Source organism: Neophocaena asiaeorientalis, unplaced genomic scaffold, assembly GCF_003031525.2.
Source record: "Neophocaena asiaeorientalis asiaeorientalis breed wild unplaced genomic scaffold, Neophocaena_asiaeorientalis_V1.1 scaffold197, whole genome shotgun sequence".
NCBI lineage: Eukaryota > Metazoa > Chordata > Mammalia > Artiodactyla > Phocoenidae > Neophocaena > Neophocaena asiaeorientalis.
The window spans coordinates 422,594-566,772 of NW_020174703.1; the positions used below are offsets into that span (position 1 = coordinate 422,594).

At 36.8% G+C, this 144,179-nt stretch overlaps 3 protein-coding genes across 5 annotated transcripts in view; 1 reads left to right on the forward strand and 2 right to left on the reverse strand.

Moving 5' to 3' along the window:
* Nucleotides 1–43,589: 43,589 nt before the first annotated feature.
* On the reverse strand, nucleotides 43,590–101,193 carry PROS1 (protein S). Of its 2 annotated transcripts, XM_024759244.1 has the most exons (15): nucleotides 100,914–101,193; nucleotides 82,590–82,747; nucleotides 79,837–79,861; nucleotides 73,125–73,211; nucleotides 71,106–71,228; nucleotides 70,875–71,006; nucleotides 67,818–67,943; nucleotides 65,072–65,193; nucleotides 63,362–63,477; nucleotides 60,256–60,445; nucleotides 54,540–54,707; nucleotides 53,059–53,227; nucleotides 49,411–49,559; nucleotides 47,149–47,374; nucleotides 43,590–44,053 (listed from the first exon to the last, which is right to left on the reverse strand). In XM_024759244.1, exons 1-15 carry the CDS (start codon nucleotides 100,987–100,989, stop codon nucleotides 43,911–43,913), a joined length of 2,010 nt encoding a protein of 669 aa, XP_024615012.1. In that variant the 5' UTR covers nucleotides 100,990–101,193; the 3' UTR covers nucleotides 43,590–43,910. The 2 variants fall into 2 exon arrangements, with proteins under 2 accessions (XP_024615012.1, XP_024615013.1); XM_024759245.1 differs by lacking the exon at nucleotides 70,875–71,006 and having other exon boundaries at nucleotides 43,648–44,053; nucleotides 100,914–101,096.
* A 7,248-nt stretch (nucleotides 101,194–108,441) lies between these two features.
* Nucleotides 108,442–144,179, forward strand: part of ARL13B (ARF like GTPase 13B) — a 78,555-nt gene continuing 42,817 nt past the window's right edge. Inside the window, exons 1-3 of the mRNA XM_024759257.1 lie at nucleotides 108,442–108,769; nucleotides 124,068–124,138; nucleotides 130,662–130,911. Coding sequence (XP_024615025.1) covers nucleotides 108,711–108,769; nucleotides 124,068–124,138; nucleotides 130,662–130,911 — 380 coding nt within the window. The 5' untranslated portion in view covers nucleotides 108,442–108,710. The remainder of the gene's footprint in view (nucleotides 108,770–124,067; nucleotides 124,139–130,661; nucleotides 130,912–144,179) is intronic.
* Nucleotides 141,440–144,179, reverse strand: part of STX19 (syntaxin 19) — a 4,979-nt gene continuing 2,239 nt past the window's right edge. For both annotated transcript variants that reach the window (XM_024759260.1, XM_024759259.1), the window contains exon 3: nucleotides 141,440–142,530. In XM_024759260.1, coding sequence (XP_024615028.1) covers nucleotides 141,633–142,517 — 885 coding nt within the window. In that variant the 5' untranslated portion in view covers nucleotides 142,518–142,530 and the 3' untranslated portion in view covers nucleotides 141,440–141,632. The remainder of the gene's footprint in view (nucleotides 142,531–144,179) is intronic.

Here is a 144,179-nt window from a genome sequence, read left to right on the forward strand (position 1 = left end):
TGAAAAAATGGATATTAAAAAGTCGCTGTGACATATATTCGCTAGTGCTATCAGTTGGGTAATTTAATCCTAAGGGATACCCTAAAGATGTCTGGCCCCGTGCAGTTGAGCTTAAACAGCCAAAAATGGCTGTTAGGCTTGCATCCAAGTTGTGGTCTCCATGTACAACACTATATTGTGTAGTTAAGAGGACCGTGCAAGGCAGAATCTCTGTCCTACCATTTAGCAGCTCTGCATAACTGGCAAGCTGCAGAACCTCTCTAAAATTCCATTTTCTCATCTGCAAAATGGAGAAAATGGTACCACTCACAGTTGCTGGAGGACTGAGCATTTTAATGTGAGGAAAGTCCTAAGCATGGCGCAGGCACAAAGAGCAGGCTCTTTTAAGATAAATTAGGTCACTTCTTTTTTCTGGGAACTGCTTTTGAAAAATTTTATGACTTTACTCCATTTTAGGCAGACTCATTTGACTTGTACTCAATTGTGAAATTATAAATGTTTTGCTGTGCATAGTTCCACCTCTCCTTTGTCATTATTTTTTGTCAAGTGCATTACTTGCACACAATTCCCACAAATAAAAGCAGAAACAATTTCTTGGTTTTTGCTCTTCTCTCCTGGGCAGCAATTATAATTTGCTTGAAACATAGTTTAAGTCATCAAATACATTTCCCTATGGAGTCATTGCATACCACCTATCTAAATATTTTTTCTGCTAATTTATTTATTTATTCTTTGGAATAAAAATAAAGACAGCCATATGACAAAAAATATAATTTACTTATCCAACAGTCTTACAAAATGTGTGTACATCTTCAGTACATTCACCCTTTATTTACAATGATGATTTCAAATATCATAGTGGTTTCAAACTAATTCTATGACTTCTAAAATTCTTCGTTTGTATTTATACACAACAGAGATTTCCATTAATCACAGATTACACTTGAAGAAGGAAAAACTTAGTTATAGAACCAGACATGGTGGAGTTACTCTTTCTTTCAATCATTAAATTAATAAACATGTATGGAATACTTAGATGTGCCAAACTGTGCTAGGCACTGAGATATGACAGTGAAAAAAATGCCTTGCCCTCATGGGGCTTAAACTGTGGAGTGGAAGATAGGAAATACATAAATAAGATATGTGATGTGCTAGATTGTAATCAGTGCTAAGGGGATAAAGCAGGAAGAGAAAATATGAAGTGTAGAGATGGGAGGGTGAATTTTTAAACATTGACTTGGGTGGCTCACTGTAAAGGTAAATTTTGATGAAAAACCTGAAAGCACAGAAGAGCTTAACTCTACCAATATCTGAAGGAGCAGCATTTCAAGGAGAAGGAACAGCAAGTGCCAAGTCCCTGAGTCAGGAGGATGCTTGGCTGTTTGTGGAAGAACAGAGAGGAGGAGCATGGCTAGCACGAAGAGAATGAAGGGAGGAGAAGCAGAAGAAAATGACAGAGAAGTAGTGGTAGCTTAGGCAGGAAGGGCCCTACCTTTGTCTATTCTTTGAATCAGTAATAAAAATTGTCTAGAAAATAATTGGCGCATGGTTGACAGTCCGCCTGCCGATGCAGGGGACGCGGGTTCGTGCCCCGGTCCGGTAAGATCCCACATGCCGCAGAGCGGCTAGGCCTGTGAGCCATGGCCGCTTGGCCTGCGCGTTTGGAGCCTGTGCTCCGCAACGGGAGAGGCCGCAACAGTGAGAGGCCTGTGTACCGCAAAAAAAAAAAAAAAAAGAAGAAAATAATTGGAATTTTATTATCCTGTAAAATATGTATCCCAGATTAAGATACCTTAAATAGAACTTTTTAAAGAAGGAATTAGTCTTCTGCCTAGTCACACCAAAACTCTTTATTTGCATGCATATTACCTATAGTGGGTCTTCTGTATACATCATCCTTGATTTAATCTAAGGCTAAAAAAATATATTGGAGAAAATATGACCACTGAATCTATTTTTTTCCCTTCTAAGACAAATCACAGGGTTAATCATTTGATAATTTACCTTTAATTTAAAAATATGGTAGAGGTCAATGGAATCCATTAAAAAAAAAAGTACGGGCCATAAAGCAATGGGTAAGAAGCTTTACACATTAAAAAGAACAGTTTATACCCTATGGCTAAGGAATCTAAATCTATAATGCTCAGTGAAAAAGATTCGTTCAGAAACTCGAATTCACTGTAGGAGAAAATCATTAACAGCAGAGTATTGACAAGTCTATTAAATGATCTAATTGCTTTACAAATTTAAGACAAAAAATGCTCAAACTGAGGCATGAGAACTTTTAATGAAGTAAGTGCTGAACCTCTGTTACAGAGTGGGGCATTGTAAGAAGGGTCAAATTCAGCTGACATCAATTAGGCAAGGAGGATGCCTTGCCCAATTGATGAAGAGGAGGATGTTAGATGTCCAAAGAGGAAATGACATTACCACCTTATGGGGAAGACAGATTTTCCTTTAAAAATCACACTGAAGTGCTTCCCTGGTGGCGCAGTGGTTGAGAGTCCGCCTGCCGATGCAGGGGACACGGGTTCGTGCCCCGGTCTGGGAAGATCCCACATGCCGCGGAGCTGCTGCGCCCGTGAGCCATGGCCGCTGAGCCTGCGCGTCCAGAGCCTGTGCTCCGCAACGGGAAAGGCCAAAAAAAAAATCACACTGAAATTTAGAACCGAAATGAAACCAAAGGCTTTCGGGATCATTTTTATAACTTCAAGTATAAATTTACTGAGATAAAATAGAAATCTTTAACTAGGGTATGTGAAACATATACAACTGTATTTACTTACTAGTAAGGAGAAAAACATGTTTTTCCTTGATTATTTTGAATTGTTTAGCCATTTCTCTATTTTGTAGCCATTATGAAATTTACACTTCCCATATCTGATTGTTTTGCATCTCAAAAAAATAGTGTGTATCAGTAGAAACACAATAATTTTAATTTGTGAATAATAATGCTGACTTCTGAAAAGGAAAAAATATACAGGAACCAGTTGGGAATTTTCTCTCCCCCTGCCTAGGAAGATAAAAATAGGATGAAAATAGGACACAATTTGGTTTCTATAATTCTAACCCTTCCATTTCACGTGGATAAGAGAGCCATTGAATATCAGAAGGTACCTTAACACCCATCACCTCTAATATTACATTCTTCTTCCTGATCAGCACCTATCAGGATTAATATTTACCTGAGCTATTCAACCCAGATCAGATTAAGATTTACTGTGAGCCAAGCCTAATGGGAATTTATCAGTTTGCTCAATGGTGGCAAACAAAATCTGCATATGGTCTATTGTGCTCATGCAATTCCTGCCCTCTGCTTGAAGGTAAGAGCCCTACTACTCACCACCATCACACAGCAGCCATCTCATCTATCTCTCAGCACTACCAACAGTGTGCTACCAATGTTTCATCTGGATCTCAAGGTCCTAGAATTTGTTCCCAGAGTTCAAAGATGGATGGGAGGAAGAGAGGAAGATGAATAGTCTTAGGCAGAACTCCAACCTGGGATTTCCGATTGCTGCCAATCTGATCTTCACCTGATGAGCAAACCATCCTAATACCTTGAATATTTAATGCTCACCTTGAATAGTTAATGCTGGTCAAAATCTGGTAAAATTTGACCCCATTTCTCTTAGAACATGGCTTTTTACATCCTGTTAGGTGACGTTCTCTGGGACTTGTGTGTACTGCTCACATCTTCCCCTTTTGTTCATTTCCTTCCTGCCCCACCCCACACAATACAGAGGTGGTTGCCCATATGTTATGCAGTTATGCTTTGGATATAGATGATGGTTATGAAATAATTCTTCCCCAAGTGCTAACGTCTCTCTACAACAAGGATACTCTCATTTCCCACCTATTAAAGTTCTGTGTACAGTTTGATAAAGCTCTCCGATGTATTCATCCTAAGCAACTTAGAAAAATGGAAAAGTTATATTTTACTTACACTTGCCTCCACACTTCTGAAACTACCATAAAATACCAATAAAATGGAGATCGAGGAATACAGCTGGATCTATGGATCAGCCTTTAAAAGTAGCCTCAAATTTATGACTTTGTTAAATTCTGACAGTTATATGGTCTTGCCATGCTTAATATCAACTGACATTTGATACAAAATAAGTTATGATTCAATTAGTATATTTATTACCCAGTAAAACTAGAGAGGGATCTTGTTTTATAATTTATCAAATTATGCCACATTGATTAGGTATTATAACTTGTTTTCAGGTAACTTTATTTACCATCAACAATAAGAAATATATGGAAAGATGCCATGAAAACTTTTGTCTAGGCTGATCTGCACACGCAGAGTAGGAGTTTCCCTATAGTCACATCCTACCTAAACTTAATCCATTTGGGTCTTTTCTTCTATGAAGTCTAAGAAACAGGAGTCACTTCCAAGTAAATTAACCTTAAAGTGTGATAAATAACTGTCCTCTATCTATCTATCTATCCACATACATATATATACATGATAAATTCTACTATTTTTATTATTCTGAGTGTAATATAATCTATTATAAATTCTATTATTTCTACACACACACTCTACCCCTGTAATTCTATATACAAAACTTCTTCTCACTACCAAAGCCATAGTTGTCTCTTTTTTGTAGCATGACTCAATCCATGCTCTTAAAATGATTTCTCATAACATTTCTGACTAAAACTAACACCTTTTTTGTCATTTAAATTCACACTGATCTATCTCTAGCTTTCAATGCCTATCTCTCTTTTCTACTCTCTTGTAAACTCACAGCAGCCCACAATATCAACCTTCCCAGCGTTCCTCCTTCCTCCCTGAAGATTTCCATAGTTAATAGAAAGAAGCTGGCACCCCGTTCTCCCCGACTACAACATAAAATCTTATAACTTCCCTTCTACCTTTTTTCCCAGATTTATACACATCAATTTAAAGTGATTTTTAAATTAATTTTGCTTTAAAAAGAGCTAAGGCTTGCACATTCTACGTGTCAGCTTATTTAATCTTCACAACCACTGTGTGAGGTAAGTACCTTATTAGTCCCATTTTACAGGGGAAGAAACTGAGGCACATAGAAGAGAATTGCCAAATGTCACGCATCAGTAAGTAGAAGAGCTGGGATTTGAACAGAGGATCTTAATAATGGCTCTTAACTGGGACACTAATCTGCTCCTTTGTGCTCAATATTTGTCCTTTACTTTTATTTTTAAAGCTTATGCATCTCAGGTGTCTGTTCTAGGATACTAAAAACTCTACTGTTACAAGGACAATGCAGTTTAATTCAAACTATATTTGAATTTTTTTAACATTTATTAATCTTTAGGAGCTGATGTTTTCAGAAGACTAATTTGGACAATGTCGTACAAAAATGCTAATACATAAGGAAAAAAGACAAGGAAGAGATGAGAGAAATATGATGAAGCAGTATAAATAATATATTTGCTGAGATTTTCTTTATGAAATTCATCATCTCCTTTCAAAGTTGTCTACTGCCTCAAACCATTGCTGAAAGATTATATTAATATTCTAGTCCCTTCAGATGGATTACTTGCTTTGTCAGAGGTATTTGTGGTGGGTTTTGGTGGGTTGGACTAAAATATACTTCAAATGTTAAAATCGTGTTGCTGTTTACAGTATACTTTTATATACATTATTTTACTTAATTATATCTGCCATGACCTCTTCCTTTTTCCTGACTTGGAGTAAGTAAAAGTGACGTAGATGTGGGAATGAATTTCTTAGGCTAACCTTTAGAAAATGAGAGCAGTTCCTCATGGTACACATACATCTTCCCTTTCCTAAGAACTAAATAACTAACTTAATCGGTAAGAAGGTTTAGGCTACCATTGCAGGAGCATCATTTTATGTGTCAGTTTCTGCTAAATAGTAATCAAGACAAAGAAATGAGAAAGGTTTGAGAGCCAGTGTCCATTCCCACACAGTGGTAAGTGTGTACAGTTCTATCTTTACCATGACCTAACTTTTTATGGAAAGATATGCATGGTTAAATTACCATAATTAAAAACTAACTCTCTCTCTCTCTCTCTCTCACACACACACACACACACATACAAATATAAAAGAATCATTTTATTAATGGATTAATATGTATCCTTTTCTTTCATAAACTTTTAAATTAAGTAACAGCTAATAGAAAATAAGTAGGTGGTCTCTTATCTGGTATTATTTATTCCTATTTAAGGGGAAATGTGTTAGGTTTTACAGAACAATTGCAGTTAAATGAATTGTGAAAGTGAATTTACTTTGTATATATTGTACCCCCTTGGATTCCTATTATTTGAGGTGAAATTTTATACTTTTTATATTGTTTTTATATTTCATACTATTAAAGGCCCTGTTCCACAGAGTTTACAACAAAAACAATAACTTAAAGATTTTTACTTGTCAGCAAATAACAGCAGATGAAGTTCGAGCTTTATTAAGGAAAAAATCACCTCACTGATGCTAGTCTTTATTCTGCAACCAATAATTTTACAATTAACAGGAAATAGGCCAGTTTTTTCTCCAGTATAGATTTTTTCATAGAAATTCTTGTGATGTGATTGCCAAGAATAGATTTCTACATCTGCTTAATGGTCACTGAAGAAATGATACATTTTCATTTGATACATTTCAATGTATCAAATGATACATTATGCAAAGTGTAAGTTTTACACCCATAACATTAATAAGAACCAAGTGCATCTCTAAACTGAGAAAAAGAGTCATTATTCTATCTGAGCTTGTGACTAAATCACTAGATATGCACCAAGCTTCATGACTGTGAGTTTTCCTTTCACAGAAAGGGAATTACTCAGCACATTTTTACCACCCAGCAACACAGATAGCCTGCAATTATGTTTAAGACAAATCCATATTGTGTAATCAAACAATCACTGCTGTATTAAAATTCTCAGGTAACCCAAAGATTGCATTAACTCACAAAATCAATCAGATTGATGTTTGAAGTCCACAAAGAAGTCACTGTAGCTGTTCTTCAACTATTCCTTTGATTTTTTTTTTTTTTTTTACTTCCTACCCAAAAATCAGACCCTGATACTGGCAAGTTGAATTAAAAACCTGTCATAGAGACATCTGTAAATGATACTGTAACCAATGGCTATGGCCAGACCCCAAATTTAATTATGTGTGAAATGATAAATAAAACAGAAAAAGTTCCAGACTTAACTAACATGGTGAACATTAAATAGATTCAATGGATATTATATTTAGAAAGTCCCAACATTTAACAGGCATATAACACAAATGCAGTATTTTTCTTTGTATCACACACAACACTAGTCGTGAATGAGAGCATGCAACAATTGATTTAAAACCTTTCTGAACTGTGGGTGTATTTTTTTCCACACAAATACATCACTGATGATACTACACTGCTCCGTTAATGAAGAGACTAGGCCAGTGCCAGGCTAATAACATGAATCAGAAGACAATTCCTTGTCACCCACCAGAACCTGCTCAGTTTGTTCCTCTGGGCTAAATACAGAAAACGTTTTATGTCATTCAGATTTTTTTCCAGTTTGAGATATCTTCCAGGAGTCTATTTTTGTTCCTGTGCTTGAGGAGTGGTGACTTATATTCTGGCCTTTAGTTAGAAATGTCTTTTAATGCCTGTGTAGATCACTGAGGCAAATTAGCAAAGATGGCAAACGCCAGCATTCCTCAAGTGGTGAGCCAGCTGCTGGAAAAACATGTATTCAATGACACTCACTAATATTTGCAAGGTAATAATAAAGAGCAAAAGCTCTGGAGCCAGAGTGTCTGAGTTCAAGTTCCTGTCCTGCTACTTTCTGTGTCTTTGGTCAAGTTACTTAACCTATCTGTGCTTCAAGTGCCTCAATTGTAAAAGGAAGATAATTGTAAGGTTGTTATGAGAATTAAATGAGTTAATATGAGTATGTAAAACTCGTAAAAATATATACTAGTTATATTGTTATATCTCATAATTTACAGTTACTCAGAGGACGTTTTGACACTATAACTATGTTCTCTGTTCCCAGCAGAAAGTGTAGCTTCTTTATTTATGCCACTGGTTTTTAAACTTGACTGCACATTGGAATCATCTGGGCAATTTTTAGAAATACTCATAACTGGTATAGGCTACAGACTAGGCATTAGAATTTTCAAAAGTTTCCTAGGTTATTCTAAAGTACTGTCAACTTTAAGAACCACTGATCTACGCTTCTTTTTTTTTAACATCTTTATTGGAGTATAATTGCTTCACAATGGTGTGTTAGTTTCTGCTTTATAACAAAGTAAATCAGCTATACAGATACATATATCCCCATATCTCCTCCCTCTTGCATCTCCCTCCCACTCTCCCTATCCCACCCCTCTAGGTGGTCACAAAGCACGGAGCTGCTCTCCCTGTGCTATGCTGCTTCCCACTATGCTTCTTCTTACCTAGGTGGGACACCTCTAAATAAAGAGTCAGAGTGAGGTTATAGGTAGATAATGCTAATTCCTAAAGTTCCCTATGGCCCACGATGGTTGTTCTTAATCTTTAGTGTACATCAGAATTATTGGGAGGACTCATTAAAATAAAGATTGCTAGCCACACCATAGAGTTTCTGAATCAGTAGGTCTAAGACCCAAGGGTTTGCATTTCTAACAAGTTCCCATGGAATTCTCATGTTGCTAGTCCAGTGATCAGGAGTTGTGGCATATGAGCATATAGTAAGGACCATGCTATTCACAACTTAAGTATAGCCTGTATTAGTCAGGGTTCTCCACAAAAACAGAATCAAAAATATATGTTTATGTATGAAGAGAGAGGGGTGGGGAGAGAGAGAGAGAGAGAGAGATTTTAAGGAATTGGCTCACACCATTGTGCAGGCTTGGTGAGTACAAAATCTGTAGGGTAGGCTGGCAGGCTGGAGACCTAGGGAAGTATTGCAGTTTGAGTCCAAAGACAATCTGCTGGCAGAATCCTTTCTTGCTTGGTGGAAGTCAGTCTTTGTTCTATAAAAAGCCTTCAACTGATTGGTTGACACTCACCCACATTTTGGAGGATAATCTGTTTGATCAAAGTCCACCAATTCAAATGTTAATATCCCCAAAACACCTTCACAGAAGCACCCAGAATAATGTTTGCCTAAATATCTGGACACCACGGCCCAGATAAGCTGACACACAAAATTAACCATACATGTTCTCATCTGTACACAAGTGTTGAATTCAATATGAAAAAGAAATAAACTTTCTTCTCCAAATTTTTTTATTATTGCAAGTTATCATGGAAAAAAGTTCAGATTAATCAGATAGTGATAAAAACAGTAAGAAAAGTTGAATGATCCAAAGTGATTGAGTTTGGCCATAAGAAGTGACAAAGGTCTCAGAGTATTTAGTGACCCAACAGGAAGAGCTTTCTAAACAAAATTTTGAGATGCTTATGAAAAATAGACACAGGATTCATTCTGGATACAATTATGATGATGGCTCTTCCAAGCAACTCGTCTACATTGGTGACAGGGCTCCAGCACTGTTATAAACCCTCTAAGTTTGTCCTATTTTCTCCAGCAAAACATGTGTCCTGTGGTCTGATCCCAAATGTTCCTAATCTCAGCTGTAACTGTAATAACAAATCAAACTAGAGTGTTAATATGCCATGAAATGCAGAGATGATTTGCTGACATTGACGATCTTTATGTGGCTTAATAAACCAAACTCCTGCCAAAATTATTTTTCCAAAGACCTGCAAATGCACAGCAGAACTAAGCACATGAAGGAACTTATTTTTCACACTGGGGTCTATTGCAAGATTAGAATTAGTGGGAGAGCTTTTTCAAAATATATGCTGAGTCACTATGCACATAGGATAGAGTACTATGACCAGTGATGGGATTGTTCCAGATAATTCAAATAAAACCCCTTTCCCCCACCAGTGGTTCTCAATCCTAACTGTGTATTAAATCACCCTGTGAGCTTTATTATATACAGATGCCAGGGCTCCTCCCTAATCCAATTAAGAAAGAACATCTATGATGGCCAGGGAATCAGTATGTTTTAACAGCTCCCTAGGTGATTCTAATATGCAGCCAAGGTTGAGAACAACTGCCTTATATTAAGAAGAAATTGTAAACCATGAAGTCACTGAGTTTGTAAGGAAAACTGACTACACTATTTACCATAAAATATATAAAACCTTATGGTATCAGTTTTACTATGTATAGTTACAAACTTTATATTTACAGTCAACTGAAGTTAGAAACAGCCTAGTATGGGAGGAAGTTTGGGGGAAAAACAAATAGAGATCTTAAGCACCTTCTAATTTCTCATTCTCTCAGCTTTATAATTTTCACACATTGAAAAATGCTTATCATTGAAAAATATCACTATGAGTACACCAGGTTCTTAGGCATAACAATAATTTTTCATATAAAATAATGATTAAAAATAGAGGTTTGGGCTTCCCTGGTGTCACAGTGGTTGAGAGTCCGCCTGTCGATGCAGGGAACACGGGCTCGTGACCGGGTCCGGGAGGATCCCACATGCCGCGGAGCGGCTGGGCCCGTGAGCCATGGCCGCTGAGCCTGCGCGTCCGGAGCCTGTGCTCCGCAACGGGAGGGGCCACGACAGTGAGAGGCCTGCGTACCGCAAAAAAAAAATGATAGAGGTTTTTTTTTCCCCCTAAGTGGGCTTCTTGTTTGCTAGTTTAACAGTCTTGAAAGACAAATGCCCTGCAACCATCCTGAAGTGTTCTTGTAACATTTGATCAAGTAGAGACCCTGTCCTAAATCAAATGAGGAATCACCACAGTTCTAACCCAGACAGAAGCTCAATAAGCGTTATTGATTGGCTGGTGGAGGATGAATTGTCTTAACCTGTTTAATTTCCAAGGTATTTTAAATATAAATTGTTTAATATATGTATTTAAATACTTTGATTTTAGAAAAACAATGTAAATCTTCAGAAAACTTTTATACTACAAAGTTTTTGTCAATTGCAAAGAGGTAACTTGGGAAAAGATCTAAGAACTAATGCATACAAAGAATAAGAAATATTGCAAACTATTATTTCCAAAATTTTCGGATTTTAATTTTAAGAATATTTTAGGTATTGGGGAAAAAACATTAAGCTACTACAAATCCTTATTCAAAGGAGGCACTCTATAAATAAAATAATCCAAGTGTGAAATTGTGAGTGGAGTAGGCAGGTATCTTCATGGTCAGATTATAAAGGTAACTACTATAATGTCATACTTTCCTCCCAAAATCCCCAAAATTATGACTGAAATGAAAATGTTGTTAAGTATAGCTTTAAGCACTGATTACTTGAAGTAAATACTCCTGAGAAAACTAGTAATCCCAGTGAATTAAAGTAACTTTAACAGGCTATTAACTGAAAGCCCTTGGTGTGAAGAGCAAGATTAGAGGCTTCCAAACAGCATCAAAGTCCATGTTTGTCTACTTTTCAGAAATTGAAAAAATGAGTCTCAGTTACACCTTTTCAGCATTAGTCTCTCTATCTGAAAAGATGCAAATAACACTGTAGAGCTATGGAATGTTGGAACCACTTACAATTGATGTATTTGAACATAATTATTACAGCTGAAAAATTTGAAAATCTAATATATTTTCACATAACCTTAAATGTAGAAATAGAAAATATTTACCAAGAAGCGTATACTCAAATGGAATTTGAGGGAAGACATTGGGGTAATTTGTTAGTACTGAAACAAAAATTTTCAAAGAATTTACCAGTCTAATAAACTAGTCTACAATAAACGAGTATCACATTTAAATTATTTCAATTATTTTAAGATAACACATTTTATTAATATGAAATTCCCAAGTGAGTAATGCTGGTGATATTTTTAATGGTGCATTTTGTTATATTCATTTTAATTTATTTAATTTTTCAGTAATGTTTCATTTTATTTGTAGTTGTGCCATAACTAAAATGACTGCAATCATATTTGCAAATAAAAAAGGTTTAATGAGATTTAAACATAATATTAATTTTGTATAATGTTAATGATTGTGATATTTATTTAATTGTATAATTTTATAATTATTTAAATTCAATTATTAAAATAATTATAAATAATAATTATATTACAATATTAATGATATTATGCATAATTAAATGCAAATTTTAAATGCATAAAATTGAAGCATTTTACCATATTATATGTATATTAATTGTAAAAGTCAGTTTTGATATCAATACTCAGTTCTAATACTACTTCTGTCCTAAACTTGCAAAACAAGTTTTTTGTTTCATTTTTTAAATGGTTAAGAAATGTTTTATTCAATCATTACATTCACATAGATCTCTTTAGAAGTAAAACTAAACTCTTATAGAAAACATACTTTAATTAGATCTTATATTTTAAAGATATATACTGAAATGGTAATTATATTTGAGCACATAGTATATAAATAAAACATGAATTATTATGAGCCAAACAAAGGTTTTCAATTTTAAATCTCTGCTACTATAGTCACAATTTCAGTCAATGAAAATATATACAAACCTCTGTAAGTGATAATTCCCCACTATTGTTTAATAGCCATTGATATGCTATGCATTTCCTGCATAGTGCTGGCCTCATTAACAGCTCAAACTACGATATCTTTGAAAGGATGAGAAATGCCACTAATCAGGCAAATCTTCCTGGATCATCAATTTTGTTGGAAGATTTGGGAGGTACAGAGTCAGAAAAGAAATTATTAAACTAGTATATAATTTAAAACATTGTTTTTATATTAAAACAAACACTGATATCATGGAGATAAGGATAAGTCCCCAGAATTTGTAGGATTAAACAGGAGACGTCAAACATATTTGATACAGATGCTTCAGGCTACACTTCTGCCACCTGGGACACTCACCACTCTCCTCAGCTTCAAGGAGGACTTGGAGAAAAAGTTTGAGACGTATGGCTGTAGTCCCTTCCTCTTGCTCACGGAACTGTCAACTACACCTCTGACCCTGCATTATACAACCAAATTATTGCTTTTTTGTTTAAATTCAACAGGTAATGAGAATGTATTATGAACCCAGCACTTTAATATACATTTAAAGAGATACTCAAGGATAAAACACAGTCATTGAGAAAAGAAAGAAAGCATAGTAATTTTTGCAGCATATAGGGTTCAATAAGCATATAGGACAGATGTATAGAAAATAATACATTTTAGTAAACCTCACAATATTTCCCACAAGAAATATAATAATTACTAAGCACATATGGGAAAAGGGGAGAGGCCTGAGCATTAAAGTGAGGAGCAGACACTGCTCTAAGACAAGAGACTTACTTTTGCTCTTAAAAGAATTGGATAGAGAAGAAAGGGGCAGACATCCACATTTGGAGGAACACCCTGAGTGAAATCATATCACTGGCAATCATCAGGATCTGAGAAACGTTATAAAGAAAGAAATGGGGACTTCCCTGGTGGCACAGTGGTTAGGAATCCACCTGCCAGTTCAGGGGACACGGGTTTGATCCCTGGTCTGGGAGGATCCCACGTGCTGCGGAGCAACTAAGCCCATGCACCACAACTACTGAAGCCCGCACACACTAGAGCCTGCATACCAGAACTAGTGAGCCCACACGCCACAACTACTGAAGTCTGCACACTCTAGGGCCCGTGTGCCACACTACTGAGCCCACGTGCTGCAACTACTGAAGTTGGCATGCCTAGAGCCCATGCTCTGCAACAAGAGAAGACCACGCACCACAATGAAGAGTAGCCCCTGCTCACCGCAACTAGGGAAAGCCCACATGCAGCAATGAACGCCAAATGCAGCCAAAAATAAATTTAAAAAATTTTTAAATAATAATATGTTTAACTGTACATAATAAAAAAATAAATAATAAAATAAAATAAAGAAATAATCAGCCATGAAAGATTGGACAAGAGTGAAGATGACAATTAAACATATCTAAGTTCCAAACCTGAGAAAACAGGAAAACAATGCCAAGGTAAGTCTGAGGGGAAATTTCACAAGAGAAAAGCTTGAGCTTGGGTTTGGATATGTTGAATTTTCAGTCATTGGGGAGACAGCAAGAAGAAAATGAAGGGTGATATTAACACTTGACCAACATGAGAAGTGACAAGGGAAGATCACTGTTACCATTTCTGCTACTGAGAAAAGCACAACCACTAATTTATTTTTTCTTTTTTATCACAGCCTCTCTTCCTTCTATATGAAACACAGAGCAATGGATATTCTCAGTGAAGGTTTCAGTGGAATCCCTAAGACTCCACAATTTGCAGTATCACTGAGGAATGAAGTTCAACTCAGGGACATTGAGTCAAGCCTGCTTCCACAGCTTTTCTTATAGGCTCACTTTCTTACACTCAACAAAAGTTTTTCTAACTCTTCCAAGAGTCTTCTAACTCATTAACTTGAACTTTACTCCAAAGATGCTAGAAAACTGCATGTCTGGTGAAGGGGCCTGGGTTACCATGGTAAAGAGTAAGTAAGTGACCCAATCACCCTTGCATCCTTTCACTCTCTGGATAGATGGCAGGGTACAAGTTCCCTACCAGGAGATGAGCAAAATGACCACAGAGTTTCTTACATTTGGCAACCTGATGTCTTCTAGAAATATAATGTAACCCAAGTAACAACCAGGCCCAGGTGATCCAGGCTCAGCTCAGACTTACAGTCAAAGAAACATAATACTGTTGTGTCTCCATAGCTTCCGGGGATTTGTTCCTGGACACCACCCCCGCAATACCAAAATGGTGCAGTATTTGCAAATAACATATGCATATCCGCCCATATACTTTAAATCATCTCTATATTACTTCTAATACCCAATACACTGTAAATAATATGTAAATAGTTGTCAGTGCACAACAAATTCAAGTTTTGCTTTTGGGGACTTTCAGGATTTTTTTTTTTTTTTTTGAATGTTTTCCATGGTTAAATCCTCAGATATACAACCTTGGATACAGAGGGCCAACTGTTGAATAACTGGAAGGAATTAAAAGATATTCAAATCATTTAAAGATGTCCTTTATAAAATAGCAACGGGATGGAAACAGACTTTAAAAACTACAAATCATCTTAAATATCCATTTTCCCCACTTTTATAACTCTTAACATTCCCACCATATGGATAGAGCAACTCCTAAAAATCTTCCTCTCTGATACTCTCAACTCCCAACCGAGCACCCGACTCAGCCCCACCATCCCGCGAGCGTCTTTGCCTTTCATTCCTCTCTCACTCTCCTCCAGTCGCTGTTCTTTTTTTCTTTTCCCAAAGTAAATACTCCATCCTCCCTTTTTTATTTTTTGCTTTTTTTTTTTTCTGTTTTATTTTAACGGCCCAAAGCAGCATCTAAGTAACATAAGAACTGAAAGAATTTTCCTTGGAGGCCAGAGGCAAAGAGAAAAGAGGGGACAAAAGTGGGGAGGGGTAAGCATTCACACATTACCATTTTTTGTTCCCATCACATGTGAATACTTAGTTTCCAAATAATTTACTTATTATGTTTTATTGTATTCTCAAATTCCAGGCTCTTGAGAAAACAACTGGAATTCTCGGGAGGTCTGCAGATCATTCTCTTTTAGGACCCCTTGGGCTTCTGGAACAGTGGGAAACAATAAAAATCTCAATAGTTAAGTCACAGGACAGAGACCTCAAGAGTCCTCTAACCTTGGAGACATAACTGTCCTCAATGCTTCCCTGGCACCTGAGATGAAATGCTGGGACACAGTGCAGTACTAGGTGCTCACGGATGGATCTACGGCTCTGCATTACCACTCAACAGGAGGCAAGTGTGGGATTTCTATCTACCCCAAGAACTAGTAGGTTGACATTTCCATGTTGCTTCCTTTTCTCACAGACTGTGTTTTGTCCTATTTTGAATTTAATAAGTAAGGAGAGGGACTTCCCTGGTGGTCCAGTGGTCAACATCACCTTCCAATGCAGGGGGTGTGGGTTCAATCCCTGGTTGGGGAATTAGATCCCACATGCCTCATGGCCAAACAACCAAAATGTAAAACAGAAGCAATATTGTAAAAAATTCAATAAAGACTTTAAAAATGGTCCACATCAAGAAAAAAATGAGTAAGGAGAAGTTAATGACTAACCAAATTTTATTTAATTTTTTAAGTGTTAGAGTATTACCAAGAAAGAAAAAACCTATAAAAACATAGAATATGCTCCTTTTCTTTCTAAAGTGTCCAAGGAATTTTAAGTTACTGGTGGTAAACATCTAGCTAAGTAGAAATTTTTTATATCAACTACTAGTTTCAATTACATAAAGTATAAAAATACATAAATATCCTTTGGTACATAATAGGACCTTAATAAATATTCATAAACTAATCATTCTCCTTCAAGAGACTAAATTATTGACAGTGGTTGCAGATAATAGTCTCTTTACCAGAAAACTAAGATATTTCTTTTTTCTGAAAAACAAAAAAAATTTTAAGCAAATTTTCCCTTAAAGAATCTAGTTTCAGGTAGTTTATTTGAATCATGTCCTCTACGATAATTGGACACATTTTAATAATTACTATAAATGTATCAGGGAGTGCTACATTCTTAATCTTCATTTACAGAATGAGAAATCACAGTATTTGAGTTTGAAGGAATAGGGGTTGTAACTATGGTAGAATATGTACTTCCTATTCAACCTGTCCAGCTCTAATTCAATTATGTGATATGTAACTATCCATTATACCCACTTAACTGTTTATTCAGCTGAGTAAAGAGACATCAACCTAAGTGGCACCAAGTGGTTTCAGATTTTACCTAAGTGCAAGATTGCTTTATAGACATTATAGAATTATAATTGCATAGTAGATAACAATTATGTGAAATGGATGAAAATCATTCAGAATGAATGAACTCTTATTTAAAGTATATTATGTACCACTTAAGAAAAATGCTGAATACTTTAACTGGGATGAAAGAAAATTTGAAATAAAGTTCCTTAATTTGGGATAGCTATTCTGTGGATGCATATGTTTAATAGCATTATAAAAGATCACTTCTAAGACACCATTATATTTGCAGACAGCATATTCTTAGGTCACAGAGTTATGATTCGTATATATCAAGTCACTTAGCATGCTGGCAAGTGTTGCCAGCCTGAAATATAAAACAGAGAGGATAATAAAACTTTAACAAGCAGCAATAAAACTAATGAAATATAATCTCAAACATACTACTCTAATTCATCCAGAGAGGAAACACAATCACCCGATCCTGAGGATGAGGAAATGAAGCCAGGTCCATAAAAACACATATTCATCATAGTAACATGGGTCATTTTAGAGTTAGAACTAAAGAGAATTCAAGCTGGTTATAGCAGTGTAATTATCACGGCCAAATAGATGAGGATGACAGGATGAAGCAGCAGTTCACAAATGCTTATTTTGGCTCCATATTTAAAGCTATGGAAATGAAAATATTGATGTTATTTTTAATAGGGATAATCTTTCATGCTGAGGACAGAGAAATTTCATGACAGACTGAGCAGCACTTAATAAGTTAGTTATGACTTCCAAGATTAATATGTAAGTGGGTCACAAGTTTATTTACATATGGTTTGTATGTGCCTATAATAACCATGCAGTAAAGTCCAAAATAACTTCAGGTCGATGTTTATTACTGTGTCCCTTGAGGTTGTAATTTGACAATTGCGTGTTTCCCCTCCTTATTCCTTGTCTTTCTTGTCTGCTTTTGAGAACTTAGAATTCCAAATTTAAGAGTAAGGTAGGAGAGAGGAGGAGAGAGAAAGGGAGACAAAAGGAAGAGTGAAAAAGAGAAGAGCGAGGAGGGGAAGGAGGTAAGAGGGAAGGTGCAATTTGTTACATGAGTCCTTTCTCTGTACCTTTGATGTTCTACACACAAAAGTGATTTAAGTCAGCCAGCTAAATAACAGAGAATGGACTTATCCAGAGATGAAATCAGATAGACAAGCTTTCCTTTTCGTTTAATAGACAACCTCTATGATTGTGCATATAGTATAGTTTACACATCCAAATAAATCAGTAAAGAGAAATGGGTCAATAGTTGTTCATTCTCAGAAGCATCCACAAGACAGCTAGGAGTTCTGTGCTTAGTTTCCCACTGTGGAAGATTTAGGAAAAAATTAGAGGCATTCATATCAATGATTGACTTCTATTATCCAAGGAGGCTGAGGAAACACATAATGGCAAGTGGGGTCAAACAATGAGTAAGACAGGATATGGGATAATATGAGTAGAAATAAAGAGCAAGATGGTATACAGAGATTATATAAAAGTTTGGAATTTCTGTTAATCAAAGGGCAACCTAAATGGACTAGCAGGAATTTTTTCCTAACAGAATGAACTCACAAACAGATTATCTGCCACAGGCTGAATTGACTGAAGCATTTTAAGCAACTCAAACTAATAAGGTGCTTGAAATACAACAAGGGAAAAAAATGTGTCACATGAAAAACGTATGAATATAGGAATGAATTTTTCTTTTTTAAACCTAGGTTTTATCAGAATAGAATATAAGGTTTAACTCTAATATAAATAATCACATTCATCTTACTTGCTTTCTGTTGTCTCTTATTTCTTTTTAAAATAAGTGTACTCCTACCAATTGGTTTTATTTCAGTTTGGTTGATAGGTGTGCTACTGTTGGCCTCAAACTTATCCCCTTTTAAAAGACTCACTGTTTCTCACCTGTCTTGAAATTTTAATATCTAGGTAATATATTTTCCAACTTTAAAATTATAATTATTTATTTTATTATTTACCTCTGAGGGGTGTCCTAAGAATAATACAAGAGGAAAAGAAAAAAAAAAAAAAAAAAAACTTTACATTAAAAAAAACAAAAGGAAAAAAAAAAAAAAAAAAAAAAAACACTTTACATTAATGAAATAATGAAATAAATGAGGTTTGGAAGAGTTATAGATTGACAAAAAGTTAACACTACTATTTTACTACTCAGTATAAATGGATGATCATTCTTTTTACTAAAAATAGAACCAAAACAACAATGCCGTTAACATCTACCTGCTTTCACTGATTACTAATAATTCTATCAGTCTACGGTGGGAGAGGGGGAATTCTCAATATAAAAAGCATATACTGATAATATTTTTAATATTAAAAATGTTCTGTGAAATAGGAAAACCGAGTTAGGTCACGTTCATGTTTTAATGGAAAATTTGAGTTGTCAGGTTATACAGTTTGAAAACAACCTTTTTTTTTTAAAAACTTGCTTTCATTGTAAGGCATTCGTTTAGCGCCATCGTGTGGTAAACCAAGCACATACCAGTTTATTTGAAGTAGTGTGCAAGTCCCAAAAGAGAAAGAATGTGCTATTTGTTTGGGTCCATGCTGATAAACTTCATCTTCCCAAAAAGAGCCTAGAAAGAGTAAACTGTAATAAATTCATACCATAAATCTAAGCCCAAGAACTTATTTACCAGCGGGCTTGGTTAGTGTGTGCTTGAATTCAGAACAAAATTGACATTAGCTGAGAAGACCACAAGGAGCTAATAATATTTCCCATTTCAGAACTGTTCAATATTCTGGGTATCATATGTTAAGACAACAGACGTGAAGCTGACCAAAGCGCCTTCTTTAATGTTACCCCATAGCCAGATCTTCTTCTAAAACACCTATCAACTGTTCAAAATTGTGTTCTTTATGTAATTATTTCCAAAATCACAAGTTACAGTTAAAATGATAATTTATAACCATAGTTCCTTTTTTTATCTCACTAAAAAAAATCTGGGGACAGGAATAGACCAGTTTGCCCCATATTATTTGCACATATGGGGCAAATCAGAGCAATTTAAATTGGAAATATTAAACACACAGCATGATATTGTACTTTTCTCACATCATTTGCATTTATTTTCAAAAGTACAAAATCAAACATTAGTTCCAACTCTCTTCTAGTTAATTTTCAATATCATCTCTAATACTGAGGGATGGGTATAATCATTCAAATCATGATCACAATGAGATTATTTTAACAAATTTATATTTTACAAGTTAAATTTTTTCTTCCAAGGTCAGAACATGGAAATCAAAAACACAAGTTGATAAGGGACTGATTCTAGATTGAAATACAAAAGTTCTTTTAAAGCCTTTAAAATTCTTTTTCAGAAAAAACACATTACAAAAATTTAAACATAGCAAAGACCACAGAGAAATGCAATTCTGTTAATGACTCTTTCACTTTAGAAAGTATTAAATGAGCTGGTGAAATTTTTGCCTTTAATTGACTGCATAAAGAGAGAGAAATGAGGTCATTTCATTTAAACTCTGTTGTCTTTATATATTGTTTTAAGAAATGCCAAGTACTATCAAACATATTATTTCAGATTATAAAATTTAAATATGCCAATCAGTTTTGTAAGACAAAATCCTAGTTTACTTTCTTCTTTTCCCTTCTCTGTAAAACACCAACCAGAAGAGGTGAGGTAGATTAAGAGATACAAACTTCCAGGTGCAAAATAAATGTCATGGGTATGAAATGTACAGTGTGGGGAATATGATCAATAACTATGTAATATCTGTGTGGTGACATATTTTTAAAAAGCACCTATCACAAGTTTCTTATTAGATTGAAAACATAAAATTATCAACAGATATAAAATCAGAAAGAGCATAGCTATGAATTGAAATTTTTGGTCTTAAGGTGTCACTAATTCTATAATTTCCTTCCATTTAACATAGTGTCATTCTACAACACATTAATAAGTTTATAATAGTTCATATAAAATAAGTTTGTTCTGGTGAAATTTAGTAGAAAAAAAAAGGATATCTGTATATGAGAGAAAAGAAAAAAATGACCTAGTAAGTAAATATCCTAATGAAGAAAGAGAAAAAATAAAATGTGTTGAGTAGAGATAGAAATTATCTAACCCAAAGATAAGATCAGCACTATTATTTTGGTTATGAGTGTCTATTATGGAAAACAAAACAAACCCAATAAATAGACATAATAAAACAAATAGATTGCCTAGAGAAATACTGAACACTCTTAAAGGACTTAATAATTAAGGAATGTGGAACCACATTAGGACCAGTCCACACATTTCTTAACTGCTTGACAAAAAAATTTAATTCAGCCACGATGTGTTTTGATACAATAGATGTATCACGGGCAGCTGCCAATGGTAGGGCTACAAATGGAAAGTCTCCCGCATCTTCAACCTTCGTGAAAGGGATGAATGGTTTCCAGTAGATTTGGCTGTGGTGTAATATCAAGGAAGGAGTATCGGTCAGCTTTATAGATAAATGTCTGTTGTCTTAAGGACAAGGAAGAATGGAGGCAATCTTTAGTCAACATTCTTTTGACTACAAGTAACTGAAACTCATTTGGAATGGCTGAAGCAAAGAAGGGCATCTGTTGTATGGATGTAAGTGTACAGTGCTAGTCAAAGAGTGATCCAAAGAACACGATGGGATTAGTTATAGAATATGAGATTAAGCACTTAGAAAGCTATGTAACATTTGATAGAGTAAGTTTTTTGTCTACTGATTCTGTAATAAAATCTGTATTAGTTTTTTGTGGCCACAGTGACAAATTACCATAAACTTGGTGGCTTAAAACAACAGAGATTTATTCTCTTATGGTTCTGGAGACTACTCCAGCCGTCCTCTTTAAAAGGAGGGCCTTGAGCTAGTGAAGCATCTTTGCCAGCATAAGCAGAGAGCAGGAAATGCTTGAGAGTTTACAACCACCACTGCCTCCCAAGGTGGCTGCAAGCCAATGAATGGTTGGTAAGGGAATATGAAAGCCCAGCAACTTTGCCTTGAGTCAGGACAAACAGTGCATTGTAACTTACATTCTAAAATCCCCTGCTGGATCAAGCTGTCACCACCCTTGCTTGAAATAGCACCTTTGTTGCTTACCTTCCCTCACTCCCTTACCAGTTTATCTGGGAGCACTTCCTTAATAAATTACTTGCATATGAATTCCTTGTTTAAGGTCTCCTTATACTGAAGAAACTGACCTATCACAAAGAGTATTTCACAACTTATTTAATGTCCCCTTAGATTGGAGAACCCAACCTAAGACAAAAGCTATCTTATACATAGAGCAAGACAAGCATCTTTAACGAGAACTGAAGAACCAGAATCAGATCATCCAGCTCTCTCTCTCTGGGCCTCCGAAGCCTTGCGAACTATTCCCTCTGCTTCTTGCTGCATGTCTATTTTATTTTTGTTTCTGCACACATCCATCTCTGCTTTACTGTATCTGACCATAACTTTCCATCTAACTTTTGGGTCTCGATTTGTAATTTCTTTTCACTTAATAAAGTAACTTTCCACAATTTATTCATAAATTTTCCAATATTTTATACAGAAGTTTATTTCAATGAACTTTAATAGAAAAGAAGTATCACTCCACAGCTCTAAAGATTACAAAACTCTGAAGATGATTCACCACTGTTAGAAAATTCCTCTCTTTTAAGAGAAGAGATGCATGGTACGGACAAAACCCACCAAAGCTCAGGCTACAGCAGTTATCTGGAGGAAAACATGATGAGCCTCATTCTTGGGTCTTGGAGAACAAACTGAGAGAAACCTGGAGAGGGAGACATATCCTGAACCAACAGTGTACTTGTCTTTGAATACAGAAAAGGCTTTATTGTGACATAGAAAAAGTTATTGACAATTAAACTATTTACTGAAGAATAAAACCTTGATTTGGCCATTGGTAGTTTTATTGGTTAGAATAGTTTAAGATAACTTTTTTACTAATTATGATCAAAAACAATATTTCTGTTATTATTTTAAAAAGATAGTTAACATTTACTCCATTCCTGTTATATACCAAGCATTGTATTTAAATCTCTACGTGTAAAAGCTCATTTACTCGTCACGATGATATTTTGATATGTATATTATCCCCTTTTCAAAGATTTCAAAACTGAAGCTCAAAAGGTAGTAACTCACTCACAGTCATATAGCTAGTAACATGGAAGGCGAACCTAGACCTTTGTTACCAAAGTCCAAGTCATTTCCACCCTTCAAGTGTTATGGTGTTAATGGAAGGGATCCATGAAGACTGTAAGGTATACCACATATGCACAGGTTCTATTGCATGCCTTATCCAGTTTCTCAGAACATGCACACATGTCCTCTGCATTGGTGGGGAGAAAACCCTCATCTGGTTCCATGGGAGAACTTTCAAACAAGCTTAAGTGTTCCTAACTCCAGAATGAATTTAATGTAATTAGACAATGCAGAAGAATACACAAAATGATCCCTCATTCCATTGTGATTATTTGATTTTTAAAAATTGACTGGTTATAACTGAAGCCACTGAATAATTTAAAGGGAAATAGGTCTTGATTGTCTTCGGTGAAAATGGGAAATTAAATATGGCTTTGTCCCACTGAAGCTTTATATCAGAGATTAATGCTTAAGAAAAGACAGTACAGTGGAAAACTACCACCTTATGGAAAGCCAGAAAAATAACAATATACACTTTAAACTATTAAGATTAACTAAGATATAGAAATTAATGAAAAAATATAAAACTTCATTATAATCTGCATCATAGTTATTTTATTATTTGTACTTCAGTGGGTTAATTTGAACCACATTTACAGATCCCTAAACACCATGCATCTGTCGTTGACTACACATTCATGATTGTGTTAAATAATTAAAGCCTAATTCAGTACAGTATGCCTGAAATAAATGTTTGACTCTGACTCAGGCACTGAGTTTGATTCTGAGGATACCCATGTGAGGAATCCATGGGTCCTGTTCTCAAGGAGGGAGCTTACAATCTTGCTACAAAATAAATAAGTTCTTGTTCATTCGATGTACATATTGAATGAGAGAGAGATGGAAGGAGAGAAACATTCTCTTAGGAACTGGGGATCAAAGGTGAGGGAAAAAAAGATACCGTTTCTGCTTTAACATTGTACACTAGTAAGGTAGATGGATATTAATAAATAATCATTACAAATAGGTAAGGCTATGAAGTATATAATAGGAGAAACTGATCTATGAGGATTAAGCTGAGATTTGATGACAAAGTCAGGGTGAGCTAAATAAAGTGAAAAGAGGATTCTGGTGGATTTTTAGAGTAAAGGAATAACATGTGCTAAAGTCCTGTGAGTAACCATTTGAGAAGGCATTTGAGTGAGTGACTTGAGAGCAAAGAATGGGAGCATAGCAAGTATGAGACTAGTCTGGTAATGTAGGCCGGACTGTGCAGAAAGTAGAATCCTAATGTGAAAATGTTGATCTTCATCTAGGAGCCATGGAAGCCACTGAAGAGATTTCAGTCAGAGAGTGGAGACTAGATCACCGAGTAGAACAAATAAAAAGAGCAAGCATGTGGATAATGAACAACCAGAGAGCAAATGATTACAGCAATACAAGAGCAAGGAGCTTATATCAACAAAAATATACAAAAGCATAAAAATGTTTGGTCAGAATACAGACAGAATGATTCATCCTTTCTAGAGTAAAACAGAAAGTCTTCACAGAAATAGCATTAAGTGTGGACTTGAGCAGTGAATACAAGTTTGGCAGGGGCGAGTGAGGGAATGATATTTTATGCAGAGAAAACAGCATGATCAAATCAGCGGAAGCTTAAAATGAAGCTTCTTGAGAGTAGAAACTCTTTTTGGTGCTTTTTTTCCCCTTTGGTCCTCAACAGTTATCATAATGCTTGTCATACACAAGTTGTTCAATCAATGAATGTGTTCAGAAAATAAACACATCCAGAGTAGCTGAACTGTGCACTGCATAGAAGAAATTCAAGATAGAGAATGACAGTGGAAACACAGGTAAGAAGATGAGTTTGAATTTCTTCCTCTAGGTAGTAGTCAAAGACAGTATTAAGGCACAAAAATAACTTGATGGACCTTCATTTTCAAAATATAAATAATAAGAAAAAAACAGTGAATCGAATACAAGGAGATTAGAAAGTTGAGGCAAAAAGACACCTAAGAGGTGAATGCATAACCCAAATATATAACCAATGTGAGCCTAGGGCAGGAGAACTACAGTGGTAATTGAGAAGAGGTAAAAAATCCCCCAAATATTTTAGTGGTAGAATTGATGAGACTTGGTAACTAAATGAATAAACTATGAGGGGGGCACGGGAGAAAGAAGTATGAGGGCACAGATGAATGAGGATTTTAGAGAAAGTGCCTAAGTAAATGATGATCGTTTTATTTAAGATATAAGAACACAACGGGAAAAAAAGACTTGCAGGAATTAATAAAAGTGCAATTTCGGGCTCTATTTAATTTTGCAATGCCAGATATGTGTTGGGGATATGCTAAAGATACAGAATAAAAGCTCACCATAAGTTGGGGCCAGAGATAAATCTTTGGAAGCCATCTTTAAAGAGTTTGAACTCTCCAAATGGAATAAGCACAAAATGAGTAAACTCAGCAGTGCAGCAATTTACACTAAGTCACAGGAGATAAAAGGGGTTTTCTCTTGGAGCATCCATTTTACTCTATGGTAAAGAATTTCAAGCATTTGCCATGAAAAAAAAATAATTTAAAACCTCACGGTAGATACTTCTTGCTGAAAGAAGTTAGTTTTCAAGAAGAGGTTATGGAAATGATTCCTGAAATATCTAGAAGAAGAAAAAAAAACATTAGGGAGAGAAGAATCTGAGGCAAATGAAAAAGTATCATATGTTGAGTTAACTGAGAAATTTTATGAATAGGAATGGCTAGTATCAATTTGTAGTTATTTTTTTAATGATACACTTAACTGACATCTGGTGCATTGAAAGGGTTCAAAACAAGCCTCCCCCAAATGTGCCCCAAAACTTTTGCATGAGGATTATTTCGAGCTAAAGGCATTGAGACCCTGCAGGTTCAAGAGAAACTTCTGCCGCTTCTTTAATTAAGTAGGAGAATTTAAATTGCTCTTTCCCAGATTAAGAGTTATGATCAGATATAAATTTTATCCAAGTGGCCCATATATATGGCAGGGCAAACATCTAATTATCCAACATCTGCTCTTCTACTTATCACCCTATGAATGACCAAGTTGTTCTTGAAAGCCCCAGGCCCCTATCCCATTTCTTATCTCAGGGTGGCATATATACTTCACTTTACCTTTCTGTCTTTGAACCCCTCATACATGTGGGGTCTCTAACCCTCCCACGGATGTGACACTCCTGTACATATAAAATTAAATTTGATTTTTCCTGCTATCATTTCTTATGTCAATTTAATTCTTAGACCAGCCAGAAAAACTTAGAAGCGTAGAGGAAAGCGTTTTATTTTCCTCCCCCGTAGCACCAAACCTTTAGTAACTCTGCAACACTTACAAATTCATTGTACCAGCCATGTTCAGGAAAATTTGGAAAAAAGAGTTCCTCTTCTATATCATCTGGTTGATGCTGTCCTCACAGGTACAGATGGTCCTAGAAGGATAATGTAATAGTATATAAAATGAACTACACCAGAAGGAGCAGGAACTCAAAGTCAGAGGTGACTAAGGAAAGCTTGAACACCCTCCCTAAGACCCACACATACCACACCCCCAGGTCCCAGAGAGATGGAGAGGGACTCATAGGACATGGGATGAGGTTCAAGCAAAATAATATAATACTAATAATTCCCAAAGACAGACTACCTCATTTGATATCTTAGTTATAACTTTTATTAATTAAAAGATGGTGGATATAATATTGACTAGAATATAAAATCTACCTGAATTAAGATAAAACTCAGAACTTCAAAGTGGTTCTCTGCTTAGGGTGAAAAACTTCAGGTTATGCTTCCAAAACCCCACAAAGACACAAGTTCACTCTCCTGTGCTGTCAGAGCTGATTTTCTAGTTTGCAAATCAACTAAAAGAGAAGACAGGAGATGCCATGAGAAATTATGACATCAACCACGGAAGATGAGATCTGGAAAAATTCACATTGAAAGGATGCCTTTACCAGAATTGCCAAAAAAAAAAAAAAAAAAATTTTTTTTTCAGAGAAGCTGGAAAAGAATCCTGAGAGAGAAATGACACAAAATCCAAAACCTAAGAGTGCTTCAGATCTGATAGGAGGCCCTGGTCAACAGGGTCAAATTTGGTTAAAAAATCTTTGAGAATTATAATTAAGACCTTCAGTTCGGCAAATGGGAGGTCAATGGTGGTTTGCAGAAGAGCAATTTTAGTGGAATAGCTGAGTTGGGTGGTGGGTTACCTTGTAAACATAAGATTTTTTTTAAATGAGCAGGAGAATCTGGATTACTGTCTTGAGAAGTTTAGCAGTGATGAAGAGAAGGAGAAAAACAGGTAACAGCCAAGAGATAAGACTTGATTAAAGGTCTTTTTCAGAATGGAGAAATCATGAATAAGCTTGTAGACTAGGGAAAATAGGCAGAAGAAAATTACTGATTAAGAATGCCAGGAATGCAGTTTTTGGTGGCATACGGTCCCCACAAAGTGGAGGAAATAGGAAAGGAGCACATTGGACAGGATGAATCCTGGGCAGGAGAAACGCTGCTTTCCCTCTGCAGTGGGAAGAAAGGGATGAGAGAGAATGGAAAGCTAGGTAGGCTGAGAAGACTGTGGGGTCTCTGTCTTCTCAGGGAATTTAGACGTTAGGTGAGGGCTGAAGGTGCAGTGTTGAGCTCAGGCATGAAGAGATAATAAAAGGCTGTTAAATTTGTGGCAAAGGGGGTAAACTGGAGAGAAGTGAAAGAATTAGTGAGTACGTTGTGAAGGCACTAACTGGCACTGAATGACTGTAAAGTAGCTAATTATATGTTATGTGAATTTTACTTCAATTTAAAAAAAAGTAGCGAGCAACAGTGAAAGTCTGAAAAGCAGGTAGTCAAGGTTAGTATGAGACAATAAGAAGAGAAGTAGGATGCTCAAAGAACATGAGGTGTTCTGCTAAATGTGTTACAGCTCTGTTTTGACTTTACTGACTTGACAAAAAATTGACTGAAATATGAGTTTATCTTCAAAGGTAGAAAGAGAGAAAAAGCAGTATCATAGGCAAAAATAGAATAGAAAATAGAAAATATACAAAAGGAAAAAATGTAGTTGGATATTGGGCATTTAAGTCAGGAGGGGAAAAAACAAGTCTGTTAAATGTAAATAATTGGAGGGTTTGTGTGTGTGTGTGTGTGTGTGTGTGTGTGTGTGACTGAGTAGAATTCATTTGAGTTATTCCCAAGGATGTCAAAGTAATGATGAAACACTCCTTTTGTAAAAGTATTTGAAAAATAATGACATGTGCAGGTTGATATAAAAGTTGAGGATTTCCTCTGAGACAGTTCTGGCAAGATTTGTGGATGTGGGCTGTTCAACTGTAAGATGAGTCATGTGTTTTGCCTGGGACATGAAATCCCAAGAATGAGGAGGAAAATAGGGTGCATCTTTGCATGTCAATATCTTCCGTAAATTGGTAATATCTCTTTAGAGTGCAATGCCTTTTACCCTAAATCATTTTGTTTGCATTTGAGTAAGGATGGATCATTCTTGCTTCTTTATGGACAGAACACAAACACAGAAGTCTTCAATGTTTCCCTCCATCTCCTGCAAATGTTCTGCTATAAACACTCAGCTCCAAAAACCTTCTTTGTCAAGATATTCTCTTTTCTAGACAAGATGATGGTGAAGCATGATATAGCTAATCTCAGCATGCTACAAAAGTACTTACTAAAGCTCACACACCTCATTCTTTTTACCTTATTCCTTGTTCTCCCTTTAACCTTCATTGATGCAATGATTTTAATGAGCCTAGCTTTTTCAAGTATCCATGAAGTCATTGGTATTTTAGGAGGTAGGGAGGTTGTCTAGAAGCAGCTGTGGATTCAAAAAAATTAGTGTTTTCCCTGTACATAAATGTTTGCAATCTAGTTGGAAAGAAAGTAAAGCAAGTGCATATAAACAATAGAATTTATTTATTCAAAAAAATGTTTTGGGGTTTTCCCTGGTGGTGCAGTGGTTGAGAGTCCGCCTTCCGATGCAGGGGACACGGGTTCGTGCCCCAGTCCGGGAAGATCCCACATGCCGCGGAGTGGCTGGGCCCGTGAGCCATGGCCGCTGAGCCTGCGCGTCCAGAGCCTGTGCTCCGCAACGGGAGAGGTCACAACCGTGAGACACCCGCGTCCCGCAAAAAAAAAAAAAAATGTTTTTCTTACCAAATGGCAGGTACAGGTAATATCCCTCCTTTCATAAAAATTATAGTCTATGGGAGGACATTGTAAATAAATAGTATACACAGAAGTATATACAAATATGGTTAAGTGCTACAAGGGAGAATGGATGGATTGATTTGGGAAAGTCTGAATAAAGATGGGGAGGACTCTCATAGCGGAATGAAAAACATAATAAGCAAAAGCAAAAGAAAGACAAATGATTAAATGGTACCTGTGAAGGACCACAAAATAAATGACCTGATGAGGTAGAGATGATGGCTGGGGCCAGTAGGAGGGGAAAAGGTTATGAAGGATCTTGGGAACCCTCCAGAGAACTTAAACATAAAGCAATGACTGGCCAGGGAAGTAGTCTGTTTCAAAATGAGATTAACAATAGGACTAGCCCTTTTTGTCTATAATAAGGATTTACTCTTTGTCCTCTGACAGGAGAATTTTGCAGGTAAGGAAGAAGGCAGAAGTCAGGAAAAGGAACTGAGGACGTGTAGCAATTTGTCACATCTGTCCCTCATTACCATGGGTTTTATTTATGCACTAAACTGAAAGCATGAGTGGAGAGAAAGTGGATGCAAAGTGCTACTTTAAAATCTAAGTTGTTAAGAACAAAAAAGGAAAGCATTTAATCATATTATTAAATTTGGCCAACTCATAATAAGTATTTTGTGCTTCTTTTCTCAGCCCTAAGATACACTTTATATGTGGTACATTTTATCATGAAATTAGTAGAGCTAAATATTTCTTAAATTTGAAGTATTACTGAGTAGTCTCATGAATGCAGAGTAATAGAAAGTCACCAGAATAATTTTGAAATACACGTTCTTTTCCTGACTTAACCTCAACATGGCCAAGAGACCACTTTTCTAAATCTAATAGCCTGATGTTTTCCAGTTTCCAGTCAAACATGTAGGTAATAATAAAGCAGATTTAAAAACTACTATCAAAAACACAGCTTTATTAATTAAACTGATTTTTTTCCTTATTTGAGTTATTTAGCATCTCCCATTCTACCCACCCAAAGAGGCCTTATATTTGTTTTTAATAAAAGTGATTTAAAAAATTAAAAAGCGGAAGAACAAAGCATTGAATAATAACTGCCTATATAATGGACTAGGTCATGGAAAATAATTTTTATTTGAATAAATCTATGGTCTACAAGTGAGGGCTAGCTTGAATATGAAATTCTAGAGTCTTCTTTCTACTCTCTAAACCACACAATCAGCTATCTGAAAATTATATAGAAGAACCACAATATATCAATGTTCTAAAGTAATTCCTGCAGGAAGCAATATTAGAGGAACTGCATCTAATTGAATTATGCTAGTTAATTATTTCCTAGGTTCCTTACCTTCCCCCTCATATAATTTACAAGAGAGTCAGAATCTATTTCTTTTATTAAATGAACATTAACATGAGTGCTTAGTAGATTAGCATTTCTATTCTTGCACCATAATGAATCTGAATGTATGTTCTAATGGTATTGGTGAAAATTGTGATGGTGTAGACACATAGCATTAAATACATCTTTCAAGCTTTTCAAATTTTACCCTTTTTCTAAATCTGGCACTGTCAAACAAAGGGACAGATTTCGATCAAGTGGAAGGTACAGTCTCTTCTTCAGCACAAAAATGGAACCAGGTAAAACAAAACAGCCTGTTACCATTTTCAAGAAAGGCCTGAGACAAAATTGGAATGTACCAGTGAATAAAGTTGGATCTGTAGAAATCACTCCTTTCAAACCTATTTGTGGACTTTCACATGGCAAGTTTCTGGTCCTGTAAGGCTCAACCATTGCGATGCCACAATTTTAATAAATTCTATGAATTCACCCAAACTTCCTCTAATAATAACAATAACAAATGCTTATATATCACTTATTATGGGCAATTTAATCTTCACATCAACCCAATAAGCTAGGCACAATTATTATCACATTGTACAGATGAGGAAACAGACACAGAGACAATAAGTAACTCACCCAAGTTCACACAGCTAGTTAGTGATGGAACTGGCATTTAAACCAAATAGTATGACTCCAGAATTCATGCTCATAATACTAACATGATATTCCTCTCAGTCTCTCTGTTCTTTCAAATTTTAACACCTATTTAATATGAATTTTAGAAATATAATAAATGTAACGGGATGAATGGTGATCCACCCACCCCCCCCAAGAAAAAGGTACGGCCATGTCTTAATCCCCCAAACCTATGAATGTTACTTTACTTGGAAAAAAGGTCTTTGCAGATGTAATTAAATTAAAGATATTGAGATGAGATTACCCTGGCTTACCCTGATGGGCCCTAAATCCATCCTTGAAAGAGACAGATGCACAGAGGAAAAGATATACACAGAGGAGAAAGCAGTGTAAAGATGGAGACAGATTGGAGTGATATGGTCACAAGCCAAGAAAGCCAAGGAATGCTGACAGCCACCAGAAGTTGGAAGAGGTAAGGAGTGGATTCTCTTCTAGAGCCCCCAGAGAAAGCACAGCTCTGCCAGATTTCGTACTTCTGGCCTCTACAACTGAGAATAAATTTTTGCTGTTTCAGGCCACCAACTTTGTGATAATTGGTTACAGCAGCCTCCAGAAATGAATACAATAAATAATGAGTTGGCTTTGGATGGCTACACTGGAAACACATTTTGAGAAATTGTTGAGGGTGATGTTCTGGAGCCAGCTTGGACAGGCTGGCAAGAGTCGATTTTTGAGTATTGAAGAATATTGCCAACTGGTTGTTAAACTGCTGCCAATCAGGGGTCCCCTCACCCCCCAAAGTCACTTTCCCATTTCACCACTACCTCTACTTTAAGCAGTCTTGGGAGCTAAGGTGGTTCACTCTTAGCCTGGGTCTCCAGTCTCTTCAGTTCTCACTCACTGCAGCTAGTAGCCTCTAGACTCTAACAATAGGAAATGTCTTCCTTTCATTAGGAAAGGCATCTTATGTCCTATAGCTAGTTTTAATTATTATTGGTAGTATGTATAGGGATAGGAAGAGGTGTGGATAAAGCAAGATAGGAACATGAAGAGCTGCTAAACATGAGGATTTTTATTATAATAGATTTATTATAAAAGCTAGTTAAGGGACTTCCCTGGTGGCGCAGTGGTTAAGAATCTGCCTGACAATGCAGGGGACACTGGTTCGAGCCCTGGTCCGGGAAGATCCCACATGCCGCAGAGCAACTAAACCCATGTGCCACAACTACTGAGCCTGCACTCTAGAGCCTGCGAGCCACAACTACTGAAGCCCGCGCACCTAGAGCCCGTGCTCCAAACAAGAGAAGCCACTGCAATGAGAAGCCCATGCACTGCAATGAAGAGTAGCCCCCGCTCACCGCAACTAGAGAAGCCTGTGTGCAGCAACAAAGACCCAACGCAGCCAAAAATTTTTTTTTAATTTTTAAAAAGCTAGTTAAGCAGGGTATATTCAACACCCCACCACCACCATTTCTCTCTACCCATCTCATATACATACTTCTACTCTAACATTAATTTTATATTTTTATAGAATAATTACTGAGATCAGACATTCTCAAGCCAAAAGACATTTTAACTAAAAACTTGGGGGTATGGTGACTGCCTAAAACCTAAAAACATGACTCTACTGCCTGAATGGCTGTTGATTTACCCTATGCCTTTTCTTTCTAAATCAAAACTTTTACCTAATGCCCGGCTACAGAAAACCTTCTGTTGTGAATTGCACTGTACTCTCCCAAAAGTCATATGTTGAAGTCCTAACCCATGTTATCTCATAATGTGTCCTTATTTGGAGACAGGATCTTTACAGAAGTAATCAAGTTAAATGGGGTTGTTAGAATGGGGCTTAATCCAATGTGACTGTTGTCCTTCGAAGGAGGGGAAATTTGGAGACAGACGTGTAAGAAGGTAGAAGATGTGAAGATACAGGGAGGAGATGGTCATCTACAAGCCAGGGAGAGAAGCCTAGAACAGATTCTCTCCTCATAGCCCTTAGCAGGAACCAAACCTTGCCAACACTGCCATCTGGCTTTTTACCATCCACACCGGGCTGCTGAAAGCACTAGGGGCAGGGTGTACAATACCCACTCGGTGCAGTTCCTGGATAGTTTCTTCTATTCCTTATGTTCCCAGTTGGCATTTTCCTTCAGCACTGGTTTGATTGCTCTAACCCACCAATAGAGGTTTGCAGGGTTAGACCTTGTAGGATACCAATGTCCAATACTTTCTCTGGTTTGGGGCATTCTCATGGGGGAGAATGCCCAATTTTCATTAGTAAAGGGATCTTCCTGACTAACCCTTTGCCCTTGATAACCATCAATGGCACAGAAGGGGCTAGAAAACTTCTGAGGGAGACTGTGTATTAGAGTACATTCAACTTCAGTGGCCCTCACCTGGAGGCAGTGCTGGCCTGCATCCTATACTCAAGCTATGGGAGGCACCCACCTCTAATAGGACTGTATCCCTGAGGCTGGAGCAAGCAGAGCATCAGGGATGGTAGAGGCAGGTGGGGAAGGTCTGAACTTTCCACAGGCTGACCAGCACAGTGTTGGGTTACCAATCTATCTGTTTAGCTGTGGTCCCGATAGCAATGAAGTCAAACCACATTTGCTTCTGGGTCACTTTTACCAGACCCTTTACAGCCGATTAGGATAGCCTTTTGGCTTTCCGAGCTCCCTCAGTCTCTGGTCTTTCCCCTAGCCCGTACCCATTCTTGGAATTTGTATTTTCCCAGATTCCACTCCTTAGGGTCCTAACCAGGCTTTGTCACAAGCACTGGGACCTTAATCCGTGGCAGTTTGCACCCTCCTAGCTTTGCATCATAAATGTCTTGTCCCACACCTGAACTCACTGTGGATATCAGAGTCCCATACAGCATCAGTATACATCAGCGTACTGCGGGTGGACTGGAGTAGCTTGGCTTTCATTTCTGCAGTGAATGTGGCCTTATCAAGGCCTTCAAAGACAGGGATGTAGGTGGCCTGTCTCATTCCCAACTCCCTAAGAATTCATTGTACCTCCTCTGTATATTTCCAGGGCCCCACATGACCAGGGAGTCCCCCTCATTGAGCCAAGCATCTGCAGGATAGAATAATCCAATCTATAAGGGAGTGAGTCGCTTGAACACCTTTCCCACCCAGCACCATGCAGGTGCTGCTGGAGGGCAGGTGATGTTGCTCATTTTCTCTGCTTCCTGCTGGTCAAAGAAATGCCATCACCCCCCATATCCTATAACCACACTAACCATGCCTGGATACTTTCCCTGGCCTTTTGCTGGAACTTGGCAACTATATCAATAAGCTCAGAGGGAAAATATTTTCTCATCATGAATGTTTCTTGAATTGGGGGCTGTCCTGCTGGCTGGGATCATTGTTGCTGTGCTTTCGCTTTCCTTTGTATTAGGGGTCAGATGGGCATAGCATATTTCTTCCATTTCACTATTACCACAACATCTTCCTCTTCACTCTCCTCACTTTCCCAGGGATTCCATCCCTTAGGGTCCTAATCAGGCTTTGTCACAAGGTCTGGGACCTTAATCTATGGCAGTTTGCACCCTCCTAGCTTTGCAAAACACACACTAAGGTTTCCAACTTCTTATCCTGCGCTCTCACCTTGTCTGCCAGCCCCTAAAGTAGCAGAGCAGTGGACACCTGCACATCCCCTTCTCTAACCTTAGCTCTTCTTCCAACTTTCTAACCTGAGCTTCAGCCTCTAGTTGGGCATCGGGATTCAGCGACGTACCCACAGCAGACGACAGCTCACTGGACAGCCATGTATTTCTTTTCTCTGCTGCAGTGCACTCTACACAGTTCCTCAAACAAGTGCACTAGACCAGCTGGTGTTTTCAAGGACACCCGTGTACTCACATAGCAGTCCACAAGCATCTAACATACAGAACACCCCCACTACCCCACATGGAGGTCAATGGCCAATCCAGAATTTCCCCCAACAATGCCTCTCTCCCAGCATTCATTTCTTGGGTCTCCTGCCTAGCTTGCCAATTGCTAGTTAGAAACCTTAATAAGGAGGTTTCTAACTAGCAATAACTGGAGGGAGTTGCCCAGGTGAAATCTGAAACTGGCCCCCTTTGTGGAGGGCAGGGATACCCCAAAGAAATTGGCAGGCCACTCCAGATTGGTAGGTGGGAGGTCTAATAAGCAGAGGTGGGAGGTTTAATAAGCAACGGAACTTATTTATAGTTTACTTACTTATAGTTCCAGGCAGCTGCAAGACAAGTGATTTCTGCACCCACCTGCCAAAACCTTAAGAGTGTCTGAAGAGGCCTCAACTGGGTTCAGTCATGTGTACCCTCCAGATGGTCTCAACAACACATTGATCTCTCAAGGCTGCATTCTTGCAAATGGCTCCCACTGTGGGAACAGTGGACAGTGTATATTCTAAGCACAGGAGAGGGCATGAGGAGCCTCCAATTGGCCAGGTCCAGCTCTCGGATCAAATGGGGGTCACATCCTATTGATTCCTCCTCCAACACTATGTCACCATATATTGTATTTACAATAAAAACATCTGTAGGAAGTACAGAGGTTTGTTTATTTTCCCTCAATTTTAGAGCATTCATGTTTAGTGGAGATTATCTAAAGTAATTTTGTTTCCGATTGCAGCTTCGTCAATGGCAGATTTGAGATATTCGTTCATATCTACATGCCAAAATCTTTAAAATCTGATTGCTGAGTTCCCAGGAAGTTTTTAAAAGTCACAATTTTGACAGCAACATAGTCCAGTTCATCTAGAAATCCATGTACATATACCTATGCAATATTACAGACAGCACTTATTTATATCCCAAACTTCTGATACAACCAAATAAAACAATAAAATCAGAAAGTATGATAATTTGCAAAAGAACTATGTAAGTTTTACCAAGACTCTCTAAACTTGTATAAAGATAAATTCAAGAGAAAATTTGATATTTCAATCCAAAAAGGGTTGTTTTTAGAACATTTTTAAGAGCCATAACAAGCACAGCATGAAACTCATAGAAGAGTTTGCCTCAGCAGATCCACTGCCAAAGCAGTATTTTCTTAACAATGGAAGAAGATGATTTAGAAAAAAGAGTTATCTGCCAGATTATATTTTACGCCAAAAATTTGGTTTGTTTTAGAACCATACACATTTTCAGACTTTTACTTTCTGTATGAAAAGTATACTTAATGTGAGTTTTTTTATACAACCATTATTTTTCATAAGGTATAAAAGGTATATTACATACTAGAATAAGTTACTTTTCCTATGGTAGAAGGGGGAATTTGGGGTATGTTTTTCATAAAATCTTTTTATCAAAAACATGGCAAAATAAGACACTTTAAAAGTAGGTTTTAGAAATATAGCTTTTACTGAATGACTTAAATAAGAACACTCCTGAAAAACAACAGGAAATTTTATTTCATAGTGGGCATCTACAAGAGGTTGCCAGGACCTCTTCTTTGAGGTTGCCTGGACTCTCATCCCCATCCCACCCACCTTGCTTCATGGGAGATGCAGATTTCTGTGATGCATCTTAGAATCACCCGTAGGGTCTTAAAACTCTCTATTGCCCAGACTGCACACAAAACCAGTTAAAAGAGAATCCTGGGCTGGAGCCTGGAGGCTGAAGGCTGGAGTCTAGAGGCTGGGGGTAGGGGTGGAGCAGAGGAGGTGAGTGGTCAGTGTGTTTAAAGGTCCACAGGTGATTTCACTATGCAGCCAAATTTGAGAACCACTAGTTTAATGTAAGCCCACTTTGCCTTCACACCATTGTTGATTGGTTTGGTATTGAGCACCTAACCCAGGCTGAGCCAATCAGATCTTTCCCTTGGAATTCTGAAACTGTAACTGAAAGGTAATAATGATTATTACTCTGCCACATCTGAGCTGTATGTGACTTGAACATGTAAATTCAGAAGCAGTTGGCAGCCATGTTCCATAATGTATCTGAAGAACTGAAGACACCAGTAGGTATTGTTAGAGCAAAATGTAGTTGCTCAGAGAGAAACAGAAAAGACAAACAACACTAAGGAAATTTCCTTAGTTCACTATAGCAATCCAAGCTCCAGGAATAGTCTTTCATCCCTTGAATTCCATAAGTTAACCAAATACCTTTCAAAAAATTCTCTTTTTGCTTAAGCTAGTTCCAGTTGAGTCTGTTATTTGCAACCAATGGGGTCCTAACTCATTTATGTCAGTAGCAGTGCAGCATTTAGTGTTAAGTATGGAGAGTCTGATTTTTGTTTAATATAAAGAGCTGTCTAACAGTCAGAGCTGACTGTGGCAGACATGGAAGTGTGCTGTTTAGACCACATTCAAGAGAACCTGCTACAGGGAACAGAGTTGACTGACAGCCCCATTCCTGTCAGAATGTCAGAAGATCATCACCCCTATCTACTTCTATAGAGGATTACTGATGACAGATTTCAGGGACACTTTGGGGTGTACACTCTCTAGCAGCTACCTGGCCAAGAGCTCCAACTCCAGGGCACGGAACATCATCTCCACACCAAGTTATGGTTGCCACCATCCTCACCTTGGATAAACTAGCTGAGCAGCCTCTTCTTCTTCCTGCCTCATTCTGTGTTTTTCTATCTCTTATTCTTTCTGACTTTGTCTCTATGTCTCTCTTTTCTATAATTTTCCTTTCTCATTTCTTTAACGTTTTTCCCTTTTAATTTTTATCATTTCCCTCATTTCCTACTTTGTTTTCTCAGACATACTCATCTTTTATTTATCTCTATGTCTGCCTCTCTTTCTTCTTTTTGCTTCTGGCACTCCTTCCCTCTTTCATTCCCTTTGTAATTTGTTCTTTCTGTATGCTTGGCTCATCTTCCTTTGCTCAACCTAATTTTTTTCTCTTTCTGTATTTAACCTGGTCTTTTCTTCTCTGTTTCTCTTTCCTCTCTCCGTTCGTTCTTCTCTCACCTTTTCTTCTTTCACCTTTTTCTTTCAAATTTCTATTGCTACTTCATTATCTCTGTCTCTCTTTAATCTCTTTGTAGATCTCAACTTGTCACTGCCTACTCTTATTTAAGTGTCTACAGAAAAGTAGATACTTCTTTTTGTATTTTTTTCTCTATCTCTACCTTACCTTCTTCACCCAGTATCTTTTTGTATTCTTTGCTTCCTCTTTTTCCCCTCCTTTATTCTTTATTTTGTATCTTACCAAATGTTTCACTGACTCTGTTTTTGTATCCTTATCTTCTCTCATTTTCTCTTTTCTTCATTGTCTTTTTCTGTCCTACTGGCTTTGTGCACATACACACATACGTACCCCTATTCCTCTCTATCCTTTTCTTCTGTCCCTATTTCAAACTCATTGTTTTGCTTTATGTTTGTGTGCACGTGCTTGCACGCATGTGTGTGTGTGTGTGTGTGTGTGTGTGTACACATCCACATTCACACAGGTGACAAAAGAATGGGGAGAAGGGTGCATGAGGTTAGAGAGGTACTCGGAGCCTGGATCTGTGGCTTGTTACTCTGGCTAACCAGGGGAATCATCTGATTTAGTTGTCTGGGATGGGGCCAGTGAATCTAATAAGCATTTGGGTTGAGATCCACTGGTTTAAAGATGAAAGCCCTTGAAAGCTAGGATTAAATATATGTACTTCAAGGAATGACTGATAAGGAAACAAAAGAGGTTTTGAGGATTATAGTGAAATAAGATCTCTGTGTGACAGATCATCTGAAAACATTGTGGAGAACAGGACTTGGAAGCAGAGAAACGAATGGAAATTCATATCTATCTTATTGGGCCTAATTCAAAATAGCACCTTACTAGATTTCCATTTGAAATTCATTTCTTCCTCTCCATAACCCCCTGCAAATGCTTGTTTGTTGAAGCTCTTGCCAAACTTGGGTCCATATCTGAATTACTTCTCCATTTGTCTGCTATCCCCTAGACTGTGAATATATTGACAACAGGAGTAGGGCACTTTCTCCATTGTTTTCCTAGGACAGTATCAGCCCAGAGTTCTAATTACAGTAGTTCCTTGGTATCCAAGGAAGACTGGCTCTAGAAGCTCCCCAAGGATACCAAAATCCAAGGATGCTGACGTCTCTTATATAAAATGGTTTCATATTTGCATATAACCTACGCACACCTTCCTGTATACTTTAAATAACCTCTAGAGTACTTGTAGTACCTAATACAATGTAAATACTATGTAAATAGTTGCCAAAGTGTGGCAAATTGAAGTTTTGCTTTTTGGAGCTTTCTGGAATTATTTTTTCCTGAATATTTTCCATCCTTGGCCGATTGAATCTGCCTATGCAGACCCTACAGATACAGAGGGCCCACTGCATGTAAGTTTTCAGAATCATTATCAGCATTTGCTTAATTGAATTAAATAATACACATTTGTCTCAAAACCATTAAGTTGATAATATTGTCAGCTAATACTCAATGAGACACCAGGTTATATGTAGAGCTGGAGACAGAATTTGTTCACACCAACAATATAACATTTACTAAATGATGGGATAACTAGTAAGAATACAGGTGCCCTATAAAGTTTTGAATTTGGCCGTGGACTCTTGAGCCAGACATCCTGGGTTTGAATCTTACCCTGACAACTTGCTACATATACAAAAAAGTCTAAGACTGTGCTATTTTCTATACCCAGCTCTTAATTTCTGTGGCTACCTTGTACATGCCAAGTTGGCTCATGAAGATACTCATCTCTGAAGGCTCCAGCCTCAGTCCCAGTGTTCAATATGCTTTATTTAATTACATTTTTATATTTATTACATTTATATTATTTATATAATTTATTATTATTTTATGTTTATTATTTGTGAACTCCAGATAATAATGTTAGATCCTTCTTACGTCAGCTAGATATTGTCCCAATCTTCCTTCTCTTCAAACCAATTTAGAGAAACATCAGAGTTAAGCAAGTGGTTTTTCCATCTGGAGACTAGTTACAGAATGAGATTTCAAATTCCACCATTTGAAACCTGAACAAGGAAGAGAATGTCTCACTAGTAAACTGCAAATTTTATCATATTATTTCTCTCTTAGAATTAGGGTTATTTTTGGAGAGGGCTTCTTGTGGGAAGTAGGTTAGCAAAAAATGAGTCTGTAAGTCCACTGGATGCTATTCTTATCCACAAGGCAATTGCTAAACCACGGCAGGTCCAGAGCACTGCAGAAGTGGTTGACTGTGGCTCAGGAAACACCTCACAGCCTCAGTGCTCTGCTACTTGTTTCAAACCTCTGTAAGCTCAGTTCCCCTCTATTTCTGACCCTCTTAGCTTCACATATCTTGGTTCAATCTGCTTTGGTAATCTGGCCTTGCATTGTTTATATTAATATGTACCAGAAAGCCTCATAGGGTGCCTCCCATGTAACTGCCCCTCACCTTCACACTCTGTAAACATGAACACAAGATAGCCATGGGCTGGGACTGGACCCAAGCACATCACTGGATGAACCTCTGACAAATGCCTCTTCTATAGGAGAAGATCCAATTTTCAAATAAAAGTTCTCTGCTAAAGCTTGAAGCCTGGTATAGCAAGTAACTCATGTGCAAGATTAGTCAATTCAGTCTCATTTGTAAAAAACAAACTACTCCTATATAGGAGCAATGATTAAGTTTTATTGCTTCAATTTCTGAGGATGACCTAAAATGGACCAGCTTTGTAACTCCAAGGAACAGGAGTTTGAGGTCTACCATGGGCCTAATTGAGTATTATCACTTCCTATTCAGTTGAACTTAGCTCATCAGACATTTTACTACCTTTGACTCCATATGCACAGAGTAGGTGCTCGATGAATATTTGTTGCTGGACGAATTAGAAATTTATCACACTTGTCCCTAGAGGTTCCAGAGTCCCTGTCTTCTCCCAAACTCATGTTATTAATAGCAATATCAAGACATCTGAAGTGAAATTATTTTAAATATCACAGTCTTCTTCTATACTGACCATAAAGATTAAAGGCCTAAGGGATTTCCAAAAGAAATAAAGGCAATTATTAAACAGACATACAAAAAAAGTCTTCTCTCCAGCAATAATACCAGTTCCAGAATGAAAAGAAAATTGGAAATACTCTGTAAGGCTCACATATGGTGACTGAGACTGCAAGTACAATTTCCAACAGGAGAATGAGGTGAATAACTCTGTTCTCACAAATTAACCATTATTTTCACTAATATGTAACCCATCTCTGCAAATGGTAAGGTCTAGGGGAAGCCTGCAATGACCCCGTCACTTAGATTTTTTTCATGACGCAAAGCTCAAATAGCACCAAATATCCTGTTTGGCCTTCATGAAACCACTGTTCTCTACTACTCTTTAAAAGTAGGAATCTATATATCTTGGCAAAGATCAAGATCAAAGATCTAGACCCCTTCTCTTTCTAAGTCATATGTAAGTGCATCTCAAGATAGATATAGTTTATAAATGAGTCTCTGGAGCCTCTATGAAGATCACTGCATGTTGGAAAGTTTCTGTTTTTCATGGGAAATGTGAAATTGATCTCCATAGCTATCCTTGTATCTGGGCATAATTAAATGAGAATCAGAGAACTCCTCCCCAAAGAAAATTCATTTTTCCCTTTCTTCCTTTTTTAAAAATTTTCATTTACTTTCAGTTTTACTACTTCCTTGCTTTTTTACACCACTGTAATTATCAATAGTTGCTTGCTGAAATTCATCAACCATAGTACATGATGGTTATCAGGAGAGAAGCTACATCCAATAAGATTATCTAGGGCTTCCCTGGTGACGCAGTGGGTGAGAGTCCGCCTGCCGATGCAGAGGACACGGGTTCGTACCCCGGTCCAGGAAGATCCCACAGGCCGTGGAGCAGCTGGGCCCGTGAGCCATGGCCGCTGAGCCTGCGCGTCCGGAGCCTGTGCCCCGCAGCGGGAGAGGCCACAACAGTGAGAGGCCCGCGTACCGCAAAAAAAAAAAAAAAGATTATTTAGCACAATTTCTGGCACATGTCAAACACTCAATACATGTTACTTTTGCTTTTCTTCTCTTTCTGAGCATCAGTCTACAACTCAACCATAACTATTAATCAAGTATTTGAACTTTATCTGTCTTTCCTAAAGAACTACTTGCTGCATGAAGAGTTGCATGTATATTTTTGTAATTTTATGTTCTGTTCAAAGACGTGATAGAAAAGAGATATTATTCATATAAATTTTTAAAATATCAGCAATTAATTATGTTTTACATGATGTAAAATATCTATAGTGGAAAAAGGTTTATTTTCTAAAACTGTCAGTGAAGCATCTGCTACATACCTAATGTGAATGGTAGGTTTGAGAGGGATAAAACTGCCACCTGAAATGCATTACCAATGCAAGTACCTAGCAATCTTACCTCCTTACTTTAAAGATATGATATTACAAAGACAAAATTAACTGCGTCCCTCTGTGGTTATCCTCTCATTAAAATCTGTTCTAGTTTTCATAGTTCCTTTTGTTCTTCAACAATCACATTCTAGGAACTAACTCTGGCAACTGAAGTTTGATTCAGGAAAAACTATGAACGTCCACATTACTCATTCTCTCATTCATTCTTTCCATCCTTAGGTTCTGCCTTTTCTAATCTATAGCTTGTGTGACCCACACAACCAAATTTAAGGAAAGTACCCATCCCAGGTTTCTACACGCATTCTAACACAATCTAGAATCTCATTCTCATAAAATCCAATTACTAAACAGTAAGATTCATGTGTTGCTCTCATGAAAATTTGTCCCACTTATTTTCTAATTCAGTAAAGCTACTGGTTCAAATGTACCAGGTGAAAGAAAGATGAAGTCTTAGCTGGTTCCCCTGAGGGACTGTTTTGGAATAAAGCTTTAAGGGCTTCCACTTGATTCATACTTAATAGGCCAATGTCTCTTCTGCCTTCATGAGGAAAAAACGAAAACAAAAAAGTATCTGCTCTGATCAATAGTGTCACCAGCAAAGCCCATTAACAATTTCTCGGTAATAAAATAAAGTCTAACCTTTTTCTTTTCCTTTGTGCTCAAGTTTCACTTGTTCACAGGGGGCCGCATGCTGAGGCCTCACACTTGCCCTTCAGACCAGAGTTCCTCCTAAGAAACAACCGTGCCAACACCTTAGTTTAGGGGCCCATGTGCAGAAGCGCCGAGCAGGACCCTCAGTACAAGATGGCGGCGGCGGGCCATGTGCAGAGATGCTGCGCCAGGCACTGCGATCTGGAGCGTGAGCAGCACAGCTGTGCTGGCCCGGGGAGAACCCCACCCCCTCCTGCTGAGATCCTTGTAAAGCAGCCCCGCCCACGGCCTGTCGGGAGAGTGTGCGCTGCGTGTGCTCTAGAGCGGCAGCTCCCACCTCTCCATTCTCTCATCAGAGAACAAAGCTTTCCTTTGCTTCTGAACCCAACTCAGTCTCCTTCTATTGGTTCAAGCTACACCAGGCAGAAGGTCCTTTATTAGGGACCGACTTGAGAGGGACTGGTAACAGTGGTATTTAGTCACGTGTACTTTTGTTTGGATTCCAACAAAGGTTTAACTTCCTTGCCTTCCCACACACACACACACACACAAAAGATATTTAAACACTAGTTCATGATAAAATTAAATTTTACAAACATAAAAATGAAGAAATGTCATTTGTAGCAAAAAATTCAAATTAAAAATTTTTGTAGGTTTCATTATTTAATTTCTAGACAGAACAGAAGAATTTTTTTAATGCAATTTGTATCACAAGAGAATCTTGTTTTCTTGAAAAAGGACCTTTTTAAAATTCCAGGTTAAAGTACCACGAAATAATCAAGGTCTGAACATCACAGGTAAAACCCTTCAGCTATTATTGAAACATAAGTATAATTACACACTGGAAAAAGATATTATCAGCAGAGAAAAGACGCCTTAAGTATTCTTTGTCTTTCACCAAACTGATGGACACGAGTGAGCTCTAATATCATTATGTTTAGAAATGGCTTCATCCAGATCCAACTGTACACCATTAATGTTCACTTCCATACAGCCATTATAAAAGGCATTCACTGGTGTGGCACTGAATGGAACATCTGTAAAAATAGAATATTAAAATATTAGCCCAGGATTAGCATCTTACTTGCTTATAGTTAGAGGAATTATTCAGACTGCCCATTTCCAACCAAAATCTAATCCTAAAGGAAAAGTTAATATTGTAATTCTGTTCAATAAATTCATATTAAGTGACTCCGGTGTATATAAGGTATTGTGCTTGGCACTGAATTCAGCATAGCATGAGTTCCTATGATTGCGTAAACAGTTCCAGCCAAACCTTAGGTAAAGAAACATACTTTAAAAAGAGTAGAAAATAGCGTATTCTTCCTTGTGATGTTCTACTTTATTATTTCCTCTTTAAATCTGAGCAATAGTTTAAGCATTATTAAGTCATTTTTTCAACTCAAAATTAGAGTTACTTGAAAAATTTTTTTAAATGCCACAATAAATATATCTCTTATTTTTGCTGGAATTCTATATTTTCCAACGAAATAGTGTCTTGCTGAGCATATGATAGCAGGTCGTGATAGGGAATTCACTTTTATGTAATGTTTGGTGTTCTGAAAAATAACAGTTTTAATAATACTTCAGTAAATAGGGCCTCTAGGCCTTTCTACACTTTCACTCTCCTTATCAAACTTAATACTTAGGCGACACCCTTGGATTCCTAAGAACTGTGGTTCATCTTCAAAACATCCACCTCTCTACTTGCTTCCTCTTTTTTTGGCATCTCATCTCCATAAATTTTAATCCCAATGGATATTCTTCAGCCCTTATTCTTCCTCCTCAGTGTCTTATGCAAAAATATATATATATACTTCAAATGTCCCACTTCAAACTTGCCAATGTAGTGAATAAGTCCATACTTTTCTATGGGCTCATAGCATTTTTTAAGAAAACCTTTCAAGTCTGGCTGACTATCATAGGTTATACCACTGTTATAAATATCCTCAGAATCATCTATTTCCCCTGATTTTTAATTCATAACATGCAATTTAACATGCCTATTTTGCATATCAATTAATTTACCCATCCCACAGTTCACACTCTCAATGTCTCAATTTCCAGTTCTCCTCAATTTTCCCTCACTCTTTTTCTAAACACGTCTTGCCTAAAGTCAGTTCTTAGCGCTGTTGCCAAAGTCCTGGAACCACTGAAATTCTGATATTTTCACTTCTTTTGAACTCTTTCATTGTTTGTTTGATTTCCTAAAATTGCATTCAACTAATTTGTGAATAAGGTAGTAGGTGGATTTCAATGCAGAATTCATTCATTTGAACTGTAATTTTACTTCCTAATAATTAATCACGTTAATGTAACTATGTATCTATATCTATCCATGGATCTATCAATCCATCGATTTATAACTTTTGCAGCCTATTTACTTCTTTTTTCTTTTTGTATATCTTGGCCGCGCCGCATGGCTGGCAGGATTTCAGTTCTCGACCAGGGACTGAACCCAGGCCATGGCAACGAAAGCACCGAATCCTAACCACTGGACCGCCAAGGAATTTTCCTACAGCCTATTTACTTCTATTCCCCCAAAACCCAGATAAAATTTCCATATATGGGAAATGAACACACTGAGCAGTTAAAGTAACTTAATGAAGGTTACTAGAAGTCTAGACATCAAACTCAGAATTCTCCCCATGAGAATAACATGCAAATGGTATTTGAAAATGCTTCTAAAAATTTTTCTGCCTCAATTTTTTTGTCATTTAAAGAAAAGTGTTGATGGCAATTTTATGTTTTCCAATATTAACTATTTTTCCTCCAGTTTTCCCCATCTTGGTAAATGGAATCTTCACCCATGCAACTGCTCATGCCAAATACCTAAGAGCTTCTTTCAATCATTAATTTCTATTAACTTTGTTTCTCACATACATCTCCAATCTATTCACTGTATATTATCTTCACTGCCATCACCCTAGTCCAGCAGCTTCCTCATCTGCAAAATGGAGATAACAATAGTACCTACCTCACAGGACTACTTTAAATATCAAATGGGTTGATACAATTGAAGCACTCTGAACAACGCCCAGACTGTTTATTATGCACTAAATATGAACGATGGCAGTATCGTTGTCACTACTGTTATTATTACTGCTTCTCCATCTGAACTACTTCAGTAGCCCCCAACTCATCTCATCCACTTTTGTCTCCCACCTGTCCATCTCCATCCATTATGCAGGGGAATTTTTTAAACTTCATTATTGATAGACCACTTCCTTGTAAAACTTGTTAATGATTCTCAAGGCTCTAATGATAAGATGCACGATCCTGAACCAGGTCTACAAACCTCCCACCCACCCACCCATTTCACAGCCTCCTCTTGCAGTACCATCCCCCTTGCCCAATGTGCTCTCACCATACTGGTCTTCTATATATTCCTCAAGCATGTCAACCCCTTTCCATTTTGCCATGGACACTTTTACCTGCATACTAGCTCCAGTCTCCACCCTCATCACCTGGTTAACTTCATTTAATCCTTCAAATATCAGATTTGTATCTTATTGCCTTCTTCAGAGAGCTTGTTCCTGGCCCCCATAACCAGATCAAGCCTCATTTTCAGGCTCTAATAGCAACCCCTACTTTTTTTTCATAGAAGTTATGAATTTGTTTTTATATTTTCCTAATCACTTGTTTAATATGTACCTCTGCTGCTAGATTGTAAAGGCCTTAAGAGGAGAGATCATATCCATTTGTTTATTGCTGTGTCCCTACTGCCTGAGACATAGGTTCTTAATAATATTGGGTGACTGATGGTTGAATTGAAGAATAAATATTAAACTCAGAAGGTAACTGTGAGGATAAAATGAAATAATAAACCATTTCTGGCTAGGATAGTCAAATGCCGCAAAGCTTGGTTAGCTTCAGTTTACCATTAAATAAATTAAATAAAAATGTACCAATAAAATGTTCATGCAAACCCCCAGAAAAAGAATAATGGATACTGGAATTTTCTCTTCCCTTCTGATGCCCCTTTACTCTACATATGCTGTATATATATAGAGAGAGAGAGAGATAGATAGATAGATAGATAGATGCTGCTTTACTACAACTACATATTTAAAATACTATCAATTTCATTAAAAATATACTTTTTAAAACTGAAGAAAAAGTAAGAAGATACCTGGAAGGCCACCCAAGTAAGTGGCCACTGTTTCTTTCATTGCTATGTCCAAGATGGCAAATTGTCTTTGAAAGTCTTCAGAGTGGAAGCTGTCTTTTCTATTTTGAGTCAACAGCTCCAAATTGTTTCTGTTGACTCTGATTTCCAGAAGGGATTGTTGATTAGAACACAGACTTAGGGCCTCTATCCGAGCTATTACCATATTTTCAACAGATACCAGGATATCCTGAAGAACAGAGCAAAGACTCAATATAAACAAGTACTAACGTTAATGCTGCTTAAGAGAGACTTTAGTTTGTGAAATTCAAAAACAGAATTTCAATGAGGTGGGGAAAAGTATGATAGAGCTTTCAAATTTATTTAAATGAAAAACTACTATTATCGTAATCATAATTTTAAAATACACATTAGTTTTAAAAACTCCAGGTTTAGCTAAGATGTACATGTATAGCAGGTTCCGAAAATTCAATAAACAGCATTGTCTCACCAACAATGGGAACCAAAGTAGTGTCTTAAGCAATACATTTCTGTTTATGAGCCTTCCTAATTTCAAAACCTACGTATGGAAAAGGAAGGAGTTGAATCATTCTTTGTTGGGGAAAAGACTTGGAAATTTTGAAGTGCTTTAGTAAGCACATGCCAGCAAGACTGAAAGGTTTATCTGTGCCACACAAGAAATCCTGTAGACTTGGGACAAATTTTATGAAGTCTCTGAGAAAGAAAAACCAGGATTGCCAGCAGTAAGTTACAGAGTATTTACCAGAAGGTTCTCTCTCTCTCTCTCTCTCTCTCTCTCTCTCTATATATATATATATATATTTTTTTTTTTTTTTGAACTTTTCAAACTGCTGATACACTAAATTACTCAACTTGTTGAGAGTCATCTATACATCTAGCTTCCCGGCGTGTAGAGGAAATATAAAAAGAGAGAAAAAATAAAATCAAAACGAGGGAGACGGTTGTTATGATGCTTCCCAGATGGTAGAAACATAGTCTGAAGTGTTTACTTAGGAATCCAAGATACCAATGCGAAATGAAGCCTATACTTCCCAAATACAGCTTAGCTGAGGAAATCTGTTACTGTGTTATACACATGCATATCTTGAACTCAGGAAAAGTCAGCTGAGAAAATGTTCCAGAATGATCAATATTATGTGGAATAATGTTATGAAACGTTGTTCACAGATCATAAGAAGGCAATCTGACACACCAAAAAAAAAGGGGGCTGTGGCCATGAAGACAAACACAGAAAAGATAAAATAAATATCAAAGACATGGCACTTGTTAACCTCCTCTACCGTGTGAATGTAGTGTTGAAGGCAGGATTTCCATTTTGCTTAAGGAACAAAACAAACAAGCAAAAAAAAAGCTGAAACCCAAATGTAGCAAGCTCCTGTGGTCACTGGAGACAAAAGCTCAGCAGGATCTTTTCAGGTTGCTTACAGTTAACCATCAGAAACTGCCCCCATCCATCCTTTAAGTGGCAAAGAGCAACCCTTTTGATCACTACAGGCATTATTCAATTATATGTCTCTTTCTAAAAGCCACAGAGAGCATCCAAGCCAACCGCGGCACAAACGAAAGCTGCTTGCTGTAACTTGGAATCCCCCCACTGTGGATGACACAAGGACAGAACTATTAGCCTCTAATAGAAGTTGAATAATACAGATCTGATAACTCTCATGTTTTCTTTTATCCAAGAGTTTTTTCCCGTGCTTTCTCCTAATTTCAAGGCAGAGTTGCCGGCAGGAAGCCAAATAGACTGGTTTTAGTTTTCTGTAGTCTTTCCTAATTTACTTATGGGAGAAAAGATTAAGAGCGCCAGAAAACACAAAACATTATAATTAGGCACTGAACATTTCAGAGTGGATTGCAGTCAGACTCACTTCTATTTTGTTAATACATACAAATTCCCATGATACTTCAAAGATTCTGAATAAGGGCAGATCTCTGGGTACCCAGAGAAGACTCCAAGCAACCTTTGTGTGAGTCTTTCTAATCGGAGCTATAGATGCAATAGGCTTTTCCATTCCCCCCTCCCATCCCTTTACTTCTTGGTTCAAACCTTGGAAATAAGCCAGCAAAAAAGTAACAATAATGAATATTTATTGAATCTTTAATGATGTGCTAGAGGCTGTGCCAAATAGCTTATATAAGTTATTTAATTTTCAAAATAGCACTTTGAGGTAAATACTGCAATTTTATCCATTTTACGGATTAAAAAAAAATTACAAACCAAGGATCATAAAGGTTTAAAGTTACCTGAAGCTCTTCAGTGGCAGAGTCCACCAAGGACAAGGCAAAGGGCACTGTGTTACTGGAAACCAAGGCCAACATAACACCGGTGCCCGACGATGGGCGAATATTCAAGGACACATTTACTTGCCAAGCCTCAGGATTGGATACATTCTCTGTTTAAACAATGAAACAGAAGCAGGATCAATGTCCTCCTAAGGTGCACCAGAAGGAATTAAGTATAATCTTATCAATACTCAAAGCCATCTTTGTGTGATACTGAAGATTTTAGTCCTCTTTTTCAATGATCCATGTAACCAAGGCACAACAAAGCAAAAGAAAAACAGTTTTTAACGCAGGCAAGAAACACGGATGGAGCCTCATCCTTTTGTTCTTCTTCCTACAACAGAATTCTGGATTGTGGTGTTCAGGATTACTACAATTTTTTCCATTTGCTCTTTAATAGCTCTTCCTTCTGTCTTATATATTCTCCCATGGTCAAATCTCAGAGTAGTTGTATTTTAAAGTACACATTAGAAGAAAGTTCAACACATTTATTGTACTATTTCTGAGGGAAAATTTGGGTATAGCTGCCACCCCCCACCCCACTTCTCTTCCATATAGGGGTCAGATTAGAGCAATGGGAACGCAAAGTATGATTTCTATACATAGGGGTGTGGGATGGTGTAATGGTAGAGACATACTCTGAAGTCAATAGTTAACTTTGAAATTCTAATAGGAACTCGTGTGATTCTCTTACATAATACTTAACATTCTTTCTCTTAATTACTAGGTCAATTGTCTACCCAACTAGAGTGCAAGCTCTACATGTCTCTATCATCACTGTCTTCCTCAGCAGTCCCTTAACAAATATTTATTGAATTAATATGATTTCAAAATAGTTTGATTTCTGAAAATATTAGTTTACAATCTGAATGCAGTCTTCGTCATTCAACATAAAGTAATGTATAACAATAGCCCAAATACTATTTGGAGGCTTTAAAAAGGTGAATGTGAATGGAGAAAATAATTTTCCTTTGACAAGATGTTCTTCCATTTAGCCACATCTAATACTATAACATTTTTCACTATAATCCTTTAATTCCCACGCAAGAGGAAAAAAATGCATATAATCATTTTGAAGTAAGTAAATTTACTCTAAGATATTAACAAACTCAAACTAAAATGAACATGCAAATGTACAGAAATAATGTAACATTAAATATTAATTATAAAGTAGGTCACTTTCATATCATCTGTGAAATAACTAATTACTTATGAAAGTAATTTCTTTCAGGTGCAATAAAACTCTTATTTTCATTTTCTTTCCAGAGATTTTTTTTTTTGTCCTTTGAACAAATTGTGGGCCTAGTTTTTGCCTATGTCCAGTCATCAACTCAATTTAAACTTTTTTTAAAAAAAATACCTTCATATACAGAACAGAGCTAAAGTTAAAGACGTATTAATTTATGTTAGGAAACAGAAAGCACTAGTGTAAGATGCTTTCTTAAAACTGTAGCAATACTTTTTAAGGCTGAAAATAAAAAATTTAAAATATGTTTTTTCCTTAAATCAGAGATATCAAATCAACACTAAATTTATAATACAAACTGTTAGTAGTTCAAATAATGAACTCCTAAAACACAAAAAGACAGAGACGCCAATAAAATAATTAAGATACACAAATACCTAATAAACATATGGTGAGATATTCAACTTCAGTAGAAACTGGGATAATAATTAGAACTACAAGATTTAATTTTTCAACTCTCAAATTAGAAACAAATCCCAAGCATAAACTTTCTTCTCTTGGTTAAAGTACAAATTGATAAATCATCTTTGGAAGAGAATCTGATTGAACAGTAGGAATTATACCTTTGCATAACCTTTGATGGAGAGAATCTGAGATTCACTCCTACAGAATTAATCACATGAGGGTACAAGGATAAATGTCCAAGGATATCCCAGAAGTATATTTGTAAAGTTAAAAACCTGGGGTCGGTTTGGCAAGAGTTCCTGTTCCTATTAGACTATAGAAAACTGCGGAGAGTACTCGTTCCCATTCTTAAAACAACAAAAGACCAATTATCTATATAAGTACAACTTTTCTTGAACTATCACCAAGAGCCGAGGTTGCAGAACAACTGACTAGAAACCTAAAGGAAGACAGATGCTTCGAGGGAGAAACAGGAGGAGAGTACTCTCTTACCCATCTTAACAAAACGCTAAAGTCCAAGTAGGGGCTGGTGTGAGAATATAGAAGCCAGGGAAACTGCAAACACATGGGAAATTCATACCCATTCAAAGGATTTTACTGGGCGCTCAAGAGAAAAACTGGGAGAAGAGAAAGAGATTAGAGAAAGTTTCCTTCCTAGTACAAGCCCAAGGGGAGAGGAACAGCAACCTGCAGGAAAGGCACAAAGTCTCACCCAGATCATTCTTTGCCTGCTCTAAGCAAGACTTAAAGCATTAGGGGAAAGGCAGCAAAACCTTGTTGCTGTTAGGTCACGTCAAAGTCCCATTACACCTACAGATTAGGGAATGAAAATAGCAAAAAACAAAACAACAACAAAAAATCATTTACCCTGGGGAAGGAGCAGGAATACACCTTGAGTCCTGACCATTAGATATCTCCCTTACTGGTGGGCAGGAGGGGGGACAGTGGAAAGTCCACACCCCTGAGACACAGGAATGTTAACACCTGTCTAAGACTGAATCTGCACCAGAACATTAGAGAATGCTCCTCTGACCCCCCAGACCCCTCTAAATTGCTAGCAAATGTCAAGTAACAACTAAGAGCACTTCTGGGAGTGAAACAAGACCAGAGAGAGACACTTTCTTGAGGCGAATGAAAGCAATATCTAAAGCTGAGGGTGGATCAGTTATTAAGAAAAATCCTCTGGCCACTACCCTAAGCACAAGGTATATTAAAGGAATTTGAAGGGTAGTCATGGAAACAAGAAAACCAAAGCAGCTCAATTCTTGACTAGATTGATTCAAGTCCCCTCATTAAGTGTCTAGCAAAAGGAGAGCTGTGCTCATCTCCAAATGTAAATATTACTTATCTCAGTCTCTACTGTTTTATCTGACACCCACCTTTAAACAAAAATTATTAAATGCAGAAGGAAGCATGGAAAAATGACCCATAGTCAAGAGAAAAAGCAATCAATATGACCAGATTTAGATATGACACAGATATTGGAAATGTCAGACAAGGAATTTAATTATGATTAATAAGTTGAAGGCTTAGGCGGAAAAGATGGACAACACGCATGAACAGATGGGAAATTTTAACAAAGAGGTTGATATTTTAGGAAAGGATTAAATGGAAATGCTAGAAATAAAGATGAATACCTTTGATGCATTAATCAGTAGACTCAATACAACTGAGAAACTGGTGAACCTTAAAACAGGTAAATTTAATTTACCCAAAATGAATCAGATTATGTGCCAATAACCTTTAAGTAACAACATAAGCATATTCAACTACATTTTTTTCTCCCAATATACTTGGGAAAATTCTATTAAAAATATATAACAGTATGAATAAGCCTAACACTATATCTGGCACATAGTAAGTACTCAACAATGTTTACTGAAGGAATTATTGCAGTTTGTTAATGAATAAATTTAAACAGTAATGAGAAAAGAAAGATAAAATGGGAAATCACTTACTATAATCTATGCTAAATTGAGCAACTCCAGAACCAGGATAGTAGGAACCCTTCTCCACAGTGACAAGACAATGCTTATTTTGTTTTTCTTGAATGATTTCCTTTACTCCTGAAGCTCCTTGATTCATCAAATTCCAGCCTCGAATACATCCATCTAGACGAGGGTTAATCTAACAATTTAAAATATAGATCAATGAAAGCATTTTAAACTTGAAAAAGACAGACTCATAAGTGAAGTGGCTTAATTGATTATAGATACAGGTTTTCATTTAGAGGCAAAATTCTTTCTTTGATGACATTTTAAAGTATTTAACATATTTTGAATTTTATCTAAATTTTGTTCAAGGTGTCCTTCAGATGGACAGTCTTTTTCAGTAAAAGTGAGCTTATGCCATCAGAGACCTCCACTGCGATCCTAATGATTTTTAACACCTCAAGCCCCACCTGCCTCTTCTGCATCATCCAGCACTAACTCTTCTGCTCTCGAGTTCCATATATGCTTCTAGCTGTGCCCCTGAGTTCTAAGCTGCTTTCTGTTTTTCTTTAACTGCATTTACAACTAGGTTTGTCTTGCCATCAGATACTAAGCCTCTTCAGGAACAAAAGTGTTTGCATTCTTCAGTCTCACCAAAGCAACCAGCCACATTCAAGACATGCAGCCATTTCATAAATAGTTGATTCTTTTTGAATAATTTATTTTACTTTTTAAATGTCTTGATTTATCAATTTCAAAGGACAGGTATATTCACTCTGACATGAGTTAACTAATTCAGGTTTTATATCATATCACAGAAATCTCTTAAAAGCTAAGGTAACTGAAAGATGGATACAAAATGGTCAATATTTAAGTTAAATCAGCAAGTGTAAATTTGGCAGACCCATGACTTCAAATGAAAAATTTTAAACTCTTCAAGGTCATTGATTAGTCTCCTTCATGAAACCTTTTCCATGGTAGTTAGTCAAATACCACATACAGAAAATCATCTGTTATATCTAACTTCAATTTATGACAGGCTGCAGTTATATTCCCACCAAAGATTTTTCTATTTAAAACATTCCACCTTATGTGCTATTCTTATCTCCCAAATTTTAGTCCTAAAACAGACCTAAGAAAGTTCTTTGACAGGCTTCTACAAAATCATGTAATTTTGGACTCAAATATATGTATTTATATGTTTAATGGCTGAGTATGGACTATTATGATGTTAACGTTGAACTGATACTCGGAGAAGTTTTGAAAATCTACTCCTCCATGAGTAATGCTGGGAATTTAAATGGGCTCAAAAACACTACATTCATTTTCTTATTTCCTTAATATAATTTCAAGGGTTGATAATGTTATTTTTCCACGTTCAATTCAAGTTTTCACAGTTGGTATGTTCAACAAAATAACTTCATTTGACTCTCAGAAAAACGCATTTTCAAATCTATTACAGATGAAGGAATTCATCCATGATGAATGATATAAGCTTGGATCGTTACCGGTCTAATGAGTGCATTCTCCACTTTCCGAGGTATTCCTGCAAAGTATACTTTGGTTTCTAGAAACCCACTGGTAGGCTTAAAAAGGCTTTCAGGTTTATTTATATTCATTACAGCTTCTTTAGCTATTTTTACACTAATACTCTGTTCTAATTCTTCCACGGAGACCTATAATTAAAAAGACAAAAATTATCAAACAACCAAACATTACTGCATTTCATTTGAAACACCACAATTGAAAAATCCTGTTATTATTCCAGTATATAATTTTCCAAAGTAATCATTTTACTGTACTTGTTAATTTGTTCCAACATATTTGAAATGTCACATTAGTATAAAGGTGATAAAAATGTGTTTTAGTGTGGTAATTCTTGATCGAAAATTAAATCAATACCATATTTTAAAGTTTAAACATCAATATTTTTCTATTATATTTAAACACCCATTTATAATATATATCTTTCAACACCAGTGTGCCATAAAATTAACAGTTTTTTTTTTTTTTTTTTTTCTGTACGTGGGCCTCTCACTGTTGTGGCCTCTCCCGTTGCGGAGCACAGGCTCTGGAACCACAGGCTCAGCGGCCATGGCTTACGGGCTTAGCCACTCCGTGGCATGTGGGATCTTCCCGGACCGGGGCACAAACCCATGTTCCCTGCATCGGCAGGCGGACTCCCAACCACTGCGCCACCAGTGAAGCCCAAAATTAACAGTTTAAAAAAAGAAAAGTGGAGGCTTCCCGGGTGGCACAGTGGTTGAGAGTTAGCCTGCCGATGCAGGGGACGCGGGTTCGTGCCCTGGTCCGGGAGGATCCCGCATGCCGCGGAGCAGCTGGGCCCGTGAGCCATGGCCACTGGGCCGGCGCGTCCGGAGCCTGTGCTCCACAGCGGGAGGGGCCACGGCAGTGAGAGGCCCGCGTACCGCAAAAAAAAAAATCGTAGAAAACTTTTAAGTGCCCTTATTTTGCATTTGTCTGATAGTATAAATATGAAATCAATAAGGTAAATAAGTTTTAATATAAATTAAGAGAAGTTAGTACATTCAGTATTCTGTTCATTATGCACAAATTATATTTTATTTCAAAATTCAAAAATAGTTGAGGTCATAAGAAAGCACATTAAATTAAATTGGGTTTTTCCAATTTTGAAAGTAGTTTGGATTTCTAAAAAAGGTTGGAAGTAGTGGTAACCAACAATTTAAAAAAATCTTCCCTGGACTTCCCTGGTAGCCCAGTGGTAAAGAATCCCCCTTCCAATGCAGGGACCGAGGGTTTGATCCCTGGTCGGGGAACTAAGATCACCACATACCGCAGGGCAACTAAGCCCAGACGCCACAACTATTGAGCTTGTGAGCCTCAACAAGAGCCGCGTGCCGAAAACTACAGAGCCCACGGGCTCTGGAGCCCGCGAGCCACAACTAGAGAGAGAAAACCCGCGCGCTGCAACTAGAGGGAAGCCCGAGCGCCGCAACGAAGAGACCACGCGCCTTAACAAAAAGATCCCACATGCCACAACACAGATCCCATGTGTCGCAAATAAGACCTGTTGCAGACAAAAAAATAAGGAAAATAAATAAATTAAATAAATAAATATATTTTTTAAAAATCTTCCCATAAAGGCAATTTGAAGAACCACTGCTGCAATCTCCTTATGTAAAACTGTAGGACTCAAAATACAAACTCTTCGTTTACTTATCAATCAGGGAAGCCAAACAATAGGCATATTAAAAGCACTACTACAGGAAGGAAAAAACTATGCTCTCAAGTAAATAAAATAAATTTGGTAACATTTACAGATTTAAAGTTGGTCAAGGCTCTGTCCTTAATATAACCAGTCACCATCATTTTATTCTAATGATTATTCCCTCCTTGAAAGATGTTAACTTAGCCTCCAGGACCTCCGTCTGGCTTGCTTCTCCTCACACCCCTTCTCAGTCTTCTTTGCTGGATCCTCTTCTTCTCAACCTCTATAATAAGCCCCAGAGTTCATCCCTCTAGTCATGCAAATATTTTTAAAGGGGGCTTTATTGCCCCACTCTAGGGCAAATTTGGGAGTGGTGGGCACTTTTAGTTTTCACAGTAAGAGGTATGCTGACATTGCAAGATGCTAGGTACACCCTGCAATATGCAGGATAGTCATGCAAAATAAATAATAAAATATCCTACAAATTTTCTGAACCTTCCTAGTAGATATTCATGTAGGGTATACTCATGCTTATAATTACCTGTGCTTGTGTGTAATATAAACACTAAATATCTGTTGCACCACTTCAGCATTCACTGAATTTTTCAAGAATGTAATAATCTTGTAAACAAAGAACAGACTGATGTTTGTTTTGTTTGGATCTTTATCAAGATTTTCTCACCATTTTGGAAAATTACTATTACTAATGGCAATAGCATTTATGCACTTATGGTTTTTGAGTTGCCAATACAACACCCCCAAGCATGTCTTCAGTTGTAGCTTTCATGTTATTCTATGTATAGGAGTAAGCTTTGACAAATATTATACTTGAACTTGAGCATTTACATATGGAAATACATATTACTTTCTAAAAATTATTTTCTTTTTTATATAATAATTAGAGCATTATATTGGATGTGATAGAGTTTAAAACAACAGATTGACAATAACCAGTCTCAGGGCCTTTAAAGCCCTCTTTATGCTGAATACCAAAAAGTTTTTATCTACCTTAAATTGAAGGCTGGACCTTAAAAATATATACAGAATCTGACCACTTCTCACCACTCTCACTATCTACACTCCAGTCAAAGCTGCCATCTTCTCTCCACCGTGTTATTGCAATAGTCTCCTAACCCCACATCCTATTCTGTCCTTACTCTCTACCGTCTGGTTTCCACAAAGCCATTAGGTCCTAACCAGGATTATCTTTTAACATGCAAATTAGATTATGTCACTTCTCAAAATCATCTAAGATAGCCTAAGACTCTGTATTTGCTGTTCACGTGACAGAATTATCTTTCCCCAAAAAGTTCTCCAGTCTTGTGTCCTCAAGTCTTTCTAACGTAATCTCATCAGAGATGGCTTTCCTGATTCCATATGCACACTCACCATCATCATTCTCTATTGCCTGGCCTTGCTTTTCTTTTATCTCATAGCATTAATAACTATCTGACATGTCTATTTGTTGATGCATTTGAGGTTTTCATCTCACCACCACAATGCAAGCTCCATTAGAGCAGGGACTTTGTTTTATTCACTGTTGTATCCCCACCACCTAGAAGAAGGAATAGCACATAAAGTGCTCAATAAATATTTTGTTGAATAAATGAAATTATTATACAAATTATATATTTCCCACCAATATTAGGATTAAACCCAACTATGAAATATAATAATCACTTACAAAGTAGCAATATTTATTCCTACAGGTTGTAGCCATTCTAATGACTTAATCATTACACATTCAGTTTTTTAAATCTGAATTACAAAACAATTCTGTTATATGCTTTAATTCTAATTTCTTATTTTTAAAGTATTTTATTTAAAATTTTAAAATAATCCATAGTCCAGTTTACAGATTAATTTAACTTAACCACTTTGTCATTAATTAAAATTAAAATACTTATTTAAAGTATTTATTTATTTGAAATAATTTCTGTGTTGCATAAATTTGTTTGAAACAGTATATAATTCTTTAATAAATCATCAGGATTAAAAGCTAGTAAAACTACCATGCTCGGGGACGTAAAATGCATAAATTGTTACAATATTGAATTACAATTTAAAGAAAAACAGCCAGCACCAAGTTTATTACCAGAGTCAAGTTTTTCTCTGATTTGCTTATTGTTCTTAAACTTTACTTTTTATATAAACTTGTATTCAGTTTATAGAGAGAGATTTTAAGTGTTTTAGTTAAAACATGGGCATATCGTTAAATAATAGTTTCTTTTTAACAAGAATCATAAACATAGGAGACAAATAAATGAAACTGAACAGCTACCTTCCATCCAGCCCGAATCCTGTCTCTTTTTATTTATTTATTTTTTTGCGGTACGCGGGCCTCTCACTGTTATGGCCTCTCCTGTTGCGGAGCACAGGCTCCAGACGCGCAGGCCCAGCGGCCATGGCTCACGGGCCCAGCTGCTCCGCGGCATGTGGGATCTTCCCAGACCAGGGCACGAACCCGTGTCCCCTGCATCGGCAGGCGGACTCTCAACCACTGCGCCACCAGGGAAGCCCTCGAATCCTGTCTTTAATAATATCACTCATGAACAGTTCTTTAATAAACACTACTTGCAACTCATGATAACTTCACAGATAAGTATTTACCTTTTTCTTTATACATATTATATCCTACCTACAAATTTATCTAAATTCACCTTCAAACAGCTGATATTTTCAATTTGTATAAACTCATTAGAAAAAATTCTGTTCACTCTCTTTTGCTGCAAAAGTGATTTTAGCAGTTTTAGATAGGTGATTTACGGACGTTAGGCATTAAAATGTATTCTGCAGCACATTGGAGGTATAGCTGTATGCATCAAATATTCTAGATACAGATATAGTAGGAAAGATGTAGTAACAAAGATACAGTAATAAGCATTAGAAGTCAGAGAATTTAGTACTTCTCTGACAGTTGCATTTGATCTTGTGAAGACACTATTCTTTTAGAGTTAGGAGCCCAAAATCCATGGCTGCCAAAAGACAGACAGCCCCCTTTTTGGTGAATCATATCTGCACCCAACTGTTCTTTATTACCACCTTCCTGTAACATATTTCACATTATATTGTATTAGTTCATAATGCAGCATCAGCTACTAAACTGTGAGGTACTAACCTCGAGCAAGGACAAACTCTTGCTATAGTTTTAGAGCCTTGAACTCAGGGATGTAGCACTTGAAACATGCTCACTAAAAGCTTATTGAGTATATGACTGCAAGAGTGGATAAATATAAGAATGAAATAATTTAGTGATGACTTTACATGGCTGCTCAACATGGACCTCTTGTCAGTTCCCACAGGCTTAGGTAGTGTCTGTTTGGGGTACAACATTCTTCTCTCTGCTCTTCTCTGCTGAAAGTAGCATTGATTTAATTGCAGAAAGGAATTCTCCCCTCTGTGGACTAACAGTAATCCCTTCTCCAAGTAATTCCTTCTCCAAGAAAAGTTCCATTTTAATACAATAAATTAAAGTGCTGTTCTTGATTATTAAAATAAAGACTCACTTTTAGGGATTATCTAAAAATGCTAGTTTCTAAGCACTATAATTGGTACCAGCTAGTGTATCCTGTTTGTACAAACTGATTATACCTACATGATAATATTTAAAATTAAATTAAATTTTTTATTTTTTTACTATGTGTATTTCTCTTTTACATTGAAAATATTGATGGCTATCCAGTGTAGTTGTCCTTGATCAGTGTTGTCTTAGAATAACCCCTGACCTATAGGAGCAATATCACTGTTCACCCAGTGAGAGCCACTAAAAAAGGTAAAAAGTTAAGGACAGAGTAGTTGTCTTTAACAAAGCAAATAACTGAAAACAACTTCAGTTATGGGAAATCTGCAATATATTGAGAGATAATAACTTCTCAGGCTGTTTCAGGGATTTACAGCATGTAGAATATACTTCACACAACATCAGATAAACCCAAAATTATTTTGCTTTGGTATCACTATTAAAAAAATGATCAATGATTTTATACAAATTGCATCAAAGTGGAAAGATTCTTTATGAATTCAGCAAAACGTACCATATTCCATAAACCATCATTAATAACTTTGCCTCCAGTTGTGACTTTGGCTGTATATTCATTCTTAAACTGAATTTCAATCTTGCCCTCACGAAGTGCAATCAGGAACCAAGCTGAGTGATCAGAAGATTCTGCATACAGGATAACACCTTCTGAATCATATGTCCGGAAATCAAATTCAGCTGAAAATCTAAACAATGGACAAAGAGAGAGCCTTAATAGCAAGAAATATTGAAGACTATGTTATTCTTTTGTTTTCTTGTACTGGCAAACAGCAATACGTTGAAAGAGTCAACTCTTTCCCTGGAAAAAATAAAAGAGAAGGGCAGGACTAAGCTGTTCTTGTATTATCTCTGGCTCCATGTGTGTTTAAAATCAAGTTATTATACCTTCTTGCTTATTCGTGGAATCTTTTTTCCCAATGAAAAGATGCTTTGATAATTTTTCATCTTTTGGCATTTGTTTTGAAGGCACTCTTTAAAATGCTGGAATACTCATGTACAAATATTAGGCATATTGTCTCTCTCCTGGAGCCTTTTATACACTATTTAATCTGGCATTAAGATTCTTTTTTTTTTTTTGCTGTATCCATACGTGATTAGTAAAAGATGTTACAATTCCACGATTGAAGTTTATCCATCAAAAACATATTTTCCTATGATTTCATATATGTCAGGAAGGAATCACTCACAGAGATACACAAGGTAGTATCTGGATGACTGCAAGCATAATTAAGACTTCATGTGTGGTAAAGGAAGGTAAAGTCAAAGACTTTTAAATATATCTGTTCATTTAATTTCAAAAGCTCTTTTAATTTCAAAAGCTCTCCCAAATTCTAATTGCATAAATTACTATACTAGAGTACATGGAAGGAGACTAAAAAATAATATATATCAATTCAGTGCCCATAGGATACTTTAATGAGAATTAGCATTAAAGTTTCCAAGGAACCAGCAAAGCAAAATGACTGAAAAAAGATAAACAGGGAATAGGAAAAATAGTTGTATAACCATTAGTCATCTGAGTTAAGTTAAAATAAAGGTAATTTAAGTTAAAAAATCAAGAATTCAGATAATTACTAAATAAGGCAAGAAAGAATCCCACACTCTTTCTTATTCCACATATAATAGTATAGTGATAGAGGCACCACTTGCAATGGGGCACAAATCTACCTCAAATGGAACAAAGAAAATGTGATAGGGCTTCCCTGGTGGCGCAGTGGTTGAGAGTCCGCCTGCTGATGCAGGGGACACGGGTTCGTGCCCCAGTCCGGGAAGATCCCACATGCCGCGGAGCGGCTGGGCCTGTGAGCCATGGCTGCTGAGCCTGCGCGTCCGGAGCCTGTGCTCCGCAACGGGAGAGGCCACAACAGTCAGAGGCCCGCGTACCGCAAAAAAAAAAAAAAAACAGAAAAAGAAAAAGTGATAGAATAAACTTTTTAGTCTTTAGAATTCCAAGAAAATATTACAAAGAGGTAAATGTGGAGTAAAGTATGTTGGGTAGATAACAATGTAGTAGGAATTTACTGAACTCATATTAAAAAGAACCATTTTGCTTCGAGTAGGGACTTCTATTCTCTTTCATATTCATCACATTTTGCTGATGTGAAACATATATTATCTTGCCAAAACCCAAATCTATGTACTCTCAGGATCTTATAGAAGTTCATCCTATTATGGAGATAATTTCCTTCTCTTTGTAAAATCATGCTAAACCAGTCATTCAAAGAGTCGTGTTCTGCACATTTTCTGTCTGGAATACATCAGCATACTGACTCATTATATTGGGGAACAATTCATTTTTTTTCAGAAGTATTGTAGAGTGAAAAAAAGTGAATCTGCTAACTTTGGGGTAGGGTAAGTATTTGATCATGGGAAACAGAGCTGAAGGAATTTGCAAAAAAAGAAAAAAAAAATATAAAAGTGTTAGCTGTTCTTTGTGTTCGTTACACAGGTGGCAGCTTATAAAAATTCATCAAGCTTACATGTAAGATACATGTATATTTCTATGTATATATATATATATATTTATAATACTTCAATAAAAAGTTTAAACTAAACAAATAATAAACAAATAAATACTGAAAGAAATAATTGATCCAATTTGATCCAATGTTACAGCCCAAGCATTTGTGAATTGTGAAAAATGAATACCTCTGAAAGTGCCTGAAGGTATGTAATAATGAACTCTTCTCTCTCATTACTCTCATAGCAAGGAAAGGTTGTCTACAATCAAATCACTAGAAGATATTATTTGCTCTGAGATGTTGTAGAAAACCACAACTTGGGGGAAACGAGAGTGTCAAAAGAGCACAATTAAATCAGTGAATAAATTTCAATGTTCCTAAATGGTAAAATTTCTATGGATTGAGTTGAATTATTTAATGAATAATCACTCATATATCTAATGAATTAAATATTCATGCTTATCTAATTAAAATATTTTAAAATTTGTACTCTATAATCAGTCTCAAATGTTTCCTTTCCATTATTCCAACAAAATTCTGAAATTCTTTTCCTAGTTCCAACAATGTATGGCTCTGAGAAAATTTGATAATTAGAGTCATGACTCAAAAATAGAAGAAATTACTCCCTCCTGAAAGTCAGCCTAACTACAGGAACAGCAGATAAAGTACCCAGATAGTCAACTAAAATCATGTGATGCATTCCTTTAAAATACTACTTAAGCAATCATATATAGTTTCCTTAATAATTATGAATATAACTATATTCTAAAAGCAGTATTTTGAATATTTCTCATTACTTAATTTTTAACAACATGTATAAAGAAAGAAAATTTCACAAATACATTAAATCTACTTTCCCAGCTTCTTAGTAAATATGTATTCACTAGAAAAGGAAGAACTATGGATTAAGATAAAATGATCATTGGAGAAAATCAGCCTAGAACGACCCCAAATGATTCAAGCATGAAAATTACGTGTAAAGATAAAAATGAACTTTGGGGTACCTCATATCATCTGACTGATAATACACCTAACTTATCTGATAATAAAATTTCATACATTTTAAACCTTTCAGTCACTTCTTTTCTTATGTCCTGACCTGCTTATCTCTAGAAATTATCATTGACATTGGTACCTCACCTGGTGATTTCCGGCAAACGAAATTTTAAATACAAAACAACCCCTACAAACTGCTCTGCCAAGTAAAGCAATTCATAATTTTTGTCAAGGTTCAAAGGAAGACACACTGGAACAGCCTGGAGAAAAGGCAACAAAACAAACAAAAAGCATAGGTTACTGCTTGGTGTTTGTGTCAGGGTATCATCCTTTCTCTATTTCCTAGTGTTCTTGTCAAATGTATCCTCTGTGATACACTAAAATAAATTAAGAACACCCATGGTAATAATAAAGCAATATCTTTTACTTCCTTGTATAGTCTATCAGTATAATCTCCAAGAATACACGTTTTAAAGTCTCATTAAGCCAAAATTTTTCTGAGCAAAAATTTGCTATCTAGATAGTAAAGGGAATGCTGGAAAACCGGAATGGGTTAAATATAAAGTAAGATATCACTGTAATCTCCAAGGAATTCACCAAAAAAAAAAGTGATTTAGAGTCATCTGATGTAACATCAAGTTTTTTTCCTTCTAAGAGTAAAAACAAATATTAAAATGGAAAGTTTTTTAAGGGAGAAGTTCTTGGGCATACATACAGGGATATTCTGAGGGGAACTGTGTAAACAGCACTGTGTTAAATCTAGGTCCAGAAATAATATCTCATTTCCTCTTAGAACTTCCATAAATCTATTCCAAGGTAGATGGTAATGTGTAACTACAACAAATACTGAAATAATAGAAAACCAAATTACAAAATAGACATGAACACAATACAGTCCAATGAAGTACTACCAACGTTATTACATATGCCAACTAGCTTACCTTACCTTTCTTTACCAAGTAGGTGGCATAACATGAAATGTTACATTTTTTGGACATACACAGCTTTCTCTGGGTAGCAGATATAGAGGTATGTGTAAATTCATGATTAAATCATTATTTAGTTCAGGGCTTTTTTCTACTGTCTGCTTCATAAGCATTTGAAATTTCACTTTAACTTTTAAAAATTAGAAGAGATTCAAGAATTTGACTAAAGATCACTAACATGTGATCCTTATTTAGGAAAAAAAAAAAAGAGCTTCAAATGTTGACCTATTTATTACAATGGAAGAAGAACTAGAACCTACCCCCAACATTCAATTTCTGGATCAATTATGAATTGAATCTTAGTAACTAAAAGCAATTTTGAGAGATACAAATTAACAAAATTGACCTCTCTGAATTTCCATATACTTAAACCCCAACTAAACCCTACTCTGACAGAGTTGTTTCCACCTGAGATTTTATGAGCACTCTTGCAAGTACTAACATGCCTGCGGCATGATCAAACTTGTCAGAGTGAGATAAAGAAAAGCAGACACTGGAAAATGTTTTCTCTAAAGTTCTATGAAAGACTTTTTTCTCACAAAGAGGAGTATAAACCTCAGCTTTTCTTAGTTTCTTAAATAAACATACACTTTGCATTTTATAAATGTACAGGCTATACAGATGAGCACTCTCTGAACTGTGGCCCTGCAGCTTTTCTTTTTTTTAATCCAGTCACTAATTATCCACAATGTTTACCACTTACATGACCAAAATTAGTAAAATGGATTGTGACTCATAGCCTGCTTTGAACTATAGCAGTTATAATAGACATCTGTATTCTCTTGATTTACCTCAACTGTGTGGAAATAAGTACCTGGTTCTTTCATTTTAAAAAAGAGATGGGAAGGTTAGCCTTGCAAAATGTTACCTCACAACTCTTCTGGTCTTGAGCAAGTTTGAATCCTTTCTTCCCATCACAGTAACAAGAGTAACCTCCAGGGTGATTGACACAAAGTTGAGCACACATGTTCTCAGAGCATTCATCCACATCTGGGGTAAAAGAGAACATAAATTTTAATATCTCCTAAATGTTCAATCCCACAGAAGAAGGACTATGTTGATTTTAGTATGAGATAATCAATGATAATAAATCCTTTGTGAAAGAAATTCCTTTGACATCAAATCACATTCCTTTGACATCAAATCACAAATCACTTGCCATGGAAATTTAAGTGAGTTACAAGTGTAATTTCTATTTATTTATATACCTGACCAACAAATTTAATAAATAACTTTCAGTAATTAATAATTAATAAAGATATAACAATTATACTAATTTTATGATTTTGAAGAAAAAAAGACTGAGAGTCTCCATGTAACTGTCACATCTGATCATATGAATTCCATTGACACTACTTCTTAACTCTTTGCTTTGAAGAAAAGAAAAGGAAGGGAAGGGAAGGGGAGAGGAGGGGAGGAGGAGGGAGGGGAGGATAGGAAGATAGGGAAGGGAAAGGAAGAAAAAAATCCCTTTTAATTGAAGGTTAATGTAATTGGAGATTAAATGATCATATCAAGAAAATTTCACTTTCCATAATGCAACGATTACTGGTGACAATAAATTTAAGGACATATATTTATTTCTTATGTAAAAAAAACAAAAAACCTCACTGTGCTATTACCTCCCATACTGTGAAATCTTCTATATGGTCCCTGTTCCTACTCCATATTTTAAGAAAATCATTCTTGAAAAGCTGTAATAAGATACTTCAGCTAAAGTACACTTCAGAGCTACCTACCATCCTTGACCTTTTTGATGAATACACCCTGTGATCTTTGAAAATTCCCAAACTCAAATACTATTATAGCATATAAGTTCTCCCTTAAAATGTCTTAAAATAGACCCCCCCAAATTAGTGAACCCTCAGTACCATAAAAATTGAATAGTATAACTAGAGTAATAAAGTAATATATAAATATATTTACATTTTCACATTTATATCTTTTTTAAAAAATCTGTCATTCGTTGAATATAACTACAATATTGATGATGAAGTTGGCTAATAATAAGTCTGCAAATGCTTACGGCTTACTACAGTAATTTCCACCTGGAGTGGTGGGAGAATAGAAATGGTGGGTTGGGGGGATATTTTTCAGTGAGTACATAAGGATATAACACATCAAAATCTCAAAAGGAGTATAAATAGTTGACAAAAAAACTATTCTAAGATTATCATCAATTTAGGCAAACTCATAGAGGCAGAAGTAAGTTGGAGGTTATCAGGGGCTGGGAAAGGGAGGAGGGGGAATTTATTGCTTAACAGTTACAGAGTTCTGTGTGGAAAAGTTTTGGAACAGATATGGTAATGGCTGCATAACTGTGTGAATGTAATTAATGCCCCTGAATTGTACACTTAAAAATGGTTAAAGGGCACATCTTATATATATATTTTGCCACAATAGAAAAATTATTGATTTGATTAGTTTTAGTCATGGTATTAAATTCATTTTGAAATTTTAAAAAATTCAAAGGAGATAATTTATATATATCCATGCTTTTTAAAAAAATATCTCTAACACAGTGGTCCCCAACTTTTTTGGCACAAGGGACTGGTTTCGTGGAAGACAATATTTCCATGGACGGTGGGGGGATGGTTCAGGAGGTAATGTGAGTGATGGGGGGACATGGGAAGCGGCAGATGGAGCTTCGCTTGCTCACCCGCCCCTCACCTCCTGCTCTGTGGCCTGTTCCTAACAGGTCGTGGACTGGTGTAGGCCCGGCCGTTGGGGACCCCTGCTCTAACACATCTAAGCTACCTGAGGCACACATGGCAGCACCACTGGAGCCAAATGAAGTAATCATAAGCTCCAAGGGGCTCTCCCAAAACCACAGGCACTAACATTACTAATCAGTACTTCTCAAGGTTTTAGAGCTTGGTTATCATTTGGTTATGAAGAGATTTTCTTTTACATGTATTTAATTATAATAGAACTAGGTCATTTACTATTTTACAATAAAAGGCACACTGATACATGCACAGAAAATCATTGAAAAGCTTGGTATAAAACCGAAGGTTTCTAACCACCCTTGTAACACCCACATGATTTTTAAATTTGCCTTTCTTTTTGCGTGTGTGTTCTTCCTTCAAGCTAGAAGTTCTTTTTATCTTTGAATATTATAAAATGTGTTTTTTCCCTGGTGGCACAGTGGTTAAGAATCCGCCTGCCAGTGTAGGGGACATGGGTTCAGTCCCTGGTCCGGGAAGATCCCACAAGCCAGAGCAACTAAGCCCGTGCACCACAAGTACTGAGCCTGCGCTCTAGAGCCCGTGAGCCACAACTACTGAAGCCTGGGCGCCTAGAGCCCGTGCTCTGCAACAAGAGAAGCCACTGCAATGAGAAGCCCACACACCGCAATGAGGAGTAGCCCCAATTCGCTGCAACTAGAGAAAGCCCGTGCACAGCAACGAAGGCCCAACGCAGCCAAAAGTAAATAAATAAATAAATAAATTTAAAAATGTGTTCTTTTGCTTCTATCATATATGGGAGGTCTCCAATTCATATACAGCTTAGAGGGCCAATCAGATTGCATACTACTAAAGAACCAATGCTTCTCATATCAAAACAGGGTGCAAACACCCTCTTCACCACCAATGACACCACCAGAACTTTACCTTCACAAGACTTTGATATGGGATTGTATCTGTAGCCTTCAGTGCATTCACATTCAAAGCCTCCTGGGATGTTCTTGCACACAGCTGTGCCACAAATGTTTGGCTTCACAGAGCATTCATCCACATCTATAAATGAAACCACTATATTAAAAAACATTTTTCCCATACCAGAAGATACTAGCAAAGACCCCTTGATTTGTGTTTCCTGGATCTAGTTTAATATATCTAATGAGACAACAAAGTGGCCTGGGAACAACAAAATATTAAATCTATCATCATATATTAGTTCACTAAATATGATTTCTTTATACAAATACATAGGGAATTTGATTGATGGTTGCTATTTCCTTTGTAGTCACATAAAAGAAAAAAAAGCGCTTTTTTTTTCTTATCTACCAGGATACAGTATGAAAATAAATGGAAGAAGAGACTCATCATATTCTTAATATGTATTCTTAAATACATGTTTCTGAAATATGGTCTTAACAGCATACTTACTCTGTATTATCACAAATATAAAAAGTAAAAATGAGATGGCTCATCAGTCTTACACCTTTGCTTTGGCAATGGACAATAGCTAAATCTCCATACTACTATTGGGGCTTAAATTATTCAAGATTCAAATTTAAAATGGGATTGGGTAAGGTGTTAAAGTATTTATAAAGTGCAGCTAATTCAGTGTAAATTTTAGTGTTAAATTACTATTCCAGAAATTTCAGATGCGTTTATTATATTACATAGTAGAGTAGGAGACGAAGTATTGATTGCAACTAGTTACTGAATAAGCACCTGTGAGAAAAACAAAACAAGTGACAGAAATAGTTCAATAGAGGTGTAATTACTAGTGAACTCTTTTCATTTGTACTCTCTGAGGAAAGGTGAGCTCAGGATGAAAAATATATTTTCTACTCTAAAAAGTTGATATTGATAGTTTAATTTTTCCACAGACTAATGGCCAAATTTTCAGACATTTCTCTATTTAAAATGACCTGCACAAAAATAAATGAATCAATCCCTTGTGGTAAGGGAATTTTTCTGTATATTGATTGTATTGGTGACAATATCCTGGGTGTTATAAGGTACTATAGTTTTGTAAGATTTTACTATCGGGAGAAATTGGGAAAAGGGTACATGGGATCTCTTTTTATTATTTCTTACAACGGCATGTGAATCTACAATTACTTCAAAAAATACTTACTTTTCTAAAAAGAGCTATAAAATCCATATTTTCAACAGAAAGTAAAAACATATGACTAAATTTATTTGGTTTGAGGCATATTACAAGGACTCATTTAAATCATATGAGTGTTGGTTATAGCACGTACATTTTATGACTCTACACTGACATCTAATGTCTGATGAAAAGTTTTATTCTTGCATTTTTGCACATTTACTGGCAGCTTAATCCCAGCCATATCCACATTTTAGCAAAGGCCCTACTGTAACAGTTGTATACATATTCTTCTTCTAGGTCTGTACTTTATTACTTAGGAATCATGGATAATAGATTATGTAAAATGAAGAATACAAGAACATATGTTCTGATCATCAGAGACACTCATTTATAAGAGAACTTTTTGTTAAGGTGTATTAACTCAATGGATAAGGATTAAATTCCTATTAATTAAAAATATAAATCATAAATTCTTTAGCAGTATAGACTATCCAAGTATTTAGATGTAGAAGTTTTAATGGGTATTATTTGCTTGTGGAATGCATATGGTACCCCTTCATTATAATGGTTTTCTATAACTATTGTTTTAATGATATTGATATTCTAAATCTCTAACCTCAAACACCTTCAAATAGGCAAACAAGAAACATATATAATCTGAAATTGGATAACTGCTTATAATAAATCGTTAGCTTATACAGTTTACCTTAGAGTCACTCAATTGCACTTTAAATGATATTATAGTAAACTATGCTAGACTAAACACTACAATACAGTGAGGGACAGACCACTCCTTGAATATGAATTCAATTTAAGGATTTACCAAAGCAGATATGAATAGAGTTGAAAAAGAAAATTTTACATTTTAACTTACTAAATTTTTTACTTCATCACAAAAAGAGGAGAAGTGGTGGGAGAAAGAAAAAGAGAGGGGGGAGAAGGAGGAAGAGAGGGAGGGAGGGAAGAAGAAAGAAAAGGAAGGAAAGAAGGAAGAAAGGAAGGGAAGGAGGAAAGGAGAGAAGAAAGAATAACTTGCTCCCATTTTCTAAAGGCAAAATTTAACTCCAGGCTGGAGAATTTCATTTTTAGTCACCCATGTACCTAGCACTTATATTTGAAGATTTAGTAAAGGTAGTTAAAGCAGTCTAATGGAAAAGACATTGTGCAGAAAAAAGAAAGGTAAAATTTGGGGGAAAGAGAAGCATAATTTAAAAAAAAGAAATACACTAGTAAAATGACTTAAACAGCTAAACTAACTGACTGGAATTATTTAAGTCTGAAATTAAAAAAGAAAAAAAGTTATGACCAGTGATGTGACCTTAGATGTATAAAGAGAAGGAAAACCAGAGCTTCATCTTTTTCAAAACCACAACAGGAAGTGAGGTGCAAGATGAAGGGTTTACATTGGAAATTAGAAAGGTATTTCTGACAAGAAAATATAAAATACAGTGAAATAAGTTATTAAGGATTGTGGTGATTTATTTGTAAACCGTTTATCTTATTGGAATAAAGGATATAATATTATAGTGTCTGGAAGAAAAAGGATAAACGACGATTTCACAAAGACTGTAGTATGCAAGGACTTGCACCAAAACTTCATTTTATCACCATATAAGGAAATTCTTCATTAAAACACGTGCATGTACACACATGCACACACAATAAGAAGACAACAAAATACTCTGTGAGTAAAAAAATACTCTATAAACAATAAACCAAAGGCAGTCCCATAGTATCACAAGGTTTCAAGGTAGATAATAATGTATACTTATTACAAGCACTTACCACCTAAGAGTTTTCCAAGAATTTCCTGGGGAAATTCCTCTAACTGAATTTTGCTCTCACATAGTAAATACCTTTTTAGTCTACCTTCTTACTCTTACCTTTGCAGTCCTTTTTATTTGAAAGCATAACAAAACCACTTTTACAGGAACAGTGGTAACTTCCAGGTGTATTATCACAAATCTGGCTACAACCTCCATTTACATTTGAAGGATGTTTGCATTCATTTATATCTAAAAAGGAGGAAATAAATTACTTTTAAAGTAATAAAACCTTCAGAGAACTTTTCAGGAGGCCAATCCAGATGAGCCAGCTGGGTTTATTGTACATACCAAATTCACACTTCTCTCCTTGCCAACCTGATTTACAAATGCAAGTGAATGTAGCTTGGCCATCTTTGCAGGTCATATATCCATCTTCATTGCATGGCAGGGGATTACACTGGTCTGAAATGGCTGAAGGAAATATATATCTATTTAATTTTTACCACATGCCATGGTAAAATAGAATTATACACCCTTTAATAGAATCCTGTGCACAAAGCCTATGGTCAATGGAAAAAAATTACAACTCATTCCTTCAAATACTTTTTCATTAAGGAAAGTGGATCCATTAGACAAATCTTTATATTTTGTAAAAGGGAGCTACTTTTATATTTGCATATATATACAGTACTTTATAACTGTAATTTAATATTCTTTTCATATATTACCTTATTTGATCCTTAAAACAATTCCATGAAGTAGGCAGACAGTAAAACTACTCAATATCAATAGAAATAGTGTAGTATCAATAGAAAAAGTTGGAACTTCCAAATTGGGCTAAGATAGAATAACAGGAACCAGATTTATTCTCCTGCTTTAAATAAATAGAATTCTAGTCAAATGGTTTTCAGACATTGGGCAACAGGTAGCAGAATACTGTGATTCCTAAGGAGGGACATTTTCTTCATAAAATGTCACAGCACTTTATCACTATCTTAAATGATATGCCCATTTGTGTCTTGACTTATTTGTGGTCACTCTCACCTCACTAGACACTGCAACGGTCCCTGGCTCCTGCATGATTCCATACCTGTTTCTCCAGCCTTCCTAGCTCATCTGCAAGTTCCTTCCATCTTTCCTTTACATTCTCCTTTGCTTATGTTAGCAAAGCAAACTGTTACTTGCAAACAAAAAAATTTTTTAATCTAATTAAAACCTAATTACTGAACTTTTCAAAGAAGTCCTCATAAAATCAAAATTTTTGAAAATTAGGTATTAGTTAAAATGACAGAAAACAGGTTAATCAGGAAATTATCAAATTATTTTTCTGTCCTTTGGTAAATTAAAAAAATAAAGTATGAATTAAATATACACATTTAGGCAAACTGTTTTACTTGCGTAGTTACAACTAATTTTGAATTATAGAAAATGCACATGAATGAATATCTCAATAATGCCAATGCTACATTTAAAATATTCACTAGACAAACATCCCAATTTACATGTTGCCATTTCACCTTTTTCTCTCTAACTGTAAGTCAGGAAATTGATAAACTAGAGACAAATAATCTATGAGAATTATCACTAGGACTTATGTGAACTTCAGGGGGAAAAGGCTAATTTGATATCACAAGATTTTCCACATTTATATTGTTGATGCCAAAAGTCAGAAAAATAAACGTGGTTCCACTTTGACCTATTAATCAACTCTAACATTTGGTCATAAGTACATGATTATGCAACAACAGCCAAGTTAAAGCTCTTGGGAATAAAATTCTGAAGTCAATGACCTAAAGCTTGGCAAACAAGGAACGCTTCAATTTAAACATTAGGTGGAAAATTCATTTTAAGTAAAACAGCAGCATTTACATCTAAAACACATTCCTTCAGGGAGTTCCTTGGCGGTCCAGTGGTTAGGACTCAGCGCTTTCACTGCTGTGGCCCAGGTTCAATCCCTAGCGGGGAAACTAAGATCCCACAAGCCACACGATGTGGTCAAAAAAAAAAAAAAGAAAAAAATTCATCTTTCATGTACATTGCTGTACACATACATACATATATGTATGAAACTTCAATAAAAAGTTTTAACTAAATAAATAATAAACAAATAAATAAATACTGAAAGAAATAATTATTTGGCCAATTTGATCCAGTGTTAGCGTCATGTGGCATGGCCAAAAAAATAAAAATAAATTAAAAACATTCCTTCAAATGCATTTTGAGAATACCTCCTTGCTGGGCCTTGCAGCCCTTCAAGGGCTCATTTGTTGATTTTTAAACATTAGTTATATTTATATGGGGGTACTTTACTTGCAGGTTTTTGTTTTGTTTTGTTTTGTTTTTTAAACTGATGGTAGAGGTGTTTACCATTGACACAGCTCCTTAGGTCAGGGTAAGCATTAGTTGACAGACGAGCAGCAGTGAATAATCCAGCTCTGAAGAAGCCAAGACAATCTGTAAATACAAACAAGTGTAATCTTAGAGCAGACACACTTACTTGATCTGAAATCATGGTAGAAATTATCTGAAGTGGTAGAATATTTATGCTTCTGTAGATTTACATGATTCAGCATTCAAAATGTCAATCCTAAATGTTTCCATCCACCTTTTTGAAAAATTAAAAATCTACAAGCAAGATTGCAATAAACACAGAATCATGAAAAATAGATTTATAGAGGCTTCTCTTTGGAAAAGAACCTTAAAGCCAGAAGTGAAAAATATTTTGAATTAGCAGGGAAATTTATTGCCACAAAAATCTATGTTCTTAATTCTGTAGCAGAGACCTAAAGTCACCCTCAAATCTATAGACCAGAGCCTAATTTAGAAATTGTCTATAATTAAGTCAGTAGAATAAGTCAGTGTTTCTGGTTGCCATAGGCAACTTCCAATTCTTCCAATGTTGCATAGAGACTAACAAAATAATATTTGTATAATGCCTCAGTATTACAAAGCAGGTTTACTTTATTCATTTTATTTCTTACTAGAACTCTGTGAAATTAGATATAGCAATCTGGCAGAAATAACAGCTGAAATAATAGAGGTAAATTATGTACAGACTTTAACCAGGGGTCATTTAGTGCCAACAACATAACATTTCTTAATAGCCACTGAAGACATTATATGTATCAGTTCATTGGACAGATAGTCACCAACTCACTAAAAAGGTGGTGTTTTGGTTAACTTTTGCTGGGTAACAAACAACTCCCGAAATTAGTGGCTTAAAATAATCATTCTATTTTGCTCATGATGCGTGGATCAAATATTTAGAAAGGGTTTGGTTAAGCTGTTTGTCTCTGCTGCACATGGGATCAGCCAGGGTGGCTGGGTCTGGAAGATCCACCTCCTGGATGGCTTTTCACTCATATGTCTGACAGCTCAGGTTCCTTAGCATCTTTATCTCCACATGGTATGCCATGCTTCAGGGCTTCTCCATGTGGTTGAGTTTCCCTGAGTATGCAGTCCTAAAGTGGCACTGTTTTCATGGTACCTAGCTTGCAAGAGGAAGAAGGCCGAAGCTGCCAGGCCATTTAAGAGGCATTGTATCACTTGCACCATAGTCTACTGATCAAAGCAGTCTCCGGGTCCACCCTGATTTGGAGGAGGGAGAAAAGAATAGATTCCACATAGTGTTGGGGAAGTGGCAAGATGACATTGCAGAAGAGTATGTGAGATGGGAGATATTTTTGCAGCCACCTTTGGAGAATGCAGTTTATCACAGAGGGGTTTAAAGGCTCATTTGAAGTCAGTGGGTATATTCCTTTCCGATTGCTTTTGTGACAAACACAATCTCAGTGGCCTAAAATAACACAGATTTATTATCTTACAGTTACAGGGATCAGAGGTCTAAAATTAAGGTGTTGTTAGGGCTGCATTCCTTCTAGAACTCCAAAGGAGAATCTATTTCCTCAGTTTTTTCAGCTTCTACAAGCCACCTGCATTCCTGGGCTCATGGCCCCATCCTCATATCACTCTCAACTCTTGCTTCATTGTCATATGAACTACTACCAACTCTGACCTCCTGTCTCTCTTGTTTAAGAACATTTGTGACTACACTGGAACCACCCAGATAATACAGAATAATGTCTCCATCTCAAGATCCTTAACTTAATCTTCAAAGACAACATTTAAGGTAATATTAGAGGTTCTGAGGACAGGACATGAACATATTTAGGGGGTCATTATTTAGCCTACCAAAGTAGGTTATAATATTTTCCCATAGAAACAATACTTTACATCATTGTGGTCTTTCTGGAGGCCCAGTGAGACCTAGGCAATCTTAAGTCTTGAGTATTCTTTCCCTGAATTCATTTGTCCTTCCTCTTGAATCACCCACTCCCAGAATTATCTTATTCTAGTGTGAACATTCCATTAGGATTCTCATTTGTAAGAAAGCATCATTTTGCACTTCTGGACAAATCTGACAGCTAAAATTTGAAACCCTTAAGCTAGAGATTCAGCTGAAATGACTTCATATGGTGATTAGGACCCCAGGCAAGATTACAAAGTAGGCTTAACCCATAAAGCACCTTATATATGAGTCCATACTAATATATGTGATAATGTTTTTTTGGAAACCTGCATTTAGAATTACAGTGAGAAGAGCAAGTTGCATGGCTACTCCAAAGCAGTGCAGTCCCGATCCCTTACCTTCCCACTTCTCTTTCTTGCTGCCCAATAGGAAAGGAGGAAGTTGGAGAGAATGAGTAGGAAGGTGAGAGTTGGAGAGAGATTGCCATAGCTTTTGTAGCTTGAAGCAGAAGCTCTTCTAAGAAACAGAATTAGAAATAGAAACTTGGGCCATCAGGGAGGAAAGCCTAAGAAAGAGGCACTTTCAGGAGAGGTTCCAGTGGTCAGGACAGAACATCCTAGAAAGAAATCTTGGTTCTAGACCACAACAGTTCCTATATCCATATTATTATATGATCATATTTTGTAACTTTTTATGATTATATTTTATTTTATAATCTTTATTTTATGATTATAAATCCAATCTATGCTGGGTTTATAGTATTTCCCCCTTTTGTCCTACACTTTTTGTTCTGGCATTTCTTCTTTCCCTTTTTTCTTTCTCCTTGATTATTCTTGCCAGAGGTCAGTCTAACTTACTTTCCTTACTTTACCTTCTCAAAGAATGAGATTTTCTTGTGTTAATCTTCTCTTTTGTTTTCCATTTAACTTATTTCTATCTCTACTTGTGTTATTTTCTTATTTTTTGTTACTCAGGGCTTGCTCTGTTGTACTTTTAAAAATTTGCTTGATTTGAACGCTTAGGTTCTTTTTTAACTATCCAATCCGTCCTCTTACTGCTGCCTCAGCAGTCAGAACCCCAGGTCCCCATACTAGGTCAAACAGCCTTCAGTCTATCCATGGGTTTCTCACATTTCTTGTTGTTTTCATTTTAGTTTGTTATTATTAGTGCCTGGAATGCTATTGTTTCTCTTGAGATGATTTTAAGAGAAGTCAGCAGTCTGAGCTAATCCACCAATTTGGCAAGAACTAGAAACTAAAAACTATTTCTGATGTTTACATTTTGGCTCAGAATTTAGCATTCTTTCCAAGAAGTTTTTCTCCCATTAATTTAATCATCCATTCTAGTGGGTGATATTTTAAAGCCCTACATAGATGGCAGAGTTTATTCCATTTTCTAAGGAAAAGAACACAACTTAAAAACTATCTTTATATAATGAAATGCAGAGTATTTCTGCCCAAATTCCATGTTTTCAGTGCAGTATATGGATAGACTAATGTGATTTCTGAACACTTACAACTCTAAATCCAAACACTGCCAAAAAGTATGGGTTAGTATTAGTGGTCTAATTTCTTGGGTGATCTTATCTCACTGTAAGAAGCTCCCAGCATGAGCTGTGGTAATTAGTAAAATTACTGTTGGGTTTATCAGACACAAAATTATAAAAGTTCCCCCCACCCCCCAATTAGGACCAATGGCCTATAGGATATACACATCAAAAGACAGAAAGACTTAACTTAGAGTATTTCTTTTGTGTTTTCAACAGTGGAATTCATCACATATGCTTGTAACTAAAGACCAAAATATAAAATGTGAATCAAAAAATATATCATAATAAAGTATATTTGGGGGCTTCCCTGGTGGCACAGTGGTTAAGAATCTGACTGCCAATGCAGGGGACCCAGGTTTGATCCCTAGTCTGGGAAGATCCCACATGTCGTGGAGTAACTAAGCTCGTGTGCCACAACTACTGAGCCTGCGCTCTAGAGCCAGCGAGCCACAACTACTGAGTCTGCATGCCACAACTACTGAAGCCCATGTGCCTAGAGCCCATGCTTTGCAACAAGAGAAGCCGCCGCAATGAGAAGCCCGCGCACCGCAATGAAGAGTAGCCCCCGCTCACTGCAACTAGAGAAAGCCCGTGTGCAGTGATGAAGACCCAACACAACCAAAAATGAATAAATAAAATAAATAAATATTTTTAAAAGTATATTTTTTGTTTCACTATATAAGTCAATTAATAATAATACTTTACATCTGAAGAAAGTTTGACATAAAAATATCTATCTACATACATATACTTATTTGATATTCCCAACAGCTCTGAAGTTAGAAAATACAGTTATAGTGTAACTTAAATACAGAACCTCAAAAGTTAAATAAGTTTCCTAAACCGACACAGTAGAAATTTTTATGTCTGAGACTAGAGTCCACATCATATTATTATTATTTTTTTTTTTTTTAGGACTTGGCTTTTCTATCATGCTTCCAAATAAGATAGGCAAATAAAAGAGAAAGTTGGGTAGAAACAGAGGCAGTTGAGAGGAATGGAAGGAAAAAAAGAAAAAGATTTTATCTAACTTTTCCAAAACACATTATGTTGTATTAAAATGTTATTTATGTTTATCCAAATGTACTCTGTGATCAAAGGTACATTATCTTCCAGAGTATTGATGCCTGCAGAAACACAGCCTCATTACATGGACCTAAGAATACTATATTTTAATGTAAGCTTATAATTTTAACCGCTAAATATTGTCTATTTTAATTACAAAATATTTAAATTCCTACCTAAAATGGAGAGAATGAAATAGTCTTGATAGTCTATCTTTTCTTGACTTTAAGACTATAAACCTTTAATTGTTGCTTTAGAAAGTAAGGAGTCAAAGCATAACTTTACAAAGAAGAAATGTTTTTCATGGATGTATATCTCAGATATGACAGCTAAAGTTTTTAGAAAATCTTGTTGAATTTTCATATCTAAAGTCATAAATAATATCACTATATAATTTTTATAGTATCCTCTTTCCAAATTTGAATGAAACTGCTTAAGTCTGTTATTAGCAGCTAGAAAAGGGAAGGTAAGGAAAGAAAAGAAAATGTGACTAGAGGAGAAGTTACGGGAAAAAAATGAAGAGAACTAGCATGACATATTTTACTAAGTGCTTTGAAAACATTACCTCATTTTATTTCTTGCTAGAAACTTATTAGGTAAATTGTTACTATCCATTTGACAAATTGGAAAACTATAACTGATAGAGGTTAAATAATTTTAAGATCTTGTGGGAGATAAATGTTCGATTGGAATTAATAAAAAGAAATTATAATAAGTCAACTGGAAAACACCCAGCAGCCCAAGAACAGAAAAGGGTCATGCTATGGAGTTCTAAAGAGAGATACCATTGAACCAATGTCCTGCAGTTGATGAGAGGGTGAAATGAGAGGCAGTGTATTATAGCTGGGTCTCCTTGACTCCAGATTTGCCACAAAAATAAGATTCACACCATCGTGGACACTCAAAGAAGGGAAGAGTAACCACTTTAGGAACTATGAAAAAGAGCACTTGGTTCAGAAAGGGTCTTCTCCCAATGATGTTGGGCTCTTATCTTGTTAATTGTCCTGAAGAGTAAATGTAAGTACATACCATCAATTCAATGTAAGGCTCCCTAGGAAAGGGGGAAAGGTATATATAGTCCCCTATCTACAGATGGTCTCTGGGATCTCTGCATGGGTATTCAGAAGGAAAACAAAAGCAAAGTGTAATACCCTAAACTATAATTAAACCCTAAAATTTCAAGAGAAATGAGAGTTTAATAGAAATAGTTATTTGCTAAATTATATTAACACTAAACTGCATAGTTATTACTGTATATCAGAGTACATTCCTACTTTTTTTTTTTCAAGGAAGATTTACTTTTCAGTTTTGCAGGCCTTGGAGTCTCACGTTGGCTGGCATGAGAGTGGGGTAGAAAGATGCACAGATGGGGACTATTCTGAGCTCAAAGGAAGAGGGAGAGCAAACCTCTGTGGGCTGGACCTATAGAGAATCTCATCAGAAAGACGTGTACAAATGCTACTCCACTTCCATCTTTGGAAATGCTGACAAGTCTCCAAAAAATATTAATAAAATATTTTTATATTTATTTAAAACAAACTGTAGCCTTTTAATTGACATTTAGTTGAAATCATCTAATCTCTTTAGATATGGAAATGCTACCTCACTCCTTTTGCTTTTGTATCCAAAGGCAAAACATGGATGGGATATTGTAGGAAATGAGGAAATGGTGCTGCAAAGTGGGAAGTTGTTAATAATTTCTATCAATATTTAAATGATAATTATGTCACAAGCTCTGGAGAGTGTAGAGATCTTTCCTTTCATTAAAAGATAACCCATGAAGAACATATGTATATATATAACTGATTCATTTTGTTGTAAAGCAGAAACTAACACACCATTGTAAAGCAATTATACTCCAATAAAGGTGTTAAAAAAAAAAAGATAACCCATGAAAATTCATGTACTTATAGAGAATATTCTGTTACCTAAATATAGCTTTGCATCAGCTCAGTGACTCTTTATGAGAAAGACAAAAAAATGAAAAAGACTAAAAGAAAAAATGTCACATAGTAATTAAAAGAACCATTCCAAATTCATCTACGTGACTTTAAAATAAAAGGACAGAAAATTTGCACATAGAATGAGAGAGATCTTACTCCCAAGGCTAATGAAATTGTACTGGATGGAATATATATGAGTGGAGGATTGGACTTCATCATGTTTAAGTTCTCTTCCATTTCTAAGATTATATGATTGAGGTCCTTTGAACTTACCTAAATATTTTGGATAAAAATATTCCTAGAAAAAAAAAGAAAAGAAAAAATATATCTTAGCAAATCTAAATTTCATATAAAGTTAAAACGATTTTAAAATGTGTTTTTATATTAAAGATGCAATAAATTACATATAACTGTCATTTCCACATTACAGCATTTTTTCTATAGTAAAATATATACCAGGAGTAGATGACTAATAACATTAAGCCATAAGATGCTTAGGCTTAAAGCAATACTGATCAATTAAATCATGTTTCAAAGGTTTCTAAACTGAAAACAGGCCCCACTGAAGATGTTAAATGTGACTATATATGCCCCCTTTACGTAAATCTTTTAATTTTTCCAAGATGGTTAGATACCCATTTGATACATCTCACATCATGCTGAGTACACACACCAGATTCATTGCTGAATAACAGTAACATAATTTGAATTGAATTAAAGTGGACATTTACCTTTTAGCATCTTATGTACATGTAATACCTTACTTATAAATTGGTTATGTACCAAGAATTTTTCTGTAAATCAGTAATTTGGACTAAGGAAAGCACTTCAGCAAAAGGAGAAAAATGTTAAAAATGATTTCTGATGGTAAGGTTCCCAGGCTAGTTCGCAAAAGCCTTCTTAAGCCATAATACATCCAATATGCAGCATTAATAACATAAGAACTCCTCATGAGAAACCAGTGTTTCTACACAAAAACAACCTCAAGTACAGAACATAACTTTCATCCAGGACACAATTAAAGTCCTCATTCCTTCCTCCTCTCACATATAAACCTACACAACACTTAGCTACTAGTTTATAAGATGAGATCTCCCACTAAGCAATTCAGACATCAGTGTTGTCATCTACAGAACAAAAGCCAGGATATAAACAATGATGAATTGGTTCAAAAGGAGATAATGTAATGGTGAAAGGACTATATTAGGGACAGTGGGGAGACAAGCAATAAGGTGGTGACTGGGAGTGTGGACTAGGGTATGAGGGATGTGGGCAGGGAGTGTCTGGAGCAGGATAGAAAACGAGAAGCAATAACAAATGGGTTTTTTCTTCTTTCATGTCTCCCATTTCTTCCTTACTCTCTCCATCATCTCCTTCTCTTCTGTCAATAACACAACTGTCAGAATGAGTGGAGGAGAGGAAGCACATAAATGAGTTTCTTTTCTCTACCCTTTTCCCTTCCCTCCATATGGCTTCTGTCTCACTCCCCATTTGCTACTCAGAGGCTAAGCTATGAGAACATATTTACAGTGTTAGATATACACGCTCAAGTATTTATGGGTAATATAATCAAACGAAATCTTGAGCATGCAGGCTTGCCTTAAAATGTTCCAGCAAAACAAAATAAAAATTAGAGTGGGTGGGGTAGAGAATAGGCAGAACAAGAATGGCAGATTGTTGATAATCATTGAAAGGGAAAGTAGGTATATTGGGGTTTATTATATTCTTCTCCCTACTTTGGGATATATTTACCATTTCCATAATAAAAAGAAATTTGTGTATATGTGTGTGTGTGTTTATCTGTTTCCTACACAATATGAGTACACTGTTATATTGTGTGAAATAAAATATTTTTGTCTTAATTGCTTTTCCACAACAGGCAACAAAACTAAGACAAACATTTTGATTCAATCTTGGAGAGTGTTAAAAATGAATCTTCGGGTACCCTGGGAAAAATTCCCTTTGAACCTATCAGAGTAGGTGGAGGTAAGAGGATTAAAGGGCAATCCCAGAAAACACAAGTTATTACTGTCTTGGACAAGTTCTCTAACTATAGACAAATGGTTCCTGCTCGTTATGGCTCATCTAGTCTCATGGTTCCAGGAACTAAGGCAGAGGTAAAGGAGGTACTTTGCGTATGTTTTCTCCCTCATTTCCTTTTGGTTATACAGTTCATCTCAGGGAAAAAAATCTGAGGTAACCCTGAAGGTTATCAAACTTGAATTCTTCACCCTAATTCATAGAGGCACTATTTATATTCCTGCTACCCACAGAACATGTTAAAGAACCCCCTTCTCTAGGAAAATTAGGGGACTAAAGATCAGATCTAGGGGCCCCATATTTCTGTATGATATTTAGGGGTCTTTGTGATCATTTTATTCTAGACTAAACTGGAGAAATTTATACACTAAAGGTATAAATTCTAACCGCAGGGACTATTGATGATTTACAGTGGGCTGAGGAAACTTCCCAACAGTTTATGGAATAAATTAAAAGTATTCTCAGGGAACACAGTACTGTAATGAATCCTTTATTAAGCATTTACTGAGTACCTATTATGTACCAAGCTCTGAATTAAAGGCTCTGTTTTCTAAAGTTTGGTTAAAAATGCCAATGGAGAGAATTAATGAAGCATAGTGATAACAATGTAGTCACACACACACACACACACACACACACACACACATACACACTTGAGGTGCCTTCCCCTCACCCAACACTACAAAATCCTGGTTGGCAGAAAGTAGTTACAAACCATGAGGTTCATACTATTTGTGATAATTAGGTACAGTTGAATTATAGTTTGGTCAGAGCACATTGGTTTTGGCATAGTGTCTCCCTAACAAGCCCACTTTCCTTTGAAGGTAATTCCTCCTGAAACACTTCAGTGGGTACATGTGGAAGGTGATATACACAATCATTAACTTTAAAAAGAAACACAAGGGAACACAGACTCAAGCTGCAAACATTCCGTCTGTAACTGTATGTCTAGGTATGCTAACTTACCACTTTTCATGAATTCTTACCGTTTCAGGGTCATTTTCAAAGACCTCCCTGGCTTCTTCTTTATTGCACAGTTCTTCAATGCATTCTCTTTCAAGATTACCCTTTTTTGTTTCTTCAATCAAAGAATATGCACGTCTTTTCCTAACCAGGACTTGTGAAGCATGTTGCTTCGACAAAACTGAAGAAAAACAAAAACAGTTTACATGAACAAATCTTTCATTTCTCCACCTAAAATATTATATTAAGCAATGATATATTATATAAATCATTTTCTGCCGGTAAATTGTATGCCATTTAAACTTAGTATGCTATTTAAAGTTATGCCTGCCTCAGGACTTCCCTCGTGGCGCAGTGGTTAAGAATTCACCTGCCAATGCAGGGGGCATGGGTTCGAGCCCTGGTCTGGGAAGATCCCACATGCCACGCAGTAACTAAGAACATGTGCCACAACTACTGAGCCTGCGCTCTAGAGCCCACAAGCCATAACTACTGAGCCCGTGTGCTGCAACTGCTGAAGCCCACACACCTAGAGCCTGTGCTCCTCAACAAGAGAAGCCACTACAATGAGAAGCCCCCGCACCAAAACGAAGAGGGGCCCTCACTCGCCGCAACTAGAAAAAGCCCGCGCACAGCAGCGAATATCCAATGCAGCCAAAAATAAATAAATAAATAAATTTATTAAATAAATAAAAATTAAAGTTATGCCTGCCTCAGTAGGGTTGAACTGAGGAAAACACATGGATACATAAGCACTTTGCTTAACAACTCAAAGAGCGGTTTGGTGTGTAGCTACAGCGTTTGTCTAATGATCTATGCAAATTATTCAAGCTTATGCTTGAGGTCAAACATACCAAACAATAATTTAATGTTTACCTCGTTATGACTACATTGGTAAAAGCATCATGCTGAAATGGCTATAAAGTCATAGCCACAGCATCTTTAAAGCTAGAGTAACAAACTTTCTCAGTTTTAATGGAAAACTTGTGTGATCTCTGTGGAGAAAGAGAAATGCAGGAGTACAGTCCAATCAGCTATTTGAAAGAAACTTGATAGGCTAAAACACCTGGTTATTTATACAAACAAGAAAACAAAATTCCATGGCAAAAGGAAGACCTTGTGCAAAGCACAAAATACAGAAGAGAAAAAATCAGTAACTTTGAGTATATAAAAAATTGCAAGTAGTTGACAAACGATGATAAAAATAACAAAGTTCAACATCAAGCAACAGATTGCAGGAAAATATTTCCATCATATATAACAGAAAAAATTACATCCAGAATTTATAAACAACTTTTGAAAATTAAAGGAAAAGTAATACAACAATATGCCAACCAATACAGGAATGTGTGCAAGGTTAAAAACAAAATAAATAATATAAATAAAATATAAACAAAGCAATACCATTTACACATCACTACAGAGAAAAATTAAAGTAGCCAATAAACATGTGAAAAGATGTTTAACACAATTTTTAAAAGCAATTGGATTTTTGCCTAATAGATTTGCAAAAATTTAAAAGACATAATATCAAGTATTGGTGAGTGTAAGTGGAAACAAGTATTCTTGTACAATGGTGATAGGAATATAAACTGATAGGTATTATTTGAAGGTAATTTGGTAGTATCTGAAAATTAAAAGTACATATACTGGGGGCTTCCCTGGTGGCACAGTGGTTGAGAGTCCGCCTGCCGATGCAGGGGACACGGGTTCGTGCCCCGGTCCGGGAAGATCCCACATGCCGCAGAGCGGCTGGGCCCATGAGCCATGGCCACTGAGCCTCCGCGTCCGGAGCCTGTGCTCTGCAACGGGAGAGGCCACAACAGTGAGAGGCCCGCGTACAGCAAAAAAAAAAAAAGATGTTATTCTGTGAGCATGCCACCTGCCAAGTGTATTGCTAACTGATAAATGGTAGCCCAATCAACAATGAAAGGGTCTGACATTGCAATTATCTCATTTATTTGAAATAGTTTTAAACATGCTACTTGATAATAAATATAGCAAAAACTTGGCCCTTCTGAACTTCAAAGCAAATATGTGAGTCTTTCTGAAAAAACAGTAACACTTTGTATTAAAGATAAATATTTTGATACAATAATAAAATAATCAAGGTCAAATGCAGTTGGAAAACAAAACATAATCATCACTCCTTGGCATTTCTTCCTTACAGAATAATAAGTTTTAGAATGCAGAGGTTAAAATTAGTATTTAGGAATATCTCTTTCCCTATAAGGACCCCCACTGCAGGACACAGACCAGCTGTAATAACACATCCTATATTCATGTTTGGGGAAGTTCTCAATTGTCCAGGGAGAACCAAGGTGTGGTTTAAAGGAATGCTCACATACATTTATAAAACTAGAAGGAAACAAAGTAACCTCCATTATTTCAGAGATGATGAAAATGAGATGACCTCAATATTTCAAGGTCAAGATATTTGCTCTAAGTTATAAAGCTAATAAATAGCAAAAGTACAACTTAGATCACAGGCATCCCAATGCTCAGAACTGCAACCATCCATTACTATTTGCTGCTGTTTTTCAAAAAAGAGAGTACATTTTATTCAAGAGTGATTCCTTCCAAAACAACAAATACGTCTACCCAAAAGACAGAACAGGCAGCTTATTACCCAGAAGTTTCACTGTCTCAGATGATAAGAGGAATATTAAAATGAAAATTGTTATACCTCTGACCTAAAGGATAATGAAGCTAATAATTTAAAAAATAATTTTGTCTAAATAAATTTTGCCTGAATTTGAACGTTTATGTTTTAGTTCATCTGGGCTCACCTCAATAATACTTCCAATTGGCATGACACTTAAAAATTTTCAAAGTGCATATTAATGATTTCATTTGATCCTCACATAAATAATGAAATATATTACAGGACAGAATTATCATCCCCATTTTTCTACTGAAGAAATTGGAGCTAAAAGAGGTTACATGGTTTTATCAAGGTCATAGAGCTACAAAGTTGTGCTATTGGGACAGGAATTTAAATGTACCCATCCTCCTAGTCCAACACTCTTTCTTCGATGTATTCTGCCACTTAAATGCTCACAATGTACTTGATCTAAAAAAATTAATTACGTGGTTGTGTAGTGGACATGTTTGGTATCTTAAATAAGACATTTACTGTCCTTTATAAAAAAGATCCATCCATCTAACAGAGTGTGCTTCCAAAGGAGTCTACTATTCCTTGTCAAAAAGATACAAACGTGATATCACAGATCCAAGCTAAGAACTACAGAACTGTAGGATGAGACAAATATATGTTCCAAAGTGTTTCTATCAGCTGGCTCAAAGTCAATCTGCCCAAAAATATCTACCCTGCTGACATGCAGGAATGTCTAAAAAGTTCCATAATTTATCATAATAATAACTATGGCACCATAAGCACATAAATGCTCTTTTTGCATTATCTCCTATTAATCCTATCACAACTGTTATACACATGAATTAACTGAAACTCAGAGAAGTTGAGTTTAATCTTACCAAGTTCACACAACTGAGAACAGTCAATCAAGCCTGCCTCCAAAACCCATTCTCTTTCTACATTACCACATTGTCTCTAATTATTTGTTTCACTTCTTTAGATCAAGAAGTTTTTCAAGAAAGTCCTTGTGAAAACACAACTATGTGCTTGAAAAGTGTTATACTCAGATTCAAATTTTAGGTTATAATGTTTAGTTATGAGTCTTTCAAGATTAGAAATATGACTGAATCTGCTTGATTTTTTTAACAATCTGAACAGTGACCATAGAAGTTGAACAATTATGTCAATAACATAAACCATTATGCAAACATTAACTAGAATTCTTTTATGAAATTGTCTTCACAGCCTTCACGTGTTCCCTTCAATATTTTCTGTGGGGATCAATTTTTTTTCCAACATAAATTTGACTATATAACAGAAAGTAATTTATTGTTGTTGGTACTTCACTTAAGCATCTGTCATAAGGATAGTGGGGTTAGCATTGCCTCTACTCACAGGAAAATTCCCTCACAGTTCAATTCATTTCGACCTTGGTCAAGGATTAATGAAAAATGTTAAAAGCCCCTTTCCCACTTAGTTGTCCAAGCTTGCCACCCTCTGTTCAGAGGGGTCAGGGCCACACAGCTGCAGGTTGTCCAAAACTGATCAGTCAGATGTGGGTCTAAGAGGAGGAGGTCTAAGCTTTAGAATAGTTCATCCTCTGAATCTCTTCCATTCTGCTCTCTTGTCTTTGCAAAGATGGTTCTCACATTCCTCCCTCCAAGAGCTCTTTTCTTTTTAAATTCTGCTTTCTGTCTCTCTTTTGGCCCTTGTTATTTGGCATCCCAAGAATGAAAAACTGTCCCTAAAAGAATGTGTCTGAGAAGGGAATTTTAGGCTAGCATTTGGCTTGGCAGAGTGTTTGAATCTTTGTTTCTTCTTCACTGTAGGATGGGGTCAGGGAAAATGGAATTCAATGTACAAATAGAACAATTAGATAATACTCTGAGACATGCCTCCTATGTCTCAACTGTTGAAATGGCATGTTTTGCTTACAAAAAGACTGATAAAAATAGAATCCCATGATATAGGAAAACCATTAGTTAATAATGATGGGATTTTTATTTTACAATTTTATTTTAAATAATCACATATTAATTAAGTATAAAATCTTTCATTTTTATCATAAAGATTTATACCACAGAAGATTTATAATTGAGGAGGGATATTAAAAAATGTGAAGTTGCAAGGACGAAGAAAAAATCAAAATAGATTTTTAATTAGGCATTCATCAGCCTACATACTTATTACCAACTTTAAGAAAAGCTTGTGTTAGCCTTCAGAAATAAATGCGATGTCTGTATGTATGCTATACTTCAATCTTTTAAAAGTAAAGTTTATTTTTTTAAAAGAGATCTAATATACTACCTAATGCACTTCTCTACATTTCACATTTTGTTTAGTACTGAGGACTATGCTGCTGAGCAACTGTTTCTTCTCATATTATTATATTAAGGGTTAGAAAAACTTTAGAAAAAGTATTCTGTAAAGGTGAACCATGCCTTTGTCCTTCAAGAGGACTAAGCAATAAATAGGCTGATGAGAAATAATTTAAGAGAATCAAATATCATAAGAGGTAGGTCTGCATAGGTTTAAATCTGGGAAACAAAAAGAGGATATAACCTGTGAATTATATGTTGCACAAATAAAGGTGAGTTCTATAACATTTGGATTAGAAAGGATGAGGGTTGGCATTTATTTAGAAGTAGGAAAGCCAGTGTCATTAAAAAATGTGACCATTGACCCCCATTCTGGAACAGATCAATGAATGGATAGGGAAACAATGCTTGAACTGTTCAGCCACAACAGAAGTGAAACGGACCTCTCCTTACTTGAAGATTTAATTTTAACTAATTTACAGCCCCTAGTCTAGGGGAAAAAAAAGAGTAAATCAAACACTCTAACCAATTCTCCCCAAAGATTAAACCTTTGCTTTAGCCGTAGAGAGAGAAAGCAGTACATTTTATTCAATAGTTATTCCTTCCAAAACAACAAATACGTCTACCCAAAAGATAGAACAGGCAGCTTATTACCCAGAAAAAAACTACATTGTCCATTTCTGTTATGTCATGTGTTTGTTCTTGGTAAGTGATAAATTAAGGTACTTCTTTTGAAGGAATTCAGAGTTCAGATTTTGGTAAGGTCTGAAGAGGAAATTTCTAGAGCCCTGTCTTTTCTTCTCTAGACCCTACACTGCACACTGGCTACACTTTCTGAGGCTACAATGGGAGGTCTCTTTTTAGGATGTGAAGCAAGATATTCATGTAGTCAGCTTGCTTTGTCTTTTTTATCTCCTACACATCAGGACACCAAAACACTATCTGATTCGATGTCACGTAGCAAGAGGTTACAGCACAGTAAATGTCTTGTTTTTGTTCTATTTGACCTATTTTGTTAGGGTGGCATCAATTAATATAATTAGTTCACTGGCCTGTGTCTGTATTTACGTTTGGAAAAGCAAAAGGCAACAATAAGAGAGCTGGCCTAATTCTGCAATACCCCACTTCCTGCAACATCTCCCAGATCTCCCCAATAAGCAAGTCTGAAGCACACTGAGAGGCTTAGAAAGACTCTAGATCTTAATGGCTTCCCTTTTGACTCTTAGGATATTACTATTTTTTAAGTGCTGATCTGGAAATGAGATTATTTGGAATATTCGTAAAGCATCGAGTAGGAGTTTATAATGTAATATAATTTCTACCAGCCTTTCAGAACTCCCTGCTGACTTTCTAAAAGGCCATAAGACACAGTCTAAATAACAATGGAGTAAAATGATAACTTAGGAAAGGAGAGAAAATGATTGGGATAAGGAGTCGAGGAATAGAAAACAAGTAATAAGGAAAGGTGCATTTAACACATACCATGTGGGAGAAGGTTAGTAGCACAACTAGAAAGAGTTATTTTCAAAGAGTCAATGTCCTCCTTACCTTGACAATTGCCCTCGACCAATTCCCACAAAGTGTCCTAAAGAGAAGCCTGCCCAGTTACCTAGGACTGATAACAAGTTTCCCAAAAGCAATGTCCTGTTAGAAAAATAGACCTCAACAACCACAGTAGAACCCTAAGCCAGCTACCTAGTCAATCTAATCAACTTAGGACTGTCTTCAAAAAATATGAAATAACAGCTAAAAATCAGTAGATATTTGCATAAAATTAATAACATGAAAGAGAAGGTCAAGAGGAACATACAGACTCCAAAGGAAATAAAGGTAATTGAAGACACAGAAGATAACTTTAAAAAATATATAACTAATATCCTAAATAAATTGAGACAACCTGGCATCCATAAAACAAAAGTATGCTATGAAAAAGAATTAGAGAACTAAAATATGATTTCAAAATAAAAAACTTAATGGATGGGGCTTCCCTGGTGGCGTAGTGGTTGAGAGTCTGCCTGCCGATGCAGGGGACACAGGTTTGTGCCCCGGTCCGGGAAGATGCCGCGGAGCTGCTGGGCCCGTGAGCCATGGCCGCTGAGCCTGAGCGTCTGGAGCCACGAGAGAGGCCACAACAGTGAGAGGCCCGCGTACCGCAAAAAAAGAAAAAAAAAAAAACTTAATGGATGAACTGAAAAATAGAATGGACTACTCCCCACCCCCCAAAAAGTCAGCCCTTTTTCATTCCTATCACACTGACAAAGATTTTAAAAGTTAATATCCAATGTTGGCAAAGATGAGAGGAATCAGACACTTAAAATCTACTTTTAAAATCAGATTCCCAAGGGAAATCTAACAACGTGTCTAAAACCTTCAAAATAGGTGCACTCAAACTGTTATATATAGGATGGATTAAAAAACGAGGTCCTACTGTACAGCACAGGGAACTGTATTCAATATCCTGTAATAAACCAAAATGGAAAAGAATATGAGAGAAAATGTATATATATGTATATATAGCTGAATCACTTTGCTGTAAACCAGAAACTAACACAACATTGTAAATCAACTGTACTTCAAAACAATTAAAAAAAAAAAACAGTAATTGGGGGCCACCTTGGAGGCTGTCTACCACAGGCCAAGATGATTTTTCCCTTTGGATGTTTCCTGTATTTTGTTATTGATATTGTGTTTTTCCCCTGGGTAGATATTTTTAGAATTTTTCATTACATTTGAGAGTAAGATTTTGCACCAGTTTAAAAAAAAAAAATAGGCACACTCTTTAGATATTCAGCTAACAGTTCAATCGCTAGGACATTAAACTGAGGAAATGAACATGGACATAACATTGGAAATAATTTAAATGTCCAAAAATATGATTTTAGTTAAATATATTATGATGAACATATATAAAGGAAAACTATAAATCTACTTTAAAGTGTGACATAGATTTTAATTTATTGATATAAAAACAATTATCATTTTTAGATGAAATATCAAGTTACAAATAATATGTAGAGCAAAATTCCATTCTTTCGCTTATATATTTTAATTTCTAAGAACGTATATACACAGACAAAGGGGCTTAGAAGAATATAAAGCATAGGTCTCTTGCTAGTGAAACTACAGATGCATTTTTTTAGCACATTATATTAAGCGTGGATTACTTGAATGGTTTAAAAATGTAAGGAGATAGTAGGATATAGCTGGTAGTTTAAGTTGAGGAATGATGTCCAAAAAGGACAGAAGGTCAAATGGAACCCTAGGAAACTCTAACATTTATGGAAAAGGAGAGATCATCAAAACGACAGAAATAGAATTAGTAACACATACATATGCAGAGAGAGAAAGAAAATTTGAAGATAATGCTTATAGACATAAAAGGAGGTCAATTTCAAAAGGATAAGTTTCAAGTGTCAAATGTTGCAAAGAAGTTATTAATAATAATTACTATTATTTAGGATGAGAGCTAAAATGTATACAGTTGGTTTAACAATAGGATCACCATTAACATTCTCAGTCCCCAATACAGTGGGAGGGTGAGAAGAGAGGAGACCTCCAGAATAAACTATTTCTTCAAGAAGAGCAAATGAGAATAGGAAGAGAAAGAGTGGGTGATAACTTTAAACAGAGGCAGAGAAAACGTAATGTTTTCCTAAAGTCGGGAAGGTACATCACAGAATAGCTGTGAAACTCAATGAGAAAATACCAAATATGCTGTTTTGAAAGATGGAAGATATCATATAATTGCAAGAAGTTACAATTTTACCATTTTTATGGAGATTTAAAAGCCAGTGTTCTTGAATGTGTCCTTTTAAAGTCCATTCCAAAAAATGGACCAGAGGACTAAGAAGAATTATGCTAATGTCCTAGAACCAGTAAGAGCCGGTTCGTGTTACCACTCCTCCATAGAAAGACTCAGAATCTATGTGGATAAATTATCCTTATTTTATTTTCCCTCAAGCCTGGAGATTTCAATTTCTATATTTGGAACAATGTAATATAAATGAAGGGGTTTTCCCCATACTGGACCTAATAACAATTTATTGCGTTTAGAAAAAACAAAACTGCAACATTAAAAAATTAAAGCAACGTTTGCACTTTAAAGTTAGCCTTAGAAACCCCAGCTCCTAAAGGTCCTCTGTTACCTTCACATCTAATAAGTTTTTACTGAAGACGTTCCCTACAGCTGCGTTCTCCTGCCATGGGGCTCAGCTTCTTTCCTCCCTTCTCTGACATCCTCTCCCCTTCTCTGTCCCTGGCCACTGTCTACTACCACCCCTGCAAATTTCTGTTCACTTCTTATGCAGAATCATTTATCTATCTTCTCTGCTATGGCCTTACAGACCAGAATGATTCAAACTCGAAGTGTAGGAATTACCTGAGAGTCTTGTTAAAATGCGTATGCTGAGTCAGTAGGTCTGAAGTGGGGTCAGAGATACTTCATTTCTAATAAACTCCCGGGTAATGCTGCTGCTGGTCCATGGGCTACACTTGAATAGTAAAGCTATAGACCATGTTTTGTGGACTTTACTTTCTAAATCTAAAGCCATTTTCAAGGCAATTTCTAAAACAATAACAGTTCTCACCATAGGAATAATTTCAATATCAACTGCTACAATATGTTTTTCAAGCTGCCACATTAATAACCAACTTAATGTCATTATACTAAGTCATCGGCTGGTCTGTTCGTAGGCATGTTAATTATGCTCTCTCTCTATCACAAATTTTATTCAGGTAGTTAAAGCAACCTTACACTGTGTAATATACATCACCAAAGGGTTAAATGGGCAACAAGTAGTTGTGCTTCTCTTAGAGGAAGAAACAGCAATCTTAACCTTGGAGGAAAAATGTTTGTAACAGAGACAATGCTGACCAAATATTCCATGTGCTTCCTTGCATTGGAAGCAGATGTGAGTTTTGTTACTTCCACGCTAAGATGGTTAAGAACAAGTACGAAACTGAGTTATTTGTACTGAGGTGGATGGACCTAGAGTATGCCATACAGAGTGAAGTAAGCCAGAAAGAGAAAAACAAATACCGTATGCTAACACATATATATGGAATCTAAAAAAAAAAAAAATGTCTCTGAAGAACCTAGGGGCAGGACAGGAATAAAGATGCAGATGTGGACTTGGGGACACTGGGAGGGGGAAGGGTAAGCTGGGACGAAGTGAGAGAGTGGCATGGGCATATATACACTACCAAATGTAAAACAGATAGTGGGAAGCAGCCGCATAGCACAGGGAGATCAGCTCAGGGCTTTGTGACCACCTAGAGGGAGGGGGGGGATAGGGAGGGTGGGAGGGAGATGCAAGAGGGAGGAGATATGGGGATATATGTATATGTATAGCTGATTCACTTTGTTATAAAGCAGAAATTAACACACCATTGTAAAGCAATTATATTCCAATAAAGATGTTAAAAAAATTTAAAAAAGAACAAATACGCCTCCTCCATTTCTTTCCTTTCTTGTGGGGACATTGGATGCCATGTGTTCCAGATGGTACAACTAGAGATGTAAGAGATTTACACAAACCACATTGAACTTTACATGACTAAAAAATAAACTCTTATTTTACTAAGTCACTGAGATTCAGTGATTTGGAGACTAATTTGAAGATTTGTGGATTAAAGTGTTATCACACCATAACATATCTTACCCTAATTAACATAAGATTATGAAAAATTTAAACTAATGCCTATATTCAATAATGTGCTAATTTTCTCCTTTATTAATTCTAAAAATAAGAGAGTTCTAGTGAAAGCATAAAACACATAGATAAGACAGAGTACTTCAGCTTATACCTTGAATAAAATAAACAATAAAGCAAAAGAATGAAAAAAAAGCCCTAAATATATTTAAATATTAGAGAATAGCACCAAGAAAATATCAATTTTCTAAATTACCCTATAATATAAATGGGGAAGTAAAGACCTTAGAAACCTTTATCACACATCAATCCATGATCCAAAAAAAAAGGAACAAAATCTTATAAAATATCCTAAAGTCTAAGAAAGCTAAGGACAGATCACCTGGTATGGTTGGGGAGGACAATAAAGAGAAAGAGTCTTTCAAAAGGAAGGACTGGGCTTCTCCGGTGGCGCAGTGGTTGAGAGTCCACCTGCTAATGCAGGGGATGCGGGTTCGTGCCCTGGTCCGGGAGGATCCCACATGCCGCGGAGCGGCTGGGCCCGTGAGCCATGGCCACTGAGCCTGCGCGTCAGGAAAGGAGGACTGGCATATGGAAAGACCACAAGGGAGAGAGGACAGAGAAGGACCATTTTCCAGAAGAGGGGCAGGGAAAGCTCATTTGGAGGAAAAGATTTGGAAGCTTCCAGATCATGAGCCTTGTACACCAGGTTCAGACTTCAGAAATAGAAGAGACAAAAATCAGCCGCAGATGCCTCCTACTGATTTCATAGAAGCAAACCGCCATTTTGTGGAGAGGATCACATGGTGAGCCTGCTAATGCAGGGGACGCGGGTTCGTGCCCCGGTCCGGGAGGATCCCACATGCCGCGGAGCGGCTGGGCCCGTGAGCCATGGCCACTGAGCCTGCGCGTCAGGAAAGGAGGACTGGCATATGGAAAGACCACAAGGGAGAGAGGACAGAGAAGGACCATTTTCCAGAAGAGGGGCAGGGAAAGCTCATTTGGAGGAAAAGATTTGGAAGCTTCCAGATCATGAGCCTTGTACACCAGGTTCAGACTTCAGAAATAGAAGAGACAAAAATCAGCCGCAGATGCCTCCTACTGATTTCATAGAAGCAAACCGCCATTTTGTGGAGAGGATCACATGGTGGGAATTGTGGGTGCCTTCAGCAGCTGAGGGCCTGAGTCCTACAGCTGCCAGAAACAGAATTCTGTCAATAATCCGTGAGTTTGGAAGAAGATTCCAAGCTTCAAATGAGATCTCGGCTCTGGTGGACCCCTTGATTTTATCCATGTGAGAACCTGGAGCAGCTCCCTGAACTTGTGCCTGGACTTCTGACCTATGAACCTGTGAGATAATAAATTGTGTTGTTTTAAGATGCTAAGTTTGTGGTAACTTGTTACGCAACAATAGAAAACTAATACTCAAGGCATATATGATTTTGAATTAGGCTGAATGTATTAATATTGCTAATTTTGTTCCATGTGCTAGCTAGAGCCCCAGCTTCAGTTCTAACAGCTGGTTTGGTTAGCTAATGCTATCACAGACAAAATCTTGGCACACACTGAAAAACACTGAAATGCCAGACATTCCCTGACATAATATCAAAGAAAGAATAGGAGTCAGATGTTCTGGCTTGAATTGTTCATGTGACTCCTACCTGTTCACCTCCTCACTTATCCACCCTACTCCCTAACAGAAGAAAAGAATATATTTTCATGACTATCATAGGTTATTGAAGAAATCACCAGAATTTTTAAAAAGCATTGTACTGGCTGTTCTCCCTAGGTAGGAAATCTTGCTGGGAGGGGCTGCAATGAAAATGGGCTCCCAGATCTCAGGTGGGATGGGAGGAACCTGGGTGGCTGAGCTTAGGTAGCAGCCTGTACTGACCTGAATCAAAGTCAGTGATCAAATCTTGGAGAAAGGATTAACAGGCAAAGCTCCCCCAAAATTAGATGGAAAGACAACCCACAAATTCTTCACTGAGTTTTTCACCCCAAACTCTCTGGGTTAGCAAATAGAGGTTGTATAGTCACAATACAAAGAAATCACCACCTCGCCTTAATTACCAGTCGAATTAGTGGATGAATACAGAACCTCTTGAATGAAGGAGAAGAAAGACGCCCTTGAGGAAGCATCTGTAAACTTTTCTCCTAGTTTTCTCCAAAGCAAAATAAATGTACTGGGTAACTGCACTAAGGAAAGAGACTCTCAAAACTTTATTCATTATTAGATGCCTAAGATCTAAGATCAAAACACCTAAGATCTAAGGTATGCTGTTCAGAATTGAGGATTATGGGGCTCAGTTGATAAAGGGAGTTCTGTCCTGAAACTATAGGCCCAATCAGACTCAATCTTAAAACTGTGATTCCTTCTCATTCCTTCCCCAGGCCTAAGAGCACTGAACTATTTTCAGCAAAAATCTGGTCATGTCGGGCTTCCCTGGTGGCGCAGTGGTTGAGAGTCCGCCTGCCGATACAGGGGACACGGGTTCGTGCCCCGGTCCGGGAAGATCCCACATGCCGCGGAGCGGCTGGGCCCGTGAGCCATGGCTGCTGAGCCTGCGCGTCCGGAGCCTGTGCTCCGCAACGGGAGAGGCCACAACAGTGAGAGGCCCGAGTACCGCAAAAAACAAAAAAAAAATCTGGTCATGTCGGAATATTCCTGCTCAAGTGAGAAACAAGTTGTTATATACCTGGCTGTCCATTACTAAGATGGAAGAATAGATTTTGATGGACCTCTTATTTTTGAGGCATATTCCACTTTTAGATGTTCTACTCTGAGCTTTTTACTATGAGTCCAAAAGCTGCCAAGTGCAGGTGGAAACCAGAATAAGAGAATGCTCTCTAGCTAGTTCAAAGTTCATTTCAAACAGTCTGTCATGTAGCCGAGCCAGTAACTCATCAGATCTAATTGGGCTTAAATGGTCCATAGGACATCAGGGTACTCTTGAGACACAGTTCAATTGTGAAATGTTCAAATGGTATGAATGGGATGAGCCTAAAGCACCACTAAGTGGCCTGGGCCAGTTTCTCATTCTCCTGACTTCTTTCCCTCCCTCTCCCTCCACCTCCCTTTATGGACTCATGAGGAAAGGCCTACAACCAAGAATGAAAAGGAAAAGATACCTCAGTGTGATGTACCAACATGAGCCAGAGGTAGACATGCTACAAAGCTACAGCCAGAAATGAACTACAGCCTCTCTCAAGGGTGATCCTGAAGAGCACAGGAGAAATAAAACCTTCACAAGGGGCGGACAGATAAGCAGTTATTTCTCATTGTCCATTTTGCTTAGAATGAGAAATTATCAGAGATCAGAATCTTTGCTACTTTCTCAATAGTTACAACTGGTCTGTCCAGTTGTTCAGAGACCTGTAAAGAGTTAGATCTTAGGCCTAGAAACAAGGAAGTTTGGGCAAGAATTGCCCCAGAGCTGAGAATATTTGTGTTCCAAGTGGATAGCCCCATATCAGGTAGGTTCTTAATTATAAAAGGGGGCAGAATGGCCCACTTAATGATTGTCAGTTGTGGTTCTTCTCACAATATGCACCTAACATATTTTCCACTGAATTAGAAGCTAAGACTGCTATGTAGCCATTTCAAGTTCTTTACTCCTGTTGGAAAAAAAGAGAGAACTATGCTGGAATGACAATAATCAAGGCAAAATAGTGTAGTTGCCACATACAAATCAGGGTTAGAAGTGTTGCCTCTCCAGGATGACTACTATACACAATAGAAATTGTAAAGAAGAGATGGATACAATCATCCATAGGTGGGAAAAACAGGGCTCAGGTTCTTCCTGAATAAGGGTGTGGTACATCTCATTGAGTAGACAAAAAGATCAAACATGAGGAACTGCCTAAAAGCAGGGGACATATGAATTCGGTAGTGAAGGAAGAAGTCATAAATACCAGCTCTAGCTTCAAACCAAGAGAGACAGGCAAGCCCTAAAGCCAGTACCTGTATTCCCTTGCTTGTCTTTTTAAAATTATTTTCTGGAATATAGGATGTGTTGGTATACTACAATGTATCATTTCATCCATAGAGCACAGCACATTGACACAGAATTGTGACAGAACTAGAGGAGGCAAGGACATCATCTGGTGATACTAAACTAGGAAATGGTAGCCTTGAGCCTTCCTCTCTGAGTGTGGTGACTGGAATCTCTTGAAGAGGAGGTCCTTTCTGTTGTACATTAGTTATTTGCATTATATTAGAAATATCTGCATTATATTTGAAATGTTTTTCAAATGGTGTTCATGGAAAGAAGGGCATGTGTGTATGTTGTACAGCCAGTAATTGGAATGTGTAGACTTCTCTTGTTTCTGCTTCCTTCCCAAGATCCATTCCTTTGTGGGAGCTGTCCTTCTGGCACTCCACCTGATTCTACTGAGCTGTCAACCACAGGACTCCAGAAACAAGCTAAGCCAAAATAATCAGGCTCCCTCTTCTAAGAAATTCAATCATGAACAGGTATGCACAGAACTAGAAGGCAGTTAGAACTGAGTCATCTGATGGCAGCTCCTCACATAGTGAGCACATGAGTTCCCACTATATAGATCACCTAAATGCCCAAATCCCTGGCTTCCCTAGGCCTGGTTATTCAACATGCCATTAAGTAGGTCTTCCAATAAATCCACTCAGCTTTCCTTTTCCTCTATTTTTCTTTCTTACTTCCTCTTTTTTTCTTCCTTCCTTTCTTCCTTCCTTCCTTTCTTTCTCCCTTCCTTTCTTTTTCTTTCTTTCTTTCTGCTTTAGTTAGCAAGAGTCTTTACTGTTGCTTGTAGCTAAAGATTAATATATGTATTATCAGGCTTCTCATATTTTTTCTCACAGTATTTTGAAAGTTTAAATATGCATATAGATCATTTAGCTATTAAAGAGGATATTGAACTTGGTGGACAGAAAAGGTCTATTATGAAAAGCATGACTGTATATCCTAGATAGAATTAATGGCAAGAGAATACAGCATAGCGTGTTGTTGTTGCTGTTGATGATGATGTTGTTGATGATGATGATGCTGTACATCAGATATCGTCTCTAACTCTTCCAGCACCAACCCCAACTCTAACATAAGCTTGATAAAATCTCTCCAGAAAGAGGAAAGCAAAAAAGAGAAGGAAAATATGAGTCAGTAATGTCAAGGGTAGACTGCACCTAAGCAGAAGTGGAAGTCTGGAAAGGGCCAAATTAGCACAGCCAAAGGGGACATCCCCTTTCTTCTATTTTTCTTCACACAGCCTTTAGTGTGGTATACAATATATAGACAGTATAATTTTTAAATCTATAGATAGATATATACACATATACATATAGATACAGATATAGATACAAGCATGTGTGAAAAGTCAGTTCACATCTCTGAACAATTGCAAAAAAGTTGAACTGGATGATTTCTCAACTCTCTCAAACCTAAAGCTGTGATTTTTAAACTTTTTCTTTAAATAGTGACTGTATTTCTATGGACTAAACAATAAATCAAATATTTGGAATTCTAATTCTATCTCAAATTTACCATCTTAGGGAGTAAACACATTCCATCTGTATCTCGGTTTTCTCATCAGTAAACCAGAAATTATTTTTAATCCAATTAAACTAGAATTAAAGAACTAAGTTATATACACTATCAGTGTCTATATATAACAAGATTTCTCCATATGTATGGTTTGATTATCTCTGTATAATACACATAGACACACACATCACTTTTTAACTCTGCCTAGATTCCATGAACATGTAACAATCTCTACAAAAAGAAAGGGCTTAGCAAATTCCTGTGGTGACAAGCAGTACGTGTAGCAAGCCATTTGTGCCTTTTTCTTCTCTCTGCTTATCATGTTTTATGTATTTACCCATATATTTCTCTGTAAGCACAATTAACAACCTTGTTCTCTGGTACAGAGTTCAACAAGCAGACCCCTGCGAGGACAATGCATGGCCGTCCAGTCCATAAATGATTATCAGTGGAAATGTACTCTAGGCTCCCATGGATGGGAAGGTCATGGTTGGCTCTGGAGGATGCATTCTCTGTATTTTGTTGGCTTCACTTGTACACTCTAAAATCATATTTCCCAATAGGGAAGCTGTCTCAGTCTGTGTAGGGGTCAATAAAAACCTTTCTGTGATGAGAGCATACTCCATATGTTTAAGTGTTATTCCCAACATCTTGCCCTGTGATGTTCACATTATTTCCTATGTTAGTCTTTTCATATTGATTACAATTTACCAGTTATTTAGACCCAGTAGTTTTTCATGTTTTAATTATCCCCTCTGTGATTATTTTTTCTCTCCATTTCCAAATGTTCTTTTCTCTCTTCAGTGTTTTTTTGTTGGTGTTCACTTTCATGAACTTTCATTTCATTCTGGTAGAATATTTTAGTGACTTCCAAAATGGAATGATTGCATTCCAGGAGAGTGTACAAGATAATTCATTAAGGTACAGAAAGAAAACACCAGTGCTACTGTTCAGATTTATTTTGACTTTATCCTTTAAAAACTCATTTAAATATACATAATATAATGTTCATAGTATACTAGGTCAGAAGTGCAGGTGTGTAATAAACAACTAAATATTTTAAAAAATAAAAACACTGGTTATCAGACAAATACTTGTTTGTCCTACTGAACTATATACCTAATGAGTTAGTGTATGTGGTCTATATATAGGCTTAATGATAGAGGTTTGTATGTTGAAATTCTGCTATTGTGCGTCTTTAATATAAAATCAACAAATGTTGTTTTAGCCTTTAAATTAGAATTTTAAAACACCTCATTCATCCTGATCTGTAACCAATAAAAACTAATAAACCTAGTAGAATGTTAGTAAATTCCTACTTAAGTCTCCTGACATTGTCATCTTTGGAAAGTTTACATTGGAGCTTTAACCAATCTAAAAGCTATGGTGTAATTCAGAGTTTATCTCTCCCATGCCATTTCCTGAGAATAAAACATAGCACAAGTAAGCATTTTTCACCAGTGAGCATGCTTAACCTTTAAAGAACAAACTAATTGACAACTAAGATGTACTAAATGCCTTGATATCCATATATATATATATAGAGAGAGAGAGAGAGAGAGAGAGAGAACTCAATATCCTGCTTTGAATCCAGGCATGGGAACATAAAGAACAGGAAACACAAAGATAAAAGTACAAAGAACTCATGCGACGACCTCAGATCAGTGGCACTCCGTCAAAAATCCTCAGTACGAAATTATCTGAGAACTACAATATTTAACAGTCCTTTTGATTTCAAGGTTAAAAAAATGACATCTCCGTACTGCTACGCAAACCCGCACTCATCCCCAAATAATTCGTGTGTCAATGTTGAGATAAGGAAACCAAGCTCAAAGTCCAGGCACTGCAGAGCGGAGGTAGGTTGCAGCAGGGGGTGCTGGTTGGGGACAGGAGCTAGTACAAAGAGAAGACAGAGTGGGCTGACTTTCCTCTACTTTTATACTGTAATGTGCTCATCCTTGTCCTATGACTGGGAACTTCAACTGTTTGGGGCAAATGGGTACGTGTTCTAATTCCTTCATTGATATTTAGTATCACTCGTGTTCTAGAATCTGTCCTGTTGGGCAACACTTGATTCCCAGAGCAGGGTGACTATTGACCCTGCCTCCACCATTACACTGCCCGCTAGATCCACGGATGATGGAAGCACTTGCTGGAAACTTTCTAGGAGGCTGCAGCCCTAGAAAAGAAAATCCTCCCAGCAGGGCTCGGAGTTCAGTTGGCAATGCTGCGAGAAGAAGACAAGACGCTATTAATTACTCACAGTTCGCCTCCAAGACGGGAAGCACTAGGGCGAGGCACGCCAGCAGCGCCCCAGAGCGCCCACCCAGGACCCTCATGGCGAAGCGCGCGGAGGCGCGGGCGGGGACGGTGGAGCGTCGCGGCGGGGACCCTTGCGCTCGGCGTGCCGCGGGGCTGCGACTGGAGCGCCGCTGTCTGAAAACTGCGGCGCGGCGGCGCCTGCGAGCGAGAGCGCCCGCGGAGCAGCCGAGCCGGGGGCGGAGGGGACGGCCCGCTCCCAGCCCCCAGCCCGACGGGGAAGTGATAACAAGGACATTTCCTGGAAGCTTTTCTTTTCGGAGCTGGGGGCAGGGCTCAGGGACAGCGCTGAAGGCCTAGTAAACACTGTCGAGACATCCTCCTCGCCCTTTCCCAAACTCCAGCGTTTCGTTTGGGTGTCCGCAATGTGAAGTTTGCCAAGGAAAAGGGGAAGCAAACGCAGTAAAACACACACACACGCAAAACACAACCTCCAGCGAGCCGGAGTGGAAGGCTGAGTGGCCAAGAATACTTTGAGGACTCAGACCTGGCTTAGAAGGAAAACATCTTGAGAGACTGACATTGGGGATGAAGATGTTAACCAAAACCTAGAAGCGAAATGAGAACTCTAGGAAGGCTACAGAGAACAGAGATAATGGAATCAAATGTGATAGTTTTGATTGTCTACATTTTTGTTTTGTTCTTGAATTTATAGCGTAAAAGAACTATAGCAAAAAAAATGTTTGGGGAAAAAAGAGAATGTATCAAATTCTATCACCTTCAAACAGCTCGTTTTTGGTTTTTGCACGTTACCTCTGCTTTTTTTTGCTTAGGCAAGCGCATTTGAAATGTTACTTAATGTTTAAGGCTGCCTTTGGAGCTAAACCGCCTGGGTTCAAATGGCAATGCTCTGCAGCTTACTAGTTGTATCATCCGTAAAATGGAGATAGTAGTAGGTTTTCACGGTGTTGACAGAAGAATTTAAAGAGATAACACACGTGAAGCAATTAGTGTGTTAAAGAGTAGCACATAGTTAAGGCACACTTACTACTATCATTCCAGTATTTCTGCCCAGTGAACAATATCAATTGATTTCCTATGTGTGTGAGTGAAAGTCAATAGGCTGATGATCTTTCAAGGGTGTATTCCAGCTCTAGCTTTCTGTGGTTTTATGATCCAGGTGGATAGAAGTTGATATTAGAGTCACTTTTTCTAAGAAAATTTGCAAAGGAATTGTTGAATATATCCATAGTCTTCCCTCTTTTAAATTCTATTCCTTCTTGCTATGTCTGAATCTACATGTCAATCTATTCACCACTTTATTCCCACCCCAAATGATTTAATTATAAATATAACTCTAATCTCGGTAGAATTGTTCGGTGGGCTAGTAATCAGAACATAAAACAAAACGACCTTTAAATACTATATTTAATTATTGAATATTTAAATGCATTTAGGCCATGAGTCTTTCCTCACTTGTTAGGAAGAATTAGAAGTAGAATAACAATTTTGAGTTCTCAAAATTTCACGAGTGAAAACTTCCAAAATCATGAATCAACAGCATTCATAACAAATCATCTCCCATACAGACATTAAAAAATATAAACAGTATGAAGAAAGAAATGTTGGAGAAATGCAAGGTACCTAAAAGAAAAATCTTGATCTTTCAAAGACTCCAACTGAATGTGAAGTTTTAAGTCATTTTAAGACTACAAATGTACATCACAGTGCTAACAATAGTTGTCAATGTGTCCTACCTACACTGTAATGTTGAACTTTGAAAAACAATACCCTGAAATGTTTAAAATGAAATTTAATAATACATCTTTAGATAAAATTTTCAAGTTTTTAATTTATTGCATAAGTTCACTCTGTGAAGATGATTTTGCCTTTAGCTCAATATTGATTAACATTTGGTCAATTTCACTTGGCCAAAATTTTTCAGTATACTTTTAAATATGCAATTAAATCTTATTCAAAATTTAACTGCTAATCTAATCCCTTTTCCTAGTCCTAATTCTAATGCCATTCCCTCACCCAGTTTTACATTTCTCCATATAATCTTCTACTGATATATTGTCCCATTTACTTATTATGTCTATTACCTGCATCCTCATCTCTCTCCACCATGCCAACTAAAAACTGGCACTTGCCATCTGCCTCTACAAAGATTAAGTCACTAGTCACTGCAGCCGCTGACCTTCAACACACCCTGAAAGGAGTTCCGGGTAATCAGGAGTGAGGCACTCTGTGCTCTGGGAAAAACTGACAGAACAGGCCTTCAGATAGTTAGATAATTTCAGAAGATTTTATGAGCCCAAATTCTTGCATCTTCTCATATCTAGAAAAGCAGTAAAAATCATTAACAGTGACATCTGCTCCTCGTCACTAGCAGCAAGCCTCTGCCAAAATGTGTGCTTGACTGCATGTACCTCCCTTCACTAAAGTCATATATAATACTGACCTTCCCCCTGCCTCTTTGGAGCAGTGCCTCAGAGTTATCTGAGACGCTCATTCCCAGGCTATAGTACTCATTTTGCTCCCAATAAAACCTAACTTGCAACTCGCACGTTGTGCATTTTTTTTCAGTCAACAACCACTAGAATGTAAAATTCATGAGGGCAGGAATGTTTTAATGTTTTGTTCACAGCTATATTCCTGGTGCCTAGAACAGTGACTGGTACATAAACATTCAACAAAATTCAGTTTAACAATATAAGTCTGGGAGGGGATTTCCCTGGTGGCACAGTGGTTAAGAAACTGCCTGCCAATGCAGGGGACACTGCTTCGAGCCCTGGTCCAGGAAGATCCCACATGCCGCGGAGCAACTAAGCCCGTGTGCCACAACTACTGAGCCTGCGCTCTAGAGCCCGTGAGCCGCAACTACTGAGCCCATGCACCACATCTACTGAGCCCTCATGCCACAACTACTGAAGCCCATGTGCTTAGAGCCCGTGCTCCGCAACAAGAGAAGCCACCGCAATGAGAAGCCCGTGCACCGCAGCTAAGAGTAGCCCCTGCTGGCTGCAACTAGAGAAAGCCCACGTGCAGCAACCAAGACCCAACACAGCCAAAATATATATATATAATATATATATAATATATATATTATATGTATATGGGAATATTTATGCCCAAATATCAACAGTGATCATTTTCAGTCGTGGGGTTATGGATCATTTTCTTTTTGTGGATTTATGTATTTTACTTTTCTACAATAATCTTTTAATATTTGCTTTGTAAAAACAAACAAATACTAAAGTAGTTAAATCACAGGCATTGAGGACCTGTCTTGTTTTATTTGTTTGTTTGCTTTAGATAGAGTGATTTTTATGGTTGTACTTTAAGAATGTTATTTGTTAAATGCTTACAAAATGGATCAGATTAGAAACCAAGTAACATTTATACAAGAGATAACAAGTGTTGGCGAGGATGTGGAGAAAAGGAAACCCTTGTTCACTGTTGGTGGGAATGTACACATCAGTACAACCATTATAGAAAACAGTACAGAAGTTTCTCAAGAAATTAAAAATAAAACTACCATATGATCTGTAAACATAGAGTGTTGCCCACGATTCCAGTTCTACAAGGATCAAGTCATTAGCCACTACACTCACTGACTTACAAATACATGCTGAAAGGAATTCAGGATAAAGTGGTCTGTGTTTTGGATCTATGGGCCCCTAGATAGTTAAGAAGTGTATCTAAGGAAGAATTTCAATGACCCCAGATTCTTGCATCTTCCTATACATAGACAAGCACTAAAATCCTTAACTGGAGATATATGTTTATGTGATTAGCAGTAATCTTTTACCAAGATGTATGCTTGACTATATGTATTTTCCAGCCAAAAAATTCATATATATATATATATGAACCTCTTCAGAGCAGTTCCTCAGAGCTATCTGAGAGGCTGTCTCCTGGGCTACAGTCCTCAGTAAGTCCTGAATAAAACTCAACTCACAGCTGTTATGTTGTGAGGTTATTTCCCAGTCAGCAGATCTGACAATTTCACTTCTGGTTATATATCCAAAGGAAATGAAATCACTCTCTTGAAGAGACATCTGTACTCCCAAATTTATTACAGCATTATTTACAAGAGCCAACAATGGAAAAAACAACCGAAGTGTCCATCAACAGGTGAATGGATAAGGAACATGTGAAATCTATCTATCTATGTTGCACATTTATGTATGGCAGTAGGGCATTATGCTAAGTGAAATAAACCAGACAGAGAAAGACAAATTCTGCATGTAATCACTTACATGTAGAGTTTTTAAAAAGTAAAATTCGTAGAAACGGAGAGTAGAATGGTGGTTTCAGGGGCTGAGGGGTGGGGAAATGAGGAGAGGCTGATAAAAGGGTACAAACTTTCAGTTATAAGATGAATAAGTTTTGAGGATCTAACCTATAGCATGGTGACTATAGTTAATTATACTGTATTGAATACAGTATAATTTGCTAAGAGAGTAGCAAATTCTCACAAAAAAAAAAAAAGAAGAAAGAAGGAAAGGTAACTATGTGACGTGGTGGATGTGTTAATTAATTTGATTGTAGAAATCATTTCACAATGTATACATGTATACATACATTTTCACATATATCAAGGCATAAGATTGTACATTTCAAATATATTACAATTTTATTTGTCAATTTTACCTCAATAAAACTGGAGAAAAAAAAGTAACCACGTGACACTTAGGATGCAAATTCAACAATCTCTGGGAGGTGAAACAAGAGTCTTAATTAGGATGATGACAGCAAGATTGTGTTTTTCATTCAGAACAAACTAGGTTGTACAGCCACCAAATTATAGCAGCTTAAAACAAGTGTTTATTTCTTGCTCATAGGAAGTCTACTACAGGACTTTCTAGGCAGCTGTCTTCCATGTGTTGGCTCAGCATTCCATGCTGTTTTTTTTTTGTTTGTTTTTTGTTTTTTTTTGCGGTACGCGGGCCTCTCACTGCTGTGGCCTCTCCCGTTGCGAAGCACAGGCTCTGGAAGCGCAGGCCCAGCGGCCATGGCTCAAGGGCCCAGCCGCTCTGCGGCATGTGGGATTCTCCCGGACCAGGGCACGAACCCGCGTCCCCCGCATCAGCAGGTGGACTCTCAACCACTGTGCCACCAGGAAGCCCCGTGCTGTTTTTATATTGTAGTACTTCAGAGTTAAAGTAGGCTTCCACAGTTACCATTGCAAGGGATGATAGGACATGGAGAATTGTGGACCAGCTCTTAAATGCTTTCACCAAGAAGTGATATAACCACTACACTCACATTTCACTGAACAAAGCAGGTCCCATGACTTCAAGAAGGTGGGAATAACTATCACATGTGCTATCACATGTGAATGTGGGAATAACTAACACATGTGAAAAAGAGAACTGGAAATAGTAAGCAGCACATATGTCTACCAAACCACCTAATATATTGAAAAACTAATAGTCAGCTAGTTAACTAACTGACCAACTGTATGTTGGTACCAGAAATGTTTGGTAATGTATCACTAACAGAATTAAGGAAGACATGAAGTAGAACAGGGGTTGAGTATAGTTCCAGAAATGCTCAAGGATAGTAAGTGTAGTAGGGCTCTTCAGGCACAGAAATAGTTATTAGACCCTCCAAGAGAACATGTTTTTTAAAAGGGAAAGCAGAGGGATAAGGCCAGATCTTAGAGAATACATATAGGAAGATGAAAAAGGAATAACCAGTGAGATCAGAAGATAACCATAAGAGTATATAATTGTGAAAAGCCAAGGGAGGAAAGAATTTTAGAAGAGTTAACTATATTAAATGTAGTTACAGAAGTATTATAGTGTCTGGACAGGACAGTCTGGGCAGAGACAGTCTAGCACTGATGAGGAAGGGCCGGTTTAGTTAGGAAAACCAGTTGAGGTCATACAGCCTTGAGCAACTGGAAAGAAAATTGAAGTTATCAAGGCAGGACAATGAGAATAGTGAACAAGATCCCTAGCAGTTTGGAGACAGAGGTAGGGGGATATATACCATAAATATTTATGGGACAGGTGACACCAACTTCAAAAATCTGCTATTATTTGTTAGAAATTGCACCTGAGCTTTATTTCTCTCATTTCATCACCTTAGCAACCCTGCAAAGTACGTATTTTCATTGTCATTTTACAGATAGGGTACTTGAGTTCAGAGCCAGTAAGCTGTAAGAGATGTATATGTGTTTGAATTAGGGTTACATGAATTAGTAAAAGACAGAAAATAATTTTTTTTTTTTTTTGCGGTATGTGAGCCTCTCCCTGTTGTGGCCTCTCCCGTTTGCGGAGCACAGGCTCCGGACACGCAGGCTCAGTGGCCATAGCTCACGGGCCCAGCCGCTCCGCGGCATGTGGGATCTTCCCAGACTAGGGCACGAACCCGTGTCCCCTGTATTGGCAGGCGGACTCTCAACCACTGTGCCACCAGGGAAGCCCAGAAAATAATTTTAAAACTATATCTACCTTAATCTCAAACCATTATTTTCTCGTGGATACACTGGGCTTCCCAGGGCCCTCTCTCCTTTTACCAGGATTTGAAAATATATATATAAGTGCAGACTAAATGGACACACGGGTCCCTACATATAATGCATTCTTTTTTTTTCTATAGGAATGTACTTGTCATTTACTTATTTCCAAACAATATGAAGGAAAAGCAGATATTACATATCTCTTTAAATAAAATAAAGCATGTTACAAAACAGCCAGTAGATCATGCTCTCCATCTTGCAGAAACCAAATAGCTAGCAATCTATGTATTTAAAAATCCTGGAAAGAATATACATCAAAATATTAACACGTTATCTTTGGGTGGTGAGTGTGAGATCTCACTTTCTTCATCTTGTTCCTTTTTCAGCCTTTTCAACACTTTCTACAATGAGCATATTATTTCTTCTATAAACAACCACACACACAACAAATATCATAAATTTCCATTTCACAGTTTATGTAACAAACAGCAATAAACGTTATACAGATTAAAACTTCACTCTCATCTGAACTATTGGATAGTTAGCAAATGAGTTTTCCCCTCGTTCTTAACTTAATTGCCCCAGTGTATTGTTTCTGTAGTTGTGCAGCCAGAGTTGGCTGGAATTCCACAGGATCCTCATCCTTGTTTCATGAAACAAAACAAAACAAAACATGCACAAGACCTGAGATCTCTGGATCTCAGTTGGGGCTGGAGACAGACGAGGTGCAGCACTCTCACACAGTTTGGATGGGTATGCAGATCGGTCTTAGCCTAAGATCTGTCGGAAATGCCTCAACTCATCTCTAGACGCTTCCGTTGCCTAGTTACGAGAACCGCCTTCAGCTCCCCCTCCCCCTCAGTCTTCAAGACCACTCCCCCTTCTCCCTCCCACCTCTCCGGCAGGGGCGGGGAGCCGGGCCGCTTTAGCCACTCAGAGCCCTCTGCGGCGGGCCGTCGAATGTTGATTGGAGAAGTCCATGGGCGGTGCTTGGGGAGGGCTTTCCGCCCCTGGGAGGAACGTCAGCACGTTGACGCGGGGGTTTTCTCTGGTAGGACCCGCAAACCCTTCCCGGGTCTGTGAAACTGCGCCTTTGGCCTCGCTGTACCTGGGCGAGGAGCGCAGTATTCCGCTCGCTGGTCGGCGCGGTTATTGGCCTAGGTTCTCGGACTGACCGCCCTCACCTCCCTCCCGGCCTCTCCTCCGGGCTCATCCTCGTCAGGGGCGCCTCGCAGCGACGGCGGCCCCCCAGACTCGGCCCAGGACAACTAGCGGCCCATCTCCGCTCCGGGCTCGGATGGGAGGTGGCGGGAGGAGCGGCCTGGGATGTTCAGTCTGATGGCCAACTGCTGCAGCTGGTTCAAGCGGTGGCGGGAGCCCGTCAGGTAGGCTGGAGCCGGTTGGCCGGGTGTCTTCCTAGGGGAGGGGGACAGCTGCGCCCCAGGGGTAGGACGGGGCGCCGCCTGTCCTATCTGCGCCTGGACGAGTCTCCCAGGCCGCAGGGGATGCTTTCCCTCCCAGTTTGATATATCCCCTCAGGGAGCGATAGGAGAACGTAGACTTAATGTTTAGTTGCAATTAAGTTCTCGTCCGTAATGCTTATTACTGTTATAATTTAAATGGGTACTAATTTCTTAAAAAGTCGTGGATTTTGTGTGTGTGTGGGGGGGGAATTGTGTATATTTTTCCTCTGAAACTTTTGTAATGGGAATTTTTTTTTTAATAGGGAAGAATGGAATATAGTTTTCATAACATCCACAAACCCCTTACCAACACACACATTTTGTTTGAGAACTTGGGCTTGAAATCTGGCTCCACTACTTAATAATTATATGACTTAACCACTTTTGGCCCCATCCTCCTCATACTGAATGAGAATGATAGTATTTATGCTTTAGGAGTTTTGTATTAAATGAGAATAACTGATGGAAAGTGTTCTTAACTGTAGTGTAGCTTCAATTTTTATATGAGATTAAGCCCTTCATTTGAAAGAGTCCACTTCTTGATGTTTCATTTTGAATGCTAGATGTATTAATATTTAGAGCCTGCTACTTGTTATTCATTGATTTGCTGAGAAAATACCATGTGCCAGGCACTATGCTAGGAAGAAGTCAGTGTAAATGATGCTTTTAAAATTGAGCTGCTCAACCAATAAAGAAACCTTAAGTTTGTTGGTCTTTATAAATAATGTTGATTTTTTTATAATTCTACTTTAGAAATAGGCCAAGGGTAAATTATAGCAAAAGTTTTGGGTTTTTCAATCATTAGCATTTCAAATAAGTATTTGCCATAAGGGTGAACTATCCTTTAAAGAATGGCTCTGAAAAGCTACACTTATAAGGAAAACTATATGCCTATATTTGGAAATTTGCTTTAAATGAAACTTTTGAATTCTTCTCCCATTCGTAACTCTTAAATGGATGTGAATCTTTTAGATATAAGTGATGTGATCAACTTTTAAGAGTCAAAGATGTGTTTGGGTGTGTAGACTCTGATTTAATTTGTTTTAATCATGTTCTGGTCTGATTGCCCAGTCTCTACTAAGATGGGAGGGTTCATAATAGATGACCCTTTATGTTTTTCTCTATGTCTGGTTTTTAAAAAATATATTTTTTATATTTTAAAAAATATATTTTTATTTTTGTAAGAGAGCACAGTAGTAGCATGTGTCCTTTTCACTAAAAACACTCAAAAAATTTGCACTCCAAAGGGATTTTCAATTTATCATTCTTTGTGTTTGCTTCTCCCAGTAGCTATAGTATAATAGTCTCTGGGATGATTAAAGAAAAGACAGAGTTCAGAGAACAGGATGTATTGATTTCCAAGTAGAACAGATAACTGGATTTGATTAATAAAGCAGAATTGAAATTTAACCCTATAACTCAGTTTATTTTCTTCTTTAATAAGTAGTAGCATCAAGATCTGAGCTGTCCAATAGGGTAGTGACTAGTTGCATGTGGCTGTTGAGCATTTGAAATGTGGCTAGTCAGAATTGAGATGCTGTAAGTGTATAATACAAAGTGGATTTTGAAGATTTAATATGCAGAAGGGAAAAAGGTAAATTATCAGTCTTTTCTTCAGTTTGATTACATGTTGAAATGATAACTTTTGCATATACTGGATTAAATAAAATATAATATGTACTTTATTTTCACCTTTTATTTTCATTTTTTAAAAGGCAGTTACTAGAAAATTTAAACTGGAAAATTTAAACTTATATGTGTGGCTTGCAGTGTATTTTTATTGGACCTCACTGATCTAGATCATGGCATGATATGAAGAACATGGGTAAAATCTCTCAATGTTGGATAGAGCTAACTGTCAAAGGACTTAAAAACAAATTGGGTTACACTTATATTTTAAGTAACTTTGTTCAATGCCTGGTTCATAATAGTGGCTGAATAATATTTGCATAGTATTTTATGTAGTTTGATTACTCTTTAGCAAATCCTTAAGTAAATATTAAGGAAGTAGTCCATTTACTGGAATAAATAAGAGGTGAGCAAGCTGATTTAAAAAATATATCAAATTTTGTGCGCTTAGGTATTTTTTAAGTTTTAGGCTGTGCTGTTCCTTATTGAGATTCCTCTTCATGTTTTTATACATATATATGCATATATATTTTTTGGCTGTATTGGGTTTTTGTTGTGCGCGGGCTTTGCTTTCTCTAGTTGCGGCGAGCAGGGGCTACTCTTCGTTGCAGTGTGTGGGCTTCTCATTGCTGTGGCTTCTCTTGTTGCGGAGCACACGCTCTAGGCATGCGGACTGCAGTAGTTGCAGCACGTGGGCCCGGTAGTTGCAGCACGCGGGCCCTAGGGCGCGTGGGCTTCATTAGTTGTGACTCACGGGCTCTAGAGCACAGGCTCAGTAGTTGTGGTGCATGGGCTTACTTGCTCTGTGACATGTGGGATCTTCCCTGACCAGGGATTGAACCCGTGTCCCCTGCACTGGCAGGTGGATTCTTAACCACTGAGCCACCAGGGAAGTCCCCCGCGTTTATATTTTATGAAGATATGTTTGTAAGTGTGAGAAGTGAGTGTGTGTAAGAGATAAGATGATCATTATTAATACACTATGTTCTGAGATTACTTTGCTGACTTAACTACTGTATACTGCACCCTTTGGATTTACCCACCTGTTCTCACTTAGATCCTCTCCCAACGAGCATATTATTCTAGGGACTGGGATCAGGGATTAGATGGCATATTCAGAACGTGTGATAGGGACAAGGCAGGAGTCAGAGGTCAAGAGTTAAAAGTACCAGTCTAGGTCAGGAGTCAGACCAGGATGCTAGGGAATTCAGGAACACTGTATCTGCTGTTGTTAACCACCAGACAGAACCTAACGTAGGCTCTGAAGCTATGTAAAATTAACCTTGAATAGACTAAAAGCTATACTCACAGATAAGTGGCTTGCTCCTGTAGAAGCAGTGCACTATAGTGTTTTTTTTTTAACTTTTTATTTTGAGATCATAATACAGTGATCAAAGCTAAGGGATTTACTTTGGTACTGTACTATTAACTAAATTATAGATTTTATTCTGAGTTCACTCGTTTTAACATCTAATGCTTTTTTTCTCCCTGTCCAGGATCTAATCAAGGATTCCACATTGCTTTGTTGTGTCTCTGTTCTCTCTCAATCTATAATAGTTATGTAGTTTTTCCTTGTCTTTCATAACCTTGAGACTTTGAAGAGTACCTGTCAATTGTTTTGTAGAATACCCCTTACAAAGATGTTGCTGCATAAATGGGTAAAGGAAATACCATGGAGGTGAAATGTCCTTTTCAGTACATCATATCAAGGGGTACATGATTTTGATATCTCTTATTACTGCTGCTGTTAACCTTGGTCACTTGGTTATTGTGGTGTCTGCCAGATTTCTCAATATAGTGTTTTGAGTCAAACATTTGCATCTGAATCTTAGGAGTTTTGGCACTTTCCCCCCAGTCAAGTGTGGATAATTTTTGTTTTACAACATTTTGAGAAAGAAAATGTATGCAAGTACTTGATGCTTTGCACATAGTAGTTACTCAGTAAATAATACCTCTGATCTTAGGAGATAAGTGCTGATTAGTAGGTTACCTTCTTCAATTCATTTTATAATTATCAGTATAGATAACCTTCCTTTGCTCTCTTTCTGTTAGTGGAAGAAGGGTTCCTTTTTCTTTCCAAGTCTAATTCTTACACCTGTGCACTTAATTCCATTTCTTCCCATTTCCTGGGAACGTTAGGGGTTCAGCATTCAGTCAGAGATCACAGAAAGAACTTCTGGGATACAAGAATAAACCTACACTTTTATCCAAAAATTTATTGTCCAATTTTATCATCAAAAATACAAAATCTCTCTCTCTTCTGTCTTCAGAGCTTCGCTTCTGTTCTTCCTTTAGTATGTAAACATGCTCAAGCCTCTCTTACCTAAAAAATAAACCAAATTAAATGTTTCTTAATGCTGCTGTAACAAATTGCTATCAACTTAGTGACATAAACAAGTTTATTATCCTACAGTTCTGAGATCAGAAGTCTAAAATGGGTCAGCAGGATTGCTTGCATACTTTCTGGAGGGTCTAGGGGAGAATCTGTTTTTCTTGCCTTTTCCAGCAAAGAAAGAGGCTGCCTGCATTCTTCGCTTGTGACCCCCTTCCTTCATCTTCAAAGCCAACATCATAATGTCTTATCATAATGTCTTTTCTCGTCTGTGCTCTCCTGCTTCCTTTTTATAAGGAAGGACTCTTGTAATTACATCGGGCCTACCTGGATATTCCAAGATAAGCTCCCCATCCAAGATCCTTTAGCTTTATCACATCTACAAAGTTCCTTTTGCCACGTAAGAAAACATAGTCACGGGTTTTGGGAATTAGGATGTGGACATCTTTGGGAGGTTGTTATTCTGTGTCCACCATCCTAAACAACCCTGTCCCTGCAGCCACTACCCTTCCTCCTTCCCTTTACTCCACACTTAACAATTGGCAATGTATGAGTGGTACCTTCTCAGCTTCCTCCCCTCTCGAGCATTCCTTAACTTCCTGCAGTAGAAGGCTTTCACCCAGACCCTTCAGTTTTTCTTGCTACACCAGATGCTGCCTGGTTATTAAATCCAATGGATGCTTTTCAATCTTTTGGCATCAGTTGACACTTAAGATCACTCTCTTCTTGGAATTCTCTTATTCCTTTTTCCTGAATTTAACATTTTTTCACCTTTCCGCCTCTTTCCTTTTCTATCTCTTTTTGCAGTTAGCCTTTCTTCATCTGACTCCCAAGTTTGCTTCAGGTTCTGTCTTCAACTCTCTTTTCTTCTTCTACCTATTCTCCCGTTATGGTCAGTCGCACCATATAAAGAGACTTCAGCTACCACCTCAACATTGACTCTCAAGTCCATATTTCCAACGCAAACACTCATCCACCACTTAAGACTTACATATCCAGTTACCACAGAATCTTCAATCCGAACACATCCAAAACTGAATTTACATCTTCTCTCATGCCGAATTGCTTCTGCCTTCCTTTTACCTACATCAGAAGCCAAGAGTAATCCTGCATACCTCTTTGTGCTTTGTTATCTCAAATCATCAAATCCTTTGGTTTATACCTACTTAATACGATTTGTGTGTCTTGCACACTTTCAGCCTTTGCATACCCACTGCTCCATTTTAGATAAGGTTTCCATTATTTCTCTCCCAGATCTCTTTGACAGACTTTCCACTGTTCCCCTCTGATTAATGCTCCATACTGTCAATGATCTTTTTAGTATGCAGCTGATTTAAACCTTAAGTCTTTCCTAATTGCCTTCAGAATACTTGCAATTTGACCTGAGCCTGGCTATATGGACTCATCATAAGCCATTCTTTTTCTTCCTGTCATTCCAGATTTGCGGTATTTAAGTTCTCTAGTCCCTCCATTCCTCCCTGAATGCCCTTCTCTCTTTTGACTGTTCCTAATCATACTTAAATCTCACTTGGGAGATTCTCTCCTTCAGGAAACTCTTTGAATTCCAGCTTAGATTCTTTACCTTGCATTGTGTTTGCTTATTAGCCTCTTGTATTGGTCTCTACTTACCATGTATTGTAATGTTTATTCAGTTTGCCTAGTCATACAGGATGTCTTGTGGACAGGAGCTGCTGTTATTTAAAAACATTTAATAAAATAGATAACTAATAAGAGCATGCTGTATAAAAAAAATAAAATTCAAAAAAAATTAAAACATTTAAAAGTAATGTATATTTATTGTTATTTAAAGGTAATGCATGTTTATTGTAGAACATTGAAAGCACAGTTTAGCAGAAAGGGGCAAATTTAAGTTAACTCACAATGTCACCTACCAGAGATTACCATTTTTTGTGTTTTGGTGTAGAATCTCTGACATACATGTACATTTTTTTAAACAATAATGAGAAAATAAAGTGCTATTTCATAGTTTTTTATTTATTTATTTTGCCTTAATGTATAATTAACACCATTTTACATCATTACATCATTTTACATTACATTACATTTCGTTCAACATATTTTTAATAGCAGCAGAGTAATGTGTTGAATAGATTCACCAAAGTGTTCTTAATTATTCCCGTTATTAAATATTTAGAATGTTTAAATTTTTTTTTTACTGTTATCAACAATGCCTTGGTGAGCATCCTTATATAAGTGTCTTTGGAAATGGAATTCTAGATCAAATGATATGAAAAAGTTTAAGGTGTGTGATATATATTGCCAAATTGCTCTTCAGAAAGGCTTCTTGTTTTTTTAAACCAATTTCTACTCCTACCAGCAGTGTTAAGAGAGTGCTTTTTTCCTCAAAAAATAGGAGCCATCACTTTTTCATTTTTTCCAGGTTATGGGGGAAATGTTATCTGCTTTTATTTTCTATTTTCTTGATTACTGGTAAGGTTAAAAGTTTTTTCCCGGGCTTCTCTGGTGGTGCAGTGGTTGAGAGTCTGCCTGCTAATGCAGGGGACACGGGTTCGAGCTCTGGTCTGGGACGATCCCACATGCCGCGGAGCAACTAGGCCCGTGAGCCACAACTACTGAGCCTGCGTGTCTGGAGCCTGTGCTCCGCAACAAGAGAGGCCGTGGCAGTGACAGGCCCGCGCATCGCGATGAAGAGTGGCCCTCGCTCACCACAACTGGGGAAAGCCCTCGCACAGAAACAAAGACCCAACACAGCAAAAATAAATAAAAATAAATTAATAAACTCCTACCCCCAACATCAAAAAAAAAATTTTTTTTCCCTTAGACATTTGTATTTTTTCTTTTGAGAATTTCTCAGTGATTCCCTTTGCTGTTTTCTATTGGCACAGGTCCATTTTCTTATTGATTTTTCTAAAAGAGTTGTTAAATGTTTATACTAGTAACCTTTTCACTCTAGTATATGTTGCAGATATTTTTCTTTTGTTATGTTTTTAAATTTTTTGATGGTTTTTGAAGCATAAACATTAAATTTTTTTAATTCAAATATATCATTCTTTCAGTGTAATATTTAGGAAGTTCATCACCACTCCAAGATTATATTCACCTATACTTTTTTTTCTAGTACTTTTATGTTTTAATTTTTAACATTTGAATCTCTGTTGAAATTTATTTTGTGTATAGGGAGCAGCCTTCATCCAGGGCACGGAACACAAGGTCTGTCAAGTCATGGTTCTCAGTAAATATCTGGACCCTGTCAGCAGGTCCTCACCCTTACATATTATCATTTACATACTCAGAATTCTGATTATTTATACCAAGTAGCATCTAGTTGATGAAATGGTAATATAACATAGGATAGAATATATGAATTTAAAGATGATTTCCAAGATTCTAGCAAGGGTTGGAAGCAGAATTTTGGAAAGGGTGTAATTTTACCTGGGTCCTGAAGAAATTTGTGCTTCCTATGCTTTCCAGGAGCATGATTTCAGGAATAGCCCACCTAGAGAGGCAGAAAATTAACATCAATTTAAAGGAACTAATTTTGGCAGCAAGAATTATGTAGTATAATTTAAAATAGTAAAAACATATTTTTACCAGTATTTAAAGAACAAGAAAAATATAGTAAGTACTCATGTGCTCACTACCTAGGTTTTACAAATATTAACCTTTGGTCATCACATTTCAGTTTTTTTCTGAAGAAATGGATAAATCCTTGAAGCTCCCTGCACCCTATTTGTCTCACACCATCCCTTCCCTGAGGTAACCACTAGCTAAAACTAGTTTCTTACCCATCTGTGTTTTTCCTTGTCACAATTCAGCCTACCAACGCTTTAATTCAAGTTTATTAGTAGATTGTTATTCACTGTGGCCAAGTCTAAAAGAAGAGGCTCACATGTCACAGTAAGCAGTGTGGATTGGTGCTTTCTGTGTATCAGTATGGTATCTGGTAAAACATGCCATGATGTGGTATGTTATCTCTGATGGGAATTTTTTCAGTGGGGAAACAGCACCCTATTAGCCATCTTTCTTGGTCTAAGTAAATAAAACTGTAAATCCTAGACTATTTATAGAAATTGATGGTTCTTAATTTCTTAATTAAGCTGTACATACAGATTAGCAAGGATTATCTGATGTGCCATGGGCAGAACTGGAATATCTTACACTTCTTTTTATCCCCCTACAGCTTGTTGTTTATTCATAGTAAGAATCTCAGAATTTTAGGAAAGGGCTCTAGAGATATTTTGATTCTACCCCTTTATATTTTATTTTAGTTTTCAATTAAAAAAATAGTCTATTTTTAGATCAGTTTTAGGTTTACAGAAAAACTCAGCAGAAAGTACAGAGAGCTCACATATACCCTCCCTCCACCTAGTTTCCACTATTATTAACATCTTTCATTAGTGGGGTACATTTGTTACAATTGATGAACATAGTGATATATCATTAGCTAAAGTTCATAGTTTACATTATCCCTTTATATTTTAGAAATGAACAAACTGATACTAAGAATTTCACTTGATCAGGACTTCAAAGATAACATATAACCCCAAGTTTTGCCCTCTTTTTAGTGCTTCATAAATTTATTTACTCATTTGGTTGCACCAGGTCTTAGTGGTGGCACGCGGGCTCCTTAGTTGTGGCACGTGAACTCTTAGTTGCGGCATGCATGTGGGATCTAGTTCCCTGACCATAGATCAAACCTGGGCCCCCTGCATTGGGAGCACAGAGTCTTATGCACTGCGCCACCAGGGCAGTCCAGGTGCTTCATAAATTTAGAGTTATTTTTGATGCAGTATTATCCTGGACTCTACAATCTGAATTAAAATGTCAGAAAATAGTGCATTTGTATAATAAAATCACACCATAAATGTTTTTGGTAAAACTTTTTCATTGTATTAATTTTTTTTGTGGTAAGTTTTTTGTTTTCTCACACATATATCATAAAACAGTATTCCCAAGTCCCTTTTCATATGTATTTGTTATTTGTTAAATTGCTCCATGTAGTTTTAAATATTTTAAGTAATAAATATTAATTTTGATGTGTTAAATTTTGCTTCATAGTGTTTCAGTGAAGTGTTTTACTTTAACTTGCATAACATTTTTGAAGTTAGAAATAGCTTTAATGTAATTATCTCATTTGAAGTATTGTCTTCCTTAGTTGACAGATGAGGAAGTTTAGAGTTGTAAGTGTTCAAAAGATTGTAATAATGTCTTTCAGAAAAGATTCACAATACAAATGTTTTCTAAGTTCAAAATGCTAATGTTATGTGGCTTATATTTTAGACATATTAATTTCTATATCTGTTATATAAAAAGGGACCCTGAGATAAAATATGTAAAACAGTCTTTGGCTCTCTTAATCAATCCCTACTTTTTTTTTTAAACTCAGAATTATTTTAGTTTTAAAAATATTTCTCACTGTTAATTATTGCCTTGAAACCATAAGCATGTAAATTTATTTAGAAAACTTCAGTCAGTTTGATGTAAGAAAATAGGTAATTTTAATAACATTCTCTAATATTGAACTGTTACTTTGATGTGAAGATTTATATAAATTAAATCCATTATAGTATGTTCTCAACTTAAAGTTATATATTTTAATTTTACTTAGTGTTTACTTAGTAAATGGGGGATCAGAAAGTATGTTTCTGTTGTTTCATTCAGTAAAGATGCATGATGTATGCTCAGCACATTTGATCCTGGGGCTGCAGAGTTAAGACAAGTTCTAGTCGAGAAGACTGTATGAAAAGTTGCATGAAAAAGTTAAGGTTTATTTGCTGTGTTAACATGCATGGTTAAGAAGGACTGGGGGAAACCCCAGCCTTAAAGGCTTGCTGGGGAGTGGCAGAAGAAGAGGCTGCAGAGTTTGGATTTGATTCTGTTTAAGGATTTTAAACAGAAAAATGCCATTGTTAGATTTTCATTAACATCATGGTTAGGTTTTATTAACAACATGCAATTCATAACCTTAGTAATCTACCTATTACTAGGTAATCTACCTTCTCTTAGCTCTAGGAAGTAGGTTATGATTGTGATAGACTGAAATGTGGGGAAAAAATTCCAAAATATTTTGATGAAAATGAGCCAGACTACCTGGCTGTCTGGTTTGTATCTGTGTGTGTGTGTGTGTGTGTGTGTGTGTGTGTATATAAATGTGAGTAAATTTTACAATAAACGAGATGGTTCAAGTTGCCATTTAAAATAATAATTATTATTTTTACAAACCATTGTTTTTAAACTTCCCATGGAAACTGCTGTTAACTAATTTTTATTAGCACTGTAACCTTGGGTAACTTGTATCTGCTCTACTTGCAGGGATAGCATGAAGACAAATGATAGGGTAAAATAGCTTTGAACTATCAAGACACGCCATATAAATTAAAAGCGTTGGTATTGCAGGGTTTGGGAAAAGCTGAGAGCATTTATTTCTGAGGTACTTAATTTGTGGCAATTACCAAAAAGATACTTTTATTTTACAAAACTTTGTAGTATTTGATATTGTTCATCTCTTAACCCTTCTGGAAACTTTTCCCATCGCTGCCATTTCTTTGGTGTGATTTCTTTCTGGCTACAATTTTAAGGGTTTCTTCAAAGGTTCTTGGGGTTCTGTGTCCCCTGTCCTGTGGCTCTTCTTCCTTCTGTGCTCTTTCATCTGTTCTTATAGTTTTAACTACCACGTATATGTCTCATAATCCCAGTCCAGGTCTCTCCGCCAGCTTCAGACTTCAGTGTGAGACAAGCACTACTGTCAACATGTGCAAAACTGAACCCATTAATCCTCCTCTATAATCTGGTCCCTGCCCATCTCGCTGGTCTCATTTGTAGACTCCCTGTCTTGAATTTTATTCTGTAATAAGAACAGCTATAGGTTGAGCACTTACGGTGTGCCACAAGCATTGTGCACCTTACTTGCATGTCTTATGTAATTTCACCACATCCCTATGGGATGGATATTTTTATTATCCCATTTTACTGATGAAATTCTGAGAAGTTAAATAATGTGTCCCAGGTCATATAGCTTGGAAATGGCAATTTGGGGATTTGAACACAGCCTGCTCTAACACCAAGTTTGTGGCTATCTATCAGAGTACTCATAATCCCTATATGTTACTTGTTACTAGTAGAAACATACTGTACATCTTACAATAGAGTCCTTCCATGTCAGCCTTTCTAGTTTGGTATATAATTCAAGACTCAGGGATAACTGTAATAAGAGCTAAGTGATCACTTTAAACTTCTGGGAAGGTCACATTATTACCTATATTATTATGATACTGGTTCCTTAAGTAGAAGTATATCGGGTTCCTTTTAGACTCAATACACAGTTGTATTGAGTTGTGATTGTGTATGAATGTAACAAGCATGTTCTCCTTTTGCTTAAGGCTGCTTTCCTGAGATGTGCTCTTAATGCCTGGGTTCAGCAACTCAGCACCCTGCCAGTTCTTACCTCCTTGGTGTGGTGTCTTCTCAGGCAGTGTTCTTAGTCTGGAACCTCTTCATCCTTCCTCCTATTTTCACCTTCCCGTTGCTCGGCAAACTTCTACATTTTAAGAACTTAGCTGAGGCATCATCACCTTGTGTAAGAAGCTTCCCAGACCTTCTCCTGTATCTCTAGGCTGAATAAAGTCTTCTTGCTCTGTATTCCTTTAGCGTCTTGTATATATCGATAAGCATTTTAAACTGTCTTAGTGTCATAATGTACAAATATTTGTTTACATTTTAGTCATTCTCATTAGATGATGAGCACTCTGGGATAGAAATGATGTCTCAGGCATTTTTGTGTCCATAGTACTCAAATGCCTTATGTACTTTTATTGAATTACTGCCTGACCAAATGACTAAATGATTGCTTTTATTGCTAGTGTCAACTTTCTAGACACTATAAACCTAATAAAACTGTTTATTATTTTTTCAATTGAAGGACTAGTGTATTTGATCAAGAATCATAAGACTAAAAAACATAGTTTTTTATTTCTCTGTTGTTACATAACATCACAGCCAAACTGTTCCCAATCAGTGATAATTTATCTTATTTTTAAAAGTTATAATGACATGTACATTTTAAAATGTGTTAGATTGAATATATTCAGTGGTTAAAGAGTTCCATAGAATTTTGAGTGTTAGGTGATTGTTAGCCTTTTAAACCCATTCTATTCTGAAAGTATAAATTTAAGGCTTTGTTATCAGGCATTGCAGTAATTCATGCTGTGATTTCATTTGTACTGCTAATGTTATGTTTTTTCATTAAGGCTTTAATTACCTCAAATATTTAATTAAAGCTGTGTTTTCAAGTATATGGCATAATGATCATAAAGATTAACTGTGTACTTACAAGTGTAGTCAAAATAAAAATAGAAATCCAGAGAGACTTATTTCGTGCCAGTCTCAGCATGATTATAATTTTCCAAAGTGATTTTCATGTTTGAAGAACTTTTTTTTGTTTGAACCTAATATTCTGTTTTAAAAAAAGAAAGCTTTTAAGGTAAAATCTAACATTTTTCCTTGATAGCTGCTTTAAGAGTAATGTTTCAAAGTGTGTAAAAGTAATTATTTGGACAGTGATTTTTTTTTTTTTAAAAACTGAAATCTTGACAAGAATGGAGCGGGGGAAACATAAAATGCTACCTTTGTAGTAGAGAATGAAGGGCCATTTTCCTTAAAAAGGTATATTTGAGATTTTTTACTCTGGCTCATAAGGGATGGGAAAAGGATCCATGATGTTCCTAGGAACTGCTGACCCAGTTGACATATGTTTGCAGTATGGTCTCCTGTGACTTCTAGAATAGGCATGGTCAGCTGCTATCTCTTCCTGTGCCTGCCTGTGCTTTCCCTTTACAACAGTCGTCACAAATAAATCTCTAATGCCTCTTTTCTTTCTAGGTTCTAAGGTTTATGATGGCTAGGGATTGTGGATGTTTGTTTGCTACTGCGTAATCGGTGCCTAATCAATAGTTACAGAATAAGTGATGCAAACAAGCAGAAAATGGGGATTTGTTCCCCAAAAGTAATTGTTTTGGTCATGGTGATGTTTGAAGCACTGTAGATCTTGAAATAAATTGTTAAAGAGCAATTGAATTAGCTTTACTATTATGGTCTAATTCATTATATATCTAGTAACTTCAATTATCCAAAATATTGTTTAAATGCTATACAATCCATCTTTTTTGGATAGTCATTTATTATATTTTATTTAAGAAATTATTTTGTACTTAAATTTTGTTCTTTGATATTTGGAAGTTATGAATTCTTCAAACAAAATAGTAGAGTTATACTCTACATATCTCAAAGCTTCCATAAGAAGTAAACATATTTTTCAAAGTTGATAATACAGGTAAAACTTTCCCGTGGATAGAAGTACCCAGACCTCACATTCTACCTCAGATCTGTAATTCATAATCTGCTGTGTGCCTCTTTGGCATTTCCACTGACCCCACCACTGACTGACTGGGAATGGGGTGTGGGGATGCTACTAATTGTGACTTACCACTGACTGGAGCAGAGACGTACTTTCGTTTATTCTTCATGGTGGATATAGGGATGGTTGAAGCATTTACAAAAGACTAAGGCTCCTGGATAACAAAGGAAATTAACATGAAGAGTAAATTAATTTCACTTACAAAAACCAAAGTCCTCACCATGGCCTACAAGGCCCTACGTTATCTGGCCTCTGATGGCGTTTCTGACTTCCTGTCCTTCTTCCCTGCTCCTGTCTCACTGGGTTTTACCACACTGGCTTCCTTGCCTTTGCCCCAGCTGTACTCTCTTGCCCCAGATATTTGCATAAGTACCTCCCTCCTTCAAGGCCTTGCTCAGACTTTACCTTCTTTCTCAGTGAAGCCTGCCCTGATCACCTTATGTAAAACTACAATCCATATCCTGCTCTACTTTATTCTGTAGTACCTAATCACCTCTAACGTATGATATAACCTATAATTTACTTATTTCTTATGTGTATTATATTGTTTGTCTCCTGTAACTAAAATGTAAGTTTAATAAGGGAAGGGTTTCTCTATCAGTTTTTGTTTTTCATTGTTGTTGTGGTTATTTAAATAAATAAGTGTATCTCAGGTACCTAGAACACTGGTGTATGGTATACAGAAGATGGTCAGTAACTGTTTGTTTAATAAAGAAGTCCAGATCCAAGAAAGCCAGGCCTAGACAGATGAAAAAACACCCTTTCTTGCCATCTAAGTTCTGTTTTTTAACCCTTCTTGGAATGATTGCCAGTGAAGAATGACTGTACTTGGTAGAAACCCTGACTCTACCCCATGGGAATGTGGCCCAGTTATGCTGTGGCTTTCTCTCTATATTCCCAAAATGGTGTTAATAGATGGTCTCATCATTTATACTAAGCAGTAGTTAAGCCTGGAACAGAAATGAGCTTTAGTGGTGGAGTGAATCGCTGAGATAATAGGACCAGTATAGTAGGTTTGTTCCTTTGTAACCTGCCCCAGGTTTGAGAAGTTCGTAGGAGTTAGGTGAATTAGGTTCTGGTTCTGACTGTAACCAATTCATTGTCTTATCTTATGACTCTGGACTTATGTTTCTTCAATAGTAAAATTGAACTGGATTGTATTTTTTTTCTAACTCTGTGAAGTTTAGCTATATCATCAGAAACATTTTAAGCTTTATAATTTAGGAACCCTCTTTCAAAATATGTTAGCGCTTAGGTTAATAATCATGTTACTATACTATGTTTAAGATTTATACTTGGTAAGGTGCTGCATATATAAAAACAGTTGAGCATACCAGTAGTGTCAAGAACCTAACAATCATTCTTTTCTTATGTAATTTCACAAGAAAAAACAAATTTGTGCTAATCCTTAGACTTCAGTTAACTAGAAAATTGAGTCTTTAGACATGATTGATAGATAACTCATGCTAGGATCTATCTCCCTCCTTGCTTTCTCTCTTCTTTCCCTTATTTCTTCTCTATCCTTCAGGTTATCTGCTGTACAGTTTCCCTTTTTTTTTTTTTTTTTTTTTAGAGAACAAAAGGATGATACTTTACAGGTATTTTTCAAAGTTTTTCTGGTGTGAAGTTTCCCTTTTTTTTTTTTTTTTGCTTAGAGAACAAAAGGATGATACTTTACAGGTATTTTTCAAGAATTTTGCTTTTTGAATATATATTTTATTCATCATTGTACCCCCTAGCATCCAGCAGATTGTCTTGTACATATAGATGCTCCTTAAGTGTTGCTTCGATGGATGAATTTGCTTTTATTTTTACCTCAATACTTAATTGACTCAAAGTGATTTTTTAATTTTTATTGTTTTAAGAAAGGTGACTCTTGTGATGGTGGGACTTGATAATGCTGGTAAAACGGCAACAGCAAAGGGAATCCAAGGAGGTAAGCTGAAAAAATTTATTATTAAATTACTCTGATTTATTTATTTAAATTGCTTTATTACATATTCATTGGGTACATATACTGTGTACTCTATTACTTTATATTCTTAGTATACTTGAGGCTAATGTGGTGAATAGACTCTGGCTTAATAGTACCAGCCTGTTATGTTTCAGATTTGAATGAATGCAGAGGCTCCTCGAGGTTTTTGATCAGCTAAGAGGGATCGCAGTAGGAAGGAAAAAGTAAAAAAAGGACATGCCCTTGCCTTTAAGGATCCCTATCTTCTACTTACATTTTCTTGGCCAGAATTTAGTCACAGGGCTACAGCTAAATGAAAGGGAGGTAGAAATACAGTTAGCCAGCACAGTTCTCTTCGCATTTTTTGATTTTTTTTTCAACATGATGTGTAATTTTTACAGTTACATTAAAGATACATTAAAGGGTTTTATGTCATTTATATTACATCTCATTGGATGTATTTATTTAGTCTTAATTTAATGCTTTGTAACTACAATATAGAGGTACTATACTAGTGAGTTTGTTGTGTACCCAGAAGATGTAGCACGAGCCAGGCATCTTGAGGGTATGAATTGGGAGAAAACCTAACATATATTTGTTCCTGAAAATGGATTTTGCAACTAGATATCATGCATGACAGATAGGAAGCTTTTATTTATGGAAATTCATGAAAGAAAATTGACACCTTGAAAAATGTGCTGTTGGAGAAAAACATTTTGTCACCCCCAATTAGTTGCAAACTATATATTATTGTTTGAGGAGGCTTCTAAAGCCTTTTTGTACCCCTCATGCTGTCACCTAGGTTATATCCTTGCAAAGCACTCACTGTCACCATCTAAACCAACGGTTTGCAAACTTCTTCTGTAAAGATCCATATAGTAAATATTTTAGACTTTGAGAGTCATATGGTCCCTTTCCCAGCTACACAGCTCTGACATAGTAGTGCAGAAGTAGCCATAGAAAATATGTAAGCAAACGAGCGTGGCCATGTTCCAATGAAACTTTATTTATAGACCCTAAAATTTGATGTGTTATGAAACATTATCCTTGGGTTTTTTTTGGAAATTATTTTAAAATGTAAAACACATGCTTAGCTTGAGGACCATGTGAAAACAGGTGGCCAGCCAGATTTGGCCTGCAGGCCATGAAACCTTATCTAAACGTTTTCTCTTTCATTCCTTCAAAGCCTTATGTTCAAGGGAGCAGGATCCAGGAATGTGCTAATCAGACTGTCTAATTATTTGTGTGTACTTAGAACAGACTCTTTTGATCAGGCCTTTTTCTTCTGAATCCCACCTCCATTAGTTTCTTTTTCTGAGTTTAGAAAATCTTCAAAGTGTCACATCATGAACAAAAAGTCAAAGCTGCCTTCAACTTTGAGCTCCCCTCTGGCTCTGTTTTTGTTTTTCATTTCATATTTACTCTTCAGCCTACTCCAGTGACTGATTTCTTACCATTTTTCTTTTTTAAAGATTCCAGTTATATAGAACGACTTGAAGTTTTTCAAATTGAGCCTTTTGATACCTTTGTGATTTTGTTTATGCTGTTCCCACTTGCCTTATTAAAGAGAATATCAACTTATCCTTAAAGATATTATCTACTTATCTCTAAAGATGCTTGTTTGTCGTATAGTCTCCTTCTTTATGAAGTTTCTTCTGATCTCCTGCTGCCCTCACCCCTTACCACCACCGTCAGTACAATTGACCACATCCTCTGTTTATGTCTACTCTTATCTGTATCTACTTGTATAGCTACTTAATCGCCCCTCTTTTTATGTATTACTCTACCTCTCCAGACTATAAATTCCCCAAGGGCAGTTTTACTTATTTTGGTGTCCCAGTTCAGGCCATGCTTTAGTAGGCAGTCTTCCTAAAACATTTCTCCCATGGCTTCTCTTAGCTTATTTCTGTTTTGTTTTTTATTAAAAATTAAAAAAAATTTTTTATTGTATATTTCCTCCTTTCTTTTGAGATAATCTTCCTCTCCTACTGTGTTGCCGTTGTCTGTGTCCAATATAATATAATTTTATTATAGCTTCCTAATCTAAGAGTACTTTCCCTATCTTGAGGTTCCTTCAATCAGCTTCTCTTCTTCATGGCTGTCAAAGTGATTGCATTAATAGGATATAGGTTCAGTTGTGCTAACAAATAAGCCTAAAATAACAGTGGTTTAATAAAATAGTTTATTTCTCTCTCATATTACAGCACAGGGAAAAGTAGTCTAGGGCTGGCATAGCAGCTCTCTGGTATTAGAGACTCAAGTTCCTTCTCCTATTTGCTTTGCCATTCCTAGTGTTCTCCCTTGCCTACCTGGTCCAAGGTGTCTCACTACTACATGTGCATTTCAGCTGGAAGGAAGAAGTAAAGGACAAAGGGAGGCTGTCCTTCTCTTTTTTTTAAAGTATGTGAACCAGAAGCTACCACATCACTGCAGTTCATAGGCCATTAGCTAGAACCCGTGGTGTTCCAGAGCTGGTTGCTACTTGCTGTTATTGGCTCATATCAGGCAAGGAGAGCCAGTTAGGCACCTCTCCTCCAAACTCTATGTTCAGGTGCCTCATATTGGTAATTTGAAATAGTCCACAGCAGTATTATTTACACCATGACAATTGGAAAACACTACCTATCAGAGTTCCACAGCCTCCAAAGCCAGTTAAACATTTAACAGTATACCACCAGCACATTATCTAGAACCTGTTCTCATGGCCACCCCTAGCTGCCATAGAGACTGGGGATTGCATTCTTTATCCTGAACAGCCATGTGCTCAGCTAAAAAATCCAGGACTCTCTGACTTTCCAGTATTGTTTCCTAATAGCTCTAAGGAACTGTTGTTATTTTGGGTGGGAAAATTCTTTGTGTAAATTGGTCCCTAGCATTGTTGACATTAACACATCTTTATTATATTGTAGTTATTTGTTTATGTATATATTTCTTCTTTTTCCATCTATATAAGTGCTCTATAAGATCAGAAAATATTAATAAATTTTATTAATCTTTGTATATCTAGGACCTTGCATAGTACTTAGCATATAACATAAGCTCAATAAATAGTTATTGATTATATATTTTCATTTTATCTTGAACTTTCTAGGCATTGTCTTAACACATATGCTTTACTGAAATCCTCAGGATTAGGGACCATATGTGTTTGAACGCCTGGTTCTTGTATGATGCCTGATTTATAACAGGCCCTCAATAAATGATTACAAGCATGGATGGATGGGTAAATATATGAAAGAATGGACATAACGATAGCAGCTTCAGCTGTCCTAGCAGTCTGGTGTTGCAGTATTGAGCAGTTATATGCTTTGTACTGAGTGCTAAGGATACAAAGATAGTTACCAGCTATTGGGAAGGTATAGGCTATTGTGGAGACCAGCAAGAACACAGAATATTACAATAGATGGTGTAGATGATACTGAAAGTAGGAAGGAATCATCAGAGAAGGATTTACAGAAAAGGTCGTAACCTGAACATTTAGTCTTGAGTCTTGAAACACAGAATCATGAGTAGGAGCCAGAGGAAAGAATAGAGAAATTGGGGAGGGTGTTCCATGTATCAAAAGAAACAGTCTTTTAAAGTCCTGAATACCTGAATTTGAGTCCTGGCTCTGTCTACCATGTAACCTTGAAAAAATTACTTAATATGAATTGGTTTCCTGGGAATAGTGCCATCATTTTATCTGTTCCCCTGCTTGGAATTTTATTCTCCTTTCTTTGTTATAATTTTTTTGTCTTTTAAGACTTTACTCCTGTTTCATTTCCTCTCTGAAGGCTTTCTAGGCCATGACTCACTTCTAGCTCCTCTTTACCCTTTTTCTCTTGAATGCCCTCCATCTTAGTTTGGGCTGCTATAACAGAATACCATAGACTTAGTGGTTTAAACAACAGGTATTTCTCACAGTTCTGGAGGCTAGGAGCTGCAGTTAGGGAGCCAGTATGGTCGGGTACGTAGTGAGGGCCCTCTTCTTGGTTTACAGACAGCCATCTTCTCACTTGTATCCTCATGTGGTGGAAAGAGAGAGAGGAAACAAGCTCTCTTATGTCTCTTCTTATAAGGGCACTAATTCCATCATGGGGGTTCAATCCTGGTGACCTCACCTAAACCTAATTACCTCCCAAAGGCCCTACCTCCAAATACCATCACATTGGGGATTAGGGTTTCAACAGATGAGTTTTGGCAGGAACATAAAAGTGCAGTTCATAATACCTTCACACTGTGCTCTCCAGACTTGTTTGTAGAACATATAGGTTCTTGTGTTATTCCCATTAATGGGAATAACACAGTTCTCTCTGAATTGTACTGGATATTCTTTGAGGACAGCAACCCTTTTTTATTCATCTTTGCATTCTAATGCCTAACAAAGTCCTGGTACTGAGTAGGTATTATGTATGTGTTATTTCCCTTATCCCTTCCTCAGGATAGTTGATTTATTTTCACTGATAATTTCCTGGGGGTACCTTTCAAATCATACTCAAAGACAGCTGCCTATTTTAACTGTGAAGCCAGTTCTGGCCTGGACTAGATCCACATTTTTAAATATCTAGTTTAATTCTGTTTTTGGAATATATGGCTGCTTATATTGCTTCTAAATTTGCCTTTTTCTCCTTCTAGATAAGGCAGGTCTTTTAAAAATTTGACTTGTGATGTCTATTAACTTTCTAGAGAGCTGTGTAAACTGCATTAAGATGCTTGCTGAAAGGGAATGGTACGTTGCAAGTCTGTTTCTCTGTCACACCTAAGCCTAACAGCAAATGCCTCTCAAATTTATCTTTTTTTTTTTTTTTTTGCGGTACGTGGGCCTCTCACTGTTGTGGCCTCTCCCGTTGCGGAGTACAGGCTCCGGACGCGTAGGTTCAGTGGCCATGGCTCACGGGCCCAGCTGCTCCGCGGCATGTGGGATCTTCCCGGACCGGGGCACAAACCCATGTCCCCTGCATCGGCAGGTAGACTCTCAACCACTGCGTCACTAGGGAAGCCCTCAAATTTATCTTTGTAATAGCAAATGTTTTGCTGAATGTGGGAATGATAAGACCTTCTAAACCAGTGTTGTTCAGTAGAGCTATTGCAATGATGGACATGTTCTATATTGGCTCTGTCCAGTAGGGTGGGCCACCAGCCACATGTGACTTTTGAGCACTTGAAATACAGCTTGAACAACTGAGGAGCTGAATTTTTTTATTTTATTTAAGTTTAATTGATTTAAGTTTTAAAAGCCTCATGTAGTTTGGTGGCCACTGTATTGACCGTGCAGCTGTAAACAAAGTACAGTGGAGTAATATTTGTTGTGAATGCCAATGATGAAGAGAGAATGGAAGAGACAGGCATGAAGTTTGAACTCTTCTCTGTAACCACTGAGTCACTTGGTTCTGTTAATCTTTCATGAGTTCTCTCTTGCCATTCTTCTATTTTTATTTTCATACCTCTCCAAAAAGTGGCTATCACTCTCATTTTCAGTCTGTTCTAGAGACTTTTGCAAAGATGAATCTGAAGAAAGACTACTTAAGTCACCTTAATTATGTTATTGGTCTGCTAAAATTTCTTCCGTGGCTCCTAATTCTCTATCTTCAGAACCCTCTTCATTGTACATTCAGGCTTAAGGGTTTGCTCCAACTACAGTGTTCAACTTGTGCGTGCATCTTGCTTTTACCATTTCTATTACTTAGGTCACTCATCTGACTGTCTAAATCCTACCGAGCTTTAAGGTCTGGGTCCCAGCTCCTAGTTCAAGTCTTGAACCTTAGTGATCTTTTTAATCTTCTACTGTCATTACCTCTCTGGCAGTTATAATTGTATACATCCTGTACCTTCTTCTTTGTGCTGTCATATGCAGAAGTCCAAAGAAATTCAATTATAAATTTATGAGAATATCCTGTATTCTATTCTTGTAGAAGAAAATAAAATCTACTCTTTGTATTTGCAAGCTGTCCTTAAAAGTCTCTTTATTGCAGTTATAGATTTAATTCAGTTAATTAAAAAAGAAAGGTCCTATACTCTTCATAGCTTCTCCCATTATTTGGTTGTTCTAGACTATTCTCTAAATGTTTAGTTTTTCTTTATAACTCCACAGAGGTTGTAATGGTTCTTGGGGATGGCTGTGGTGTTGAAGGTTGAAATTTTTATTGTTTTAACTTGGGGAGTCAGTGGCCTTAAAGGCAAGAGTTCATTTGTTTATTCTACAGATCCTTATTAAGTACCCGTTATATGGTGGGCATTAGTTTAGGAACTGGGGTTATATCAATAAAAACAAACAAGCAAACAAAAAAAACAGACAGAAATTCCTATCTGCAAGGAGTGTAAATTCTAGTTGGATATTTTATAGTATCTACCTTTCCCCCAAATCAATGTGCTTAGATGTAATGCTTATTGTGTAAGCAAATAATAAACATTCTATTTAGTACTAGAGTATGATGAATAACACATTTATGTCATTTAAGTTGTGAAGTTAAATTAGTGTTATTAATTTAAGGTCTAAAGATTCTTTCTTTTATATCATTTGAAACAGAGTATCCTGAAGATGTAGCACCTACCGTTGGATTTTCCAAAATTGACCTTAGACAAGGAAAGTTTGAAGTCACCATCTTTGACTTGGGAGGTGGAAAAAGAATTCGGGGAATCTGGAAGAATTACTATGCTGAATCTTACGGAGTAATATTTGTTGTGGATTCGAGTGATGAAGAGAGAATGGAAGAGACAAAAGAGACAATGTCAGAAGTGATAAGACATCCTAGGATATCGGGAAAGCCTATATTGGTGTAAGTAATGTTGGTGTCATTGTAAACGTAGAGACAGCAGCATTAAGTCATTAAATAAATTTACCTAAGTTACAAAATACTGAATAAGCTAAATTGTCACACCCTCGTATGATAAAATGTATGTAATTTACTGGGAGTTGTTAATATACCAAGGCCTTATTATAATGCTATCTGTAGAGGTTAAGCACAGAGGCTATGTAATGAAGAAATCTTATAATTAGATCTCCTGGGTTTTCAAATGTAAACTCTTTGTTTTATGTGATCATTTACTTTTGTCAGATTTTGAAAATGGTCTATTAACACGGTTCTAAAATGTTTTTCAATTTATTTTCCTCTTTTAATAACTTATTTATGTTTTGCCTCTGTCCTTTTTTTCTTGAAGAGTATTCTTGTTTGAAAGTTATTTAGATGGTTTATTCTTTTAATGCCATGTTGATTTCTCAGTTTTTACTACTATATTTCCGAACTGAACATGTGATCTGTGCCATTATCAACTTAGTTGTATGCTTAGCATCATTTTGTCCAGCTGCCTAAACATTTTAAAAAAATTAAGTGACAAAGGACTTTTGCACTACCCGCCCTCATAGCATTTCTGCATAGTAAACACCAGATGGTGCTATAACTTTGAGACATAGTAAAGTGAAAGTAGTTTAAATTGCTCTTAAAATTGGAGTAAGTGGAATGTGTGTTTTGCCTTCTTGTCCCTTTTCCCTCGTTCTTGTGTTTCATTACTAACGATTAAAAAAAACCCCAAGCAACCTATCACATGGCTAACTGAGAAATTGTAAGACAGAGTTCCTTAGTGATCCTCAGTAATAAATGAACATTTTTAAATGAGGCAGTTTGGAAGCTCTGATTACAAAAAGTAAAACTTTATTGTATCATTTACTGTTAAGCTTATACTGTTTAATTTTTATACATTTAACTAATTAAAGAAGTTATTTGATATATATATAATTAATTCTCACCTTTATTGAATATGAAATAGATTTTAATAGATATGTATACAAAGAGTAAACTTTGTTGAACCCATAGACTAAATTAGTCTCTATAAATGTTTAAGCATAGAACCAGTGACTTCTAAAGCAAAAAGTATTAATGACTGATGTTCATTTGTAAAATAATTGAGTGTGCTTTTTTTAACCCAATAGTTATTTATTTAATTTATTCTTTTATTCATGTATTCTCTCATGCATTTATTCATTCATACATGTACTAATTCGACAAATATTTATTGAACATCCACTGTGTGCTAGACATTGTTCTGGTGATAGGGATACCTTTGGGAACAAAAACAAAACTCCATGTATGATCTCAGGAACTTACATTCTAGGGGGTGATACACAATAAATGTAATAAATAAATTGTACATTAGGTGATAAGTATATTGAAAACAAAGCAGGTAAAAGAAGATCAGGAATCCTATGGTGGTGGTGGTGACAGGGGCATGTTACTCTTAAAATTAGGATAATCATACTAGGTCATATTGAGAACATGACACTGGAGGTAAGAGAGTCAGTCATGCAGATAGATGTATGTGGCAAAGCCCTGAGGCAGAGGCATGCAGTTTGTGTCTGCAGTGTTTACTGAATAATCCAATGTCAGCAAGATATCTGCTTTCAGTTCTGTCACCTCTCTCAGCTAGTGAATTTCCAGAATTGGAAAAAAAAAAAAAAAACAACTCACAACTAGGATGATTGCTCACCATTATAATTTCATAGTCAGTGCGATCTCACAAAGACATGGGAATTAATTAGGGATCAATAATATGTTTATGAAATATGGAATGGTTTGCCTTTTGATGAGTTTTTCTCAAAGGAGTTTTACAACCATAGAATTTTTATTAATAAAGGTAAACTTTTTGAGATGTGTGTGCTTCAGAAATATACAAAATTTACTAAAAAGTAAATATTCTCTTTTTTTTTTTTTTGGCCACACTGCACGGCCTGTAGGATCCTAGTTCCCCAACCAGAGATCGAACTCACGCCCCCTGCATTGGGAGCGCAGGGTCCCAAGCACTGGACTGTCAGGGAAGTCCCAAAAAGTACATATTCTTAATAAATTTAGAAGATGTAGGAAAGAATGAGGTTAAAAAAAAAATGATTGACCTATCATGCAGAGCCAACCACTGCTATCATTTTGATGAGTTTCCTGTGCATATTTTTGTAAAACATGTAACGTATGCAGTGTTCATATAATACATAAAATTTTCTATCCCACTCTTTTTTCTGTTTATAAATCCATCTTGAATATCCACCCTAGTCCCATATTTGGAAGTTCTCCTGTTTACCTTTTTCTCTCTGACCTACAATTAATTTGTCTTTTTGATGTTACTATCTTAATATCGTTTGAGTCTCTTTATTCCTCTCTATTCCCTTTAATGTTACCTCCTTTCAGCCTTTCTTCACTTCTCCCTTGTGTTACTGATTACTCTCCTAACCAGTCTCCCTGGTACCAGTCTTGCCTATTCTCTAAGCTCTCCTCTACATTGCTAGCAGGAGCCCTTTTCTTTATTTGATATTTTTCAAATTACAAAATTGGTACATGCTTTAATAAGTGAAACAATGCAAGAATAGGTAAAGTACTTGAGAGCTCTGTTTTAAATCCAAATTTGATCATTTTACTTTTCCTCTGCTCAGAGTCCTTCAGGTTGCCTCCATAGCTCCACACAGATAGGAAAGTCTGTGTTTTAACTGAACCTAGCACATAATAGGTATGGCATTGAAAAGTCCATTGGATAGTAAGTGGGAGGGGCGTCCAGTAGAGCCCTAGTAAGCTGAGTGCTAGGGGCTAGTGGGTGTGGAGATGTGGAGGCTACCTGAATTAGGAGGCTGGCTACAGTCCTCCTTGTTGCACATAGCTGCTTCCTTCCTGCCCACGGACATTTGGACCTCTCATCTGCGAAATTCTATAATGGCATCTAATTTCTTCCGATCACCACTTGTCTGTCTGAGCCTAAACTAGTTGATTTAGGACCTACAAAGCCTCTCAGAACTCACTTCAACCCCTTGATAATTTTCTCTTCCCACCCTCTAATAATGAGCAAACAGAGGACAACAACAGACCTCTGAGAAGATTCAGTCATTCAACAGAAGGAAAGAAACCTGAAGAATTATTATCTTGTCTGTAATCATGAAATTACAAATTGGTAGAGCAGGATTCATTCATGCTATGGGAAGCAGAGTAGATGACCACGATAGCAGGTCCTGGACACTCTAGCTCTGCCTGACCTGATTCTGCACAGCAGTCTGACAGCATGTGTCATTGCAAATGAAGCCTCAGTCACATTTCACTTTATGTCACAGATGTGAGGGTTCTCTTGAAAGGTCAGAGTCGTAGATCACTAGGCTTCGGTGTTTTATTAGCTCGGAATTTCTGTTTGGCAGTTCTCTAGTATTTACTGCTTAATCAGCATAATATTCCAGTCAAAATCTCTGAAATAAATGGTGAAAAGGTGAAAAAACATGGGTTTAGAGAGAAGACAGAGAATCTGAAACCTGGATTCTAAAAGTTGTGTATTTGTTTATGACCCTGACAAGTCACTTTACTTCTTTGGACTCAGTGGTTAAATGACTCTTCTTTAATAAAAGTAACTGTAAAATATAGTAATTCTGGGATTGTATTCAGCTGTGTATTATAATGTGGACCTTAGTATAGTCTATGCCAAGAATCCATTTTGGTAGAGAGGTAAAAGTGATTTGTATTCCTTCTAAAGAAAGTAAAAATGGATGCCATGCAAATATTTGGCTCTGTTATCATGCTGAGTTGTTTATTTACCTAGAATAGAAAGTCTTTTTTCTCTCATGTCTACTATAGGTTAACTTGAACCTCTACTCTGATTAATTAAGGTATGAATTATATTACCTACCCTCACATTCCCCCCACCACATACATACTCTTGCTTTAACCATTTATAATTTAATTATTTATTAAAAGCTCTAATACTAGATAGTCTTGACAGATAAAGAAGACCTTTCCAAAAGAAAAAGTAAACAACTTTTGCAGTGGTATAAGTAGCACTGAAATCAGTAGTAATTTCAAAATTTAAGCTCAACATCCACCGTAGAAAATTTCCATTAATAATACAAGGTACTATTTGTTGATTCCTTGTGGAAAGGGCTGAGCTAGGAGGTATTTTAAACATTTTAACCTATTGAAATTTTCAGCAGCCCAAGGTTACACCAATGTTATGTAAGAAGGCACATGGTCTTTCTGCATCTCTTCTTTCTAGTACAGTCTTGAAAGTTGCCCTCAGAGCGATTGTAAATTACCCTTCATTTTTGGTGGTTGAATCTCCTAATCCTTATAACTGAAATAACTCTGGAGATCCATAGGCTAAAATTTCCTCCCAGGATAATAACAATTCTACTTGTGTTAGCATACTTGAACTCTTGGAGTGATGCCACTTTCTCTGTCTGCTTTTTATACTGTCTGCTTTTCTGTGGAGTTATATGACCTAACTTAACTTTTGGTCAGACCTCACAAATTAGATGCTTCACAACAAAAATGTATAGGAGTTTCACTCAGGGAAGAAAACATAATATCTCATATATGATTTGGCTAGATGTTATGAACATTTCAGTAAAAAAAAGTTTGACCTGGAGGTCTTTGCACCGTGGGTGGCTTCCCAAGACCCTCTGAAATCACATACACAATTCTGAGTGCATGTGTATTTTTCTTGGGAGTAGATTCTAGCTCTCATCAAATTCCTAAAGGATTTCATGGCCAAAGAGGTTAAATAAAAACATGGCAGTGAGTTTTTATATTAGGAGAAATAATAAGCAGGGTTTTATTATTAATAATTTTTTTTATTGATATCGGACTTTTGTCTCCACCCTCTATATGCCTATTTGACTCACCTTTCTTCTAGACAGTATTACAGGAAACTGTTAGTTTGCAAGTTTCTTTGAGTCATATTCTTTCTTATAAGTGCCCAAGAGAAGTTAATTAGGTTATGGGTTATCCTAATACTGTTCTTAGAATTTGAGTCAAATGGACTTTCATGAGTCAGACCTTTCAATAAGAAATAGGAGAACCTGGGTCCTTTTTAGAATTCTGGAAACCCATAAGTATGAAAGTATGGACTACCTATGTCACTTAATCACTTGATCCTTAGTTGTAGTGGTGGGTCCCTTAATTTACTATTTTTACCATCTGAAACCCCTACTCACTTTATTTATAGGGTCCATTGTCTTAAGATTTCTTTTCTTTCAGCGCAAACTTACCAAGCTGTCATCTTCATCAACTTCATTTAGTTATACTGTTGACTCACCTCTACATTTCCTTACTGAGGGCTTCCTTTTGTCTGTAATGGCATCCAGCTTCACTAACAGCAGCTGTAGTTTACAGTAAAGCTTCTCAGCTGGTTGACTTCCTAGGTAATTCATGCACAAAGAGCCTGTAGAGGTTCCCATCCTTTCCCTCCCCTGTCCCAGCACACTCTATTGTAAAACAAAATAACGAAGAAAAACCTGCCGACAGTGTCATCAGACGGCAAGATGTTATCCAGGGATCACCTGTATCAGCATCAGACCAGACCTGCTGTATTTTTTAGGGTGGGGCCAAGGATGTCTCTGGCTTTTTCACAGGTTCTCCAGATCTCTCTGCTGCACAGCAGAAATTGAGATCTACTGGTGCAGGGGAAAGCATGGGCTTTGAAGTCAGCCAGGCCTTGAGTAGGTTACTTAATCTTCCCCAGCTTCTATGTCTCCACTTGTAAATAAGGATTTTAATACTTCTGTTGTCCTGTGAATTCTAAAATAATGTATTTAAAGCATCTCATTCAGTGCTTTACTAGTTTTCTGTGCATGCGATGGTGGATATGAATAGTTACTATTGATGATATGCTGTGTCTAGGTAGAGATGAATTAGGAGAGCTAGTTTTAAAGTGGCATATGTGAATTCAAGCTACATGAAGCTTTTGATTACAGAAAATGACATGGCTTAGTGGGTAAGAATAGGAACCCAAGTGCTCAAAATAATTATTGCATACTTTCTGAACCAGTAGATTCCTAATAGAGTGCCTCCGATGCTTAAGAATTTTTTCTTTTAAGGAAAAAATGGCTACTTTTAGTGCCTATTGTGTGTGAATAAACAAAATGTTCAGCAGCTAATTAAATATGTTTATGTTGCTTAGGTTAGGGTGCTTTTGAAATATAACAATGAAAATTGTATGTGATATATTGCTCTGCTATGAATCTTTCTGTGATTAAGTCTTGCTTTAAAAGCAGTATGTTTAGATATAACTGCTACTAGAAAATTACTATTTTCTGAACCCATCTGGATATAATTATGCTAATGAATATTAAATAGTACTCGATATTTTCAGTTTTCATGATAAACAATTTAGGAACAATTATGAACAAGTATCAGTAAGGCACTACATTAAAGGATATAGCACAAGTTTTGAAGGGACAGAAGAAATATCTCTCAACCACCTGATTTAGCTGGGGAGTTTATCACGAGTTTTAAATTTATCTTTTTTTATAATGTTCCTTAAACATTTGAAGCTGACCTGTGGGAAACATCTTTTTCTCCGGTAATGCTTGTAACTGACACAGTAGAAAACTCTTCAATTTCTTTATATTTTATAAGTTAAAAATTATTTAATAGTGTTAGGAGACATATATATACATACACATATATAGTCATATTCCTGTTCACATAAGAATTCTCTCATTTTCCCATCACCAAATTTGCTCAGTTATCTGCTTTTATTCCTTTGTCTTCCCTCCTGTAATATGGAAGAAGTGTTTCTGCTCCTGTCCAAGATCCCACCCCTTTCTACTATTGTATTGGGTTGGCCAAAAGGTTCTTTCGGTTTTTTACGTAAGATGGCTCTAGTAGCGCTTATTAGTTGTCTTTAACTTCATTCGAAGCAGTTTTGTTAGATTGTGTGTGACAGCTGTCATATCAGGGTGCATTAAAAAAAAAACTTATGAAAATTGGTGAATTTTTGTGTAGCCATTTTAATATTGAAGACGGAAGGAAAAAAGCAACATTTTCGGCGTATTATGCTTTGTTATTTCAAAAAAAGGTAAAAATGCAACCGAAACGCAAAAAAAGATTTGTGCAGTGTATGGAGAAGGTGCTGTGACTGATCAAATGTGTCAAAAGTGGTTTGCGAAGTTTAGTGCTGGAGATTTCTTGCTGGACGATGCTCCGCTGTTGGGTAGACCAGTTGAAGTTGATAGTGATCAAATCGAGACATTAACTGAGAACAACCAACATTATACCACTTGGGAGACAGCCGACATACTCAAAATATCCAAATAAAGCGTTGAAATCATTTGTACCAGCTTGGTTATGTTAATCGCTTTGATGTTTTAGTTCCACGTAAGTTAAGCGAAAAAAACTTTCTTGACCGTATTTCCGCATGTGATTCTCTACTTAAACGTAACGGAAACGTTCCGTTTTTAAAACAAATTGTGACAGGTGGTGAAAAGTGGATACTGTACAATAATGTGGAATGGAAGAGATCGTGGGGCAAGCGAAATGAACCACCACCAACCAAACCAAAGGCTGGTCTTCATCCAAAGAAGGTGATGGTTGTGTATATGGTGGAATTGGAAGGGAGTCTTCTATTATGAGCTCCTTCTGGAAAACCAAATGATTAATTCCAACAAGTGCTGCTCCCAATTAGACCAACTGAAAGCAGCACTCGACCAAAAATGTCCAGAATTAGTCAACCGAAAACGCATAATTTTCCATCTGGATAATGCAAGACCACATATTTCTTTGATGACCAGGCAAAAACTGTTAGAGCTTGGCTGGGAAGTTCTGATTCATCCGCCATATTCACCAGACATTGCACCTTCGGATCTCCATTTATTTAGGTCTTTACAAAATTCTTTCAACGGAAAAAATTTCAATTCCCTGGAAGACTGTAAAAGGTACCTGGAACAATTCTTTGCCCAAAATGATAAAAAGTTTTGGGAAGATGGAATTATGAAGTTGCCTGAAACATGGCAGAAGGTAGTGGAACAAAACGGTGAATATGTTGTTCAATAAATTTCTTGGTAAAAATGGAAAATGTGTCTTTGACTTTTACTTTAAAATGGAAGGAACTTTTTGGCCAACCCAATATGTTATTCCTCCCCTTTCTTATATCGAGTTTCTCTCTCTGGATCATTCCCATCAGCAGAATGTGCTCTTGTGTTTCTTTAAGTATTGTGGAATCCTTTGGCTCTACATCTGTCTTCACATGTTGACTCCTTTTTATAGTATTCTATTCAAAATTCTGGAAAGAATTGTCTGTAGTGGATTCTGTACTTATTTATATCACACTCTTTCCTCAACATGCTCCATTTGTGCTTTCATTCCTACAATTCCTTGAAACTGCTCTTTTTGGAGTCAACAAATTATCTCCATGTTGCCAAATCCATTGTCACTTTGCTGTTCTTATTTTACCTAAAATTGAGTATTTCCTCAACTTTGTTTTCCTTTTAGCACTTTTGCATTACAGCATACTTTTCTTGATTTTCCTCCTACTTCATCGATGGTTCCTTCTTAGTCTTTTTTGTTAACTCCTCTTCTGCTTTAAGTCTAAATTTTAGAATATCCCAGGCTCTTTTCTGGGCTTGCAGTTTTTTGCATCTAGATACTTTTGAGGCCTTAAATACTGTTTATTTACTCAGAGGACCCAAATCTATAGCTTTGACATCTCCCAAGAGTTCCTACTGATATAGCTAATACCTTAGAAACCTCCACTTTGACATTTTATGGTCATCTCAGGTTCTATTGGCCAAAACAGAATTTCTTGATTTCCTTCTCACCCTTAGTGTTGAAACATTCATCTCCTGTCTTTTCCCATCTCAGTAAAAGCTATCATAATCTAATCAGTATCCTGTAGATTCTACATCTTAAATCTATCACATTTTAGTCTAATTTTTTTTTTTCCATCACTACAACTTGGTATACAGTAGTTAAAAACTGGTTCTGCAGTCAGATTGCCTAGGTCCAAATCCCAGTTCTCTGTGTACAGTTTCTGTGACCTGAGTCAGGTTACTTAACCTAGCTGTACTTCAGTGTTCTTGTTGGTAAAATTGTAAAATTATTAGAACAATGCTGGGACATAGCAAGGATTTTTTTTTTTTTTTTTAGTCTTGAGTGTTAGTACTGCTTGCTGCCACAATCACCACCTCCACTCCCATCCTAGCTCAAGCCTCCGTCATCTCTTAACTGGGACTATTGCATTAGCCTTCTAATTGTTTTCTATGCTTACATGCTTGTCCTCTACTCACCTGCCCCAAATCCATTCTGACCCGTTCTCCGTACAGTAGACAGGATGATTTTTTCCCAAATATAAATTACATAACATTACTCCCAGGCCCCAAAACAGCTTTGCCTTTATTACACTTGCTGTAAACTTCAGACTTACAGGGCTTTACATCTAGCCCCTGCTGACCTTTCTTAACCTCATCTCTTACCTCACTGCTCTTTTCCCACTATGATACAACTGTACTGCTCATTCTTCTTTGAACGGAGTAAGTTATACCCTCCTCAGGGTCTTTGTACTATTTGTTTCATATGCCTGGAATTTGTGCTTCCCTTGTCCTCATCACTCAGATCTTCACTTACATTACCTTTTAGAGAGGCCTATATTTCCCACCGAGCCAAAAGAAGCCACTCTGACAATATCTTATCATCCTTATTTTAAACCTCTGCCAAGAACTTAACATTGTCTAATATTTGTATTTGTTATATGCTTTCTCCACTAGAATGTTAGTTCCCAAACTCTATCCCCATGTGAGTTCAGACTGTGTCCCTAGCCCATAGTCTAGTGCCTGGCTTCACAATAAAGTGATGGAGAAAATTCCAAGCATACCATTGCCTTTTATTTTTTACTTTATTTGCCAACCCTCTTAATCTGTAATACAGTGTCCCGAATGGACCCAAGTTCGGGAAAACAGTGCCTTAACTTAGCTTTTTAGGCCTTAAGCTAAAAGCAGCTCCTAGTTACCAACTAGACTCTTCATTAAGTACATAGTTGGGTTTTCCTAGGATTTGTTGACCACTGAGTTAACTGACCTATCTGAACATAAAAGATTTGATGCAGGGCTTCCCTGGTGGCGCAGTGGTTGAGAGTCCGCCTGCCGATGCAGGGGACACGGGTTCATGCCCCGGTCCGGGAATATCCCACATGCTGCGGAGCGGCTAGGCCTGTGAGCCATGGCCGCTGAGCCTGTGTGTCCGGAGCCTGTGCTCCGCAGTGGGAGAGGCCACAACAGTGAGAGGCCCGCGTACCGCAAAAAAGGATTTGATGCAGCTTCTAGTTTGATTTGGCTTTAATAGAGCACCACTTGAATTCTTGTTTTATACAATTCTTAACTACCAAAATGTTCTTAAAGGAACCTAAAGCATTGTTTACGTAGTTGTCACTTACTGACATTCATCTTGTTAAGGCATTGGAAGTTACAAAAATATGTAATAGAGCTTGATACCTGTCTAGAAACTTAAGATCACTTACCTCATTTTCAATTGTTAACCCATGAGTTTAAAGCTAATATGCTATTTTTAGTTTAATAAATGAAGACTTGTTTTATGTCACTTGCTTTAGAAATTTCTGTAACTCTAGTGGGTAAGGGCGAAAGGGGAAAATTATAACTTAATAGTGATGAAAGTATGTGAATGGCTCTATGAAATGAAGAAAAATGACACAAGACACTAAATTACGGGACATCCTTCATTCTAAAGCTGGAGAACTTTCTAAAATAGCTTCTTTATTTTGAGCCACAACATGGGCAACACCAGCAACACAATACCCTGCAGGGATTTCTTTTTCTGTACTTTACGGCTAGTCCAAATTTTTCTTTAGTAGTGTTAACATACTCTTTTATGCCGTTCACTATCATTTCAATATTGTTGATGCTTTCTCCCTGTTCCTCTACTAAAAGAGATATCTGAATGAAAAGGTCCCTTAAATCCTTTACTTGGTTCTCCAAATTAACAAATTCTTTGTGTCTCTGTTCCATCTCTGAGAGTTGTGCTTTAGTGATACTGATTTCTCGAAGTAAGCTTTCATTAAAAACTTCCCATTTTCCTTGATGAAGCATATCATTTACCTCTTCTTCCAGCACTTCTTTTCCAGCAACTTCAAGCTGACGGAAAATAAATGTCCTGCACTTCTCTTGCTTTGCTGCTATTGTGTCATTGTATAGAAACATAGTTTGCTGAAAATGGCGGAACATCGCAGCATGCTGAGATTTAAGTATCCTTGTGACCACTGATGATGGACCGTTTTCATCCTCTGACTTCTTAACTTCTTTTACTAAATCATCCAAACGTCTATTAATGTGTTCTGCTTGGACTTTTATCTCTTTTGTAATGCTAGACTCTCTCTTAAGTAGACTAAACCTTCTCATAGAAGCCACCAGACTTTTCTGTTGCTGCCCAAATTTTTGAACATCATCTGTCAAGTTGTTAATACTCTCCTGTAGTTTTTGTATCTCATGTAGGTGTCTCTCAGCTACAGGCTCTCTTTCATAAGTAACAGCTTGCTGCAGAAACACCCCTTGTTCCTCTGCTTCTGTAGTCGACACATCCTTGTCTCTAGAGAGCTCAATTTCCTTTGTTCTTTGCTTTAGTTCTTGAAGTCGGTCTTTCATCTTCCCTGTCCTCCTAAAAGCAAAACTGATTGTGTTGAACAAAGAAAAATTTGGTATTTCCTCCCAGTAGCAGTTGGCTTTACATAACTATGTCTATCTCTCAGGAAAAATCCTCCTAGTTTTCTGAAAAGATGACTAAAAATTAGAAAAATCAATAAGAATTTCCTCATAAAGATCACTGAAATAGCAAAAGTAATGTAAAATATTTTGTAAATCACTTTGCATAATGCAGTGCTTCTATGAGTCCCATACAGTTGAGTAAAGTAGCTGAGTAAGCAGTGATAGAGAAATAATTGCCCCCAAATAAGTTCTCAGTGTCACGATACTGCCACAGAATAGATTTTTCTTGATTTAGGAAGCTATATCTTAGAATGGAAGATTTGACCATATCTTTTTAGGATTAAAAGGTCACTCTGAATGTGTCCTTATTACTGAAGATACGGTTCCCAGTTAATTTGGTCTATGTAATGTCAAAAAAAAATACTCATTTTGCTATATGTGTGTAGTTCAGCTAAAACCAGTATAGTGACAGGGCAGATTCCATATGAGAGCTTTAAGCAATATAGGTAATGTTGAATTTATCTCAGAATTTCTCAGGCTTCTGGATTGACTAACACATTATTTGACATAGCTTTGTTTTCTTATCCATTGCATATATATAGAATCATATTCTTGGTTTGATCATGCTGATTTCTCATTATTAGCATTCCTTTGCAAAGATATCCAGACTGTGTTAGAAAAAAAATTTTTGTCAATTCATAATAAGTGATATTTTTACAAACATGAGAATATATAAAATCTTATTTGGGGGACACTGATAATATTGACACTTATTGTATGCTGTGTTGGTAGTTATTCATGGAATCAATTTGATGTACATAATTATATAGTGATATACATGAAGTGAATAAAAAGAAATCCTTGTTAATAAAATACTTTCTTTTCACAGCACATCTTGACTTTAGAAAGGCATTTAAAATGCCTTTCATGATATTTTTGTGGATGAGAGGAAGCTGTTAGGGAATTACAAGTAGCTCATTGAACCACACATAGTATCAACTAGAGAAAAAGGTCTCTAATGTGACGCTGTTATGCTATGGGATTCAGTTCTTGATATGTTTATGCAAATATTTTTATCAGTTATTTGGGTGTCGTAGAAGGCATACTTATCAAACATGTTGATGGCACAACATTTGGAGAGTTCATTAGTATGTTGAAATACAGAATTGGGATTTGAAAATTAAAATAGAGGGGCTTCCCTGGTGGCGCAGGGGTTAAGAGTCTGCCTGCCGATGCAGGGGACGTGGGTTCGTGCCCCGGTCCGGGAAGATCCCGCATGCTGCGGAGCGGCTGGGCCCGTGAGCCATGGCCACTGAGCCTGCACGTCCGGAGCCTGTGCTCCACAATGGGAGAGGCCACAACAGTGAGAGGCCCGCATAATGAAAAAAAAAAAAAAAAAGAAAATTAAAATAGAACAGAACACTATACTAAAATAACAAAAACATGTTTAACTGGATAGATGTAAAGTATTGCACCTAGTTGTTTAGAAAACACCTTTACATCTATAAACTGGAAGACCCTTGAGTTCATAGCAGTCTTATAAAAATCACTGGAGATTTTAGTTAATTTTGAGCTTTTAATCAGAACTCTCAGAATAGTTAT

Coding starts and splice junctions, on each gene's coding strand:
- PROS1 (XM_024759244.1), bottom strand. CDS start 100,989: ATGAGGGTCCTGGGTGGGCGCTCTGGGGCGCTGCTGGCGTGCCTCGCC. Junction 60,446..63,361: donor CGTTTGCCGGAAATCACCAG/GTGAGGTACCAA, acceptor TCCATTGTTTAG/ATTTTCAGCTGAATTTGATT. Junction 54,708..60,255: donor ATGATGGTTTATGGAATATG/GTACGTTTTGCT, acceptor TTTTAATTATAG/GTCTCCGTGGAAGAATTAGA.